The sequence below is a fragment of the Adiantum capillus-veneris genome, chromosome 12, assembly GCF_014529385.1.
Source record: "Adiantum capillus-veneris isolate H3 chromosome 12, ASM1452938v2, whole genome shotgun sequence".
In the NCBI taxonomy this organism is placed as follows: domain Eukaryota; kingdom Viridiplantae; phylum Streptophyta; class Polypodiopsida; order Polypodiales; family Pteridaceae; genus Adiantum; species Adiantum capillus-veneris.
In genome coordinates this window covers 73669416-73813594 of record NC_140942.1, presented here as the reverse complement: position 1 = coordinate 73813594, position 144179 = coordinate 73669416, and the positions used below count along the sequence as shown (strand labels likewise).

Here is a 144179-nt window from a genome sequence, read left to right as displayed (position 1 = left end):
CTTTGACTTAACCTCCCACTCAGCCAAAGGACACCCTATTTCTCAAGGGGCACATGGACACATGTCAAGCTCTCCCTATGCTTAGCCACATGGTGTGCTTGAATCCTATTGGCTTGGCTAAAAAGGGTCCAATGAGCTTCTAGTTCAATTCAACAAATATCTAGATATTTTCAAGTCCTCTCTCTAAAAGAGGTAAGGAGGACACTTGTCCTAATGCTTTAACAAAAATGATTGGGTCTCGCTAAATTTTCTCAAGGCTCATCAAAGGCATATTACGGGCACGAAACCTATGGGCCACCAAGAGTATTATGCTAAACTAGCAAAAAGATACTATGGTCCTTTTTAAATTCTTAAGCCAATCAATGATATTGCTTATCAATTAAAGTTGCCCAACCATTCACTCATGCACAATGTTTTCCATGAGAGACTACGTAAGCCTTACAAAGGAGTGAAACCAAAAGAAGCAATAGTTGTAGATCCTCCAAAAATCAAAGATCAAGAAGATGTACTTCAATCTGAGGCCATCCTACGACATGAAGGCAAGGTATTAAGAAATGGTAAGATTATCTGACGATATCTTATTAAGTTTAAGAATTATCCTTTTAAAGATGCTAGATGGATGAAGGAACCTAGCTTAAGGATAATATGAACCTTGTCAATGCTTACAATGCTACACAAGAGTAAGCAAATGAAAATGCATTTTAAATGAACAATGTTTTTGTTTTTTTATGGCTCATTCTCTTTTTATTGTGCATAATATTTAGAAGTATGCATGCTTAGGATCATGTTTGTGGTGACGACGCCTCCCAAACACCAAGTAGAACTTTTCACTCTACTTTGGAAGTATGATATGGACTAAAGAGCAGACATGCGTGCGACAGCCAAGTCTCCCGAGCACCAAATGGATTAGTCATCCATTTTGGAATGATATCGTAGGGTAAAAATGGATCCTCTACCCGCTAAGAAACATGGACTAATGGCTAGGATTTATCTTCTCTACCTCATAGGCAAGGACGACTATGATTTCAAGAGAGAGGTAATATCATAAAATATAATATCTAACTTTACCAAATGATTTTCTCATATTAAACTGATCATTTAATATGGGAAGATAAAAGGGGAATAAGGGTTAAGATATAGATATGTGCTTCTAGACCTATATCTCAACAAAGGACCAAAAGGAGAAATGTTTGCATCTCAATAGGGGTCCAAAAGGAGAAGGTCTACCAAAGAGAAATGTGCAATAAGTGATTCTAGATTTCTCTAAGCAAGGGACCAAGAGGAGAGATGGTTACATCTTAATAGGGATCCAAAAGGAGGTAGTCTATCAAAGAGCAACGTGCATCTGATGGAGCTTAAAAGACCTTCGGGTTAGCTTCATTAAATACCTCCAAAGGTTAGTGTTAAAAGTCCTTAGACCTTAGGCAAGCTAGGGTTGTGCTTGAGGTGGGAACCCAACCCAAGTTTGAGGTTCTTGTCATGCTTGGTGACTAAGGTGCTTTAACTGCTTGTCATGCTTGGTGACTAAGGTGCTTGATGTGCTTGTCTTGCTTGCTGAATAATGTGCTTGAGGTGCTTGTCATGCTTGCCAGAGGAAGGTGCTTGAGAAGATTCCCATGCATGGGGGGTAAGGTTATTGAGTCAAAAAGAGGCCCTACAAAGAAGGGAAAAAGCCCCAAAGTTAGGGGAATCTTTGACTTAACCTCCCACTCACCCAAAGGGAACCCCCTTTCTCAAAGGGCACATGGACACATGTCAAAATCTATTTATGCTTAGCCACATGGTGTGCTTGAATCCTATTGGCTTGGCTAAAGAGGGGTCCAATGACCTTTTAGTTTAATTCAACAAATATCTAGATATTTTCAAGTCCTCTCTCTAAAAGAGGTAAAGAGGACACTTTTCCTAATGCTACCCATATTGCTTGAAATGCATTGTGCATGTGATTAGCTAGGCTTAGAGGGGTCCAATGAGCTTCAAGGTTGAGCTACAAGGAGGGGTCGACCAAAGAAAGCAAGGGGTGTGCTTGGGGGTATACACTCTCTTACACACTCATTTTTCACACATTCTCACTTGGTGAAAGTGAAAGCAAGGGGTGTGCTTGGGGGTATACACTCATTTTTCACACATTCTCACTTGGTGAAAGTGGAAGAACTCCATCTCCTTCTCCAAGCTTGTTGAGAAGTTGAGAGCCTACACCAACACTCTTGGCTATGGAATGCAAATCTAACCAAGAGCCATGCTTCAATGCTTAAGCTTCCATCTTCTCCATCTTCCTTACTATGCTATTATGTATGCTAGAAAGAAGAGTGATGATAAGTGGTGAACTATTTCTTTCTCCTATGAATGTTTCTTTTTCCTCTTCCCTACCATCATTCCCCGCTAGCTCTCTCCAGCTTTGAAGGTGTTTGAGGCCTTGGGACTGAGGCCAGGGATGGTTAATGCTTTTACAAAGTTTATGTTATGCTCGTGATGCATGAAGCTTTCCATTTTCATAGCATCACCCAGGTCACAACACACACAAAGATTGTATTATACCAAGTCTCTCTTTATGGGAGAATCTATAATAAAAAAGCCTATTGGAGGGGGTACCAGGCTCCTCATAAATCCGGTCCTCAATTGTTGTCAAGTTCTCTAATTCTCTTTGTCTCTCTTGGAAAAGTATTGTTCATGCCAAGTTAGTTAAGTATAATGGTTATGTTGCTATCTCTAATAAAGTTCACACTCTACGTTCTCAAAGTAGTTTCATAAAAATGCTCACTCTAATTCTCTTAATTCCTCTATTCTCAATTTCATGGGCCATTTCCATTACAGATAGGATCACACTAAGCCTAGTTTTTTCTTAACACTCAAATACTCAATATTTTTTCCAAAAACTTAAAAAACCTACATATGATTACAATAAGCGTACACTCAAATACATTTCTAGGTGTGATTGCACTAAACCTAGCCCTTTTTCCAACATTGGAATTCAGAAAATCAATGTTACAAGAGATGAAAGCTGAGACTTTTAGTAGGGATGGGAAGGTGTCAAAGTGTCTTACACATTATTTATTGAAGGTGTTGTTGGACGGGAGAGACTCACACACCCATGAAGTGCATGCAAACACTACATAGATCAACATAATGTGAATCGAGGACACAGATGACACGATAGGCACACAGAGGAAATCTCTTTAGCTTGTCAGGCTGAGACCATCCTACACATACAACACTCTGGAAGGCCAACTAAACCACAATCAAGAACCTCACTGCTCTCAACTACACCACCTAGCCACATACACACATACGAAAGGTAACTCACCTAATCATGCCAAATTCATAGGAAACTTAAGGAACACCATCCCCTCACTAGGATACACCTGTCCCTAAGCTTCTACACTCAAAACCCTCACTCTAAACCCATCTACGGAAAACGCGTAGGATGACAGCAGAATTTTGAAAGTGCCCGAAACTGAAATTTATGAGTACCTATGCGTAGCTTATGTTGCCACGATTCTATAGACTACTAGCACGCAGAAAAAAGACATCATTTGATACACTTACGGCCACAAATAGCTTGTAGATGCGTCGTCGTGTGCGCTTCGTCTCGCGTGGAATGCTTGGCATTGTCGCGTAGCTCTCCTCGAGCCTACAGCAATGGTGCAGTCGGACCTCCAATGTGTTGAGCAAGCCGGGCGTAGCGAGAGGATAAAGCTCACGCTCACTCTCTTTCTCTCTCACACACAGTAGACGGCAGCGCTAAGTTTTGATTATGATTAAAAGTCTTTTTACAAAATGACCTAGGTACCTTATATACTAAGGCTACCTTAGGTTTAACCAAAAATGGGGTTGAAAGGGTCAAATGGCTTTGTATTTACAATTTGGAAGTGCCATTGCACCCCGGCTTCTGAAACTAGAATAACTACTCATTACAAATGACGTTTATAGCCATAATCCACAGCATTTCATAACTCGCAAAAGATAAGACTTTGGTACGAAACTTGAGTTATGTTGTGTTGTTGACCCAGCGGTCAACATTCCCCCCTTCCGCGTTCATGTCTTCCCCGACATGACCTGATTGTCGATGGTGATGTGGTCTTTGCTGTCGTTTTGTTGTTGTAAAGAGAGTATAGACTATAGCCTTTGCAGTAGCTTGTCTTGTTCGTCCAATCCGATGTACATAGTCTTCACATGATTCAGGAAAATCATAATTGACGAACTTTATGTCTTTCACATCCACGCTCCGAGCTGTAGCATCTGTTTCTGTCATTATAGGTCTACTGCTGCCAGATCTAAATTCAAAAAAGAACCCAATGTCGTTTAACTTGACTCTTATCATCATGGATAGAGAAAACTCCATCCATCATTTGCTCCAACAAATGTGTGAATTTCGAGTATTTGTGATTCTCAGAAACAACTTCTACAATCTGTAGAATTGAGTGATTGGCTTTCTGATCTTGTGAGCCAATGACAACTTTGTAAGGATTTTGTAGAAATTGTATGGCTAAACCCTTAACTTCTTTAGGCCAAGTTGCACTCCAATGTAAAGTCTGTCTGTCAGGCTGAATCCAGGACTTAATTATTCTAATTTGAGGTTCAAAACCTTGCCGAGCATACGATGCGCATTATCAAGGATAAGCTTTTGAGATGCTCTGATTACTTTTATGAGTACCTATGCGTAGCTTATGTCACCAAGATTCTATAGACTACTAGTACGCAGAAAACAGACATCGTTTGATACACTTACGGCCACAAATAGGTCGTCGATGCGTCGGCGTGTGCGCTTCATCTCGCGTGGAATGCTTGGCGTTGTCGCCGCGTAGCTCTCCTCGAGCCTACAACAATGGTGCAGTTGGATCTCCAATGTGTTGAGCGAGCCGGGTGTAGCGAGAGGATAAAGCTCACACTCACTCTCTTTCTCTCTCACACACAGTAGACGGCAGCGCTAAAGTTTTGATTATGAAAAAGTCTCCTTTACAAAATGACCTAGGTACCTTATATACTAAGGCTACCTTAGGTTTAACCAAAAATGGGGTTGAAAGGGTCAAATGGCTTTGTATTTACAATCTGGAAGTGCCATTGCACCCCGGCTTCTGAAACTAGAATAACTACTCATTACAGATGACGTTTATAGCCATAATCCGCAACATTTCATAACTCGCAAAAGATAAGACTTTGGTACGAAACTTGAGTTATGTTGTGTTGTTGACCCAGCGGTCAACACTCCCCCCTTCCGCGTTCATGTCGTCCCCGACATGACCTGATTGTCGATGGTGATGTGGCCTTTGCTATCGTTTTTTCTTCATCTGTTGCACTGCTTGTAACTTTGTCGAACCACAACAAGAACTATGATCCATTAGAGCGGACATATATCATCATAACCATTCATTTTTTGAGATCCTCTGATTACTTTTGTGTCTGCTCTTCTTCATTGGGGACTTCTTTGTTCCTGTGCAATCATGTTGTTAGTGTTGTCTGCAGCTTTGTCATTGTAGGCCATTCTTCGACTCGCCGTTGAGGAGAAGTATGCTATGATCTGCAATTGGTGCTCCAATTCATTTGTCAATTGATTTGAGTAGCATTTCCTTATTGTTGATGTAGAAGGAATATGTACAAGAGGATGGTGATAGGTGTCCTTAGATTAGGGTCTAAAACCTGGATGACCAAAGGGAAAAAACCCGGTGGGAAAAAAAATGCCTTTGGTATACGCTCTTATTGGAGTTGAGCAGTTGAACGTGAAGTACATGTTCATGAAAGGTGAGTGCTCGGGTGAAACACGGAAAGAGTGCCTGATGCAAGTGCCAATTATGGGACACTCTATATGCATATGATAAATTTGCCAACAAAAGCATGCAATGTGAAAGAAGGAGATGATGGGTGTTTCGAGGAATAAATGTAGCACATGTGACATCAAAAGATGTCTCAATAGCTTCCACCTTTCCAAGAAGGGTTGTCGATGTAGAAGTTTCTCCACTCGTATCTCACTATGCTCAGTACGTGAGTGTCTTTTGGACCTTCTCCTTCACTTCACCAGACTTAAGTACTTAGACTTCGACTCTTTTGCTCACCTATACCAGCATGAGCGACACAACGTAAATATGCTCAACTCTTCCAGCTTGAGCAGGGGGAATTTCAAACTCCGAGCAAACCTTTCCGAGCAATCATAAAAACGAGCAAAACCCAACAAGATACATATAGAACTTAAACCCTAAAAACTTGCCCAAGGTGATTGCCGCATCGTTCCATCTACCAATACACTTAGTCGTCAATGGCCCAACTTGAAGAAATGGAAGAGTGCCACATTTGTTGTGAATGCCAAAGGAAGGTTTGATATTCTACAAAAGAGAACGAAGAGGCCCTCGACCAGTAATAGCGAGACAAGCACACATGCAGTGTGTGTGATCAAAAGGTACAATGAGTTGGATGCAGTAGCATCCACGGTAATTTGATCGACAAATTCACCATCGTTAGTATCTCTACCTTCTTCACCGTAGGATAATCTGCCATTTGTAAAGGGCTTCAACATCTTCCCCTCCCTCGCATGAGACTCTTACAAGATTGTGATCCCATTATATGCAATAAGTAGGCTCCACTCTTGCAGCTTCCTTTAACATGTCCGTTGTCCTCATGATGCAACCTCTCCACTACCTTGTGGAGTTGTCCCACCCCTATTAGGTTTTTCTCTATCTTGCAAAATTTGAACAAAGTGAAATCCCAGTGTGCACCTGCTTGAGCACCCCATAGGGTACCCCCCTCCAAGGGGTGACTGGGTTGTTGGCTGTTACAACAAACAACTTTGACACAACAGTGTTGGCTAGGAAAGGCTAATATGAATGTCCCTATTCCTTGGATTTGGTTTGGCAAGACTTGTCTATTAGTGATACGCAGTGGAGTAAAGGGATCAACAATTGCACCTCAATCTGCAAGAGGGGCAGGATCCGGGATGGTGGATCGCCGCAACAGAAGAGGCAAGCCTTTTAAAGACTTTTATACATACGACCTTGCCGCATGCATAGTGATGCCTGCTAGCCTAGATGGTTAAGGTAGAGTGCCTCGAGGCGGGATGTCCAGGGGTTGAAGGGCATTCTTGATGCCAAGAGAGCCCTAATATTTTTGCAAGACTAGATTTGATCAATGGTAGATTAGACCTCCACCATTGATGCCTTCACTTCACCAATGCATGTAGCGACGAGGTTGGGCTAGAAGCATGTTGGATTCAGACTAATTAAGGCAAGAAGGTCAATCGTACTCATTTTCATCAGTGACTAGATAAATGAGCCCGTGTTGACGTGGACTCACTCTGAGAATTTCCAAAATCCTCTGTTTGAATTTTCAGGGCGAGCTGCAAGAGGGGACCCTTATTAACGAGGGCTTCAATATGGGCAAGGGCTAGGGAGGTGATGACGATCACGCGGGTATTGCCGACATGAAGGCTAAAGATGAGGCCGAGGTAAATGCAAAGTCATTGCATGAAAGCAAGGATTGCACCAGTGTTTGGGAAAAGTGTGCCTCAGTTTAGCCTTGAGTTGTTGCAAAATCAAAGCAATCGGTTGAGGGGAGGGTAAGAAGGAGAAAATTCTGCTTAAAATACATGGAAAATAGTGTAATTTTGCAAAAACACTGGCTAGTATTGTAAAATTTCCGGTTCAGATTTGTCTTGGAGGGATTTTTGTATGTTTGTGAAAATGACTTTTCCAGAATACTACTTATAGAATGAAGTTGGTCTCTCTCTCTATCTCTCATTGAGCTTCTCTCTCTGGAAGAGTCTGCGCGGACAGGTTTTTTAAAAACTTTTTTTTAAAGACAGAGCAATCACCGGCTCATCTTCCACAACTACACGCTCATAGCCTTTACTCTCAAGCTTAAATTACTGAAAAATACAATAGCACGAACGCATTTTCTCACACACTGTGTATGCAATATCGGCTCAGAACGTTGTGCATGCAGTGTGGCTCAGAACGTCTCATTTTGCAGACAACGAACTTGCTAGGCTTCTTTCTCGCATCCAATGTCACTGGGTTGCCGTTGTGCACCCACAGGACTGGATTTCTAGCAGCCCCTTCACCTGCACCCTCTTCAATGGAAAGCTCCACAACAACGAGTAAAAGTACTCAGATTATAGCATATCTTAATAGTGATCCATTTTGCATATTCATAGGCTTCAAAGTGTATCTTGATTATCTTAATTGTTTCATGTAGTGACGCAAAGGTTCCGAGTGACAAAGGGGGAGACATACATGCTCAACTAGTGAATGCGGCCCTCAATTTCCCATTGTATTTTGCAATAGCAAATCACACACTTATTGTAATAGAAGCAGATGCAGAATATACACAACCACTAGAAACAAATGTTGCCGACCACAGCTCCACCTACCGGTAAAGCAGAAAACTTGACTCTGCTACTGGTGGGTAGTCAGTTGCAAGAGAGGCCGGTGGCGTGCATGAAAACTTGACGCTCACCTGCAAGCTACCCAATTAGCCTCCTTGGCGGCCTGGCGTCATCTCATGGTAGGGTTTGCAGCTGAAATTTCAATTGCTGCAGGGGTTGCAGGAGGTGCAGAAGCCTCGGACCATGCCAGTTATGTGTGCTCCTCTCTCTCTCTCTCTCTCTCTCTCTCTCTCTCTCTCTCTCTCTCTCTCTCTCTCTCTCTATATATATATATATATATATAAACTCTCTGAAGGAGCCCGCGTCGGCGTAGACTCCTGCAGAGAGTTTGCAAACGAAGGAATTCGAGAGATCACACTGCGTTTCTCTCTCATCGCCATTTTTAACCTTGTGTATTGTAGACAAAAACAAAAACGCTATGTTTCTCTCCCGTATGGAGAGGGAGGTGTGGCAAAGCAAGGCGAAAAACAATGAGGCGATGGCGCCATCCTGAGGAGCAATTTGCAACAAGCAATGGTGCATCATCAGAACCGGGAGCCGAGCCGCATTGAAGGGTGTGAGGATAGTGAGGCGGATGATGCGGCGTCAGTGTATATTGATGACAATGTGCCAGTGCAGCAATCGAGGGTCTCAATATAAAAAAAACTCTCTGTAGAAGCCCGCGCCGGCGCGGGCTCCTTCAGAGAGTTTTTTTATAAAGATATATAGAGAGAAAGATCCAATTCATCTCACTGATGAGAAGCCATGAGTGGCGCAGCTCATGCCCGTCCTCCTGACTATGACTATCTGCAGAAAAAGAACGGCTCCCTATAAGCAGGATTGGCCCAAATGCTGAATGACGTTGCATGGAGACAAGGTCGAACACGGCAAGCTCTATAGGGGGAGATGGTGGATGGTTGACTGTGAGCAGCTGCGGTAGGCGGTATTATATACATGCAAGCTTTGATCCGTGACTCCGCATTGCTTAAAAAATACCTAGGTTTAGTGTAATCCCACCTTCAAATTTTGAAAATCACCTCTACAATTGTTTTTCATAGGTTTCAATACCTACAAAATTTGGAAAATTCTAGTATATTTTTGCGAGAATACCTTCAAATTTTGGGAAAAAACCTCCAAATAGATGTAGTTGTGGGCTTTCCACCTACTTAGGAAAATATTTATTTTGAGCACTGTCCGTGAGCCTGGCATGCTGCATATTGGTGGACCACGTCCACATGCGCACCAGCGAGAGGCTACCGAAACACCCACAAGCCGAGTCAATGTATTATGTATTGACTCTGGCCGCATGTTGATGTCATGACACTAGAAATTGGGTTGCGTCAAAGCATGATATCATGGCTAACACGCCAGCAGTGGCTAGACATCTCATTCCACACTTGACCATGCACAGCTCGGCCACCCTTCTCCAACAATTTTTTGACCTTGCACATACCCCCAATAATTTATTGTGCCACACCTCATCCACCTTATCCAATACACCAAAATCTCATTTTTTAAAACTAAGCTCTCCTTCTCATATCATTCTTTTTCTCCCATTCCCTCCTATGTGCTCTTGTGCACGAATATTGAATGTTCTTTCCTCCATTACCCTCACCTCTGGCACCGTCTCAGTGCATACATCTTGATTCTTCGCTATCATTGCTTTGCCTGCATTAGGCATAATGCAAAAGAGCGCTATGACTATAAAGTTGGTAAGCAACAAGAAATGTGTGTGTGTGTGTGTGTGTGTGTGTGTGTGTGTGTGTGTGAGAGAGAGAGAGAGAGAGAGAGAGAGAGAGAGAGAGAGTTCACATACTTCAGTGGTTGCCTGTTTGTGCGCAACCAGCAACCGACCATGTTATGTTCTTGTGATAACTACGAGTAGTTGTGCAAATAAAGTAAATATAGTGTCTCAATTTGTGAGAACCTAAAAAAGTACATCACGAGTGTTGATTTATTTCTCGTGGTCTTCGATTCCCAATCTGCTCCACCCCGTGCCTAGAAGGTGTAGGGTCGCAACTGGTTGCACCCTTTTTTCTCAATTTCTCATCTGATTGGCAATCAATTGGGAAATAAGCCTTCACATGAACTGGCTCAAAGAAATCCGAAAACTCAAAGAGCTCAAAAAAAACTCTTTGAAAGAGTTCATGCCGGCACGGACTCTTTTAGAGAGTTTTTCTAGAGAGAGAGAGAGAGAGAATCCTATGAAGGAGACTGGTTGTGTTCATGTGTTGACATGGTTTTCATGAGGGCTAAGATTAAAGTGGGAGAATACACAAGTTGAAGAGAAAGCGAAGAAAGATAAGGCAAAGATCGGATAGATCTAGTTAGCTCTGTCTCTCAAAGTGCAAAGGCTTTTTCTTGGAGATTCTCCAGGCCGGACATTTTGTTGTAAAGACATTTTGTATCTGTTGAAAACATATTTCTTATTGTCCAGGTGATAGTGATATTGTTTCTCTCTTTTTCTTAAAGAGGGAGAGAGAGAGAGAGAGATCTAAGAAGCTTCTCTCACTTAGCAGCATTCTTCCTGGTGGATGGACATGGCATATCTTGGTTTGGCAGGTCCATATGGTCTCCAAAACAATGTGTTGTGAATACAATGCAATTCTTTCCCCCATATTCCAGCTAGCAATATTTCTATACCACCTCATCAATCTTGAGTAGACAAAAGCTCAAAAGAGATTGAATTTTGCTTCAACCAAATTATGGCCTACCTGACGTCTACTAGATTTTTCGAAACAATGATCCAAAATGGAAAGGAGCCGCATCTTTAATCTTTGTGAAAGAAGTTGTTCAATTGATGCATGAAGCGGGATATACTATGTGAAATTTGAATGCCACCCTCATATTATGAAGGCCAAAGTTGAGTCCACATACAGAGGCCATAAAGTTGAACCTCTATGAGATGCTTAGTTAATATCAAGGCTAGTACCTATGAAAAGGTGGATAGCTTAGGATAGAATCATAGCGTTGCTACCCACATTGTTGTGTTATTAATGAAGAAATAAGCAAACAAATATATAGTAAAGGTTTGTAGGCTTTAATGGCTACAAATGTTTACCAATTAATTACTGATTATACAATGATTGAGAGAAAGAGAGTGAGGCTGATACCATCAGAGACTAGCAATGGTGCTGACAATATTTATTGTTTGGGTTTGGAGAAATCTCTCTCTATAGAAGAAGTATACATATACTTGAGCAACTCACTTAATAACTTTGCTCGGTTTTGAGTTTGCTCGGATACGTTTGCTCGATGTTTGGTAGAACTCCTTGAGCAGTACCTAGAATAGCTAAGACGCTTAGACCACAGAGAATATTCCTTGAATCTTGGACTAAAACCTCACTCATTTTGTGGATTAGCTACTCGACTCTGACTTGTATGAATTGTCAGTTGCATGATGACACTGCTTTGTGACAAGTTCTTCGGCTGTTGTAGTGGCTGCTGAGACATACTTTGTGAAGTTTCATCATTTCCATGTACCTTCTTCTCTTTGTAGTGCTCAGGCCTCTCATCACTCTTTTCTTCATGTGGATTATGGATTTTTTTGTTTTTTTCTTAATAATAAACAAAGAAAATCTTTAAAAAAAACTTAACAAAAGAAAAATCATTCAAATAGAAATCTAAATGCTATGTACACTATACACATGTCCCTAGGGACTCATATATGGATTTTGTCCCCATACTCCTCTTTAACACTACTATGAGGGCATATACTCTAAATTTCGTCAAAGAATTATCACAATAAAACGCAAAAATTCAATGCATCTCACAAAACATTGCCCTCTAATAGTCATAATGTTAGGTCCGCATTCAGAATGCCTCCCCCCTTCCTAATTGGAGTCATCCTTTATGAAAGGGTATCACAAAGGGTATGTGTTGTGCTTGGGCAATTAAAAGTTGTGCCTATGCAGGCCTTGTAATGTAGCCCTATTATGCATACACAGTCAATGCATGGAAAAGATTTATGTTGTGCAAGATGTGGGTATAAGCAATTTTCTCATTGGCATTTGTTGGCGAGGCTTCCTATTCTAAGCAATGTAATGGTCTTTGAAGCTCTTGTATCGTTGCTTGATTGAAGCAACTTGCTCTCTTCTAATTGTATTGTAATAGTAGGAAGAATTGTAAGAATTCAAGCGGCGATGCACTGACAGCAGTTTTGTTGTTCTTCTTTGGGACCCATTTCTTTGCGATTATTGGCTGTTTTGTTGCTGGCTCTCGTTTGGAAACCCATACTTGCCCGTGCTTCGTTTGTGTTTCAAGAGACTTCTTTGGGATCCACCTTTTTGTTTTGTGAGTCGATAGTGGTCTTTGCTTCAGACCTTGTACGCTTGGTTGGGGACGGGATTCAGGCTTTGAAAATTGATACTGTGGTTGTTTGGGAATCCAAATGAATTCCTGACTTTTTTGAGCTTGAATCAACTTCTTTGGAGCCCAAACCTGAGTTGTGAAAGCTTGCGACTTTGTGATATTCTTACCCGTTCGTGCACGCTTTCCTTGTTTTTGTTTTGGTGTTGGATCTTGTGATTTGTCATTAGAGATCTTTGTCTTCTTGATCCATATCTGTTTTTGGCCGATCTAGCTTTTTGGTATCCAGATTTGTCGAGCTTTTTGGCTTTGACTTGTTGTCCTGTTCTTTTGACCTGTCATGGTTGTTGTTGAAGGGGTTGGTGATAGTGATGGCCTAAGTTGATGATAGGGGATGTCGTAAGATTCATCACTATCGCTACTATCCTCAGCAAGGTTGACTTCTTGTACTTTCCCTTGATTTTTTGGCTGGTAGTGGAAAGTTACTGTCTGTTTGCTCGTGGGTGATAGTTTCTTGGAGGACTTTTCTAGCCCATTGATTAGAGCATTGTTAGCTCGTTGCTCTGGTCGTATTCCTCCTAGCTGAGTCTTTGCATCCTTATTAGGAGCCATGTATGAGGATGCTTGTGGTGGTTGTGTCTTCACCGAGGACTTTTGAATCCACTTTTGATGCACTTTATTCATGTAGCGATGACATTGATTCCCGAGTCGTTGATCTTCTTGAAGCTCGAAGTGTTCTACAGAATCATAGAACTTGTTGTCTTCTTCATCTTTTGATTCTCCACATTTCTTTGTTTGCTCCTTATTTCGAGAGCTTGTTGATGTCTGGATCTCTTCATTTTCCTGGATTACACTCACTGCAAAATAAGGAACGACATCATAGCCATTTTCATCACAAAACTTTGTTGTGGGAGCATCCTCCACAGCGCACACGTCCAGAGTAGCCAAGATGTGTTCCCATCCAAAAGGCTCTAACTCTTCTTCAGGAAATGGTTCTGGGATATAGTCCTTATCCTCTATAACCCGCTCTAGGATACATTCCTCACGTTTCAAGCTGCCACATTGTGAAGCTCCACACATCCACAGTTCTTTAGTCTTACCTAACCAAGCTGGAAGTTCCGTTCCTGCTACTGTGGTGGAATCAAACTCCTCAACCGGTGTTCTTGTCACATCCCTATAGCTATGGTCCCTCAAGTTTATCTTTGTTATGGTTTCCATATGTCTCAGGTATATATGGTCATAACCCCAATCTTGGATCATTTTCAATTGTCGCATGAATGGTCTTCCCAGAATGATGTCATAGTTGTTCTTCTTGCCAAAGTCAACAACCGCAAAAGTTTGTTCATATTCAATGCCACAAGAAGTAACAAGTACTTTTTCTAACAGTCCTAAGGGCTTTTCCTTGTGTCCATTTGCAAGCTGCAGGGTCATTCGTGTGGATATCAAGGCAGGTTTTCCCCATTTTTTCCAAACCTCTTTGGTTGCAATGGCCACACCAGCTCCACTGTCAAGGATTGCCATGGTTTTTACACCATTGAATTCCACAGGAAGGGTGGTGTTTCCCTCTTCTCCCTTGTAATACTTGCCTACCTTGTTTAATGGCACTGGCCTAGTATTTAGATGAGGCATTTCAAGCTCTTTGATGCCTTCCTTGATTTGAGTCATTGGGGTTTTTACACCAAATTTCTCTAGACATTTACCCACATTAGCCCACATGTTTGGTCTTATTGAGCAACTCGGCTAACATTATTGTACAGGTGACTGGGGTAGATAGAATATCTACTAGCCCCTTTGAATCGATGGCCTTGTTGGGAGACAGTCTCTGTGATGGGACTGCAACCACATCTGACTTGGTCTCGTACTGTCCCATGTAGGATGGTAGTGTTCTTAGCGAATGGGGTTGACTATCCATAGATTGTACAGATCCTTTGTCACCCCAATACGATCGCATGTCTAGATTCATTTGAGATCCAATCTCAAATTCCTCTATTGGTGGTAGAAACACTCCTCGTTCATCACCAGTCTTGTCTACTCGTCTTCTTAGGTCATCGGCTTCATTGGCCTCTCTAACTTCTTTCCACAATTCGTCAAGACCATCTATCTCTTTACAATCCTCAGGTATAGCTTGGTGAAATCCCTCAGAAGAGTTATCCGTGGTATTCAGTATTATCCTTGGTTCAAATGCCCAGGTCTTTGAGGTTTGGTCTGTGCTCATGACTAGAATCTGGCTCTTTTAGTTCCTGGTTTGGTGGGATTACTTGTGTAGGCATGACACCGATCACGTCCTCAGGTTTTGCAACTGGTGGTTCTAGTAAAGCTTGTTCTGTTTGAATCATTTTCTGGCACATTTCAAATTTTTGCTTTTCTAGTTCCGCATAGGGATATGTCATCCACCTGTGTTCTTGGGTTTGGTTGTTTTTGAGCCTCACATCATAGGCTTTTAAGAGGGCATCTAATGTCTCATTAACCTTCTCTGCCAACACAGATCCTCCTAAACTAGCACTTCTCTGTTTCTCATCCGTGGATGGTTCTTCTAGAGGTTTAACCATCTGTGTAAGAGAAGGTGCCTCCTTTTCCTCATATTGTTTTATCTTCTCCTCAGCTTCGGTAAGCTTCTCAGCTAGGGATTTTTGCTCTCGTTCCCTGCGTGCTTTCATCCTAGTCTTTCTAACTTTCCAACTATTTCGTTTGCTCTTGGTTTTCTGACTAGGTGAGTCTGTCTTTGGACTCATGTCACTTTCCGTGTTCTTTGTCTCTGGATTCTCATCAGCTTTCTTTTGAGCTTGTGCTCTCGTAACCACTTGAACTGGTACGACATTTTCATTTTCTGAGCTACTAGGTAGCTGAACAATCCCTGATACATTTGTCATGATTTTCCTGATTTGGTTTGGTTTTTTCGGGCAATCGGGGATCAAGTGAGTGATGCCACACTCAAGACAATAGGCATTTACTTCAGTGATCTCCGTATGAGGACATTGTTTGACCAAGTGGTTGTCACGACTTTTGTGACAATCTGTCTCTGGTTGAGGAGATTCTTTTAGCATTTCCTCTTGGCTATAAGCAAGCTTTGACCTAGATAAGCTACTATTTGCAATGAATCGCAATGTCCTTTCGTCCATTTCATACCTTCTTTCTCTTGATTGAAACCCAGGAGGTGGAGGTTGTACCGGCCTCACCACTCCATGTGTTTCCCTCACATTTTGTTGCTTCGAAGGGTAGTACTCACTTTGGTTGCTATACCACATTGTAGCTGGTACTGGCGTTGGTTTATTTGATGCTTCCATCATTGGCATGTATCTCAATTCTACCTGCATTCTAGCACTTGGCAGCGGAGGTTGTTGTCCTAAGACAAGCTGTGGCCTTAAAACTCCTACTGGTCCTGGCGCATTCCCCGTAATGTATCTAGGTGGAGTAGGTGCCTCTGGCACAAGTTGTACATACCTCTCCCTAGCATTTTCCATGCTATAATAGCACTCTTCCTCCGTATGGTTCGTCCATTTTCTCTCAATTTCACACCCCTTCGGCTCTCCCGAATCAGACCTTACAAGAGGAATCAATCTCTTGACCAAGTCGTCGATAAGCTTTTCTTGATCAATAGGTGCCGTTGACTTGGTAATGGACTCACTTATCTGTGAAACACTGTGCTGAGAGGATGTGTCATCTCCTTGACTCTTTAAGTCCTTTTCTTTGTATGCCTCACAGTTATCCACTAGATAAAGAGCTTCTTTGATCAACTCGTTTAGCGTCATCCTCCTTATCATATGCAGATCCTTTTGAAGGCCCGCATGTCTCATTCCCTGGATAAAGATCAACATCAGTCGTGCTTGCGTAGGTAATTCCGCTCTCGGACAGAGCTTAACATATCTCTTGAGCCGTAATGATGCTTTGTGTACTGATTCATCCTCTTTCTGTTTGAATCTATGGATTTGCGAGACCGTGTTGTGAGCAATGCCTTTTGGCAAGAATTCTTCAATAAACTCCTCAAACAGCTCATTTAGGGTCTCAAAATCCCAATTTTCCACCGAGTCGAACCATGTAGCTGCATCATCTTCTAGAGTCAATCCAAATCCCGCAAACTGTGTCGCAAAATCTGAATCTTCCTCTGCTTAAATGACTCTTTATCTCCAGAGTATTTTCTGTTTACCCATTTCTGGACTTGGGATGGTCTAACTCGTCGATTGTCTACAAGTCTAACCAGAGACTCTCCCAATCCTTCTCTCGTTATCGCTCTTAAAGGGAATCCTGGTGGCTCTCTTCTTGGAATTCCTATAGGAGTTCTCGTGTTTGGTGGAGGCATTTGTGGTCCTTCATTGACCAAATATCCACCTCTTTCTAGTACAGTCTGTGGATTTGTGCTTTCTACAACTCTGTATTCTCGTCCATACTTGTCGACAACTATAGATCTCCATTGACAGTCGACTCCGTATGTGTAAACATATAAGAGCTTGTAATCCGTTATCTCTTCTAGGTATGGATCTGAGCACCTATAAAGATTGACCTCATTGTCGTCAATGTATCTATATAGTCCTTCACTCTCATGACCAATCATCCAAACTCTCTCAACAAGATGGGTCTTTATCAATTGCAAGTTTGGAAGATCCACTGTGGGAAGATATTCCTCTATCGTCGGGTTCAAGTAGACTTAGTCCACTGTGTTCAAGTGCTTTGGTTAGGGAAAAGTCGAAACTATGTCCAAAACCGCAACCATTTTCTCATAATTCTCGCAAATTGTCGCTTTTAGACACCCCTAACTTGCGGATGTATTTTGAGGCCTCAAACGACGTTTTTTTTCAAATTTGACCTAAATGGTTGCCATTGGCATGCATTTAGTTCAAGTTTTGCTCTAAGATCTGTAGAGCCGCTCTCAGGCTATGTTTTGATATAAAAACTTTTCCGATCCGATACAGTTTGTGAAAGTTATGGCCAAAACAGTGGAATGCAGTTTAGAATGGTCAAAATGAGTCCACATTCAATTTTGAAAAAAGATTTGGGATCTCTGTGACACTGTGAACACTTATGTATGGTCAAAAGTACAGTTGGACCCTAAAACTGGCCTAGAGACATCCTACGCGTAGGATGTCTATATGCTCAGAATTTAACAAAATTTGGTCCAGAGACTCCCCTTAAGTCCAGCAACACAATGGTATGCTCAGAATTTCATTTGGACCTAAAAATTGCCTTGAGACATCCTACGCATAGGATGTCTTTTTGCTCAGAATGACTTGAAATTTTCACCCCAGCTTCTCCTTGATGTGCTGATCACAGTGGTGTGCTCATAAGTTGGTTTGGAGTCCTAAATCAAGCTGGAGACATCCTACGTGTAGGATGTCTAACTGCTTAGATTTTGTCCAAACTTGATCCCAAGATTCTCCTAGTAATCAGCAACCCAATGATATGCTTAGATTTGAGTTTGGATGCCAATAGGTCAAGATTTGGGCTGCAAGAGCTTCTAGTGCACTCCAAGAGTAGGATGTCTGACAATTCTTGTCTTTGCTTGGTAAATAGGCCAAACAAGGTCCAAATTCACTTTTGAAAAAAGTTTTGGAATCCTTGAGACACTTAGAACCTCCCTTTATGGCCAAAGTAGAATTTTGACCACTTTATGACCCTAGAGACATTCTACGCGTAGGATGTCTTTTTGCTCTGTTTCAGCTCAAACTTGCACTGTAGCTTCCCCTTGATGTGCTAAACTCACAGCTATTTTTACTTTTGATTCTGACACCTATAGGTTGGTCAAATGATCAAGAATCTGTTTCAAAAGCCTGATGTCTGTTCTGATGAATTCCCAAGTCAAATCAACTCCAAATTGGACCAAATTTTCCTAGGAGGCTTATCTAAGGCTATATGACAGCATGGTATGTCCACAGTTTGAATTTGGCCTCTAAATCATGCCTTAGGCATCCTACGCGTAGGATGTCTAATTGCTCAGAATTGCCCCAAATTTGAACCACAGACTCTCCTTAGGGTGCTGATCACTGTGGTATGCTTAGAATTTTTTTTAGAGTCCAAAAGCACACAGAACACATCCTACGCGTAGGATGTCTTTTTGGCCTGTTTGACCCCAAACTTGTCCCACAGCTTCCTCTTGATTTCAGTAACCCAGTGGTATGCTTAGATTTTAATTTGGATGTCAAAAGATCCCAAAACTAGCTATCCTTGCCTTTTTCAGTCAAAAATGCTAAAGTCTATTCAATCTTCCTTTCACTGACCCAAATGAGATGATATTGATCACATGCACTTAGCAGTTCTCGTCTTTTGGCTTTAATCTGTCAAAATTTGGTCACATTTCCACTTTCCAGGTGAAATTAGGGTAAAACCTACCTTCTGAACACACTGGTAACCTCAGATTTTCAAAAAAGTGCCCACATCACCCTGTAGACATCCTATGCGTAGGATGTCTACTGCTGATTTTTTGAGACTGAAGTGTCCTTGATGCTTCCTTATGCTCTCAACAAGTGCAAGTATGCTTCACAATTGCAAAAACATGCAAAAATCACTCAATTTAAGCCTTTTCTGAAATTTTACGTTTTCTGACTCCATCTTTTGGCTTTTGGTCAACAAAAATAGGGACAAACACCCAAGTCAATATGTTACTGGGGTAAAACCTACCCTCTGAACCCACTGGTGCAGTCAAAATTTTCAAATTTGGTCTCCAGAACCCCCTTGAGACATCCTACGCGTAGGATGTCTATGTTTACAGAATTGCGGGTTTTCTTCACAGAACTCTTGCAAATGCTCTTTTATATGCACAGCATCAGTCAGTCATACAAAAATATCCGCAAAAGCTTGTTTAATGCATTTTTACCCTCAAAAGCACACTTTTCCGTGATTTCAAATGCAATCAAGCACTTTAGCAAATAATTCAGTGATGAATAGCTCTAGATCGAAATCGGATCACTTACCTAACGCTACTCCTACAAATCATATGGGATTTTGCATCTATGAGTAGAAAAACACTTCACTGCCACACACGGACTAGTAAACGCTTTTACCACCTCACAAATCACTCGACCACCAACAACTACTCTAATCCACAGATCCTAACTAAACCTATCTAGTCGCAGACCCTCGGTAAGACACACGCTTCCTGGCTATCCACTTGATCGCGGAATATCCTCTTCCGGATCCACTTAAGAAAAACGCTTTCTTTAGCCAAAACTAAATCAAGCAACCATCACATGAGTGGTAGGAAACCTACTTAGGTCCTTGTGTCCCCAGCAGCGGCGCCAATGTTGGACGGGAGCGACTCACACACCCATGAAGTGCATGCAAACACTACCTAGATCAACATAATGTCAATCGAGGACATAGATGACACGATAGGCACACGGAGGAAATCTCTTTAGCTTCTCAGGCTGAGACCATCCTACACATACAACACTCTGGAAGGCCAACTAAACCACAATCAAGAACCTCACTGTTCTCAACTACACCACCTAGCCACATACACACATACAAAAGGTAACTCACCTAATCATGCCAAATTCATACGAAACTTAAGGAACACCATCCCCTCACTAGGATACACCTGTCCCTAAGCTTCTACACTCAAAACCCTCACTCTAAACCCATCTACGGAAAACGCGTAGGATTATAGAGCAGAATTTTGAAATAGCCTGAAACTGAAATTTATGAGTACCTATGCATAGCTTATGTCGCCACGATTCTATAGACTACTAGCACGCAAAAAACAAACATCGTTTGATACACTTACGGCCACAAATAGCTCGTAGATGAGTTGGCGTGTGCGCTTCGTCTCGCGTGGAATGCTTGGTGTTGTCGCGTAGCTCTCCTCGATCCTACAGCAATGGTGCAGTCGGATCTCCAATGTGTTGAGTGAGCTGGGCGTAGCAAGAGGATAAAGCTCATGCTCACTCTCTTTCTCTCTCACACACAGTAGACGGCAGCGCTAAGTTTTGATTATGATTAAAAGTCTTTTTACAAAATGACCTAGGTACCTTATATACTAAGGCTACCTTAGGTTTAACCAAAAATGGGGTTGAAAGGGTCAAATGGCTTTGTATTTACAATTTGGAAGTGCCATTGCACCCCGGCTTCTGAAACTAGAATAACTACTCATTACAAATGACGTTTATATCCATAAACCACAGCATTTCATGACTCGCAATAGATAAAACTTTGGTACGAAACTTGAGTTATGTTGTGTTGTTGACCCAGCGGTCAACAGGTGCCATTGATCTAGCATCTAATAATGATGGTGAAGAGTCAAATTCTCCCTCATCTAGACCTTGCATGCTGGCTAACACATTAATGGTTTCTTGAACTATTGACTCTGCTTGAATGTGGGATGGGTATGGAGATGATCCTTTGAAGGCTACCAGCCCAACAACATGCTTTGATGTTTGTAAACCATTCTTCATCTCTTCCTACATCAAGTTAGGGGCCAATCCCATGGACTCGAGAATGTCGAGTCTGATGTATAAGTCATCCAATGAGAAAGCATGAGCTACGCTTCTTTTCACCTCAAGCTTGGAATCATCCATTTTTAGCATACGAGCTCAATGTGAGTGCAACCGAGTGGAGATGTTACTCCTCACAAGATGATTCATTGGGTGGTGATGGCACTACACATCTTCTGCACGTCCATGGCCAATTGCATCTCTGAGATGTGGTACACATAGGCATGATCGTCTTCTATGTTGGCCAAAGATGTGCAGTAGTTCCTTGGAAACTATTTAAGGTTAAATTCTCCTTCCTCATGGATTTGGAAGGCCATGTATCTCTCTTTTTTCTCAGACAATTAGACTCTATATGTGTGTGTGTGTGTGTGTGTGTATGTATGTGTGTGTGTGTTTGTGTGTGTGTGTGTGTGTGTGTGTGTGTGTGTGTGTGTGTGTGTTTGTGTGTGTGTGTGTGTGTGTGTGTGTGTGTGTGTGTGTGTGTGTGTGTGTGTGTGTGTGTGTGTGTGTGTGTGTGTGTGTGCAGTGTACAAAGAACACCATAAGCGTTGGAGACTTCATGAGTGGGAGCAAATCTTGAGAAAAAAGTGGAATGCCAGGCACAAATTTTCAAATACTACCTCTAAATTATAAATTAGAGGGTAAGAAAACCTACACAATATGAAGGTATTTAGTATTTAAAGTTTTCTTGGTCACAGAGAGAGAGAGAGAGAGAGAGAGAGAGAGAGAGAGAGAGAGAGAGAGAGAGAGAGAGAGATTTATTTATTGTCCAGGGGAGGTCAGATATGACCTATCAAACCATCACAAAAAATATTACATCGACTCGTTGATTCTAAGTGAAGCCATCAGATACATATCAGTTAAGGACTGAGGGTCCAATCATCAGGGTAAAAAAGAAAAAGGAAACAAGACCTAAGGAGGGTTAGGTAGAGCCTTTTTGGGGGCTCGGAACTCCTGGATGATGGTTTTACCACCTCGATATACTCTCCATTTACCTTCCTTGCGGGCTTCATGCATCTTCTTGAGCTCACTCTTTTTTAGCTTTAGTTGATTTGTTTTCAGCTCCTCATTGAAAACGCAGGCGCTGGTTTGGATAGGGTGGCAACGCAAGTGTCGAAGCTCGCATGTACTTGGCAGGGCGACATTGCTGTAGCCGAACCCCCTCGCAGGGTAGCCCCTCGCCCAGGGGGAGGTCGATTGAGACAGAGAGTGCGCTGTTAGGGTTTCCCGAGAGAGAGAGAGAGAGAGAGAGAGAGAGAGAGAGAGAGAGAGAGTAGAGAAAATCAAACAACTACAAGCAACCTAGAGAACTTATCCAATTAAACACAGAGAAGGAGGGAGGAAGGAGGAGGAGGAGGAGGAGGAGGAGGATATAAATGTTAGAGAAAATCAAACAACTACAAGAAACCTAGAGAACTATCCAATTAAACAAAGGGAAGGAGGAGGAGGAGGAGGAGAATATAATATCAATCTCTCTCTCTCTCTCTCTCTCTCTCTCTCTCTCTCTCTCTCTCTCTTCAATCGCTATAAAGCACTTCTAGATCCATTGAATAAGGGCTAGAAAATCCTCTTTTTTTTTTTGCAAAACTCACAATTGTGAGTGATTGTATTATATTGGCACCAACATATATACAAATTAGCCTCAAGCTCAGGCCGAGCCTTGAGGGATAGAGGTTTACAACCGTACCTACGTAACATGTGAGAACCTACCAAGCTTGAGGAATATTTGTTGCCTCTTGCATGTATAATTTTTTTAAGAATCCATAGAGAGATGTTGTGAATCATTTTTTTTGAAACTCAAAAGAGTGTATACATGTAGAAAAATAGAATCTATATAATTTTCCACCTTTGTAGTTGTAAGAATAAAAAACATGCATTTTCTAGCCATGGCAATGAGCGGATCACATACTAGTTCTAGATCAACACGATCGTGCAAAATGCATTTAATGGATGTTGTGCAACCATAATATATGGCTATTAGCATAATATACCTAAGTGGGTCTCTTGCATATGTCACAAAATGTAGAAGCATAGGGCTAGCTGAATCTATCCCTAAGTTGTATAGCACATCACCATTATGATGATTTGGGGGGATACCTAGAAGTTTTTCTTTGGCCAACATAACATGGCATGTTGCCCTTAAAGTTTCTCCTCTACTTTTTCTCCTTGGACTATAAAGAGACTTGGGCAACTTGGGATATTTGCATAGAGAATGTTATGGGATCAAATTTGTATAAAATGCCCTTGTCATTATTTATCTCAAATCATGTTAACAAGGTGAAAGTTTACTATGGCTATAAGACTATTAAAAGAGGAATTTAATAATAAGAGACTTTTTTTTGAAAGGAAACAAGAAAGTGACACTAATATTTTAAAATATTTTCATCATAATAAATTAATTTTTCAAAAACTAGTGTAACAATGAATTATTTAGATTACAATATATTTTAAAAGCATAAAAAATACCGATAAAAAAAATACTTGAAAGTATCGTATTGACAAAAACAAGGTGAAAGTTCACTATGGCCTTACATAAGGCTATGAGAAGAGTTTAATAATTAAACGTTTTTTGGTGAGAGAAAACAAAAAAGTGATTAATTTTTTAAAGCATTTTCTATCACAATAAAATATTATGTTTTTTTTGGAAAAAGTGTAACAATAAACTCTTTAGACTACAATATATTGCAAAAACATAAAAAATAATGCTTGAAAAACCACTTGAAAGCATTGTAGCAAATTGAGAAAAAAAAGGTGAAAGAGGTCTAGAAAGATTGTGTGTTATCCTATATTTAATGGCACTCTTTAAGGAGAGAGGTACACAAATATGAACACCTCTCACAAATACCTAAAAGAAATATTAAAAAAGAAAGTTTTTTGCCATGTGACACTAATCCATAAGCTTTATCCAATGCACGATTGCACAAAAAATGCAAAGCTTTACTAAGGACTGCCTATGTAGTCCAAACAAGTGAAAGAGTCATGATGGCTTTCAAAAACAATAAGAAAATGATAAAACTGTTAGGTTGAATTAAAGTGATATCAGTGTTTGGGAAAGGATTGCCTCAGCTTAGTCTTGAGCCGATTGAAAATCGAGACTAGCTAGCTGCAAACCATGATAAACGAAAGAAAAATCAATGAAATATGTGAGAAAGTCGTCCAAAAATTCTGCAAATCTCAAAAAAATTGCTAGTATTTCCGGTTTTCTTCTTTGTGAGGATGAAATTCAATCAGCAGCTGCTTAATAAAAGAGACTTTCTTGAATGTTAACGCTGACTGGAATCAAGTTATAGAATGCAACAAATGTAAATCCATGTGAAGTTGTGAAATGAAAGGTGAAATAAAGAAGCTAATTAATATATGTGTGTGTATAGAATTTATTAGCATTATGCAAGGTGAAGCTTCACTTTAGCATTCTAAAACAATAGAATACAAGAAAAGTAAATACATGTCATGATGTGAAATGAAAGATAAGTCTCCATCATGCACTGAAAACAATGAAAGTCTCCCTAACTTTACACAATATTAAGGGTTTCTTTTAAAAAACCAAAAAGGTGAAAGAGGATGAGAAAGATTGTGTGTGACCCAATACTCAACGCCCCTCTTTAGAGAGAGAGTTACAAAAATGTCAATATCCTCTCACAAGGCATAGAAGACAATAAAAAAGAAGACGAGAAAGATTGTGTGTGACTCAATAGTCAATGTCACTCTTTAAAAATAGAGGCACATAAATTCCAATATCCTATCACAAGGGACTACAAGACATAGTAAAAAAGAAAGTTTGTTGTTTTGTGGCACCAATCACTAAACTTTATACAATGGTCACATGCAACCGTTTACCAGGCCTTATGCACTCCCAAAAAAATTCTCCTAAACATGATATGGAAACTTGTGAATATTTTTGTCAATGGATTTGTTTATTTGTTGTTGATCATTTGAGCAAAATGACAAATATTTAGGAATCAAAGTTGGATTCTGATAAAGCAATGCATTCTAGATCAACATCAAATTTTGATGTGAAAGAAGCAGTTTGCACACCAGAAATTAAAAGACTGTAAGGATCTTTTCATTGAAGAGCCTCACGAATCCTTTTTCAACTTTTTATTTTTTTTTAAATTTGTTTTACTTTATATGAAGAGTCGTTTTGTTTAAGACCCAAGATTTCCTTGTCAACTTTTTGTTTTGAAATGCCAACATGCGTCTTTCACTTTATTCAAAAGATATTCCTTTAGAATTCAATTTTCTTTCCCCATCAATTCTTGTAATTGAAATAATTTGCTTATCTTTTTTTTTTTAAATGCTCATATGAGCTTGAATGGCATTGACTCAATAATATACATCAAACCCGGGCATATCCTTTGCACGTGGGTCATCCAACGTATGCAAAAGAGGTCAGTGTAATGGGTGCAAAGCCCCAAGGTATTTGACACATACGCTTACCCTTACTCCATGTGACAACCACACTAGATATCCATGGAGGTCATATCTTCTTCCTTTTGACAAGCGGCTTCCTGCTACTTGAGAGAAACCAACCACAAGTTTCTAACATTGGTTCTACATGAAACACTCCATTATTTTTTTGGAATAGTTATTCATTCCTAAAAACCCATATGGCTTGGAGGACAACTCTAATAATACATTTTTTTGTCATTAGACCAAGCATCTGGATCCTTGTGCTACGTCTCTTCTAAAGAAGGGGATGCCTAGCTAAAAGAAGACCCATCTGCAGACTTTTTCAGTGAAGCTCTTGATTGCTGGACATTCCCAAGTGAGGTGGGATATGGTCTCAGTTTGTTTCTTATATTTAACAAATAATCTTCTTATCTTTGGACCAAGTCAAACCTCAATTGTTGTGAATGTTATTAAAACAAGGTGAGGAGTTTAAAAGACCTAGTAAAGCTAGGAAGGATGAAAGTCTATAGTCACATATCATTTTTGTTGTGTTTTAATATAAAATTGTATTGTCCATTATACACACATAATCACGAGTATCTTACACCTTATGAAGGCCCCCACTCAAACAACAAGGTAAAAGGCTCACATTGGCATTCTAAGATGGTTCCAAAGACTTTTTTGAAAACATATATACAATACATTAGTGTTGAAGCAAGGAGCCCAATCACGCCAATTCAAACAGGTTTGCAAAACCTTTTTTCTTCATCATTTAATTTGGCGAAGCCGACGTTGTAAATTGTGAACCCAAAAAAGTCCAAGTATTTTCCAACAATTCTATAGGTACTTAATGAAGATGCTAAATACCCTAATCCATCACATTTTGGAAGTAACTATCCCTTTTTAGCTATGGGTCCTGGTGTTTAGCAAAGGCTGATTTGGAACGGCATACACATCCATGACATTATTAAATTTTAAAACATTTTGCACTATATGTGCAATAACTCTATGATATTAATTGTAAATCTAATAATCACCAATAGAGGTCATGGCTCAGTTTGGGTGCTTGTAGATTATCTCACTAAAGTTAACAAAGGTGGTTGCTCCTAACTTTGTGGATTAATTAGTGATGTAGCAAGGAATTGTGATCCCTATTTACTAGTCATTTTGAAGGATTGTCTGTAAACGATGGGGACACACATACCAATATTGCAAGTCATTCAGAGAGGATGGGTTGATTACAAGTGTTAATCTTGTGCTAAAGGATATGCTAAGCATGTACATTAGCACCAAGAAATATAATTGGTAAGGTTATCTCTCTAAGTGGAGTTTGCTTACCAAGAGGCAAAGGCATGTTGCAACTAAGTTTAGTCCCTTCATGTTTACATCAGGTTCTCAACCTTAATCACCAGTTATGGTGGGGTTGTTTAGTGATAAAGAATAATTTTATATCAAGGACTTGTACTTTGCTAATAAGTTATGTCAACAAGTTACTTTCATGAAAAGTTAAAAGAGGTACTCTTTTAAATACACCTTAGTTGTGGTAACTCGTTTATCATACTCAAGTGAGTTCTAAATGGAGTCTATAAGCTATGTTGGATATGGGAAGGTCACACAAGACAGTTGCAAAGGGACAACAATGTGAAAAATCAAGATGCTCTTCATGATTTTATTTGTCCGTCTTGCAGCAGTCTGCTATCTCCTTGAGCAGTTGTTCTTCTCTTTGTACCCGCATTAATGCAAGGTCTCTTCATTGTGACTGCTCTAGTTTTAGCTCTAGCTCAAGATCTTTATTCTTCTTTTCCAGTGCTTTATATACTTTTTCGATGCCTTTGATCGAGGCAACTATGGGATTTTCCCTTATCTGTCGCAAGAAGGTTGCCTGATCATTGATCCTTTGCTCTGAGTATTGCAGTGAAGCATTTGCTACGTTGAGCTGCACTTGGATCTTTTGAACTAACAGAGTTGTAGTTAAGAGTTCATTGGTAACCAGTTGTTCATCTTTTGTCTTACAAGAATCGGTTAACTTCGTGAGAAGTTCACCTGATTCCTCCATTTCCTTTTGCTACTTCTCTTTGGCTAGCTATTGTTGTTCAGCTTCAGCTCTCAGCTCTTGGATTTGTCTTTGTAGATTAGTGATGACCGTCATTCAGTCCTCTAGCTCTCCTTGGAGAGCATAACCTCCTATAAAACGTGTTCCAATCAAATGGACAACTAGATCCATGAAGGATGTCACTGCAAAAAACATTAGTGTTCTTATGAAGATATCACCACTTTCTTTTTAGGACAAAAGTGCTTCTCCAAGGGGGGAGGAATGTCATGCCTAGGGTAATATTGGGTAGGCTAAGGGCTAGGATGGACATGCGGTCAAGGGGTGCTATATTTTAGCAGGCTATGAGTCTATATATAGTGAGGTTGGGTGAAGAGTTGCATGGTCCAGTCCCCTATGGTCTCAAAGATGTGGGTACACATAATCAACAACCTAATGATTTATTATGCAAGATGTTGACTCCCAGCGACTCCAACACTCATGAAGGTTTCTCTGTTCTAAGAAGGGATGCCAAGAATGTCTTTTGGCCTCTTGTATGAGCATTCTTTAAACTTCATATCTATTTTAAGATTGTTCCTTACTACATCGAGTGATGTTTCTTTTTTTTGTCAGGACTTCACAAAGCAACCCAAGATCTTTGAGCCAAGGACTTGCATGACCATGTCTAAAATCTTCAACGCATCTATCAAGGTTTATGGCATGGATATTCACTAAACTCTTACAATAGAGTTTATGAAGTTATGTTTTTGTTTCTAAGATGACCTTTCTAGATTTTGTGGAAATGTCCCTTTTTCCATCTACAATTGATGAGCTGCAATATATTGATGGTCCATTGTGTCAAGTGCATGGGAATTGTAACTAGCATTGGGGATTTAGATGACAGTCAATGGCCACACACCAAGTGGCAGAACCTAGAGGTAAATGAAATTAGTTGTCATATCATAGGTCCATTATCTCTAAATGATTATAATCACAAGTAGTTTTGATGCAACCATTTCTAAGTTTTTGTTTCCAACCTACATAAAAGATTACAGTTGGATATTGATCTTTTGTATAGTTTTCTGTTAAAGGTTGGTTGGGATGAATCAAGTTCTACTGAGAGGCCAAGATGAGTATCACTCTAGGAGATAGACCTCGTTTCAAGTCCATTTCTTATTTGTCCTCCTCCTTTTGCTTTGCATCCAAAGTGCCCTCTTGGTTTGCTAGGCATGCTCTTAAAGCCTACTTATATGAACACACACTTATCACTTTATCTTGTTTAAGATAGCACCATGTCTGAGGATTATAATGCTATATTTTATGTTGTTATAATGTTATAAGGATCTTACTATTTGCCATTGTTGATGATTAGGAGAGGATAACGACTTAAAAGTTAGAGGTAACTGCAAAGAGATGTCTCACATGGCTTTGCAAAGAGAATAGCAATAGCCATAACTTTATGAGCTCAATAATGGAAGGTTTGGGAGGAGACTCTTCATGGTTACCATTCCAACAAAGGGCAGATCCAACAAAAACCAAGATGTATGATGCCATCAATGCAGTTGCATTATTGCAAGACATTTGAAGTTTTAGGTATTTTCATGTTCCAATTACAACTTACTACTTCTCTTGCTCATTCTTTATCGTTTCGTTCACTTGATTTTGTTGAAATAATTTTAGTTGCAAGACATTTCAAGTTCTAGGTATTTTCATGTTCCGGCTACAAATGACTACTTCTCTTGCTCATTGTGTATCTTGTAGTTGAAAATAGGTTCAATTGATTTTATTGAAATAATTTCTAGTATTGCTACGCAACATATACAAAGTGCGCCCTTTCTCTTTGTACTTTAGAATTTTCTTTACAAGTTGCAATTGTTCAAAAAGGCACGTTTTTTATTAGTTAGAATGCTCTCATGGAAAAATGATTTTGGTAAAGATTTGATTGGAAGGGCAAGGAAAATTTTGTGCTTCATTTTGAGGGTCAAAATGCTAGACATCCCTTCCCATAGGATAGGCACTCTTAAAAATTTCCCTTTCCTACGATGGGTAAGGGTGCTATGCAACTTTAAGGCCGGGGGGATGGCATCCACGACTAGGGGACAATGGGGTCATGGCCATCATTATGGTTACAAACTTCTTCATGGACCATGGGAACCCGAACACAACATGAACCTTGTTTGTAATATGTGAGTTTTGTGCACTATATGGGTGTGTATGTGAACTATATTTGCAAACTTCATGGTGAGATCTGTCTAAATTATGATAGTGGGGGAGGTGCAAGTATACATTGTAAACTACAATTTTGATCTCTTTATAGAAATGAGTGTGCTAGTGCGACGATAGATCAATTGCATACAAATTAGGAGGATATATGTTCAAGTCCCCTCCTAGCCACTTTTGTTTTTGTCATAAGGAATTGATTGGACAAAAACATTGAAGTTGGTGTAGCCAAAGTCGGTTGACCATAGAAGATGGCACTAGTATACATTGTAAACTACAATTTTGATCTCTTTATAGAAATGAGTGTGCTAGTGCGACGATCGATCAATCGCATACAAATTAGGAGGATATATGTTCAAGTCCCCTCTTGACCACTTTTGTTTTTGTCCTAAGGAATGGATTGGACAAAAACATTGAAGTTGGTGTGGCCAAAGTCGGTTGACCATAGAAGATGGCACTAGTAGGAGTGTATAGCCTAGCAGATGCATGACAAAGGGCTGGGGAAACTACAAAGATCCTGCACAGATAGGTAGCAATGAATGTGTATGTATGATGAGGTTTTATACATAAAAGGGCTCCAGGGTTGGCCTGACGGGGTGGCAGGTGAAGGAGGGTTGGTTTTTGGCTTAAGGAGGTAGAGCCTGAAGTGCTGAGGAAACTAGTCCAGACGACTTTTCAAATAGAGCTACAAAGCCTAAGATATTTGAGTTTGAAGGTACAGGACATGGCAGATCATCCGAGACAGTTATGGCAGGTGATGGCGGGTGGTCAAAATGGTTGTTACATCATTGTACTATACTGGAAGGGTTGTGTTTCCCTCATTCCCTTCATAATAGTCTCTGACCTTCTTCATATTTGTATATCTCCCCATAGATGTGATCTCAACTTCAATAGCTCACCCAAAGGGATTGTGCACTGAATTGATGTCGACATAATGGACTATAGATTAGCCACATCCAAAGTCTGTTTTGGCCTTTCTAGTTTTTTTGTTTTGCAAACCATTGATTTCTCTTCATTCTTACTAGGTAAAACGGTAGTGTTTGCAAGGTTTCATCTTTTGTACACCTGACTGCTCCAATCCCCAATCTTTGTACCATGAATGTTCATCTAGTTTCATGGGTGATCTATCAAACCAAAATTCTTCAATTGGTGTTGATTTCATAGTCAAGCTCCCATCCTTTGCTTCCATAACTCGTTCCCATAGATAGTTTGGCCAATTCTCTTTAAATATTGGTACCCCGTGCCATCCTTATGTTAGGAAATATGACGTAGCTAAGTAGATAATTGAGTATATTTCTTAATGGAGAGAGATAATTTTCACACACAAGAGATTATAGAGTAGAGAGACAGAGAGAGAGAGAGAGAGTACACACGATATACATGGTTCACCTACTGTGGGCTATGTCCATGGGAGAGCAGCCACTCAATGGCTTTAGTACTTCAAAACAAGAAGTAGGTTACAAAGGGATTATACCCTTTTGGAGCTCCCACCTTGCTTCACTCTCACCAACTCACACCCACCTTGTTGCATCAACTTCACACTATGAAATGTGTGAAGTTAGAAATGGCCTCCTTTTATAGGTCAAAAGGGCTGCCCTCTCTCATGAGAGGTAGCCATGTGTAGCCGCCCTTATGTAGATAAGTCCAAATCGGACCCTCCAATCCGCCCATGTGTGGCCGCCCTTGAAAAGCCAAATCTGCTTTTGAATTCGGCCACCAGCCATTGACTCACCATCGGCCACCGGCCATTAACTACCGCCCAACCGATCGGTCGTTTTTTGACCACTTTTCAATCGTCGTCCGGCCATAATATTCCGACGAAAAGGAATATTCCGACGAGTGATGTCTCGAGCTTGGGCTCGAGACTGGGCGTGAAAATTTTGGTTTCCGGCGAGTGATTTTTCTTCACGCACGATGGCTTCTCCTCATAATGGGGGCCTTATAAATGTGCATTTTTAACAGAGAAAATTACAAGAGGTAAATTAGGCTCCATACTTAACAATTTTCCACTTGGAGACTGATCTCCAAACCAAACCTGTGACTGCTTTTCATCCTGGCTTCTTATCCTTGAATTCCGATTGAAGATGCTCAACTTCTCCTTGTTGACAACCTTTGTAAACATGTCTGCAGGATTTTCACTTGTATGCACCTTTCCTAGCTTTTGTTGTCCCTCTTCCAAAAGAGTGCATATGAAGTGATATCTCACCTCAATGTGCTTTGTCCTTGAATGAAAGGTTGAGTTCTTTGCAAGATGGATAACGCTTTGGCTATCACTGTACAAGACACAATTGTCTTGTTTGAATCCAAGCTCTTCTAAGAATCTGTGAAGCCACAAAATTTATTTGCTTGCTTTCTGCATCTTTGAAGCCTAACTTACTGATGTGCCTCCAGCTGTGAAGACATAGCCAGTATTACTCCTTCGAGTATATTTGTCACCTGCCATATCTGCATCAGCATACCCTTCTAGAAAAATATCAGTTCCTCCAAAATAAAAAAGAATTTTTTGTTGTCCCTTTTAGATACCTAAGTATCCACTGCACAACTTGCCAATGCTCTTTACTTGGGTTGTCCATGAACCTACTTACAACTCCCACTACATGTGCAATGTCTAGCCTTGTCCAGACCATAACATACATAAGAGAGCCTACCGCTGCAACATATGGAACTTTAGAAATATAGTCTATCTCCTCTTGTGTCTTTGGACACATATCCTTAGTTAGTTTAAAGTGACTAGCCAAAGGTGTAGAAATTGTTTTTGCATTTTGCATTGCAAAACTTTCTAGTACCTTCTTGATGTAATCCTCTTGAGATAGCTTTATTGTCTTCTTCGTCCTGTCCCTTGATATCTTCATACCAAGTATCCTCTTTGCAGCACCTAAATCTTTCATTGAAAAAGATTTAGACAGATCCTCTTTTAGGTCTTTGATGTCTTGCATGTTAGCACTTGCAATCAGCATGTCATCAACATACAACATTAGGATGATGAACTTCCCATCTCCCAAATTCTTTGTGTAGACGTAGTGATCCAAGTTGCATCTTGTGAATCCATGATCCAACATCCATCAATCGAACTTCAAATACCATTTTCTTGATGCTTGCTTTAAACCATACAAGCTCTTCTTTAATCTTCAAACTATTTTCTCCTTACCTTTTACTCCATATCCCTTTGGTTGAAGCATGTAAATTTCCTCCTCTAAGTCACCGTGAGGGAATGCTGTATTTACATCCTTTTGCTCAAGATTTAAACCATGAGCAGCCACAAGGCTTAAGACAAGCCTAATTTAATTCATTTTTACAACATGAGAAAATATTTTATTGAAGTCAATACCTTTCTTTTAAGAAACCCTTTTACCACAAGCCTAGACTTGTACCTTTTCTTTCCACCTTCTTCTTCCTTAAGCTTGTACCCATTTGTTTTGAAGTGCCCGCTTACCTTTAGGCAACTCAACCAACTCCCATGTTTGGTTGCAGTGTAGTGAGTCCATCTCCACTTGCATACTCTTCATCCATGCTTCTTTGGATTCATGATGCATAGCTTCTTCGTATGATTCTGGCTCTCGAGAATCTGAGATCAAGAGATGGTTGAAGGATGGAACAAAAATTTTTGGAGGTCTACTTGCTCTTGTAGATCTTCGGGGAATAGGTTGGGCCTGTTGCGAATCAATTGCTTGGCCGGTGAATCAAGGAGGCCTCGGAATTCTCAACCTTGTGGCTGATGCAGAAGCTTGTTGCACCAAATTATTTGTTTCCTTGGCTAAACACGATCAGTTTGGGTGGTCGTGATCAAAGATATGATAGAAGCAGTTGAATTTGGCTCGAAAGGTGGAATGTGGAGAGGGGTGGAGAGAAGTTGAAGATCTACATGTCTTATCTATACCAAATGAAGCTCCACATGTAGAGGAGTATAAAGGGAGCAGTTTTGTGGATGAATCTACAAAGAAAAGCATGCAAGTACATAATTGCAACCATATACAACTACATATAGATGACGGTAATATTAGCTTTGATGATTTTGATGATGATGCAAATTCTAGCTTTGCTCCATAAGAACTCTTTGGAGATACAAATGTAGAGACTTTTCTTTATGAAGGTCTAGTTTCATCACTTCTGTGAATGAGTGTTGATTGATAGCAAGTGATCATGACACCCCGAGGTATGTAGAAAACTCAACACTTAGTGCTATCAGTGGGGGTGCTAGAAGTTGTACAACCATGCAAAGGTCTTGTTGATCCAATCTATTATGACGATTTTCTTACCAAAGAGATTAATGATATCTTTGAGTTGCACTAGATCTTGTTCTGATGCACGTGAGCGGTATTTGATGGAGAGTAAAAGAAGTGCAGAGTGTTTTACCAACCCAATGATCTTTATGCATGTTTATACTTCTTTTGATCAAGTAATAGGGAGTTTACAGGTTACTATGGACCAAGATACAAAAGCTTTACAAGATTATTTGCCAATTGAGGAAGATCTAGAGTTTATTTCTCTTTTGGATGATGCTTTAAGAGGGTTTTATATTCCACATTGGAAGGATGTTTGAGGCTTGAATCTCACAGGCAGCAAACTTACCTCTTTCAGCATAAACCTTAACTAATGCTTCTTCCACCGCTTTGTTCAATTTTGATTGCTTCATTGTGGCTTCATCTAGTCGAGAAACTCCTTGCAATAAATTTTCTTGGTCCAAACTAAATTTCTCACAAGACTATGTAAAGAGGATTTCTTCATCTCCCCTCTCAAACATGAGGATGTTATCCTTGGGGTACCATGGTTTAACCGCATGGCTTCCAACATGAAGTTCCCTAAAAGGAGAATCTACTTCACCTACAGGGAAAAGAGCATGTACATAGATGCTAATGAGTTAGGAAACACTATATCCCTAGTAAATATGCTTTCTTTTGATAAGTCTAGGCAAGTGCATGAATTGGTGCAAAAAGGGATGGTGAGGCCTAGCTCCTCTCCATTCTGTTCACCAATACTTTTAGTGCAAAAGAAAGATGGCACATATCACATGTGTGTCAACTATAGAGTATTGAATAAGATCACTATCAAAAACAGATTTCATGTGCCACGAGCCACTCAAATTCTCTCGAGGAGTACAAGCGACACCTCCAGGTAATCTTTCAAGTTGTGAGAGAGAATAAGCTTTTCATTAATCAAAATAAAAGTGAATTTTTCCTACAAGAGGTTCAATATTTAGGTCATATTATCTCTAAAGATGGCACCCGTATGGATCCAGCAAAGTTAGAGGTAATAAAAGGATGGACTAATCCAAGGAATCTATAGGAGGTACGAAGCTTTATAGGTATGTGTGAAAACTATAGATGCTTCATAGAAAAATTCTCGCTAATAGCAGGCCCATTACATGACTTAATGAAAAAGAATGTTAAGTATTCATGGACTGCAAAAGTGCAAGAAGCTTTGGGAAGCTTATCTCTCAACTTGTGCTCACACTACTAGATCTCTCAAAGCCATTTGAGTTCCAATGTGATGCTTGTGGGTGGTTATTGCCTTGGAACTGTTTTGCTTTAAGAAGGGCATGCCGTAACATATTGAGATTCAAAGAATCAACTCTGATAAGCAAGTATTGGGAAAATACAAAAAAGAGCTACTAGATGTTCTATATGTCCTAGACACATGGAAACACTATCTCTTGGGGACTCCATTCATCCTACAAAAGGATCACAAAGCCTCAAGAACTTCATTATGCAAACCAAGCTCTCCGACAAACAAATGAGGTGGGAAACAATCTTTCGCAAATTAAATTTCATGTTGCTCACATTGCTGGCAAGCACAATCAAGTGGTCGATGCACTTTCACAACGGCCAAGGGTAAAGGTGGTGTTTATAGCAACTCACAATGATCTATCTTTTAGGATAGATGAGTATGCTATTGACCGAGACTTTAAGTACGTAATTACAGCCTTTGCATTAGGGAATAAAAAATAACCATTCACCTTGAAGGATGGTTATCTTCCAAACAGCAATAGGCTATGTGTTACTCACCCTTACAATAAGAAAGTCATGTATGAATCCCATGCTTCTCCTTATGTGGGGCAAAGAGGATTCCATAATCTAATCTTTGAGGAGTAGAAATGTATTTCTATTGGTATGCCATGAAAAGTAAACATACAAGAGTATGTTTCAAAATGCGTGGTATACAAAAATTGAAATTTGATCGCGGGGAGCAGCTTGGATTATTTCAGTCGTCGAGAGGCTTAGCAAGAAAATACACTCTATGCCTATCAAAAAGACTATTAAGCACATCAAACGGCAACCCTCTTTAGATCTCAAATTTTCAAGTATCATGGCTTGCCAACATCCTAGTGCCGGACAAAGATCCTAGAATGACCAGTAATTTCTAGAAGGGTCTCTTTGAGAATCTAAGAAGTAGATTAAATTTCTCTTTCGACCCATCATCCACAAATGGATGACCAAAGTGAAATATCTAATTTAACAATTCTTGAATCTACTAAAAGCCTATGTCATGGAAGTACATCAACGCTCTCAATGAGAGAAGTACCTACCTCTTGTAGAATATGTGTACAATGATATTGTACATACTTCTATGGGGAATGCACCTTTCGAGGTTAAAGAGGGAAGATATAAAAGTCCCTTACTACTTAAAGTACATGGGAAGATATTGGCTCTACTGATGAATATAGCTGAGACTTGCAAGAATATTTTCCAAAGATTAAAGAGTTTATATCCATCTCAAAGCAAAGGCAAAAGGGTTGCTACTAATAATCACAGAAGAGCCTTAGCCTTTAAGAAAAATGATTAGGTCTTTCTAAAGTTTCTCAAGGCTTGTCTAAGGCATACTACGAGCAAGAATCCTAGGGGCCACCAAGAGTATTATGCTAGCAAAAAGATACTATGGTCCTTTTTAAATTCTTAATCCAATCAATGAGATGTCTTATCAATTCAAGTTGCCCAACCATTGGCTCATGCACAATGTTTTCCATAAGAGCCTATGTAAGACTTACAAAGGAGCGCCACCAAAAGAATCAATAGTTGCAGACCCTCCAAAATTGAAGATCAAGAAGAAGTACTTTAATGTGAGTTCATCCTATGACATGAAGACAAGGTATTAAGAAACGGTAAGATTATCCGTTGAGATCTTATTAAGTTTAAGGATTGTCCTTTTAAAGATGCTAGAGGGATGCAAGGAACCTAGCTTAAGGATAATATGAACCTTGTCAATGCTTACAATGCTACACTAGAGTAAGCAAATGAAAATGCATTTAAATGAACAATGTTTTTGTCTTATAAGACTCATTCTCTTTCTTTTCTTGTGCACAAAATTTCAGAAGTATGCATGCTTAGGATCATGTTTGTGGTGACGACGTCTCCTAAACACCAAGTAGAACTTGTCACTCTACTTTGGAAGTATGATATGGACTAAAGAGCAAACATGGGTGTGACATCTAAGTCTCCTGAGCACCAAATGTATTAGTCATCCATTCTGGAATGATGTCGTAGGGTAAAAAGAGATCCTCTATCCGCTAAGAAACATGGACTAATGACTAGGCTTTATCTTCTCTACCTCATAGTCAAGGACGACTATGATTTTAAGAGAGAGGTAATGTCATAAAATATAATATCTAGCTAATCCAAATGATTTTCTCATATTAAATTGATCATTTAACGCGAGAGAATAAACGGGAACAAGAGTTAGAATAGAGACATGTGCTTCTAGACCTATCTCAGCAGGGGACCAAAAGGAGAGATGGTTGCATCTCAAGTGGGGTCCAAAAGGGGATTGTCTACCAAAGATCAATGGGCAATAAGTGCTTCTAGACTTATCTCAGCAGGGGACCAAGAGGAGAGATGGTTACATCTGAATATGGGTCCAAAAGGAGGTAGTCTATCAAAGAGCAACGTGCATCTAATGGAGCTTAAAAGACCTTAGGGTTAGCTTCATTAAAGACCTCCAAAGGTTAGTGTTAAAAGTCCTTAGACCTTAGGAAATCTAGGGATGTGCTTGAGGTGGGAACCCGGCCCAAGCTTGAGGTGCTTGTCATGCTTGATGAGTAAGGTGCTTGAGGTGCATGTCGTGCTTGTTGATGCTTGATGACTAAGGTGCTTGAGGTGCTTGTCATGCTTGATAAGGAAGGTGATTGAGAAGCTTCCCATGCATGGGGGGTAAGGTGCTTGAGTCAAAAAGATACCCTACAAAGAAGGTGGAAAGCCCCAAAGTTAGGGGAATCTTTGACTTAACCTCCCACTCACCCAAACGGCACCTCCTTTCTCAAGGGACACATGGACACATGTCAAGCTCTCCCTATGCTTAGCCACATGGTGTGTTTGAATCCTATTGGCTTGGATAAAGAGGGGTCCAATGAGCTTCTAGTTCAATTCAACAAATATCTAGATATTTTCAAGCTCTCTCTCTTAAAGAGGTAAGGGGGACACTTGCCCTAATTCTACCCATGTTGCTTGAAATGCATTGTGCATATGATTACCTAGGCTTAGAGGGGTCCAATGAGCTTCAAGCTTGAGCTACAAGGAGGGGTCGACCAAAGCAAGCAAGGGGTGTGCTTGGGGGTATATACTCTCTCACACACTCATTTTTCACAGATTCTCACTTGGTGAAACTGCAAGAACTCCATCTCCTTCTCCAAGCTTGTTGAGAATTTGAGAGCCTACACCAACACTCTTGGCTATGGAATGCAAATCCAACCAAGAGCCATGATTTACTGATTAAGCTTTCCATCTTCATTACTATGCTATTATGCCTCCCTGTTAGCTCTCTCCACCTTCAAAGGTGTTTGAGGCCTTGGGACTGAGGCCGGGGATGGTTAATGCTTTTACAAAGTTTATGTGATGCTCGTGATGCATGAATCTTTCCATCTTCATGGCATCACAAAGGTCACAAGGAACACAAAGATTTTATTATACCAAGCCTCTCTTTATATGGGAGAATTTATAATACAAAAGCCGATTGGAGGGGGGATCGGCACCACATAAATCCGGTCCTCAACTGTTGTCAAGTTCTCTAATTCTCTCTCTCTCTTGCAAAAGTATTGTTCATGCCAAGTTAATAAAGTATAATGGTTATGTTGCTACCTCTAATTAAGTTTACCCTCTATGTTCTCAAAGTAGTCTCACAAAAATGCTCTCTTCAAGTCTCCTAATTCCGCTATTCTCAAAGTTGATGGGCCAATTTCCATTACAAAGTGGAACATCAAGCCCTAGAAGAAAAGCTAACAGGAGAACATAAAAAATACACAAAGCTATGCGACTCTTATGATGTTAAGCATATGCTATCAACTCTCCTCACCATGCAAGATGTACCCCACTCCATCCACAACCTCTCAGAGTCCTTTTGCTATATCATAGGAGATTAAAGCTCTAAAAACAGAGTTAGGACATAAGAAATATCAAAGACAGATGATGGTAGCCGGGAATGTGGCTACACAGAACCAAAACACAGAGATCAAAGAATTGCAAGAGTAGCTGGCAAAATCAAAGGTAGATTTGGCTAGCCAATACAAGAATCATGCTCAAGACGTACAAAGCAAAGATGTGGCAATCAGTGCCATGAAAGCAAATGCTGTAGTGGTAGCCCAACAAATCACACCATCAATGATCGAGTTTGAAATAGTAGACATGTCTATCCCCGATGGACCTACCAAGCACACCTACAAGGAGTGGGTTACATGATTTTGAACAAGAGAGAGAGTAGGTAGATGCCAAGGAGGAACTCAAGAGGTGGATCAAAGATATCCTCGATGACTTGCACAAGGAATATATGCTCTATGAACTTAAAGTGTTGGAGTCCGTGGACCTCTTGATGGTGAAACTAGATGAAGAGGTCAAGAACTTTGACCATGGAATGATTCCCTTGCCACTGCTGATGAAGCAAGAGGCCCTCCTCTGGCAAAAGAAGCTCCTACCCTCTCTCGAGTTGAATGCTAAAGGAAATTATGAAGATGTACCCATCACAATAGATCAAGTGCTCTTAATACTGGAAAGCCAAGCCCTCTAGAGGAAAAAGTGATTTGAAAAGAGGCCACAAGATAAGTTTACTTACAGGATTGCACCACAACATCTCAAGATCAACCCGACTTATTGCCCCATTCCTTGAAAATGATCTTGGCCAGAATAGCTACTACACATGGAAGTGTGACCAAATATTGATGCTTAACTACCCAGTGCTTTCAAATCTCATGAACAACTACACAGCAATTGAATCCTACATGGTGCATGCAATGCAAGCAGTGATCACCCAAATGCAAGATGTCCCAAATCTGACTTGACAAATGCTTAGAAAGATTGCAAAGAAGATTATCACATGCATTCAGGCATTTGAAGACATTGAAGTTGCAAAGCACCAATGGCAAGTATTCCTACAAGGCACGGAAGGCATCACATGGAATCTAGAAATTGAAGTCCCAAACAAAAACATCATTATGGGCATGTATGCACGAATCATATTTTTGCCTTCACATTACATGCAAACATTTGAAGAGGTGTTCATGAGAGGGTTTTTTGAAATGGACTCTACCATTTTCAACGCCCTCACAAAATATCTACAAGCATGCCACATTGCCTATCAGAGCATGGTCCTCAACGATCCATTCAAAGACCTATCCATACAAGAAGACATTGTTGCTCGTGCTGCCAAGTTCACAAGAATCACGAAGACACTCAAGAAAAGGCAATTTGATTACTGAAGCCAAAGACAAAGCTTGCATGAGTGCATGCAATGATTAGGAAGGGGGGAATGTTGGTGGAGTTACCTAATGAGCATCCTCCTAGTTGGCTACACTACCACAAAGCCCATGATTTGATGTAATCACATTATTTTTTCAAAAAATCTTTGTATAAAGAGAAGTCATGATTGTTGAGTCGCGTTTTTGAACACTCCAAGCTGTAATTCTTTTGTCCTAAACCTAAAAGCCTTGTAAGCCGGCCATTGGCCAAATGAGAAGCCCTAGGTATAAGATTCAAAGTTTCTAGTTTGAACAGACCATTATAATATTATCTAAATATTTTGAAGAGTTGTGTATGTATGACTGAGAGCGACAACTCAACAACACCTTGTAATCCATTTTTCTCAATCTCTAGAGATCAAAACTCAATTTCAAAAAGTGTATTGTGTTCCTTGTTTCTTGTTTCTTGTTCTTTCATTTAGGTATAATCATTCTCCATTTTTTGTGGTTTACAACCACCTGTCTATGAGCTAAATCTACAGTTTTGAGTGTAAAAGTGGTTGTAAAGTAGATTTGAGACCATCAGACTGATACTACCTTCAAACAACTGAAACCAATATCACGCTCAAATCAAGAAAATTAGAAAAAATCACCAAAAGATAGCCCAATTGCGGGGATTTTAAACTTTTTGTGAACCAAATCACTTCAAAATAGCATAGACTACCAGCTCAACAAATTTCATGTCAAAAGGAGGTTAAACATGGATCGTGATCCATGTACCTCATCATAGATTTTGATTGAGAATTGAGCAGTGGGTAGGTGAGACTTAATGAAACACCTTTTCCAAAAGATATACTTGCAAAAAAGTTGAAAAAAGAGGTCAAAAGAGTCAAAAATAGAAGATAACTAAAAACCGCAAAAGCAGACCCAATATTCTACTTCTGGCTAGAAAAAATTGATACAAGTCCAAAAAGATTTTGGGGATAGGCTACAAACATCATAAGCTATCAACTCACCAAATCCTAAGTCTAAAAGTGATGGAACATGGATCGTGATTCATATCCCCTATCTGATATTTTGGACAAAGATAATTCCAGTCTGTATAGCAGAGGCCATTAGAAATAATATTGCCCAAAGCAAGGTTGCCAAAAGAATGCAAAAAGTTCATCAAAAGGGCCAAAAACACTTAAGAGTAAATAACCATAAATTCAAACCTAGATTTGACTTTCAACTAACCTAATCAAGTCCAAATCACACTCAAAGCATATAGATGGTGTCAAGGTATGAAGGGAAAGCTTTGTGTGAAGTTTCATCACATTCTGCCACTGAGGTACATGGATCACGATCCATGTTCCCTTATCACAAAACTAATCAAGTCCAAATCACACAAAAGTATATAGCTGGTGTCAGGGTACCAAGGGCAAGCTGTGTGTGAAGTTCCATCACATTCTTCCACTGAGGTACATAGATCATGTTCTACCATTGAGGTACATGGATCATGATCCATGTTCCCTTGTCACAGACTAAGACCAGATTTCTACTATAGCAAGATCTAGTCACAAGAAGCCTAGTGGTCTTTTCAAAATTGAATTTGAACATCATTTGAGGACTTGTCAAGCTCAAATAGAATTCGTGCAAAAAGCACAATTGTTTTGTCGATTCAAGGATTTATGACTAATTGAATGGCTACTATGAGATCATAACCATTGAATGTTTTTTGTACATATTACATGGGCTAGAGTATTGCGGCTTGAGTTGATCTCGAGATGAAGATGTGGAAGCAAGCAAAGAGGTAACAGGTCAAGGTTTTGCAAAAGTGCTTTTTCTTGATACATTTGAGATCAAGTAGATTTTTTCAAAGCAAAAACCTTATTTTAGGAGAAAAAATTAGTGACATCTCCACGAAAGGGAGTGTGAATCAAGGACCAATACCTCCCTTAGAGCCAATCCCAAAGGAAAATTTGTTTGATACTTCATCAAAAATATCCTACACCTACATGGTTGAGGAATTCAAAAGTGTGAGTCTTAAAGAGGGAACAAACATGGGAGCAAGACCGTCCCAACCCGCACCAACCATGAAACTATTGCACTTGAAATACCTTTGATCAAAGTGCAAAGAATTACAAGGATGGTATGGATCACTAATGTGTAAGGTTTGAAGAGAGACCTAGTGAGTTCAAGGACCTAGTGCCTGTGGCATACAGTGGTGATCGATACTTAGATGATGAGGGCATAATGTATTTAACTGTGCAAAATCCATATACTGTGGAAAAATGGGGAATGATAGGCCTCCTACATTTTTGGAGTTTCAAGTGACTTTGTGAGTGGCATCTCTTACGCCCTCCAAAAAAATTCCCCTTAGCGGTTCATTAAGAGAGAGCAGCGGCACAAGTGGCATAAATGTTTTTTTAGAGGAACTACTTGAAATGAATTAAAAATGAGGAAGACGTACAACTATCTTAAGGAAGGATAGGGGTCATCCTGGCTATGAGGGTACATACCAAAAGGGGGTGAAAAAATAAAGGGGTACATCATAAGGACAAATATCAAAGAATCAGATACATCTTTGATGGTTCATAAAGGGAGAAAATTACATGCCTCCATCTTTGCCATCTTAATACTTTTTGCAGCCACACAAGTGGCAGAATTTTGGAATTGATAGCCTCTTATTTTCCAACCAAAAACTTCTCCCCCATGTTCTCCAAGAGCAACCTGCTAATAGGCGTTTTTTAAGATTCAAAAAACAAGAACCTCAGCTACATTTTTTCCCTTCTCCGGCATCCACTGGTAGTAGGGAATACTTTGATCCACCAAGGGAATCAACCTCCATAGAATGTACAAGATTAGCATGAACCAACTCCAGAGTAGCCACCTATGGAAATGAATCCTTGTGTTGTTTGACTTTTGCACATGAAGAGCAAACATGATGGGACTTGCGAAGCTTGGGCAAGCTGATAACCACCATATCTCTGGAAACAAAACGATGCAAAGTAGCAATGGGGACATGACCAAAGCGAGAGTGCCAAAGTATGTTGGTATCATTTGTGAGAGGTGCTTTGGATTTGGTACATAATACTTGATGCAAATGGGACTCTTTCAGCTTCCATATAGAAGAGAATGATTGTATGTGATACAAGCCAACTCTTTGATAAATATGAGCCCACTAGAGAGACTTATGATACAATCCACCTTCTTGATAAATATGAGCCACAATAGAGAGATTATTTCTACAAAACACTTCAATAACTTCATCATCCAAGTAGACCTCTAGACCTTTAAAATTTTCTTGAGAGATGGAGAAAAGGTCCATTGAAATCTTAAAGACATGTATCACATCATGTAAAACAACATTTCCAAGAGATGCTTCCAAATGCAGCCACATCTAAGGTATCATAATTACTAATGTGAACCAATGAATAGTTTGATAGTTCTCCATGTTGTGAGGAGTGGGTATGAGACAAGGGGAACTAGTACCTTGGAGTCCACCTCCCAACCTCCCACTCTATAGCATGGCTCCTAGCCCTTTGCCCTAGTTGGACTCCCTTTCCACACTGCCTATCCCGGCCTTGCCCTTGTCGTGACATTACTCCCCCCTTAAAGAAGAGTTTTCTTCCTCGAAAACAAAAGTGAAACTTCTTCTTAAGAACACTAATGTTTTCCCAAGTGGCACCTTCCTCAGGTTGATCTTTCCACTTGATTAAGGCTTGTTGACGTACATGATGATGCGTACGTAAATCATGATAGTCGAGAATACATTCAGGCTCATGCGATAAGGTAGGAGATTCAACAAAATCAACCAAAATCTGTTGGTCAATGACATTGTCGTCCCCATGTAACCGCTTATGTAAACGGCTTACATGAAACACTGGATGAATACGAGAATGTGTAGGTAGCAATAATTTGTAGGCACGATCACCTACTCGCTTGAGTATTTTGAAAAGCCCACAATATCGTGGAGATAATTTAGGTGTTGGCCCAATTTTTAGACTTTTTGAATGTTCTGGCACACGTAAAAATACTTCCTCCCCTTCCTCAAAGGTAACTTGCCGATGTTTCTCATCAGCGTACTTCTTATACCGATCCTGTGCTTGTCGGACATTAGTTACGAGCGAGTTTTAGCATATCCATATGGTCTTGGAGAAAATCCTTAATCTGTTGGAGCTTTTTGGTTGCCAGGCCCACCATAACAGGTGACCTAGGTTGAAAACCATACATGAGCATGAAAGGACTAAATCCAATTATGACATGCTTAGCACTATTGTAGGCAAACTCGAGAATAGATAAATATTCTTTCCAGTTTGACTGTTTCTTGCTAACGTATGCTCTTAGCATATCCTCTAGCACTTGGTTAACTCTCAGTCTGACCATCTGTTTCTGGATGATTGGCTGTACTAAGGTTTAGTTATGTACCCAATCATTTGAACACAACCCTCCAAAAAATATTGTTAGACTTGGGATCACGATCACGGACAATGTTACTTGGCAAACCATACAACTTGTATAGGTTGTCCACAAATAACTTGGCTAGTTATGGAGTCTTAATCGTTGATGTGGTTGGAATAAACTTACATAGTTTAGTCAACCGGTCTACGACCACCCATATCGAGTCATGACCTCGTACAGTGGTTGGTAAACCTACAATAAAATCCATAGAGATACTTTCCTATTTACCATTGGGAATCTCCAAAGGATGTAAGAGCCTCCTACTTTTAGGCGCTCTGCTTTGTTAACTTGACATTTTTGGCAGTGCAAGACATAAGCTTGAACAAAGCCATGTAAACCTGGGCAATAAAACTATCATCGTACGAGAGCATAAGTCTTTCTAATACCCGGGTGCCTTGTACTTGGACTATCATGACATTCATAAAAGAATTTGGCACCGAATGTCTGTATCCATCGGTACACAAACTCTCCCCTTATGGAGTAGGCACCCATTGTCGATGGTAAAATGCTTCCATCGCTGTAGTTCATCACTCGATAGAGGAGAACTATGTGTGGAGGTTAACGCTACAGTACCATCATTGGAGTGAGAAGGATTCCTCATTTGTACATGGCTCCACACTTTGGAATATGCATCATCATGCTCATATTTTCCCTCTAGAGAATCCAAAAATTCACTACGAAGTTCCATGAACATGAGAGAATTGATCTCTGGCATACGACTTAGAGCGTCAGCCACCAAATTGTATCGTCCTTTACGATATCGGAGCTTGGTGTCATATTCCTGAAGAATCTCAGCCCACCTGGCTTTCCGACCCTTCAAATCCGTTTGTTGTGTAAACCATTTGATGCTTTCATGGTCAAAGACAATCTCAAACTGAGCACCATACAAATAATGTCGCCATGTTTTTAAGGCAGACACTATTTCATAGAGTTTGCGTTCATAAGTAGAGTAGTTCTGATGTGCTACATCCAGCTTCTTGCTTTCAAATGCAATTGGCCGCCCGTCTTGTAACAGGATTGCTCCAATAGCACGGTCACTGGCATCCGTTTCCAAAACGAATGGTTTCAAAGGATCTACAATAGCTAGTATGGAAGCTGTAGCTAATGCATCCTTGAGCGTATCAAAACTATGCTATTGAGCGGGTCCCCATTGAAAAGCTTTGCATTTGCCTTTCAGTTGGTCCGTCGTGGGAACAGCAATATTAGCATATTTTTTAACGACCCTTTGGTAAAAACCTGCAAATCCTTAAAATCTATAACTCTTCCAGATTTTTAGGAGTAGGCCACTGCCAGATTGTATCCACTTTGGATTGATCCATATGTAGCCCATTAGCTGAAATAACATGCCCAAGAAAGTGAATTTCTTCTTTTAGAAAATCACACTTAGATTCCTTGGCGTATATTTTATTTTATGTAACAATTCGAACACCTGTCTCAGATGTTGTAAGTGTTCTTCTTCAGAAGCATTGTAGACTAGAATGTCATCAAGAAAAACGATGAAAAATTTGCCCAAATACGGCTTCAAGACACTATCCATAAGTGTCATGAATGTTGCAGATGCATTGGTTAATCCAAAGGGCATAACCAAAAACTCGTAGTGTCCAAACCTTGTTTGGAATGTAGTTTTGGGTATATCAACAAGTCGAGTACGGACTTGGCGATAACCGCAAGTCTATTTTTGTAAATATACGAGCATGAGTGAGTTTGTCGAACAACTCATCCATGCGTGGCAATGGGTACTTGTTCTTAATAGTAACGTATTTAAGCCACGGTAATCTACACACATGCGCATACTGCCATCTTTTTTCTTCACTAATAGGATAGGAGAAGCCCATGGTGAAGAACTGGGTTGTATGAACCCTCTACTAAGGTAGTCAGCAAGCTGACGTTCCACCTCAGCAGCTTCAGAGTAACTCATACGGTAGGGCGGTTTACTGACAGGTTTACTGCCTGCAACCACATCCATGCTATGTTGCACCGATCGTGTCGGCGGTAATCCTGGTGGAAAATCATTAGGAAGAACATCGTGAAATTCCTTTAATAAATATTTTAACTCACTAGGAACTTCGGCTTGTTGGAAAGTAGCCATTGGTGGAAGAGATGAGAGAGAAGCATGCGGTGTTGAGGAATGTTCAACAGATTCAATGTTAGAGAGAAAATGAGACAATGAGTAACACAATAAAACTTGATCTATTTCATTATCAGAAATGAGTTGCATAAGCTCAGTTGTACATATCAATGGTGAAGAAGGTACATCCTTCTCTCCTAACAACAACACATGTGCACCATGGGATTCGAACATCAAGCTGTTCTGCTCATAGCTACGCTTCAGTGATGGTCCTAGGCTATGCAACCATTCCCTACCAAGGACCACGCCTGCCCTCTCCATGTTTATAACCTGAAAATCCAAGGATGTGGAGTAGCCTTGTACTTCCAACGGAAAAGCTCGGACTTGAATATCCCAGATTTTGGTGTCATGTCCATTAATCATTGCTACCTTGTAGCGGTGGGTACTTGGAGTTTGAAGCAATTTGAGTATTTTCACCAATCCATAATTGATAAAATTGTGAGTAGCACCGTCATCTACCAAGATGCGCACCTTGTGCCCTTGCAGAGATGCGTGTATACGTACTAACTCACGTAGTCCGAAGGTCTGTTGCCACATGGAAGTTGTGAGACAGCATTCATGCACCATCTCGGTGTGTGTTACTTCCACTGTAGAGAATCGTGAGGAAGACTCAAGAGGCAGCAGTTGTACCGTGTGCACTGCTTTCTCCTTGCCATGAGCAGCAGATTTTTCCTTCGGACAATCCTTTTTGTCATGACCGCTTCCTAAACATTGAAAACATAATTTCTCCTTCTTAGCTTTATTAAAGTCCTCAAGAGAGAGAGGACCTCTGGACCCCTTGGGTTTTTTAGAGGCTTCTGAATTGGCTACTATAAATTTCCTTTTATTGTGTCCGTATTGTGTGCGTGTATTACCATGTATATTAGCAGGCACGTGATTATGATGTGATTTCTTTTCATCTGGATCATCGTGAATATGTGCTTTCACTATGGCTTCCTCAAGTGTTTTAGGGTCTTGAGTCTTGACATGCTTCTTAAGCTCTAGCGTCAGCCCACAGATAAACCCACGTACTTGTTGAAAGGTGTCTAGGCCTTCCAACTTGAGGATAACATTCCGATAGTGAAATATATATTCAAGTAATGATGGGTATTGACGCATAGAACACGTGTCCCAAGCCGTCCAATTCCGATCTACCTCATTTGTAGGCAAGAATTCTTTGCAAAACATACTTTCAAAAGCTGCCCAACTCTGTGGTATGATATTCTTCTCCTTGAGAGACATCCACCATTTGTAGGCCTTGCCTTCCAGAGTTAAACTTGTTTACAGTGCTCTAACTGCATCCGGGGTACGCCATAAGGCATGAATTCCATCCCACTTGCTGAGAAAGATATTCATTGCATCCTTATTGGGATCTCTGTCCTCTCCCTTAAAAGTTGGTGGTTTGGTGTTTTTCAACAACTCATCCACCTCTTTTGCAGTGAGAGTGTGCAAAGCATCGACAAATGGACCTTGTCCCTGATTAGAAGGGCCTTGCCCTGTAGCAACGTTCTCATGCATGTGCATGTCAGCAGGACCCTTGGATTTCTCTTGCAATGATTGTATCACTAACATGGATAATTTAGTGACGTTTGCATTTAAAGATGCAAAATTTTATTCCATGACTGATATGCGTGTCTGAAGTGCTCAAAATTCTTGAATATCAAGCAGTTCATAAGTGTCGCCGCCTGCCATAGCGTCGCGGGCACTCTCCTTGAGAGCATCCGGCCACGAGACATCATGGGCAGGATCAGGCGTATTTTGCTCAAAATCAAAAGTCATATTGATATCGGAATCCATGGAGACACAGTGTAGTGGAAGGAATAGCAAGAAAAATATCTGATGTCGACAAGATGTTCCGTAGATGTAGGATGTACCGCAACTGGTAAATATCGAGAAAGAATCCCGTTGACACCGGTAATTAGCCTTGCTAATGTTGTTCGTGCTCCTGCTTGAAGCGACCAACAATTTTGTTGGTAGTCCAAGTTGCCAACCCAGTTCATAGAACAAGTGTGATTAATTGGAATCCTTGTTGGTGTTCTTGGAATGGCCGCTAGGATGTAATCTTGCTCCGGATTCCAAGAAAATAATCCGTTAGTGTAGGTGCGGTTGCCTTGAGCACCAGTACTGCATTGGTCTCTGTATCTTGGATAAATTGAAAACGACTGAAATTAACATACGCAGCAGAATTTCAAGACCTACCTGCGAGCCACGGAATATCTTTGCCCGACTCGATATGCCGAGCTTCCCCCGAAGCTTCACAAGAGGGAGGGGGGTACCCTGCTGTGGGTACCGACCCTTGCTTGCAAAAAACTTAGGTTGGCCACTAACCCAAAGGGTTGGGCACCCACTGTGTATGAAAAAAAACATTGCACAGTCAATGGCGTCTTTGCAGGCAGCACGAGGTGTAAGAAATGCTCAGCCCGCCTTGGGTGTTGGTTAAAACCACCCGCCACAGGCACGTGAAATGCCCAATAGGCCCGCGCGCATCCGACAAGCTCGAGAGCGGAGGTTTTGGCACAAGTCCGGATCTCGGCTCTTCTTCTCACAAGCGGGGTTGCCCACCAACGCTGTCTCGTCGAGAATTCTCAAGGAGAGAGCTCCACGGCCTTGCCCTCATGCACATGCAAAAAGTGCTCCACGCCTTCCCAAACTTAGCTGGCTCTTGATACCAATGTGAGACAAGAGGAACTAGAGCTTTGGAGTCCACCTCCCAACCTCCCACTATATAGCATGGCTCCTAGCCCTTTGCCCTAGTTGGACTCCCTTTCCACACTGCCTAGCCCGGCCTTGCCCTTGTCCTGACAGTGGGAGGTATGACAAGATTCTCCATTGTTTCCAATCCACTCATTGTCGGCCACACAAGCTTTTGTGGAGTGGGTAGTGCAAGCACAACAAAAGAGGACTCATGAGGGGTAGAAGATGGAGAGGTACAAGAAATTTATGAAACCTTTATAGTTCTTTCTTCTTTAGATTTATCCTTACCTTTGTTTTTATTAGATCCCTTGGATTTGATTTTATTTTGAGCAATCAACTTCTTGGATTCAAGATCTAGTTTAGAAAATTGCTTCTTTTCAAAATGACCTTTCTTTTCACAAAATGTGTAGTGACGAGGTTCTTTCGAGTCTTTGGTGGGTGTGGAAGCTTTATTGGTTTTAGATTTCTTTGAGAAGTGTCTTTTGTTCTTATTGTTCCTTTTTTTTGAGCTACAAGAGCATTGATATGATTATTCTTCATCTTACTCAAGCATTTTCCATTCAAGAGATACACGAATCATTCATAACAGGGAAAGGGTATCTAGAGAGTAATAATGTCACAAAAGTTCTGAAATGATGAAGCAACCTTACTAAGGAGTTTGTGAGCTAAATTGGACACTATAGAACCACACTCCTCCAATTACCACTCGATCTAAGAAAACACACCTATCTTCTCAATGATCTTGTCATTCTTTGCAATAATTAACTCATCCAGTTCAAGTTGAGTAAACATGGTGGTGAAAATAGATTTTTAGAAATATATAGATCCCGCTAGAGTTTATGAGCAATCATCAAAAGGAAGAGAACGTGAGTGGAGATAGATAGAGGCATACTGTGAACCATATGGGTAATAGTTGGAGCCTCCAAATACTCTCTATAAGTTTCCAGAACAATGTGTGGTTGTTTGATGATAGACCACATCCATGCACTGCTTAAGAGACACTGCACAAAAATGGACCGATTTTGATAATTATGAGGTGTCAACTTTTGAGCAACAAAGAGAGTTTAAATATTGAGGTATTGGGTAAAGCATTGAAAGAACTCACCATAGAGAAAGTAGCCTGAGGATGCAGACCACTGCGAGAAGTGCAAGGGTTAGAGGAACTTGATGCAACTATTGGATTGGTTGTAGTCATGGATAAAGTTGTTGTACAAACCATAGACACTGTCAAAAAGTACTAAAGTGTGTAGAGTGCAAAGCTTTTGTAGGACACTTGTTTAGTACATAAGTAGCACACATGATGGCTTCAAGCCAAAAAGAATGCAGCAAAGCTTGACTTTTGACCATACATCGTGCCATTGTCGTAAGGGACATGTTCTTCCTCTCAGCAACACCATTTTGTTGAGGCATATAAGGCACTGTACATTGGTGTTTTATCCCTTTACTAGCCAGAAATGCATTAAATTCATGAGACATATACTCTCCCCCTCGATTGGAATGGAGGGTGCCCATAGTACATTTTGAGACATTTTCAGCCAGCAAAACAGCTCCGAACTTTAGGTCAACCATAAACCATAACTTCACACATATGCAAGAAACAACTTTTTGACATTTTCGGGAGCATGCATAACATGCAAATTAAAGTATTTGTCCTCAAACCAATGCATCAAGTTCAGCTCTATATTATAGACTAGTACTCTATCACATCACTTTACCCATATGGTACTTACACAACAAACGGCAACCCAAAAAGAAAGCGATATTAATCATATCTGCCTATGCAGTTCGATTTGTCTAACCATATACTCTCGCATAAGTTTATGGGCATCTAATAGTTGAAATTAACTCACCAAGAAAAAACCATAAATCGTACATAAACAGCTCTTAGCTGAGCTTAGTAAACAAAGACTATAGTCAACCTACTAAATGAGAAAGGACTGATATAACCTTAGTTTTTAGCTTTCCCTTTTATTTAATAAAACCTTAAACTTACCTTCTAATTAATTAGCTTAGATGCAAGACCTTTGCACAAACCTTGGAGGGTTATAAAGCTGACCCAAGGCTACAACCTACTTACTAATTTAAGACCTGCTAAATTAGGATAAACTTTGACAAAAATAAAACTCGCTGTTTGGGCTTTAAAAATTGCGGGGTCTACATCTAGAGCAATAGAAAAGTTACCGCTCATGAAAGGTGAAACTCCCAACATGTTGGAGAGCGTATCGTGGATAATAGAGCCATCAAAACATGGTGAATTCCCTGGAAGAATAGTCTCAACAAAGGTAAAGGTGGAGGTTAAGGAAGGCTATGTGACTTCTCCCATTCCTCGAGAACCTTCCACTCGATGAGGTAGTGACCTTAGCCAAAGCCTTGTTTTTAGGCTATATCTCGTTAACCGACATGGTGTACCAAGATGGGAGGGAGATGTTCTGCAAGAAGAGCCACCAAGATAGGTATAAGCTAACCAAAAAATAATCAAGTGTATATTGAGGGAGTATATCGCTTTGGGGGATTAATCAAAGACCCATCCATAATGAACATAATCACTAGGAAATTTCACAATATAGAAATGATGGTGAAATTTTTGCTTTTTGAACTAGAGGAAAACTCATATATAAGAACTCAATTTATAGCTTAGAGCTTGGCATTGAGCGTAGGTGCCTCCCATGGAGTCAACCACATGTGAAACTTACTGTACCACATTCTTAGGTGCATTTGACCAAAAACCCAATTTCTGTGTATATTGTATATTGTGCACATACATGAGTAGGTGGATGATGTTATGACATGTTGGCATTTCTTTTGTGGCCTTTAGACTTTTTACATTTGAGCACTTGCTAGTGAGGTTTTTTTTGTGTTGTAACTTGCATATAAGTGACTTTTTGAGACAATCAAGCAAGGAGGGTTCTTATTATTAAAGAAAATTATAAGTTTAAAGCTTTAAGTCATGGAGCCTTGATGGGTCTTTGTCTTCTAAAGTGCTGCCTCAAGTTTGTCTCTACCTATCTATCCTTGTTGGGACAACCCTCTTTTGTTGCAGATTTTTTATATACCCTCATATGGAATCAATAAAAAGCATGTATAGAGGTATTTTTTTTCCCGTTTTCAACTTTATTTCAAGTTCAAATAATCTATTTGCAGCTTTGAAGTGTGAGCTTAGTAGTTTTCAACAAGGCGGTCTCTATGGCAGCTTGGACATGATTGTGGCAAATTGGTGTGGTTTTCCTATGTATAGAAATTGGGGGTTGTATGCTTAATATTGCAGTTTTTGTGACTGGAATAACGGAAGGTACATCCTTTTTCCTCAAGTGCATTGGTCGGTGTGTGGCTATAATTTTGTGCTAGAGAAGGTGTCTTTCAGCTTCCATTATGGTCTCTTAGGTGGGTGTTTGCTAGTAAAGTTCCTAAGGGATCACATGTTTTTGTGTTAAGGGTCTTGGGAGATTCTTTTGATATGCTTTGTGTCGTTGATTTTGTGTGTTGAGAAATATTGGGAGACATAGCTATAAAAGTGCCCCCCTTCTTGTTTTCTCAATAGTGTTTTGGTGCCCCCCCACTATGGAGCATCCTCAAGTGAGCTTTTGATTGTAGAAATTGCATAAAAAGGATGCCCAAAAAATGTCTTTATATCACCATATGCTACATGATAATGGTATAAATGCATGCTTTGAAGATGATGAAAGGGACAAAAATACCAAGGATGGTGTGATTGATATTATGGTAGTTGGCATGGTTGCAGGTAGTGTAACTAGTGGCATGAGTGGATGGTTGGCATATGCTTTTTTTAAGGAGAGTTTTGGAACTTATTTTCAACATTTTTTTTACTGATTATATGCCTTTGATGGTGAATATCAAATGCCTAAATTTGGGTAATGCATTGTTGATGTTTGTAGATGGTCCTTGTCATGTAATACACCATGAAGTTTTGTTTATGAATAACCTTAAGCAAGCAAGGCCTTTGATAGCTTGGCTGCTGAAGTTGCATGATGAAAATTTTACTTTCAATATTACATATGATGGGCATTACATGTGCTTGAAGTGTGCATGTGTAGTATCACACTATGTAGACGTGATTAGTGTTATGGCTAGCCTTCTTCTTGTTAAGCATTGGGGAAGATTTTTGGTGCCATGGAATCCATGAAAAGAGATGTTAGCATGTACATAGGTATTTTTGTTCATGTTTTGATATTTCTTTCAAGCTTCAAGTAATCTATTTGGAGCTTTGAAGTGTGAGTTACGAGTAGTTTTCAGTAAAGTAGTTTCTATGGTAGCTTGAACAAGATTGTGGCAAATAGGTGTGGTGTTCCTATGTATGAAAATTGGGGGATGGATGTTCAATATTGTAGTTCTTATGACCGGAATAATGGGAGGACATCCTTTTTCCTCAAGTGCATTGGTCTGCATGTGACTATAATCTTGTGCGAGGAAAGGTGTCTTTTGGCTTTCATTGTGGTCTCTTAAGTGGGTCTTTTCCAATAAAGTTCCTAAGGGATCACATGCTTTTGTGTTGAAGGTTTTGAGAGGTTATTTTGATATGGTTTTTGGTGTTGATTTTGTGTGTTGAGTACTATTGGGAGACATATCTATGGAGGTACCACAATTCTTGTTCTCCCAACAACATCAATACATGGGAGGGATGTTTTCTGAAAGGTTTCATAACTGTATAAGTTAGGGGTAGGTCCCCAAGAATTACCCCCCTAAAAATAAGGGCGAGGGTGGCTAAAATTATAAAAGGGGGAGGGGAACAAAGTAAGAGAAATATTGTGTCGCTTAAGAATGGCTACCCAAGTAAGGAACATTCCTATCCTCGAACTTATGAGACAAAAGTTGTGTTGGTACAAAAAGTACTAGCACTACTTTGTATCCAGTGTAGGTCCTTTTCTTGAAACTAGTTATTGTTTATTAAATTAATTTTTAATACATTATGTTGAAATAACTATCTTGTTTCTTTTTGGAAACCATGCCTTTGTAAAAAAAAGTGGTTTTAAATATTCTAATACAGAAGGCTTCCCTCTTTGATTTGTCTCAATGTTATGTAAGGTCACTCAAGTCCAAATTTTATATAATGAGTTGAAAGTATAATATACTTTTTGAATGTATAAACTTACAAAGTAGGTCATATCTATCTTATATGCATGTAAATAGGTGTTTTTTTCTATACAATCCACTTGTAGGTGGAATTCCCCACTTTTTTTTATGTAGAGTGAATTTCCCGAGAGATGAATCTATTGGAGGCAGTAGCTCATTCTAGAGGCCAAACGCCATGTGCAAGGATCCATAGGAATGTGGGTTGACCCTACAATGAAGAAGATTCCTTTGGAGGCCAGTGTAAAGTGCATGTACTCTAATTCGGATGTCGTAATGCCAATGTGCATATAGTAGAATTGTTCATCGACTAAAGGCCATACACTACAAGAGGTTGTGTGCTCTTGTGACGCTGTTAGCGACGGAAATACACTGGGTTTTTGTAACCCCCGGCGTCGCTACGAGCGTCGCTACGAGAGCGTCGCTATAGGCGTCGCTATATGCGTCGCTAAAAGCGTCGCTATATAGCGACGCTCATAGCGATGGTTATAGCGACGTTTACACAGAAGACTATAGCGACGCTCATAGCGACGCTACAGAGCCATAAATAGCGACGCTTATAGCGACGCCCGAAAGAATTTTTTTTTTTGGTGGCAGGGCATTGAATGCCCTACCACCCATCAACCATATTGTACTTGATTCACTTTTTAAAAAAAGTGCAAGGGTAGATAATAGACCCAAAATAGTCACCCACAAGACGCATTGTTTGCAAAATTGACAATTGTACACATCATAGGCAAAATGAATTGATTGGCAAATGTAATAATGACAATTGTACAACATCATAGGTATAAAGAATTGATTGGCAAAAGGAACTGCGGTGACAAATGTAATAATATACATGGTTCAAAAAGACGTATAAAATCCGTCTCATGATACATAAGCTATGAGAAACCCTAAACTAATGCTATCTAGCTACGGCTAAACTGACGTCGTCTAGTCAGACGTCTCATCGCGTCCAAGCGGCGTATCTGTCGGATTCTGCACAAAAAGACAATAAGACAGCTTTCAGTAAGTATAAACATATAACGATATTTATAAAACAATACAAAAAATAAAAAAGAGTAAACCCTAATACTAACCATGCCGCCGCGAGAACTGAGAATGTCCATCAGGGCATTTAAGCCCTTCCTGCCTGCGTACTCGCGCTCGTACGGTGTGGGATCACGTCCTGTCATCGACCACTGTCAAAACATACAAAGATTTCATTATGTTAGAATTAAAAAACTCATAAACCCTAAACTATCGAACATAAAGAGCAATGTGAAAACACTTACAAAATCGGCCTCAAATGATGCCCATCCACCGCTCCCCAAGTGGTGCGAGCTCCCTGCCTCTACTCGCGCTCTGGCTGCATCCTTTTGTTGCTTCCACTTGTCGGGATTCTCGCGCGCTGCTTTCTTCGCATTCTTCCAATCTTCTTTGGCCAGTCAATCTGGCCTGTTCCACCCATTCTTGATTGCTTTTTGCACTTCGGAACGCTTGTGTTTGCAGTATTCGCGCATTCGAATCTTCATCAGGTCTTCATTGAAGCGTTGATCCCGTGTTGGAACGGGAAACTCATCATGAAGTATGCTGATGACTCTGTTTTTTAAATCACTTGGTACTTCACTCCATTTGTTTAGTATGTAGTGTCTAAACAGCTGAGAGCAAAGACCACGCATGCGCGAGATCACCTTCTTGCCGTCATCATCCATGATGATGCCGCCGCTGATGTCGACGGAGTAAGGCAAGCCCTCTGGCCGGTGACGCGTGAACCTGGGTGTCCCGGCAAGGGTCTCTAGCGGCGTGTCGATGGGGGTACGGATGTCAGGTGTCTCCACCGGCGTCTGGGCCCCGAAGCGAGAAGTGTCGAGTGGGGTGGCTCCTGGCGGAGTAGGTAGAGGTGTGTAGCTTCTAGGAACAGTCAGCCGTGCAAAACCTGGCGTAGATGGCGATGCTGTGGCTGGTGTGGGGGCGGGCAAAGAAGGGAGGGTAAAGAGCCTCGTCGAACACGAGGCGGTGTGGAGGCATCGGTGGCGGAATCCCCACAACAACCGCCACCGCCACCACTAGAGCGCCGGTGTCTAGACGAGTGTGAAGCTCGTCTCGTCGACGCCGAAGCTTCGGAGCGCGCCGAATGCTCCGAAAGAGAGGGAGATGCGGATGGAGTAGGAATGCGCGATGATGCGCCAGAGCGATGACGCTCCACGTACCACTGTCTCTGCTACGGTGACAAAGAAGAAAGAAACTCCTCATCATCCATACTTGCATTAAACACACGAATATTTAAACTTAATATTGAATGAATAGAGTAGACAATGACGCAAAGACCATTAAATACAATGACGTAATGACGCATATAAATACAATGACGCAATGAATTGAGTGATAGAAGAGGCAAGTCGAAAACTCAGAATTTTCAATCAAAAGATGTGAGCGCGAGTAGAAAAGAGCGTTATACACCATGGAAGGTACTTAGAGAGCCAGAGCTTTTACAACACGGAGCAAAATTGTTCAAATACAATATTTGTGGCTTTAAGAGATCTCTCTCTCATCCTCGCATAACTCAGCATAACTTCCTATATCTATATAGAGCTCTCCGTTTAAACACATATTCTCTGTTTCATTTTGTAGCTCCTCTGCATGCACCCCATATAGAGTAGTAGCATCTTGATGCTCGTCTGGCACCACCGCAGCGGCTTCTGATTGAGCATCTTCTCTGATCTCCTCCATTGATGTCGTTGTGATTGGCACATGGTAGCCTTCATACGTCCTTGCACTACGAGGGGCTACCTCTATGACGTACCACCAGTTTGATGTAGACTTTGTAGGATGAAATATTACCTGCCAGAGCCACATAACTTATATGAGAGCTTTCAAGCACATAACTTGTAAAAGGGGGATGTTAACTATTTACATACTTACTTGTTCACAATGCTCGGGTAGTACGAAAGTGTCTCTTAGGTCAGTCCATTTCTTAGTAGAATCCACCTCAAGAAAACCAGACTCTCTTCTACGCACAGTAGCGTTGCGACCCTCCATGATTATCTTGAACCATTGCACGTCGAACAAGTCGACAAAAAATCCTCTGTAATCGATCCTCAGAATCTCTTGCAGCATGCCGAAGTAAGTGAGTTCCGCCACCACAGGATCTGCATCAGAGGAACGTCGTCGACTAGACTATTCAAATTTTGCCATGATTCCACAATCTTGAGTAAAACGCTTTTTGTCGATTCGTTCCACCCTAAAATGTCGACCTTTACACCATGCTGCTGTGTATGACTTATACTACAACGAACAAAGATTATGAGTGGCCGTTCAAACGTTTATAAATAAAGTCACTTGCTAGTCGTACATTGCAAACTTACCTTGGTCGCGCAACCCCGAGAGTACTCCCACTCTTCTTCAGTCACTTCGTCACCGCATTGTTGTGCGCTTTTCAATTGGTTGTGCAACCATCTTAAGCTCATGAAGGTTGGTAGGCTCTCCAGAACCGCTGGATAGTGCATCGGTGGTCGTCTTCCCCGTCTCCACTCGATTCGTGCCCTTTGTCGCTCTTGCTTTGCATCCTCATATTGTGAAATCCACTTTTGCATCACTGGATTGTGAAGCATGCAAAATCGGTTGATTTTAGCCTCTAGATCTTCCGTCATCTTCTTCTCAACACCGAGATTGCACATGACAATCCCAGATATGCGCTCATCATCTATGGTTCGCCATAGCGTGTCCCGGGATTTATCAAATCCGTCTAGCCACTCTCCAATGTACACTAGGGACTCTGATACCAACCAACCTTCTGCCATGCTACCCTGCGGACGTGCCTTTTGACGCACATATCCCTTAAGCGTTTTCATGAAACGCTCTAAGAAGAACATCCATCTGGAATGAACTGTGCCAGCTATTTCCACCTCATCAACTATGTGAACAAGAAGATGCACCTCAATGGTTAGCATTGTAGTAGGAAAATGTTTCTCAAACATGCACACAAGCTCCGCAGCATTTAGTTTGGCGAATGGTATGGAGTCTACGTTGATCTCCTTTTGTGAGATCCATTGCACCAGCTTTGCAAGTTTGTAGATTGTGTTACGGATGTCGAGAGACAAACATCCCTCAATGGCAACCGGTAAAATAAACTGTAAAGTATGTGCAGCAATGATATTAAAGTCCACATTTTATGCCAATCGTGTGACTTCAAACCGGTAAGCTTTCCTTCTTTAGTAAAACACGTTCGGAGCGAGTGCATTATGCCAGTGGGGGTCCGCAAAGATCGAATGGTCTCTTTTACTTTGCGTTCTTGGGCTCCTGTGAAAATCCATGGTGCTTTAGGGAGTTTTATCGATCCATCAGACGCTGTTTGCGGCCAATATTGCTCCATACGATCCACATTTCTAAGGTCAACTCTGGCTCCCAAAGTATCTTTCTTGCCGGTCAGATAGTCCCATAGTAGATTACCCACATTCTTGAATATGTGCATTGGATCGAGCAAGTGATTGATCATGAGTCGGGGCCAGTATGGTAACTCGTACCATAGAGATAGTCTCTTCATCCCTGGAGGCAATCCGTCATCGCACATCTCCTTCTGCTCTAACCATGCTTGTGCAGACATCCTTGGTGGCTCTCTTCCCCAAAAGCCGTCGCGTAACACATGATTCTCTGGAAGATACGCTTGATGACCTTCGTAGATTTGCTTCTTCAGTGAGGGTGCCCTACGTGCATTCAGTCTAGGTCCACATGTGACACATGCTCTGTATCCGCTTGTTTGAAGCCCTGCATGTATACACATGATAATAGATCAACTATGGGAAAAAACAAGATTTACAGTGTCTGAGTGAGGAGTGTCAATAGATCACCCGAGCATTCTGTTAGCCCGGGATAGTCATGCATGGTCCACATTAGAATGCCTCTGATCAAAGCATTCCGTCGTCCTGTGTGTCGGCTCATATCCACCACCTCTATGCCAATCCACAATTGTTGTAGCTCTTCCAATAGTGGACGAAGATACACATCCATATTCCCCACTTTATATCGCCCTGGCACAATCAAGCTTAGCCATAGGTGCCCCTTCTTCGTAGTCAACCACGGGGGAATGTTGTAGTTGACGATGACAACGGGCCATACACTGTAAGATGTTGATTTTTGACCAAATGGATTTACGCCATCCATAGCCAGGCCTAAGCGCAAATTTCGAGCTTCCCTGGCAAAATCCGACCATGTTCCATCTATATGTTTCCACGCTACGCAATCTGTAGGAATTCGTAGCACACCATCCGAAGATTTATTCTCCTCATGCCATGATGCTAGGGCGGCCATGGACTTACATTCGAAGAAATGCTTGATGCGAGGAAGCAGAGGGAAATGTCGCAAAACCTTTTGTGGAATTTTTGTCCCGTGGAGATCTACTCGATATCTTTCAGAATCACATTTCGGACACTTCTCCATGTCTATGTATTCCCCTCTGAAAAGAATGCAGTCATTAGGACAAGCGTGGATAGAATTGTAATCCATCCCCAAGTTTCGCAAAATCTTTCTTGCTTCATCTCGGGAATCTGGCATCACATTGTCAGCTGGTAGTATGTGCTCTTTCAGCAATCTACACAACATAAAAATATGATACAGTCGTGTAAAAATCTATCAGATCATTATACATTTAGAGTTTTATTAAAGTAAACTAATTGTAATAGATCACCTGAAAAGCGCTGTGACGCTAGTGTCACTCCATCCAAACTTTGCATGTTGAGAAGAACCAGGAGTGCTTTCAATCTAGACATACGTGCTCCATTATACAATGGCGTATCGGCTTCACTTTTCATATCATCATAGATAAGCCTTTCTGAATCCATGATCGTCTCGATCATTTCATCAATCTCAGGCTCAAACATTGCCTCGTTGGGAATGTGCTCTGCATGATCATCCCCCGAGCTATCAGAGGCTACATCTTGTGGCCTCACATATGCTGCTTGACCAAAGCGCCTGCGAACATGTCTATTGGGTTGCAAGATTGCTGCTTGTTGGCCAGCGTCAGAGTCCGACGAGTTATAATTGGCAACAACTCGATCTATAATAGATGGATCGAACTCGCCAAATTCGCGAACGTGCTGCAAAGAAACACGTCTTGTCCGTCGCACAGCATGCTTGCATTGATTACAAGGACATAAGACCCTCGTTGAGAGATAGGTGTTTCGGTTGGACGGTCCCACATCCTCGTCGCTACTCATAATGAGGATAAAAAACTTATAACCTGGACAACAAATTTAATATTCTATTGGCATTCTTCGTCTTATCTCTCTCTCTCTCTCTCTCTCTCTCTCTCTCTCTCTCTCTCTCTCTCTCTCTCTCTCTCTCTTTACCTCACATTCTCTAGTCATGTCCAATCCCCGCAGTACACCTCAGTCTAGAGGTGCACGGAGATCAGAACCACCGGGTTATAATCTCGTCTTTATTGGTCAATACCTATATTTGTGGGTACAAGAAATCTACACACCCACGTCTACATGATACTGCATGTAGTGGACAAAACCCCTTTGCCTCTTCTCTAGCTGTAGCACTTCACAGCATCTTAACATCTTTTCACAGTAGATCTTTTCACTGTTCGTCTAACTCTAAACCCTAAACCGTAAGTAATTCTTGCGTGGAGTCGATCTAACGTAAATAAGCGTAAATCTAAATAAACGTAAATCTAACTAAAAATAAACCTAAATCTAATTTAACGTAAGTCTACATCTAACCTAATCTTTAACGTCTTTTGGGATAGTTTCCTACGACGTTAAAACTCTCTTCTTCTTGTGTGTGTGTGTGTGTGTGTGTGTGTGGGTAAACCTAAATAAACCTAAGTCTAATCTAATATAACATAAATCTAAATCTAACGTAAATTATGTTATATTAAAAACAAAGAACTAAACTAACAGGGATTATAAGAACCTTAAAACTGATTTAACACATAATTTTTCACATAACTCGACAAGAGTTGGCATTCTCATCACTAAAGATGTGAGAGTTAACTTCCAGCGGTGACGCTGCCTCATCTCCATCCACATCTGACGACAGCAATTGGCCCTTTAGACCGTTCTTGCTCTTGTTACTAACTTTGAAGTTGCTGTTGAATGACTAGAGGTTGTCTAGATGGTCATTGTGTCGGGGATGTAGTGACTCTTGCCGCCCTGAAGATCCACCTTCTTCCCTATCTTCTGAAGACATTTCACCAGTACTTTTGGATCGACGGAGCCCACCATGAGTGAAGGCAGCAATACCCTATATTCCATTGAGGGCTTTCTTCACCCGCTTCATGCAGGCATCGCAGTCTATGGAGACCTAAATCTAATCTAATATAACGTAAATCTAAATCTAGCGTAAATAAACGTAAATCTAGTTTAAAATAAACCTAAATCTAATTTAATGTAAGTCTACATATAACCTAATCTTTAACGTCTTTTAAGATAGTTTCCTACGACGTTATAACTCTCTTCTTCTTGTGTGTGTGCGCGTGTGTGGATGTGTATGCCAATAAAAAGAGATAAATGGTATAACCTTTCTATCACCCATGCCAAGTATGATAGATTGATTATGCCATTTCCCTCTTGAATAATAGGTCTTGAGTTCAACTCCTCGTCGGCTAGATCTTTAGGTCTTTTAATTTTAATTAGTTTCCTACGACGTTAAATTAGTTTCTCTCTCTTTCTCTCTCAATGTGTGTGCGTTTTTTTGGATCGTATGCATGTTTTCTCTCTCTTTTTCTCTCTCAATGTGTGTGTTTTTTGTTTATGCATATTCTCTCTCTCTTTTCCTCTCTCAATGCGTACGTTTTTTGTTTATGCATGCTCTCTCTCTCTTTTTCTCTCTCAATGTGTGTGTGCATTCTTTGTTTATGTATGTGTGTGTGCGTTTTTGTTTTTGTTTGTACTCTCTCTCTCTCTCTCTCTCTCTCTCTCTCTCTCTCTCTCTCAAAAACACTATGTGTGTGTGTGTGTGTGTGTGTGTGAGAGAGAGGGAGAGAGAAAGAGGGGAAGGGAACATGAGAATGAGGAGAGGGAAGGAGCATACCTGGCTCTCCTTCCTCTCCTCGTGTGTGTGTGTGTGTGTGTGTGTGTGTGGAGAAGAAAAAGAGAGAGAGAGAGAGAGTGAGGGAGAGCGTTACCTGCTCCTTGCTTGAGGGCGCCGAAAAACTCAGATCTGAGATCTGAGTTTTTGGGCGCGCTCGGTTATTTTTTTAGCCTAGCCGACGTCGCTATGAGCGTCGCAAATTTCTTTGTAAATTTGCAACGCTCATAGCGACGCCGAGAAAAAAAAAATTGAGCGTCGCTGTGTGAGCGTCGCTAATATGAATAGCCTCTTGTAGTGATACACAACAAATCTCCCCTTGGCATTTAGACTATATGAAGGCACCCATGTGTCTTCAATGGCTCATCTCATACTAACGGGTACCTATCAAGTCTCTTACTCATACTCATAGAGCTTAAAGGTGGTTCAATGATCATAAAATAAGCATGGGTGTCAATTTCACTCATGTATCCTCCCCTCAAACTAGTGCTTAAAACCAAGACCAAGCACTCATGGGGGCTCTCTCATCATTTATACAATAGAATAAAAGAGAGGGTGATAAACATATGTAATTTTTGGAGAATTTATAAATCAACAATAAGACAAAATTGGCTAGATCCTTGATCTTTTTCTTCTTTTCATCTAAAACATTTATATCATTCTTGTATAACTTCTTTTTGGTGCTAACCTTCTTCTTCTTTGGTCGATCCTTGAAGTAGCATCGACAAGGGGATGCCCTATCTTTCCACAATGGGTGCACTTATTATTCCTATAACACTACCTAGCTTGGTGACTTAGCTCGCCACAAGTAAAACACTTGTGACTTAGCTTGCAACAAGTAAAACACTTGGTCTTTGAAGTCAAGGGTAGGTACACTCCTCCTTGTGCTTCCTCTTATTGTAGACAATTGGCTGTAGCTTGAAGATTTGGTGGTGGTTCCTATTCTTCCATGATGGTGACTATGTTGTCATACTAAAATGGTAGTGCTCCTACCATTATTGCGACTTTATCTTCTTCCTTGACCACATCTTATGTGAGTGTGTTGAGTAATTATACTAATGAGTCTATTTGCTACGCTTGCAATATCTTATCCACTCTCCATAGTGAGCCTATGGAATTGTCACTTGAGGCTAACTCTACTCTTCTTTTCCCATGACCCAAAATCTCCAAGGTATCCGAAGCATCGAAGGGACGAGTACATTCATCCATGAAGTGAACATAATTGGCATGCAATGTGGTGATGATGGTTATTTTGATATTTACTATAGTTGACACGTGGAAAATGCATAGCTGCTCTATGGAATGTGCAAAGGATAGTTGATTCATTATTATTGTATTATTAAAGAGCTTTTTGTGAGCTATAGTCACTTTATGTCTGGGCGGACAATGTGTATTCATTTTTTAGCATTCAGAAATCTATAAGTAAATACATGCAAGAGGAAAATGCTCACTCTTGCACGAGGGGAGATTGCACCTAGTGCTTGTGTATTTCTTCTCTCCTCTCTTCTCTTCTTTCTCGCGGTGCTAGTGTAGCACTCAGCTCTAGGAGGTGCACCTGCACGGTTTCACCTACTGTCTCTCACGCTCTTTCTCTTAATGTGTGCGTGTATCTCAATCATGTGTGCGTATATCTTGATCATGTGTGCGTATATCTTGATCATGTGTGTGTGTGGCGATTTAGGTATGCTGATTTATCATTTTATGCATTGTAGCATGTTATTTTACGTATTTGCAAGGCACTCCGCTCTCTCGTTTGTAGTAGTGGTATCAGAGTTGTGGCTATCCTCTTGGACTTGTAGCAATGATGTCTATGAAGATTAATGTGTACAAAGATAAGTCAATCTCACTTGCACTTAATTTTTTTTGTTTAAAATTAGATGTACGTGATTATTATGAATCTCCGTGCATCATAAGTATTTCATATTGTTTAAGGATTTTGGGTCTTTTTTTGTGACTGAATGAAAATATTTATAGGTAAGGATAATTGATTATTCATTTGATAAGTATAATTTCAAGCATACTAGGAGTTAATATGACACATGTAATCAAACTCAAGTACAAATCAAAAGAGATTAGGCTATCGTATTGTTTATATGTGTTAAATTTAAGATGGTAGAGTTATAAGTACAAGAGGTTTGATTACTTTCTTCTGAGGTAGGAGAAGAAGAAGAAGAGGAAGTGGAGATTTAACATTAAAAGAATAATATCACGAGACCATGCAGCTTGTGAGGAAAGGGAGAAGAGGAACCACATAGGGAATGGGATTTAAACATCATAGAATCAATCTGGATAGAAAATAAACATGCCTACGGAAAGAATCTTGAGCTATAGGCACATTGTTTTTGTGAAACGAAGCCTAAAGAGGAAGTAAAGGGAAACATCCCCACATTGCAACCTTCACAGTCAGGCGAGGTTGAGACCATTAAACAGTAGAAGCTACGACATCCTATTTGTAGCTCGCGATCATTGGGACGCCCACTTTGATGTGCAGGTTCAGATACTCATGCCACCGACATACCTCATCATGATTCATGGTGCAACCCTTGGCGTTTGATGTTTGACAACGGACACACGGTAAAGCAGATTTTCAGCCACTAGGATGCGCATGACCTCAACAAGTGTCATTAGCTCCCCACATGGATAGTGGAGGCCGCATGCAGTCACCACCCACTCTTGCCCACCATCCATTCACCAACTCACTACCTGCTCGCATACAATGGCACCCTCCCAACCAAACTAATGGTGCAATGTCAATATGCACCACACAAAAACTTTTTTCTACTGCTGCCTAACACGTACACAACCGCATGTGGCTACAGTCAATGCAAGAAGATCATTGTATCCGTTTGCCATCCACTCCTTCCAATAGTGGGCCATCCATCAAAATCATTCCTTCTTAGTTGAACTCTCTCTCGACCTCATACACAGGTGGTCCAAGTGATCTCTCTCTCTATTGTTGTGGCCACCAACCAATCCGGTGTATAGATCTTGTGTTAAATTTCCACCACCAATTTTTGCATGGTGTCTAGATCTTGTGTTAAATTTCCACCACCAATTTTCTGCCATCACTATCATGCAATCCTATCACTCTCACCGACCATTCGTTAATGGGGCTGCAAGTTGCATGCATGCACAACCCCAAGGCCCAACATCTCACTACCTTCGTCAAATCTCTCTCACCTTTTCACTGTTGGTGGCCACACCAATAATACTCACACACACACAGCCCCTCTTGTCTTTGTCAACTCTTCCATGCACACCATCATCCACTCCAACCAAACCCCCTTCCCTCTCTACAAGGGCCATCTTTGACAGACGCTTCTTTCTCTAGGTGTTCTTCTTCCACAACAAATGTTGTTCTCATGCTCTTCTACACATGATTTTTCCATTGCCAATAACTCTGGATCGCTTGGCGGAAGCCTGGTGCATCTTCGTCTTGTAGTTCTTTTTTTGGGACACAATGGGAAGGGGAGAACCCTGCGAGGAGGTGGAGAGAGGGCCAAAGATAGCGGGGCACTGCTCCACTTGTAGAGAGAGGCCCTTGAAGCAAGTACTCAGCTTAGGAATAGGAATAACCGCTACAAAAGATGTCGCACGTGACGTTGTCACTGCCATAGCCATGGACTTCTCTTCTGCAAGCTTCATCAACTTCTTCTTCTCTCTCTCTCTCTCTCTCTCTCTCTCTCTCTCTCTCTTTTCCCCCTCTCAATACGGCTAATTACAGAGGCGGAAATTGTTGAATCTCTTCAGAAACTCTCTCTCTCTCTCTCTCTCTCTCTCTCTCTCTCTCTCTCTCTCTCTCTCTCTCTCTCTCTCTCTCATTCATTACGAGTGCATACAGAAGTGGCATTGAAGAAGCTCTTCAGCGGCGACCATTGACGGAGCTCTGTAGCGATCGCTGCAATACTTTCTTGAACAGCGTCGATGCCGCCAACCTTAGACATTGATGTCCCTTATTTAGCTTTTATTTTACTTCATATTGTACTCAAACATTGTATTAGATCCATAAGGATTGCATGAGCTTGATCCCATGGCCTTTTGAAGACAAGTAATATAACATTTCATTTCATTTTTGTTCTCTGTCTCCCCCCTCCCAATACCGCTACTTATAGCGGCGAACATTGATGAAGTTCTTCGGCAACCAGTGCAATACTTTCACCGACAATGTCGGGCAGTGACAACGATAATCATGGTTTACTCCGACGATTTTAGAATTTTAGTTTCAATCTTTCACTTTACTTAATTTTATTTTTTTACCCAAGCAATATCTAGTGAATTCTTGTTGTTTGTGTTGTATTTTTGTGAGAAACAGTTTCTTCTTAGGCGCTTGTGATATCCTTGGTAGTTTGTCTAAAATATAAGGTGGAGCTCCATTTGGCTTCAATTAAAGAAATTCCTCAGGGTCTCACTTCCAAGGAGCTCATAGATATGGTGGTAGTTAAAGAAAGTTTAGTCACGTTTAAACACACTTTTAGATATGCATAAGGACCATTTGGGAAGCGCTCCATACTTCATCAATGAGTCCTTCAATCTTACTGACTTGAATAGTGTAACTAACTCTATCAAAACATGATTGACGTGAGAATTTGTTCCTCAATTTAGCAACCTCGTCATTCATATCAGTAAATATTGGTCAATCCTTTAAATTATGCTACGTTTTAAAATTATATTTGACCAAAGACCCAAGAATTCCCGCTATACAACACCCCTACTGTAAACTTGGCATGTGACCACTTTTTGCAACTTGTATGACAATGACACCTTTTTTTGATTTATTTCATCAATTGACGTTATAAAAAGTCATGACCTCATTTGTAGGGCTTATTGTTATACATCTTATTGTTATATTTTATAAATTTAAATAGTGTATATCCTCCACGTACGTACATCAAATGCATCACTACTCTTTTTCATAATTTGTTTGTCAGTATTATCTTATACGCTATGGAATCAAACACTCCTCGCATGTTGGCTCCTACTTACATTTTTGTGGAAATGATTTGTCATTAAGCTTTGTAGCTCCTCACATCAGCTCACGGATTTTGGATTCATGAACAACAGTTTGTAAGTACTTTTCTATACTCCAAAATTGTGTCAAACAAATAGTAAATATGTTTCTCTTTTATGCCTTGTCTAGTGCATTGGTCACATGTACACATATTTGCCGATTTAGGCAGTGTGTCAATGCTCATTTTGGTGTAGATTTGTCGATTTAGTCAACACCACTTGTCAATGCAAATTCATCGATTTAGGCAGCAGCACGACAAAAAACTATAGATTCATGATTTTTAAACAAAACCAAATGTAGATTTTTCAATTTAGGCAGCATTAGTGCAGATTCACTGATTTAGGCAACACGTCTTATTGGTGTAGATTCACCAATCTAGGCAACACTGCTCACAAAATCATGCTATAGTGGCTAGCCAGCTAGCCACCATTGTCCCTAGCATGCTTTTGTTTCCCGGGTATATGTTAGTAGATATTTGGATTTGGATTTGGAATTGATATATGATGATTTTCTATCGCGGTAATATTTTATGGTATTGGACTTGAGATTGATGAGACTTGATTTATTGAATGATGAGTCTGACCAATGATATTCTGATTTATCAGGGTATGACATATACTACTTATTCTAGTGGTATGGGACACTAGAATAAGTAATATGTAGATGACAGCAGGCATAAGCCATGTTGTTTAGTTTCATAAATTTTTTCTTTTAGTATGTGATTTTTCTGACACACAACACTAATCATTGTTTTTTACAAATATGGTTTGCAGATCCTTATTTTCGCAACTGAGGGCAGTTGCTTTTTGACGGAGAGGTATGTAATGAAATTGATAATTTGTTATTTAATGCAGCTGACTGGTGGAAAATGCACAGTTGCTCTATAGAATGTGTAAATGATAGCAGATTCATTATCTTGTATTATTAAAGATCTCTTTGTGAGCTATAGTCACTTTCTGTCTGGCCGGCAATGTGTATTCATTTTTGAGCATTCAAAAATCTATAAGTAAATACGTACAAGAGGAAAATGCTCACTCTTGCACGGGGGAGATTGCACCCGGTGCTTGTGTATTTCTTCTCTCCTCTCTTCTCTTCTTTCTCGCGGTGCCGGTGTAGCACTCCGCTCTAGGAGGTGCACCTGCACGGTTTCACCTACTCTCTCTCGCGCTCTTTTTCTCAATGTGTGCGTATATCTTGATCATGTGTGTGTACGACGATTCAAGTATGCTGATTTATCATTTTATGCATTATAGCATGTTATTTTACGTATTTGCAAGGCACTCCACACTCCCGTTTGTAGCGGATATCAAGTTCTTGTTCAATGCTTGTTTATCTTTAGCTTAAAGTTGCTCATTGATTTTAGAGGGTGCAGCTCTAGTATATGTGGGGTTAAGTTCAAGTTGTTTATCTAGTGATATGTTGATGATACTCCACAATTTCTTCATGAGATAACCATGCATCCTAGTTTTCCACACGTCAAATCCCTTGCCTTTAAAGTTCTTGAAATCTTTCTCTCCCATAATGCTAATGGTGGACAGTCTTAGAAACCTATGAAAATGATGTGTGAGCTCCTTCCAAGATCAATACCACTAAATTATTACAAAATTGAGTAACATGAATTTATATTTGTTGAGGTGTGCCTGGATGCTCAAGTTAGGTGGGTGGGTGGGTGTGTGTGTGTGTGTGTGTGTGTGTGTGTGTGTGAGTGAGAGAGAGAGAGAGAGAGAGAGAGAGAGAGAGAGAGAGAATGAGAATTAAGAAATTTCCATCTTTATTGTAAGTTTGAAAAAAAAAAAAAGTATTGTTGAAAGTTTCTTCGTGTCTTTACAAAAGCCATGAGAAAGGGCTTGTTGCAAGAATTTTACCTTTTTTTATTTATGGGGGAACACTGTTATAAGCAGAAAGAGAAAAGTTTGAGCTTTGTTTTTTATTTATGGGGGAACACTGTTATAAGTAGAAAGAGAAAAGTTTGAGCTTTGTTGTGTGAACTTACCAAAGAAGAGAGCTTTAATTCACTTTGTGGTAAATCTCCCCTTGAGGGGACCTCGGGACTTGAAGGCCTTGGAAAATAGAGTCCATGGGATAGACTGCTTTCAAATCCGAAATTGGATTCCAAAGTGGATGATTTTTTGTATGGCATCCACCAACTAGTGTAGAAAAAGAGGTTGTGTGTAAAAGCTCTCCAATGGACCCACCCCGATTATCAATTAAGTTGTGATCCTATTGTAGGTGATTATTGGATGAAAAAAAAGGATGTTGTTGCTTGGTGTAAAATTGATTACGATAGAATTGGCCCAGAGGAGATATTTACAAGTCGTAAACTACTATTCACATCTTCATGTTTTTTATTATGTCGCTCATGTTCATGTTCCATCAAAGAAGAGGATGACTTTGGATACTAAGTCCAAAGAGATGATCTTTTGTGGTTATGCCTCTCACTCAAGGGATTTTGTCTTTGGATCCTTCTTTGGAGGATATTGTTCTACGATAATTTAGTTTTGACTCTATTAGAGCTTCTTCATCCCATGTTGATATTGACCCATTCCAACATGTTGGGATGGGTGAGCCTCCCTGCCACCTCCACCCCATGCCACTACCATGACCCCTCCTACCCATATTATTGATTCCTCTTCACCCTCTCCATCATCGACATCCTCTCCCTCTACATCAGCTATTCCCACACCCTATGTGTGAGTTGATATTGGTGGTACTTCTACTCCCATATCCTCTACCACACATGTGAAATCCAAGGATCCTCTTAGATGGGTTTGCACTCTACTTTGAGATTTTTGTCTCCTGGATTTTACCAAACTGAGAGCAAGTTCTTACTAATCGGGTGACTCATAGTTCCCTGCAAGTGAATTATGCTTTTTGGATGTCACAGGTGGATGAACCAGATTTGAAGAGGATGCTATGACTCTCCCTCCTTGGAGAGAGGCTATGATAGCTGACATGTCTTCTATTGAGGCCAATGATACTTGGAAGCTTATTCTACGTCCATCCCACAATTAATTAATTAGTGTGAAGTGCTTACTCAAAGTGAAACTTCATTCCAATGGCTCATCTTGTTTCTTAAAGGTATGTTCAAAGGAAGGTATCAACTTTGATGAGACTCTTGCTCCCATTGCACAATTCACTACTATACGTCTTGAGACTTCACTTGTTACACATTATGGATGGCCTATTTAGCATATGGATGTCAAGTCTACATTCTTGAATGGTGATTTGGAGGAGGAAGTTGATGTGGAACAACCGCCTAGTTTTCCTAAAGATGATTTCGAAGATCATGTTTGCTTGTTGGAAAGCATCGTATGGTCTCAAGTAGGCACAAAGGGCTTGATATCAAAAGATGGATAGCTTTTTGATTTGTTTGAGTTCTGAGTGATGCCATAAAGATGTTAACCTTTATGTACTTCTCAAAGATGGTGATATTTGTATCATTCTCTTGTATGTGTTTGAGATAATTTTCTCAATTTCAGAGGAGGATCTTGTTGGTTGGATGAAGACTCGATGAAGACTCAACTTATGTCTACCTTTGCTATGACATAGCTTGGTTTCTTGCATTATTTCCTTGGTTTATCTATAGTGCAGACTCCTGATGGCATTTTCATTTCTCAAAAGAAGTATGTTCAAAATTGTTACACATGGTTTAGAAAATTGCTCTCCCATTTCTTGTCTTATGGATCCAAATTCCAAGTTATCCAAGGTTCATGATACTCCTTTGGTGGATGCCATGGTGTACGGGCATCTTATTGTTTCTATATTATTTGTGGTCAACACATGACCTGATAATTGCAATGACATATTTTGAGTCAGTTTTTTAATCACCCTTATCTCTCTCAATGGCATGGAGCTCTATTATTTCGATAGGGCTATAACTATTGATTGTTTCTCTCTCTTTGATGAATCTCTCATCTCATGGAAATGTCAGAAGCAAATGACCACTGCATCTTCTTCCATCGACGTTGAGTATCCGCCTTATCTAGACACTATCACTAAAGCTTTATAGCTTCTACAAATTTTGGAGCATCTTGCCATTGCACCTTCATGTCTTACCAATATATATTCAGATTCTCAAAGTATAATTGCTCTAGCACATAATCCTATTGTTCGTGGCCAGAGTAAACACACTGACTTTGTTCAACATTACATTGAGAATGGTTGTATCAGCTTGGTATATTGTCCCACCATTGACAATCTTGTAGATCTTCTCTCCAAGTCTCTAGACCCTAACTAGAATATCTTCTTCACAGATGTGGAGTTGGACCACCCATCTGGCGTTGACGGGGAGGTGTTGGAGATATATCATCACCAAATGGTAGCACCCTAGGTTGCATATCACAACATCGAACCTACATAAACATTTTGCATAGGCTTTTGGCCCTATTTCGGTCCTTTGTCTCAATTTTTGGGCACTTTGCTATTTTGCAGATTTCTAGGGGCTTTACTATTATTTAGGTAGCCATAACCTTCTCATAAGAGCATTCTCTACAAATACTGAGTTCTCGCTCAATGCACATACAGATTCAAGTGATTAGATGTGCAATTAGGCTTTATACTCCAATTCTTCATAAGGAAAAATATCTCCAATAACATTTAAGATGAGGCCCGTTGTTGGTGCTCCTTGGGAAATTCTGGACGATTATATGACCTTTATCAAAAATAGAAAGATGCGAGTGCACTTGGGACTTATCGCATTGTGACACATCTCCAACTTGGCTTTACATCCTTGTGGATCAGCCCGTGCTGCACCAACACTTCTCTAATTAGTTTCAGTTCTAAAACCTAATACTCTTCATGTTCAACAAGACCTAAATACATGTCTTTCTTCCTTCTTCTTGGTTGCATAAGAGCCCAAGAATCCTGGGCAATTGAATCTCTCCATATGCTATTTGTGAGAAGACTTTGAAATGAACACGTTTTCTAGGTGTTGGGCAGTGGTGTAGAGAAGGATTTGTCTTGTGACCTACAAGGAAGACATTCTGTTGTTTTAAACTTGAAAAAGAGGGCTATTCATACAAGTTATGGAGGAAAGTGACAGAGGGGGAAAAGATTCAAGTGCATAGTTATTTCTCTTCAATATGTGGTGGCATCATAAATTGTCGGCAAGCAAATAAGACGACAAAAATTTCCAACCTTCTACCAAAAGTATTCATGCATAAAAGCAGTGCAAAGGTAAAGGTGGACTAGAAAAGTTTCCAGCTCACGTGATATGTTGAGATAACAGGCAAAAAAGGAATCAATTTTTCAGCATTTTCGGAATTCCTCAATGTCATCTTGTCCCTTATTTGATATTGGATCCCCTTTATTTTCTAATTCCTTTATAAGGCCCACCAAAGCATCCTGATTATTTGTCACTATTCCATATTCTTGTGAAGATCAGAGCAAGTTTATGCTTGCATTGTAATGTAGAAAAACATGGAAGGGGGGCAAGAAAAGGCCATTATAGTACACACATTGCTTGACATAAAATACACATTATTCATGCCTAATAAAGATTCAAAGCTAAGGCAAAAGTCATCATTTCTGAATAACACATTCTTTCATGAAGAAAACTATGTACCAAGTAGGTTGCTCAACAGAGATAACATCGACCTTCATGAAATAAAAGGATGCACCTTTTCAGGTATTAAGTATATGACCACCTATCAGAACATCACAGAGACTAGCGAGAGACAAAGAATGGTTAGGGATTGGCTTCAGCTTCTGGTAGCCACCATCATATACTACCGGTACTGTTTGACAATACAGTAGCTGGAAATATCTCCATCATGGGAGTATCTCCATCACACTACTAGTCTGGCAATGAGCTGCAAATTTGCAGACTATTAGTCAAAGCATGCGAGCACGGAATGAACAAAACCAAGCATAATTTCACAACTTCAATTATCTATAGACAACAAGCAATGTTCTGTATACCTGTACTTTGAGGGCTTCAAGACTCCAATGTATGGCAGATTCCGGTATTGCTCAGCAAAATCCATTCCGTACCCCACCACAAAATCATCCGGACACTGCAAATTACAACATTTCTTAAGGTCAACACACATCTGCAAGATTATTTGCAGTGCTTACTACTGGATTCCAGAGAAAATAAGAGATGCTGTCCCACACATTGTCATAACTCTGTTGACAGCTTAGATCCCAATGGACCAATGTAATAATGACTGTTTAGCACTACAATCCCTCATGCTGAATAATGGATTAGAGATAATGAAAGACACAATCAGAAAAGCCAACCTTTTGGACTAGCACTTAAAATGGTATCTCAAATAAAACTAATAACAGTGTGAGTCTTCAACTACATAGAGAACCGCACACGAACATTTTCTTAGTAACGTAATATACCTCAAAATATAATGAAATGAAATGCTGAAAAACTCATTACAAAATACCTCAAAACCTCTGTAAAACCTACTTCCAGCAGGAAGCTGCAGAGGAATCTTTCTGCGAGATACTTTGTCAAGAAAAGCACAAACTGAAACAGAAGCTGCTCCTCTCCCACTTAAATATAGCACCAAGCGAGCTAAGGTTGTTCCAGTATCGATTATATCCTCTACCTGATCAATTACAGAGAAATTCAAATTAGAGTCAAGGGGAAGAACAGAAAAAAGAATTCATACGAGCATGAAGTCTGTATTTATCACATAATCCTTTAGCCCCTTCAACCATTTCCTTCCTGCATGTTGAGTTGAATGGATTTTTCCAAAGGGCAGCCTCTTTTTTTTTTTTTCCTGCTTACACTGGATCTAGAATTGGTGTTATTTGGTGGTCTTCTTGTAAAATCTCTCTTGCCCAGTTGGAGCCTTAAGTTTTGGGAAATTTCTGAAAGTGTCAAATTTCCCTCACCATTTTCACAAGTCTATTGCCATTTTTGGTTTCTAGTCTTTTTGCAAGAAGAAGGGATTTTTGGGTGGGTCGGAGGGTGTGTGACACGGGGGGCGGGGGGGTTGGTAAGGGGTTCAAATTCTACACAGGCCCTTGATTATGGATTGCTTGCCCGTCAGGCATGCAATTGTACAGCTGCTCTTGCTACCTGACAGCCATATTTGCCTATGTGCCTGGTCCTCATATTGACATTGTCACATTTGTCCATACAATCACCAAGCTTATCGAAATCACATTGAGAGCTGTTCACATTTTAGGCCCCTGCTCCCACCAAAGGCATCCCAGTTTCCTGTTATGCGTACCCATTTTGTGTTCCGCGTGATTATGGCAATTCTGCCCCGCACAGCAAGAGGAGTATCATCTCTATCTGCATGATCAAGAGGGGTCCTAGTAGAAGCCAATCCATCAAGCTCTAGCTGAAGAAGGGGGATCAACTGAAGAAAATGGAATTCCAGCTCCAAGCTTATCGAAATCACATTGAGAACTGTTCACATCTTTAGGCCCCTGCTCCCACCAAAGGCATCCCGGTTTCCTGTTATGCATACGTATCCATTTTGTGTTCACGTGATTATGGCAGTTCTCCTCCGCACAGCAAGAGGAGTATCATCTCTATCTGCATGATCAAGAGGGGTCCTAGTAGAAGCCAATCCATCAAGCTCTAGCTGAAGAAGGGGGATCATCTGAAGAAAATGGAATTCCAGCTGTGGAATCCCTGTGCCTATATGCATGTCTTCTTTTCTTTGCCTCTGCTCCTTGCTTTCTTGCATCCCTCCTTTGTCTTCTTGAAATACCTGATACTGAGGACTCACGAGGAGACTCATGTCTCTCCTAGATACATGCTTGCTGTCTCTGCCTCTCGTGTAGCGTTGCCTCTGCTCTTAGGTTTGCAGCTATAGTGGGTGTAGTCGAAGGCAAGCCATGGTACGAGAGCGAGCTTGGAGCAGCACAGAGAGAGAAATGAAATGAAATGTTATATCAAACGTCTTCAAAAGGCCAAAATGATCTATGAGACCAAACTGATACAATCCTAAAAGACTAAAATAATCAGCCTGAAAATTATCATCATCATCATCATCCATGCCCCAAAATGTCCAGCATCAGGCGTTGTCCGAGAAAGTATTGCATCGGTCGCTGAAGAGCTTCGTCAATGTCCGCCTCTGTAACTAGTCGTATTGGGTGTCTCCTATGTCGTGCTAGAATAGTCCTGATTCTTTGGTGGAGCCTCCGTCGATGTCGTGGTCGCCCCCGTAGACTGGCGTCTAGCTCTCCCGAGCTCAGTGGCTTTGTCCACTAATATACCTCTGGTAGAAGTGGGCTCTGAAGTCTGCTGTGAAGCATGCTCATCCAGTTGCTGAGTCCCTCCAGTGATCTCCCTATGTGAATGTCTCCCACTACCTGATCTCCTCAAGCGACTTTCCCTGTCTGCGCAGCTCTAGCAAAAACAACCCGAGGCATCTCTGATCCTGATATCTCATAACTCTAGCCAACGGTCCAAAGCCCTCTCTGAATAGACAGTGAAAGCGGCCTCGTATCTCATAGTATACCGGACAATGACAAATGTGATGTGTCTCTGGCTCTATATGACATGACTGGCATATCCTGGCTTTTGCTAGTACTCTCCTAAATCTGCCAGTCTCAATTCTAGCTGATGCGATGATGTGCGCATCTGACCAATAGCACATCATATCCCATAGGATAAATGAGTGTCCATATAGGCCGATCTGATCACATGTCCATCCTCTGTTAGTTGGAGGAGATGCTCTCTATAGAAAGCCATCTTCGTGCCCAACTCTTGTACCGGCTGTATCCATGTGCTTCTGGTATCTAGCTGAATCAAATCCTGACGTATAAGTCTAGTGGTCTCTGTCCGTGTGAGAGAGGGAGGGTGCATCCAAGGAGTACTGGAATGGAGGCAGTCTATCCATGCTGAAGCCATGTGACTGAAACCATGATGTCATCTGCCCATACCACATGTTGTGTCAACTACGAGAGGAGGGGCAGCTAGCTCAGCCCGAATAATCTCATGTGGCGCTGAGGCCTTAGCCCGAATCATCCGAGAGATCATAGAGACTAGAGGCCTCTCCATACATCTCCATTCATCAGTGCTACCAGATCTGCCCTGGTAGTCAACTGAGGGCCCCCAGGTCTGAACCCCATAGAGCATAGCTGAAGCCACTAGAGTGTTAAAAAGCCACAGCTTTGTTCGAGGTTCCTGAAACTGAACCTGCAAACACATCTTCTCCAAACCTCCCAAGGCTGCATAAGGTCTCGCCAATCTAGTCTCTGCTGCTCTCCTCAATGAAAATGCCGGTCCACTGAAGACTACCCCAAGATAGGTGTATGCAATCTGTATACTCCACCGTCTCATGGGCATATGTAAAAGTAGGTGCTGACCTCCTGACCCACTATGGTGTGGTGTTAAACACCATAACCTTGGTTTTCCCCAGGTTAACAGACAATCCACTATCGTGGGCAAATGTGTATAAAGCATCTAAATGACACTACATTCTCCTCGGGGGAGTTGGAAATCAGAACAATATCATCAGCATATAACAATATTGGGATCCATGTCCCTGCCAATTGTGCTCCTCTATCACCATCCCTCTCAATGTAGTCGGCAACCTCATCCACATACATGCCGAATAGTGTAGGAGATAGCACGCAGCCTTGTTTCACCCCAATAGTGGAGTGAACCAAATCAGAAATCCCCTCTGGAGTGCGTACATGCCCCACTACCGACTTGTAAAGAGCCATGATCCCCCAAATCAACTCTTTTGGAACCCCCATCTCCTACAGTCTGCGCATCAATCTGGCTCTGGGCACTGTATCGAAGGCTTTGTGGAAGTCCACAAAGCAACAATATAGACGTCTCCCACCTGATCTCCCCTCCTCAATAATGGCTCTAAGTGTCAGAATATGATAAAGAGTAGAGAAACCTCTTTTGAAACCCGCCTAACCTGCTGCCCGTGCACCCTCTCTCTCTACCCATCTACTCAACTACTACTCAAGGATGGATGCTTACAACCGTGCCAATGTGTGTCCAATCATGATAACGCGGTAGTTCCCAGGTTCCATAGGGTCCCTTGACTTGAAGATAGGTACAATCATGAACAAACTCCAAGTATCAGGTAGGCCCTCGCACATGGCACGATTGAACATCACTGCTAGAAGCATAGTCACAAGGGACGCATTCCGGGACGGGGGAACGGGGGACGGGGGACGGGGCTGAAATGGATTTTTAGTGTAAAAAAGAGAGCGGGACGGCAAGTGGGGACGGGAAGCCCGAAAAAGGGCGTCCCCTGTTACTATGGCTAGAAGCTCAACAAGAAAATCTTTGGCATGTATAAGATGCTCTGCTACCAGGCCATCGTGATCATATGCTCTCCTAGTCTTCATCCTATCAATGGCTTTCTTTACCATCTCGGCGGTAAAGAAAGCACACGTGTGTGGGCATGGCTTTGGCGGATCTGGAAGAGGTGGCTGCCCCCTCCCTCTGAAGTCGGGATCATACCAGCTATTTTGGGGTGTGCTCCCAGAACGTCGGCGTTGCCCAAGCTCAGTATGGGGGTATGCCTCTGCTGCTGCATCCTGTAGTGTCTCTGTCAATATATAAGTGAGCTCCCCTAGAGGTCTCCCCGGATCCTCTGTGCATAAGCGTTTGTAGATACCATCTATGTAGACAGAATCAGTCTCTGAAGTAAAAGTGTATCGGGTATGCGTAGGTGTCTGTGCCAGTTGAGCTGTGTTGAACTGGAATGAGATTGTAAACGTGAGGAGAGCATGATCTACTGCTACCTGGGCCCGACTGTAAAGTCCTGAATAGAGGGTATGAAACTAGGTTGAGCCAAAACATAATCCATTGGGCTTGCTCCATGTCTATGAGGAAAGCAAGTTAACCCACTCGACGCTCGAAATCTGTGGAGGCCATTCAAGATGGCCAGTCCATGTGCAATCCCCAAATCTGTCAGATATCCCCCATATCCAGTGTGCTCTTCATCCTACGAACACTTGGCCAATCCATATCATTGACATCCAATTCTCTCAACATTTCCTCTGAAGTATCGTAGAAAGCTGTCTCAGACTGGCCCATCCTGGCATTGAAGTCTCCCAAAAGAATGACATCTCCATCCCTAGAGAACTCCCATATGTCCTCATCCAATATCATGTAGGGTGACTCCCCCTTGGGTGATGCATAATGAGATGTGCTGGGGGCAAAATAGCATATTGCAATGTAGAGTGGCCTCCTTGTCTCTACTCTCACTCTAACCCACATATATCTGGCATGCTCATCCCTCCGAACAATTCACGCTATATTTGACATTTACATTTATAGAATAGCTAGACTAATATTAGCCACAATTTTTTTTTTTCCGAGAAAAAGATCCTTCTATTAGTTAATGAAAGCTGCCCATAGGGCTACATCCACCTCTGCAGGAGAGGGCTACAACAAACATGATGGGGAGACTCTCCCGATGAAAAAACAGCATATATACAATAGGGCTAAATCAAGAGATGGGAGGAGGGAAAAGCCACACAGGTGGACAGTAGTGCCATCTGAGCACCCCCTAGACCATGGAGTAAAACGGCCCAGGGCGCCAGAGACGAAGGAAAGCCTCGCGGCGCTCCCGCATGCGGTCGGAGCAGCCCTGTAGTCCCTCAAGCTGTCCTCTGAGAGTATGGATCAACTCTAGCCAAAAGTCACGAACAGTCTCTGCTGGTGGTACAAGGCGAGCCTCAAAGATGCGGAAACAACGGGCCCGCCAGATGAACCAGAGAGCTAGGCCGTTGATGAGCTCCCAACACTCCGCTCTCTCACTGCTCCACTCCTGTGGAGTAAGGTCTGTAGCAGGCTGGAGTGTAGGTCGACCCCCCTGTATCACTATCATCCTGCTGGTGGAAGATAGCTCAAACTGAAGTGCCGGGCCCGTGAGGGTGGACCAAGCCGCCGCCCCCCAAGTGAACTGTCGAGCCGTGGAGAGGGCAGGCATCAGCCGAAGAACTCGTAGCCACACCTGCTGGGCCGAGGGACAGTCCCAAAGACAGTGTCGCTGACTCTCCACCAACTGGTCACAGGTTGTACATGCGGCCGAGAGACCACAATGTACAAGCCAGCTCCCTACTGCTGTGGCTCTGTGTGCAACCAACCACTGGAACAAGGTGACGCGCCTCGGCTGTCTGGAGTCCCACAGCCTCTGCCAAAAAGCTGCCAAGAACTCAACTGTGAGACTCTCCTCCTGCCAATGACCCACGGAGCCGTGCAAGGGCAGAAGCCTCCCAAAAAGTGAAGATGTTGTCAAGGATACTGCGTTCCTTGACAAAACCTGTCTGAGTCCCATGTATAAGGCTCTCCAAAAGTGGCTGAATCCTCAAACTCAGAGCCTTGGCAAGAATTTTGTAGGCTGAGTTGAGAATGGTGATGGGACGCCACTGTCGAATCTCATCCAAGGAGCCACCCTCCTTAGGAATGAGGTAAATCAGGCCCTCACTCATGCTATCCGGCATCACTCCTGTGTGCAGAATGTACTGAAAGGCACTACAAAGATCTGGGCCAAGCAGGTCCCAGTACTCCAAGAAGAAGCTGGGAGTCAGCCCATCCTCACCTGGACAGCTACCACGAGGGAGGGCCCTAAGAGCCGTGTGCAGCTCCTCAAGCTGAAGAGGTAACTCAAGCCTCTGCCGCATCTCCTCAGTCACAAGACAAGGCATCTGTGCCCAAACCTGCTCCCTGCATGCATCCTGCCTCTCTGACTCTGGCTCAGCCGACAGAAGCTCACGGTAAAAGTCAGTAACAACTGCACGCATATCCTCTGGCTCGCAAACAACTGACCCATCGGGTCTCCTCAACTGATTGACCTTGGCATGCGAGTGCCGAGGTCCCACTGTCTCAAAAAAAACACCTGTCACTCTGTCACCCACCTGAGTCCACTGAGATGCATGCCGGTGGAAGGCAAACTCATGGCGCCTCTCCTCTGTGCAAGCAAGCTCCTGTCGAGCATGCTGAAGCTGCTCCTCCAACCATGGACTGTCTGGATGCTGCTCCTGTATCCTCTGTAGTGAAGCAATGCCTCGTCTGAGACGCTGCTCCTCCTCTCTCGCTGCAGCCCGTCGAGCCAGAGACTCCTGGAGAAAGAAGTGGCTGAGCTGAGCTAGGCCTGAGGCCACTCTGTCTGCAGGTGGAGCCTGGCTGTCCATGCCCTCTGTCCATAGAGCCTCGACCCTCTCTCTGAGTGCTGAGTCCAACAAGACCCGCTCTGGGATGCGAAGCAACGTGCTCCCACTCCTCTGCCTGTCTGCCACTGTGAGGATCACTGGTGCATGGTCCGAGAAGGATGTCCCTGCCAGGATGCCCACTGATCCCCCCAAGTCACTGAAGTGGTCACTAGTGTAGAAGCGATCTATGCGCGATAGATTCACTCCTCCCACTCGACGGTCCGATCTAGAGAAGGCAAGACTCTCTGGAGGCCTCACAAAGCAAGAATGCTGCCATGTATCCGAGACCCTCAACGTCATACAAAACCTCTCCCAAGCTGCTAACTCGACTCCATGCACAGTAGCATGGCTGCCTCCGATTCTGTCAGAAGGGTCCTCCAACATGTTGAAGTCCCCTCCTACACACCACTGGTCAACCTGTGGCAAAGACTCAACCATCTGTGACCAAAACTCTGCACGAGCACTCGCCACATTGGGCGCATAGATATTCAGGAAACCCACAAGGCTACCCTGAACCTGCATAGTAATCCACTGAGCCCTGCCTGGTACAATAATCCCTCTGCCCACAATGGCCTGCTGTAATGAGTCCGCAATAGTCATACATACCCCACCCTGGATGCCTCCAGGTCCAAAAGCAGCTGACCAAAAGGTATCATAGCATCCACGCAGAATCTGACCACATCGCCGAATGCGGCTCTCAGACAAATGGTGCTCCTGAAGCATAAGGAGATCAATCTCTCCTCCCACAAGGCATCGCTGAAGCTTCTGACGCAATCGGCCCCGCTGTCGCTGAAACTGGGGCCCACCTAGTCCCTGCACGTTCCACGAGACGATCCTCATGGGGAGCGAGAGAGAACAGATGCTGCCGCAGCAGCAAGACGAGCTATCTTCGAAGCAGGCTTGGATGGGGAGTAATCCGCATCCGAGCGTCCTCTAGATAGGCGAGACTGCAGTGAGTGCCTGGTCCAAGCCCAAGTAGAGCGAGCCGTGCGTAAAGCAACCTCCTCTGTCCAGGAGTCCTCATGAATGAATACATAGCAAGGCAAACACTGCGTATCAGCAAAAAAGTACACCACAATGTGTCTACATCCTGCTGAATCTGGGGTGTCACCGCAAACTTGGCCAGTGGCCACAAAGTCTGCAGCAGATCTGTAACGCCAAGTTCTCCCATGTGGTGAGAGAACTCGAGAACCTGTGTATGCAACCATCCCACCACTGAGTCGAGGGACCACTCTGTCTCAGTCCTGCCACAGAGGGGGAAGGAGAAACCAACTGCTGAGTCCAAGGCCTCTGTCCCCCTAGCGGCGAGGAACAGAGCGTGGACTCTGAAGCAGGCTGCCTCGTGGTCTGCTGCGGAATCGCCAAGAAAACGAGTAATCCCGTAATCGAAGAAATCCCAGCGGCGTCGGAGGTCAAAGCTCGTCAAACCACGAGGGATAGCTGCAAGAGGAGATGTCTGAATCTGCAGTGGGGGCCGCAAGAAGGGTTGACCCTCTCTCGCTAGGCGACTCGTGGCGAAGGCGCTGCCAAGAGATCTCCTAGCCGCCGGCAAGGGTCCAGTCTCCAGAGCCGACTGTGGTACTGAAGCAGGAGGAGGGGGAGAAGGGGCTGGGGGGGGGCGGGGGAGAGGAGAAGCGGGGTGGGGCGGCAGAGACATGGGGGGGGCGAGGTGGGGAGAGAGAGGTAGCAGAGGGCGGGGGAGGGCGTGAGGAGGAGGAGGGGAGATCGGAAGGTGGAGCGGCTGGCGAGGGTGAAGCGGAGGTGGAGGCTGGCGTAGGGGGGTCCTCCTGCTCAAGAGGACCAAAGCGGTTCCCCGTGGGAACCCACTACTGCTGAGTAGGCACCTGGGGGCCACTCTGAGTGCCAGGCTGTCGCTGTGGCCCCTGGCGTCGACGGCCACGGGCCTGCTGCCACCCCTCCTCCGCTGGAGCCCCAGGCTCGGAGGGTGGCGCTGGATCTGTGCTCTGCGTCGCTGGCTGTGGCTGTAGCCCAGCCTTGGCAGGCTGGGGCTGAGGCTGCGGTGCGGGTCGTGGTCTCCTCCGTGGACAGGCCTTCGCCAGGTGGCCCATCTGTCTGCAAATGAAACACTGATTCGGGAGACCCGAGTACTCCACACTCTGTCTAAACCAACCCCCACTCACCCGAGGCAGAAGGATGACCTTCGGGAGCGTGTGGGTATCTCTGACCAAAACTCGAACTGAAGGGATGCCAGCCGCCTTGGCAGCTACTGATGCTGCCGTACGAGGTGTCTCCAGGACAGTTCCGATGGCGGAGCCAATCCTGGAGAGAAGTGGAAGGTACTCCCTCCGTAAACCCGGAAAGCAGACTGATATGGGGATGTCCGCCTCCTCTACTAGCACATCCGAAGACGGGTCAAAACCATGTCGCCACTGTCGAAAGTGGGCGCGTGCTGCTCGGATGGCCAATGGACTCATAGCTATGACCTTGGAGGCCATCTCGGAACTCTCGAACTCAATCTGGTAGTACCCCCGTCCGAGAATCTGGATATCCAAGATCTTGCCCACCTCTGCGAGGAGGCGGGCCTGGAGAAGATCTCGCAGCTCTCCTCTGCTGGGACGAGTGCCGAGAACCTTGCAGATGACAGAAGTCGCCTGCAAGCGTTCTACCTCTGTGGCAAGGCTCGCTTGCTCTGCCGGCGTAAGAGCAAGTCGAATGGTGGGCTCAGCGGGGTCGGGCGAGGGGGCTTCAGGCGAGTCCCTCTGAGGTGGAGCTGGAGCCTCCATCTGTGTCTACTGCTGAGTCGAAGAAGCGGGCGATGAAGAAAATCTGCGAACGAGTACGCCAAGCACTTGTCCGAAGAGAAAGCGTTGCCGAGCCAGGTGCAGAAGACCTTCGGGAGCAAAGAGGACGGGGGGGGTGGGGTGGGGATGGCAACGCGAGAAGAGGGCAGCGGGCAGCCTGTGGGGCAGCGCGAAAACAGGGGGGGGCAGCGGGCGGGCAGCAGCGCGCAGGGGCAGCGGGTTGGGGGGGGGAGAGGTTAGCGCGCAGGGGTAGCGAGTGGGGTGGGGGGGGGGGGGGGGGAGAGGGCAGCGATGGCGCAGCAAGGGGGGGGCGAGCAGCAGTAGCGAGCGGAAAGTAACTAGTTGTGTACTTGCTTCAATTGTATTAGCCACAATTTTATCATGCAAAACTCCAAACTTTAGGGTGATGTGCATCAGTTTGTGACAGGGTAGCTTCCCACACGGGTTAGACACGAAAACAAGGGCTTGAAACCCAACAATCCCCCCTCAAGCCCAAACCACTGACAAAGGCTTGAAACAGACATATGAAAGAGTTCACAAACCACCAAAAAAAGGGAGTAGAAGCCCCCTCCCCCCCCCCAAAACAACATCGGGGTGTGTGTACTTCCCTCGGACAACAATTGAGTGGGGACAACAAGAACTCAACCAAAACCCACAAATATGGGAGGTCTTACCACTTTTCTTGGTGGCAGTGTCTATAACCCGTACAAGATTTCTTGACTACGACACCATAAAGCAACTAGAGGACATGATTTTCGACTAGGACATATGGAAGAGTTCACAGATCACCTGAAACAATGAGTAGAAGAGCGCGCCCCCCCCCCCCCCCCCCCCCCCCCCCCCCCCCCCCCCCCCCCAAAACACACCAAACAACAACAACATCGGGGTGTGTGTACTTCCTTTGGACAACAATTGAGTGGGACAACAAAAACTCAGCCAAAACCGACAAATATGGGAGGTCTTACCACTTTCTTTGGGGGCAGTGTCTATAACCCGCAAAAGATTTCTTGACTACGGCAACATAAAGAAACTAGAGGACGTGACTTTTGGCTAGGACCATTTGACTAAAGGACCTCTGAAGAGTACTACAACTCTTTGAAACCAGAAAGCCCAAATCCAGCTGAAAGAGACTATCCAATCTTGCTTCCTTGCAAATTGTATCAATCTTGGATCCCAAATCCTCGAAGAATTTGTTGAGCATTTCCAATATCTGTCCTCATCTATGCTAAATTGTTTTCTTTGCTCGTAACAATCCTGTGTATAACATTTTCAGGAGTCGTATGAGCTTGTTCTTTCAGCTTCACAGCTGTAATAAGTGGCGTAAGATAAGCCCTCATGTCTCATCCTTTAATTAATTTGACTTTCAAAATTCAACTGAAGAGCTGCATGCCTTTTGCTGCAAGGAAACCTTATAAAGATACCTCTGCTGATAGCATTTTGAAATGCAAGAAAATTTGCAAAACAGCCAACAGCGTTGGGAACACCGCCCAGCAACCTCCACAGTAGTGTACACAGTTCTTGCCACCTGTACAACGTTTTGAAACGCTAGCATACAACGGCATCTGGTAGCGAAACGATGCCTGATGCCTTCACCTTGTCGCCGATAAGACCACCAAAGCAATTTTGACAACGTTTTAGAACACCGCTAGCGTGTACACTGTAGGGGAAAAAATTACCAATGTTAACGTCTGTTGCAGCCGAGGCCTTAGCCACCCCTTAATTTTGCTGTTGTAGCCGCCGCCTACGAATTGATAGCGTCTTGATATGCTACCCCCACCGGGCTCTGATACCACTGTTAGGTTTGTGGCTATGGTTGGTGTAGTTGAAGGTAAGCCATGGTAGGAGAGCAAGCTTGAAGCAGCAGCACAGAGAGAGAGAGAGAGAGAGAGAGAGAGAGAGAGAGAGAAATCACGCTATATTTGATTTGAAAACCATTTAAACAAATAGAATAGCTAGACTAATATTAACCACACCTTTTACCATGCAAAGCTCGAGATTAAAGGGTGGTGTGCATCAGTTTGTGACAGGGTAGTTTCCCACACGGGTTAGACACAACAACAAGGGCTTGAAACCCGCCTAGAGCAATGAACGAGGAGTGCATTAAGTTGCTAATTGTCTTGCTCTACCGAAGAAAAAGCACTATTTCCACGTGTTGTCCAAAGAGAGAGGAATCCTTCATGAGAGAGGGATGAAGGTGACGTGAGAGTTGGGGCTTGGACACCATCACACGGCACCTTGCCCCATAGAGCATAGGGAAATTTTGTGAGCATGTTAGCAAGAATTGCATGTCCGATAAGTCTATTTCAAACATGTAAATCACTTTCTTGAAATTCCAACTATAACATCACATATCATGGTAAACAATCTATGTGCATACCATATGGCAGTCATCAAGCACAATATTGTTAGCAAGACTTGCGTATCCGGATAAGTCTATTTCAAACATGTAAATCACTTTCTTTGAATTCCAACCATAACATCACATATTATGGTAAACAATCTATGTAATATCATATAGCAGTCATCAAAGACAGTATTGTTAGCACATCAGTAACCCCAAAATGTTAGAAACAAAATGGTTGACTCTATCCCAATCTGTCATGAATCTTAGACAAAAGAGTGGAGTGGTGTTAAGAGTTTCACCACTGTTGCTTCACTTAGGGCTGGGCATACTTGTACGGTCAGTGTGTTCTTGGGCTGGCCACCCACATGCATGGCATTGTAGGTTGCATCTGGTCTGAACGAGGCTACTTTGGCCGGTCAGACACTTTTTTGTTCATGTCCCTATTTTTAGGTTTTCCTCATTTTCCACTTTTGATGTAGGGTCTTCTTGATGGCTGAACGACCTAGGCCTTTGCCGCTAGATAGGCAGGCCTTGCCGGTCTTGGACTTCAAATTGATAGTGTGTCACAAAGTGATGACATGGGGCAGTGTCACAAAACGGGAGCGTACACGAGCACTTAGAAAATCTGAAAATTATAATTCTTTGAAAACATGTGAGAAGGGAGAAGATCGACCCAGTATTGGGGACCAGAAGATGGGCTGGTCCCCCCCCCCTCGTTAAGAGTATTCTTTTATTCAGGGAGAATTCTTATACAAGCACGAGAACTCGAGGAAACCCCTCCGTTCTGTAATCTTAGACCCGAGGGTCGTGCTTTCCCGTAAAGGGCTTGGGCACAAGGCCGTCCTTCCCGTAAGGGACTTAGGCGCGAAGCCGTACTTTCCCATAAGGGACTTAGGCGTGAAGCCGTACTTTCCCGTAAGGGACTTAGGCGTGAAGCCGTACTTCCCGTGAAGGGCCTTCCCGTAAGACGGGAGATTCCTGCAAAACAAACCACACAAACACGCGACAACAATTTGTATGGCGAATCCACAATAGATACCTGTCGCTCTTGCGCGGGAAAAGCGACTTCCGTGCTTCGTAGTCTCGCGATCTCTTGCGGCAGAGTCTTCTCTTGCTGATGTTGGTACCCCCCGTGAGTGAGGGCATGTGGTGCTTTTATTGCTCCCTGGCCATGGCACGAATAACTGCTCGCGTAGAGATCGCGGCCGTTTTTTTTTGGGCGATGTTCTACCCGAAATAGGGAGAGAGAATTCGCTGGCTGGTTTTGTTGCTTTATCTTCTAAGTGGCTGCCCACTTATTAAGTGGGCGGTCGGCATATTTTAAAATTGGTCTGAACCTACCCAAAAACTCAATAAAACCTTATAAGTTAAAACCAATGCATTTAACAACACTTCCCAGGCGTCCCTGGATGCAACCACATGCACGAATGCAATGCAAACATAGATTCCACCCGGGAAAGCGTCTGCCTTCCCGCGATTGTTCCTGCTTTTCGTAAAAAGCTTCATTGAACCCATCTTTATTCTTGTGCTTGCGTTCTTACGCATATTTTCTTACTCAGTTCGGATTTCCTCCTTAGCCTACGGGATGCCCCCTTACTAATGCACTCGTCACCCATCATGTGACGCATCAGGGGCACTCGTAACCCGGCCCATTCCACCGAACTTACGGAAACTCCTTCGCGATGTTTATCGTCACCCATCAAATGACACATCAGAGTTGTCCGTTCCTGATGGCAGTTCCTGTAGCTATAATCTTTTAACAGTTCTTAGTGCACATAATAAAATATCCTTTTTTTTTAAATTAATCATTAAAAATAAGAAAATAGTCCGATTAGCAACATCCCTCTGGCTTCTAAACAGTTGACCTCAACTGTAGTGCTTGGACATATACCCCCAGTATCTCGGGATAAGCTGCTAATTCCTCCTGCGTCATCCATTGAGCATCTAGATTCGAGTAGTTCTTAAACTTAACCAAATACTTCCGTGTTATCTTTCTGGATTTGAGAGGCCGCTCCTGATGACTTACTATCTGCTCCGGTTGGAATATTTCTTCTGTTTCCTCAACCTCAGGAGGTTCCTCAGCACTAGGCTGGCTTGGAGGCGGTCCCACATACGGCCGGAGTTAACTGACATGGAAAGCATTATGGATCTTCCAATTAAGCGGTAGCTCTAATCGGAAGGTGACATCATTCACTCGCTCAGTGATCTTAAACGGCCCATAGTAACGGGTAGAAAGTTTTACCACCTTCCCCTTATGAGACGCTTGTTTCTTAAGTCTTGCCTTCTCAAACTTGAGTAAGACTAACTGTCCGACTATTAAGTCTAGATTCCTTCTGTGCTTGTCTGCAGCTTTCTTATGCTTTTCCTGAGAGCGTAGAATAGCTCTCCTAACTTGCCCGTAGGCGGTGTCCAAATCCCGGACAAACTCATCTGCTGCAAAGATCTTATCCTTAGTTAAAAGGATGGGTGGAAGCAAAGGCTTACCATAGAGAATCTCAAAAGGTGCTTTCCCCGTCGATGAGTGTATGGTATTGTTATACGCATACTCGACAAGAGGCAAATATTTCTCCCAGTCAGATTGCCGGTCTGACACATAAGCTTTTAACATGTCCAATACTGTGGAATTGGCTATCTCACTTTGCCCGTCCGTTTGAGGATGGTAGGCAGATGAAAAATTCAGCTTTGTACCAAGATTATCCATCAAGGCACGCCAAAAATTTCCTGTCATGCGAGGATCTCAATCGCTCACAATAGACTTAGGCATTCCATGATGCTTAAAGATCTGTGCTAGAAAGACCCTAGCCATATGATCTACTTTGATCGTTTTCTTGACTGGCATAAAGTGTGCTTGCTTGCTAAACCGGTCCACAATGGTCCAGATCGCGTCATTTCCAGTCTAAGTTCTAGGGAGGTCCATGATGAAGTCCATGGCAATACTTTCCCAAGGTTCATTAGGCACAGGCAATGGTTGTAGCAACCCAGGCGTCTTATGCCGATCATACTTCACTTTTTGGCAAACCAAGCATTCCCTGACATACTTATCAATGTCTGCTTTAAGGCTAGGCCAAAAGAAATATCTTTCCATTGCTAAGGTCGTAGGGAGAATACCCCGATGACCCGCATAAGGCGAAGCGTGTGCTTCATCCATGATCTTCTTTCTTAATGGTTCCGCCACACATATGGCCTGATGGTGGTAGAGATAACCGTCCCGAATGGAATAGGGAAACTCATTCTCTCCACGATGTAGCTTTTCCCAAATGGTGGAGAAGTCTGGATCATTCGGATACAAATCCGGTAGTGCTTCTAATTCTTGGTGATACACCGAAGTGATAGCGTTCACCCTTGGCCGCCTAGACAATGCGTCTGCAACCACATTCTTACTCCCAGCCGTGTGAAGGATCTGGAAGTGAAACATAGACAAAAAGTTTGCCCACCTCATTTGCTTCTCAGATAGTTTCCGTTGCGTAAAAAAAATACCGCAAACTCTGGTGATCAGTCTTGATCACAAAATCTGCTCCTAGAAGATAGTGCTTCCAGTTGGATAAGGCGTGAATCACAGCCGAGAGTTCCTTTTCGTAGATTGATGCATGCAACTCTGCATCCTTAAGCCGTCTGCTTTCATAAGCCACTGCATGGCCTTCTTGGTTTAACACTACTCCGATGCAATCGCCTGAAGCATCGCAGTGAACCTCAAATGGTTTCCTTAAGTCAGGCACTATCAAAATAGGTCCATGGCTTAGCAAGTACTTGAGCCGATCAAAAGCTCCTTGTTGTCTCTATCCCCATCTGAAAGGAATCTTTTTCTTTGTCAAATCATGAAGTGGTCCTGCTACATGGGCAAATCCTCGGACAAACCTTCGATAATACGAACATAATCCCAGGAAACTACGTACATCATGTACCGTAGTGGGAATAGGCCAATCTTCTACCACTCGGATCTTGGCAAGATCCATACTCACTTGATTGTGAGAGACTATATGGCCGAGATAGTGTATCTCTGAGAGAAAGAACTCGCTCTTCTTTGCATTCACATGCAACTCATGCTTTCGCAATTCTTGAAACACTAAGTCCAAGTGCTTCTGATGTTCCTCTTCTGATTTAGAGAAGATGAGTATGTCGTCAAAGAACACTCCCGTAAAAGCTCGATACGCGCTGAAAATGCGGTCCATCATGCGATTGAACGTCGCAGGAGCATTAGTCACGCCGAAAGGCATTACCAAGAATTCATATAGTCCAAAGGTTGTGCGGAAAGCAGTCTTATGGACATCCTCAGGGGCGATCCGTATCTAATGATACCCACTCTTTAAGTCTATGCGACTAAAGACACTTGCACCCTGCAACTTATCAAGTATATCATCAATCCGAGGGATCGGAAAGAGATTCTTGATTGTGATCTTGTTTAAAGACCGATAGTCTATGCACATTCGAAACGTGCCATCTTTCTTCTGCACCAGTAGAACTGGAGAGCAGTAGGGTGAAGCACTTGGCCGTACTAACCCTTTCTCTAGAAGCTCGTTGACTTGCTTCAAAATTTCCTCTTGCTGAACAAGACTTACCCGATAAGGGGGTTGATTGGGAGGCGAGCTACCCGGTATGAGATCTATGCGGTGATCTTACGGGCGTACCGGAGGGAGTTCATCAGGAAGTGTTTCCATGAAACAATCCTTGTACTTTTCAATAAATTGAAGACGCTTAATTTCCAGACTAGAGGGAGAGTCCCTACTAGTTTTATCCTCACGTGCAAAAATCAAGTAAGCAGAAACACACTTCTTCATTTCTTTCTTAACGGAGATATGGCTTACAATTGGGAACTGCCAATCTCCTGCATCAACTTGAATCTTTATTTTCTTACCCCCATGATCAAAAGTGAGGGTCTTTTCCACATAATCGGGAATAGGTGTCGTGTGGAAGTGCCATGGCATACCCAAGATGATATCACATCCCTCGATGGGTGCCATCAAAAATGATTCGCGGTCCTTGTACTCGCCAATCCGAAGATTGAGTTGTCCTTGCACGGGAGTTGCATTGGTTGTCAACCCCTCGAATGCCGATCCGGATGTAACCGGTGTGCCAAGCTGAGCCGGTGTGAGGCACAAACGTTCCGCAGTATCCAGGGAGATGAAGTTATCCGTGGACCCTGGATCATAAAGAATCAGTACTCGCTGGTTGTTCAAAGACCCCCAGCCCTTCAGAAGTTGACGCTTCCCTTTCTCCATTTCTGTGTTTCCTTGAACATCTGGAATGGAGTTCGAGCTTGGTGGTGCGGATTCCTTCCTTGCTTTCTCTTGCCTCGTAGAGGCTTGCTCTTGCCGTTGCTGCTTTAGCGGGCGGTCCGGTTTCATATGTCCTTTCTCGCCACAGTAGAAGCATCTTCCTTCCTCTCTGAAAGTTTGAAGTTGAGTAGGAGAAAGGTACTTAGTTCGCTTGCCAGTGCCCTCTCGCTTCTTAGAATGATCATCGTCTCTAGATGGAGGACGTTTTCTTCCTTGGCCCCCTTGATCATCGTAGACCCCTCTTTGTCTGGCACGGTAAGTGCTATGCTCCATCTTTCTGGGCGTCCCAGTTGAGTGCAAATCCTCAGCAATGATTGCTGACTCCATCATCCTCTGAAGAGTATCATGCGGATACACCTTCATACTCTTTCGAAGCTGCGGTTGGTGTCACAAAGTGATGACGTGGCGGATAGCAGAAACCCTAATTTCTGCCAGAAACCCTAAAATTCCTGCAAACCCTAATTTTGCCAAAAACCCTAAATTCCGGAAATCGCGGAGGCGGATTATTAAAAAAAAAAAAAAATTTTTTTTTTTTTGGAAAACGATGAGCGACGCGAATTTTGCTTTTGCTTTTTTTTATTAAAAAAAAGAGAAAAGACTCTCTAAGAGAGAGAGAGAACTGATGCTTTTGATTTTAAAAGCTTTTGGGGCTCTGCTTTTGGGCATCCCTTGTAACCTTTAAATTAGTGGTGAGGGCCTCACTTCTCAGAGCATCTGGACGCAGAGTCTGAGAGTGAAACCCTAACCGCTCTCTTGTACTTTGATGATTGATTAATACAAAAAGAAATACCGAAAGGGGCGCCAGTCTTTGGGGCCAATATCTCTAGGCACGGAACTCCGCCGGGCCAGTGCAAATCTATTGTGATCTGTGAATTGTTTTGAAGTGGTTATTTGGTGCTGTCGCGGTTGATTCTTGACTTGGAGTGTCCAAGTTTGTTACAGTGGTATCAGAGCACGGCCGATTTCTCTTCTACGGGAAATCCAATCTCCGAATTTTTTTTCCGCGGCACCTATGGCTTCAGGCAATGATCAGTCGACTCCCTCTGCATCTGGAGATGCGGGCTGGGATCACAACGAAGATTCAGGCAGAGAGTATGGCCCGCCTCGGCCTACTCAGGCGGAGCAAAGAGAGATGGAGCGTCGCCAGTTGATCAGCGATGCAACAATGATGATGCTCAATTTTGCCAAGGAAGCGAAGATGGCAAAATATATGAACCAGACCTCTTTGGAAGAGGTACAGATGGAGTGGCAGAGAACCACAACACCACTCCCGAAACCCGCTCTCAAGAAACCTTCTACCTCCAAGAAATATACCTTGGGTCTACCTACAGAGATCCGAGATCACTGCTTGGAACAGAAGTCAGCTTCTATTCAGGAGTTGATGAGTCATGCAAAGCGGGGCTTTGCCATTCACTCTGGCAGTCTGACCTACCCCACAGATGAGGCCATGACACAACGAGCCGAACAGACTTCTGGGAATGAAAGTAGAATGAAAAAGAGCAACCCAGAGGGAAAAAAAAAAGGATGCACGACCCAAGCTTACTCCTGAGGAGACAGCTCGCTTCATCAGAGAGGGGAAGTGCTTTGGATGCGGGGAACATGGACATATTTCCGCAAAGTGCCCTGATAAGGCACAGAAAGAACAGAATGATAAAGACGACGACAGGTCTGAGAGTTCGAGAGCAACTGAGAAATGTGGCAGAAAAGGCAGATAGAAAAGTAGAACCGGTACCACATGGCGTGGGACTTGCACCGAATCAAATGAATGAAAGTACAAACTTTGCCGTTTTTTTTTTTGGGCAAAGTGAAGGATCAGGAAGCTCTTTTGAAGGAGCCAAGGCCAACTTCTTTTCACTTGGAATTGGCGGCTCGATTTGGAACTGCGCCCGACAGACTGACGCCACTGGCGGAGGTAGTTCGACTGGCACCCGGATGGGATGTTGCCATTACACCGAGCATTGGCAAACTTCGTTTGCAATGACAGGGGTGTTCAGGGCACGTGAGTGACGTTCTACTCGGGATCCCTTGGTACCACAAGAACTACGCCGTGGTTGACTACCGGGCCGAGAAAGCGACTTTGATAAATGAAGGGCTTAGAGATTGTACTTGATGAACTTCAGTTTTCTTACTCATTCTTTTGGGAGAACTGAACCATGGATAAAAGTTGAATATGTTTTGACCTGAAGAAAAGAACGCCAAGATTTTTTTCTCCACGCTCATGCCGATTGCTTTTGAGAGGGCCTGAAGATCATACCATTGATCTGATATCTGGAAGCACACCACCGAATCGGCCACCTTATTGTGTGAGCCGAGTACAGAATGAAAAGATTATGAACTCAGTGAAAGACCTCTTGGAAAAGGGTCTTGTCCAGCTTAGTACTTCACCGTATTGCTCTCCAGTGTTGTTGATTTTGAAGAAAGACAGATCTTGGAGAATGTGCATCGATTATAGCACTCTCAACGAAATCACCATCAAGAACAGATTTCCGATTCCTAGGATCGATGATATACTCGACAGGTTACACGGATCCTCGTGCTTTAGCAGGATTGACTTGAAGAGTGGATATCATCAGATCAGGATAGCGCCAGGAGATGTCTACAAGACAGCTTTTCGGACGACTTTTGGGTTATTTGAGTTTTTGGTGATGCCTTTTGGCTTAACCAATGCTCCTGCGACATTTAACCGGATGATGGACAGGATTTTTCGAGAGTACAGGCTATTTGTTGGCACTTTCTTTGACGACATCATTGTTTTCTCGAAGAATGAGGCAGAACACCGAGATCATCTGCTTCAAGTCTTTTAGGCATTACGAGATCACACGCTAGTGATTAATGCAAAGAAAAGTGAATTTTTTCCTACCATGGATACACTTTTTGGGACACATTGTGTCAGCAACACAACAGGAGTGCAAATGGACCCGGCCAAGATAGAGACTATCCGTGATTGGCCCGATTTGAGGAATGTCCATGAAGTTAGAAGCTTCTTGGGACTATGTTCATACTACAGGCGGTTCATACGAAAGTTTGCAGAGGTTGCTTCCCCTTTGCATATCTTGACACAGAAAGGAGTACCTTTTTCGTGGGGACCCACAGAGGTGACTGTCTTTCAGACATTGAAAGAGAAATTGACTACGGGACCTATTTTGACTTTGCCGGACTTGCAGAAGTCATTCGAAGTATATTGTGATGCTTGTGGTCGTAGTCTGGGTGCGGTCTTGATGCAAGAAGGCCATGTCATAGCTTATGAGAGCCGTTTGTTCTCTAGGCCGGAGATGACAGCACAGATTTATGAGAAAGAGCTTTTGGCGGTTATCCATGCTCTTACTCAGTGGCGGCATTACCTACTCGGAGCGGATTTTATTGTCTTTACAGACCATCAGAGTTTGCGCTACTTCTTGTCACAGAAGCAGCTTTCGGAAAAACAGATGCGGTGGGCGAACATCTTGTCACAGTTCCACTTCCAGATTGTCCATGTGCAGGGACAGAAGAATGTGGTGGCAGATGCTTTGTCTCGGAAACCGTTAGTTCTGGCTATTTCCGCGATACATCATAGGAGCTTCGAGGATATGGTCGATCAGTGTGCCACAGATACAGGTTTTGCAGATACTTTCACACGGATACGGGATGGGGAGACAGTAGCTGGATACACCCTTCGGGAAGGCTACTTGATGGAAAAGACTATGTTGTGCGTTACACAGCCGTTGAGGGAAAAGGTTATGACTGATTGCCACTGTCCACCTTTTACGGGTCACCGCGGCATTGCTACCACCATGAAAGGGTAGAGAGATATTTCTTTTGGCGGAGACTGAAGAAGGATGTGGAAGAGTTTGTGCGCAGTTGCTTGGTATGCCAGAAGGTCAAGTTTGACAGGCATAAGGCACAGGGATTGTTACAGCCTTTACCCATACCCACCCGCCCCTGGGAAAATATTGAAATGGATTTCATTTTTTTTTATCTCCCGAGAATACAGAATGATCACGATGATTTTCCGATTACATGGCACGCCTGAGACGATTGTCTCCGACAGAGACCCCAGATTTATGAGTTTGTTTTGGAAGGCAATTTGGGAGAACATTGGCACGCGGTTGCAGTTCTCGTCATCGTTCCACTTGCAGACTGACGGGCAATTTGAGATTGCCAATTCAGTGATTTTAGATTTATTGAAGTCTTGTATCTCGGATCAGAAGACTCAATGGGAAAAGAACTTACCTTTGGTGGAATTTGCCTACAATAACACGATACACTCTTCGACGGGGAAGACGCCATGTGAGATTGTTGAAACTGCTGCGAAGGTTCCATCCTTCCAGAGCACGAAAGATTAGAAATTTGAAGCGGATGAATATTCGCGAGATTTGGATACGGCTTTTGCCAAGGTTCGCGAGACTTTACAGAAGTCTCAAGAACGACAGAAAAAGGCAGCGGATCGCCATCGTCGCGACTGGAAACTGAAGGAGGATGATTGGGTGCTCTTACTTTTGAGAAGGCACGCCTAAGAAAGAAACAGGGAAAGGAGAGGCTTTTTCCAAAGCTTAGTATGTGATACTACGGACCTTTCCAGATTACTGACAAGATAAATGATGTCTCCTTCCGATTGAAACTGCCAGATACTTGGAGGATTCACAATGCATTTCATGTGAATCTCTTGAAACCTTTTAAAGGTGATGTGCCTGATGATGGGGAGCCTGATGAGCAACCCGAAGTGGAAGAAAACGAGGAGATCCTTGTTCCTGAACAGATTTTGGCACATAAGGATACGAAGAATAAGGGTAAAGTTCGAAGGCGGTTCTTGGTTAAGTTCAAGAATTTTCCTGCATTTGATGCGAAGTGGATGGAGGAGGAGGACCTAGCAGATACTCCTCGGATTGTGAAACTTTACCTCGATGTTTTGGTTTAGCATAGTCTACTCCAAACGGAACCCAGAAACTCAGCTTGGCCGAAGATCTGGTGCAGTGGGATGCACAAGAGGGGAGTCGCTCCACTCCTTTGTCAACAGATGCCTCGATTTTGATACTAAAGTCACTGATGTCTCTTTGAGCTTCAGGGATACTGAGAGCTGACAGTATTCTGCTGGATGACTTTATGAAATGGAATTCCTGATTATGATACTGATTTGTTCTTGACTTCTTGTGAGTGCAGGAACTGATAGCCGAAATGACTGCAGCATTTTGGTCTGATTGATCTCGAATAGACATGGTTGCAATAGGGGTTAGTCAATCGGACATCGATGAGGTCCCGATTGGACCTAGATGTGATTGCTAGCTACATTGCCGATAAATCATGGTCTAAGATCCGAATGAATGTTGAATGTCATGTGATGTCCTGTGATGTCTGGTGATGTCCTGTGATGTCGTGTGATGTGACTGTCGATTTTGTACATGTGCTAGATGTGTGTTCCTAGTACGTAGGTACTAACAGTCAGTGTCTGCTAAGACGGTTTATGGCTTTTGTCGGTTTTGCAGGCGTAATCGCGGTCGATTACAATGCTTTCAAGAGGGGGGTATGTCACAAAGTGATGACGTGGCGGACAGCAGAAACCCTAATTTCTGCCAGAAACCCTAAAATTCCTGCAAACCCTAATTTTTGCCAAAAACCCTAAATTCCGGAAATCGCGGAGGCGGATTATTAAAAAAAAAAAAAAATTTTTTTTTTTTTGGAAAACGATGAGCGACGCGAATTTTGCTTTTGCTTTTTTTTATTAAAAAAAAGAGAAAAGACTCTCTAAGAGAGAGAGAGAACTGATGCTTTTGATTTTAAAAGCTTTTGGGGCTCTGCTTTTGGGCATCCCTTGTAACCTTTAAATTAGTGGTGAGGGCCTCACTTCTCAGAGCATCTGGACGCAGAGTCTGAGAGTGAAACCCTAACCGCTCTCTTGTACTTTGATGATTGATTAATACAAAAAGAAATACCGAAAGGGGCGCCAGTCTTTGGGGCCAATATCTCTAGGCACGGAACTCCGCCGGGCCAGTGCAAATCTATTGTGATCTGTGAATTGTTTTGAAGTGGTTATTTGGTGCTGTCGCGGTTGATTCTTGACTTGGAGTGTCCAAGTTTGTTACAGTGGTATCAGAGCACGGCCGATTTCTCTTCTACGGGAAATCCAATCTCCGAATTTTTTTTCCGCGGCACCTATGGCTTCAGGCAATGATCAGTCGACTCCCTCTGCATCTGGAGATGCGGGCTGGGATCACAACGAAGATTCAGGCAGAGAGTATGGCCCGCCTCGGCCTACTCAGGCGGAGCAAAGAGAGATGGAGCGTCGCCAGTTGATCAGCGATGCAACAATGATGATGCTCAATTTTGCCAAGGAAGCGAAGATGGCAAAATATATGAACCAGACCTCTTTGGAAGAGGTACAGATGGAGTGGCAGAGAACCACAACACCACTCCCGAAACCCGCTCTCAAGAAACCTTCTACCTCCAAGAAATATACCTTGGGTCTACCTACAGAGATCCGAGATCACTGCTTGGAACAGAAGTCAGCTTCTATTCAGGAGTTGATGAGTCATGCAAAGCGGGGCTTTGCCATTCACTCTGGCAGTCTGACCTACCCCACAGATGAGGCCATGACACAACGAGCCGAACAGACTTCTGGGAATGAAAGTAGAATGAAAAAGAGCAACCCAGAGGGAAAAAAAAAAGGATGCACGACCCAAGCTTACTCCTGAGGAGACAGCTCGCTTCATCAGAGAGGGGAAGTGCTTTGGATGCGGGGAACATGGACATATTTCCGCAAAGTGCCCTGATAAGGCACAGAAAGAACAGAATGATAAAGACGACGACAGGTCTGAGAGTTCGAGAGCAACTGAGAAATGTGGCAGAAAAGGCAGATAGAAAAGTAGAACCGGTACCACATGGCGTGGGACTTGCACCGAATCAAATGAATGAAAGTACAAACTTTGCCGTTTTTTTTTTTGGGCAAAGTGAAGGATCAGGAAGCTCTTTTGAAGGAGCCAAGGCCAACTTCTTTTCACTTGGAATTGGCGGCTCGATTTGGAACTGCGCCCGACAGACTGACGCCACTGGCGGAGGTAGTTCGACTGGCACCCGGATGGGATGTTGCCATTACACCGAGCATTGGCAAACTTCGTTTGCAATGACAGGGGTGTTCAGGGCACGTGAGTGACGTTCTACTCGGGATCCCTTGGTACCACAAGAACTACGCCGTGGTTGACTACCGGGCCGAGAAAGCGACTTTGATAAATGAAGGGCTTAGAGATTGTACTTGATGAACTTCAGTTTTCTTACTCATTCTTTTGGGAGAACTGAACCATGGATAAAAGTTGAATATGTTTTGACCTGAAGAAAAGAACGCCAAGATTTTTTTCTCCACGCTCATGCCGATTGCTTTTGAGAGGGCCTGAAGATCATACCATTGATCTGATATCTGGAAGCACACCACCGAATCGGCCACCTTATTGTGTGAGCCGAGTACAGAATGAAAAGATTATGAACTCAGTGAAAGACCTCTTGGAAAAGGGTCTTGTCCAGCTTAGTACTTCACCGTATTGCTCTCCAGTGTTGTTGATTTTGAAGAAAGACAGATCTTGGAGAATGTGCATCGATTATAGCACTCTCAACGAAATCACCATCAAGAACAGATTTCCGATTCCTAGGATCGATGATATACTCGACAGGTTACACGGATCCTCGTGCTTTAGCAGGATTGACTTGAAGAGTGGATATCATCAGATCAGGATAGCGCCAGGAGATGTCTACAAGACAGCTTTTCGGACGACTTTTGGGTTATTTGAGTTTTTGGTGATGCCTTTTGGCTTAACCAATGCTCCTGCGACATTTAACCGGATGATGGACAGGATTTTTCGAGAGTACAGGCTATTTGTTGGCACTTTCTTTGACGACATCATTGTTTTCTCGAAGAATGAGGCAGAACACCGAGATCATCTGCTTCAAGTCTTTTAGGCATTACGAGATCACACGCTAGTGATTAATGCAAAGAAAAGTGAATTTTTTCCTACCATGGATACACTTTTTGGGACACATTGTGTCAGCAACACAACAGGAGTGCAAATGGACCCGGCCAAGATAGAGACTATCCGTGATTGGCCCGATTTGAGGAATGTCCATGAAGTTAGAAGCTTCTTGGGACTATGTTCATACTACAGGCGGTTCATACGAAAGTTTGCAGAGGTTGCTTCCCCTTTGCATATCTTGACACAGAAAGGAGTACCTTTTTCGTGGGGACCCACAGAGGTGACTGTCTTTCAGACATTGAAAGAGAAATTGACTACGGGACCTATTTTGACTTTGCCGGACTTGCAGAAGTCATTCGAAGTATATTGTGATGCTTGTGGTCGTAGTCTGGGTGCGGTCTTGATGCAAGAAGGCCATGTCATAGCTTATGAGAGCCGTTTGTTCTCTAGGCCGGAGATGACAGCACAGATTTATGAGAAAGAGCTTTTGGCGGTTATCCATGCTCTTACTCAGTGGCGGCATTACCTACTCGGAGCGGATTTTATTGTCTTTACAGACCATCAGAGTTTGCGCTACTTCTTGTCACAGAAGCAGCTTTCGGAAAAACAGATGCGGTGGGCGAACATCTTGTCACAGTTCCACTTCCAGATTGTCCATGTGCAGGGACAGAAGAATGTGGTGGCAGATGCTTTGTCTCGGAAACCGTTAGTTCTGGCTATTTCCGCGATACATCATAGGAGCTTCGAGGATATGGTCGATCAGTGTGCCACAGATACAGGTTTTGCAGATATTTTCACACGGATACGGGATGGGGAGACAGTAGCTGGATACACCCTTCGGGAAGGCTACTTGATGGAAAAGACTATGTTGTGCGTTACACAGCCGTTGAGGGAAAAGGTTATGACTGATTGCCACTGTCCACCTTTTACGGGTCACCGCGGCATTGCTACCACCATGAAAGGGGTAGAGAGATATTTCTTTTGGCGGAGACTGAAGAAGGATGTGGAAGAGTTTGTGCGCAGTTGCTTGGTATGCCAGAAGGTCAAGTTTGACAGGCATAAGGCACAGGGATTGTTACAGCCTTTACCCATACCCACCCGCCCCTGGGAAAATATTGAAATGGATTTCATTTTTTTTTATCTCCCGAGAATACAGAATGATCACGATGATTTTCCGATTACATGGCACGCCTGAGACGATTGTCTCCGACAGAGACCCCAGATTTATGAGTTTGTTTTGGAAGGCAATTTGGGAGAACATTGGCACGCGGTTGCAGTTCTCGTCATCGTTCCACTTGCAGACTGACGGGCAATTTGAGATTGCCAATTCAGTGATTTTAGATTTATTGAAGTCTTGTATCTCGGATCAGAAGACTCAATGGGAAAAGAACTTACCTTTGGTGGAATTTGCCTACAATAACACGATACACTCTTCGACGGGGAAGACGCCATGTGAGATTGTTGAAACTGCTGCGAAGGTTCCATCCTTCCAGAGCACGAAAGATTAGAAATTTGAAGCGGATGAATATTCGCGAGATTTGGATACGGCTTTTGCCAAGGTTCGCGAGACTTTACAGAAGTCTCAAGAACGACAGAAAAAGGCAGCGGATCGCCATCGTCGCGACTGGAAACTGAAGGAGGATGATTGGGTGCTCTTACTTTTGAGAAGGCACGCCTAAGAAAGAAACAGGGAAAGGAGAGGCTTTTTCCAAAGCTTAGTATGTGATACTACGGACCTTTCCAGATTACTGACAAGATAAATGATGTCTCCTTCCGATTGAAACTGCCAGATACTTGGAGGATTCACAATGCATTTCATGTGAATCTCTTGAAACCTTTTAAAGGTGATGTGCCTGATGATGGGGAGCCTGATGAGCAACCCGAAGTGGAAGAAAACGAGGAGATCCTTGTTCCTGAACAGATTTTGGCACATAAGGATACGAAGAATAAGGGTAAAGTTCGAAGGCGGTTCTTGGTTAAGTTCAAGAATTTTCCTGCATTTGATGCGAAGTGGATGGAGGAGGAGGACCTAGCAGATACTCCTCGGATTGTGAAACTTTACCTCGATGTTTTGGTTTAGCATAGTCTACTCCAAACGGAACCCAGAAACTCAGCTTGGCCGAAGATCTGGTGCAGTGGGATGCACAAGAGGGGAGTCGCTCCACTCCTTTGTCAACAGATGCCTCGATTTTGATACTAAAGTCACTGATGTCTCTTTGAGCTTCAGGGATACTGAGAGCTGACAGTATTCTGCTGGATGACTTTATGAAATGGAATTCCTGATTATGATACTGATTTGTTCTTGACTTCTTGTGAGTGCAGGAACTGATAGCCGAAATGACTGCAGCATTTTGGTCTGATTGATCTCGAATAGACATGGTTGCAATAGGGGTTAGTCAATCGGACATCGATGAGGTCCCGATTGGACCTAGATGTGATTGCTAGCTACATTGCCGATAAATCATGGTCTAAGATCCGAATGAATGTTGAATGTCATGTGATGTCCTGTGATGTCTGGTGATGTCCTGTGATGTCGTGTGATGTGACTGTCGATTTTGTACATGTGCTAGATGTGTGTTCCTAGTACGTAGGTACTAACAGTCAGTGTCTGCTAAGACGGTTTATGGCTTTTGTCGGTTTTGCAGGCGTAATCGCGGTCGATTACAATGCTTTCAAGAGGGGGGTATGTCACAAAGTGATGACGTGGCGGACAGCAGAAACCCTAATTTCTGCCAGAAACCCTAAAATTCCTGCAAACCCTAATTTTTGCCAAAAACCCTAAATTCCGGAAATCGCGGAGGCGGATTATTAAAAAAAAAAAAAAATTTTTTTTTTTTGGAAAACGATGAGCGACGCGAATTTTGCTTTTGCTTTTTTTTATTAAAAAAAAGAGAAAAGACTCTCTAAGAGAGAGAGAGAACTGATGCTTTTGATTTTAAAAGCTTTTGGGGCTCTGCTTTTGGGCATCCCTTGTAACCTTTAAATTAGTGGTGAGGGCCTCACTTCTCAGAGCATCTGGATGCAGAGTCTGAGAGTGAAACCCTAACCGCTCTCTTGTACTTTGATGATTGATTAATACAAAAAGAAATACCGAAAGGGGCGCCAGTCTTTGGGGCCAATATCTCTAGGCACGGAACTCCGCCGGGCCAGTGCAAATCTATTGTGATCTGTGAATTGTTTTGAAGTGGTTATTTGGTGCTGTCGCGGTTGATTCTTGACTTGGAGTGTCCAAGTTTGTTACAGTTGGAGACCCGCTTCGAACTTTCGTTTCTTTTCCTCGTCGGCAATCTTCACGAAGGGAGTGACCTTCAGAAGAACCCACCAATACTTGTCCACATAGGTCGTTACTCTTTCATGTTCCTTCTGGGCAAGCCAGTCCCATCCCTTCCGTATGTCCTGCTCGAAGTCAGGCAGAAGAAATTGTTCATAAAATTCAGATTTGAAGCTCTCCCAAGTTCTGGCCTAAGAACCTTCCAGAATCTTGGATAACCACCAATTACTTGCCGTTTCCTTGAGGTGCATCCCCACATGGCGTAATTTGGATTTTTCTGTGAAGTGCCCATTGGTAAAGGCAACTTCAAACTGTCTCATGAAGGACAGTGGTTTGGAGATGTCTCTCCGTCCGTTGTAGGTTTCGAACTTGATGTCCTTGTCGCCCGATTTGAAGACTCTCATGTGATGTTGAGACTTGCGACCATGCTTCTTGAATCGAGGTTTATCTTTAGGTTGATGTAGGGTAGTGGCAGCAGTAGCGGCTTCCTTCTTCTGACGAGATGATCGAGAAGTAGAAGTATAATCAGGAGAGTAAGATGGAGATGAGATAGAGATGTCCTTGCTCTCGTCTAGCAAAGAGAGCGCTTTTTCCTGGCCTTTCCTTGAAGTAGGCCGTTCATTCCGATCCGTAGATCCTTTGTGCACCTCGGCACGTTCTTCTTCTCTTGCCTCCTGTGGTCTCACGCCAACAGTGTTGTCTGGATGCTTGGCTGCATCAGTTCCATTCGTTTTCTTCATTCCGCCCAAAAGCTTTTGGGCGTCTGGCAACAGTAAAATTTGTTGCAACTCCGCAAGCTGAGCTTGCACTTGTTGAAGCTCCTCTTCAACACTTCTCCCTTGCCTCGACATGGTTCTTCCCGTTCTTCCCGGAATCGTCCTTCTTTGCAGAGAAAGAGAGGAGTCCGAGCTCTGATACCATTGTCACAAAACGGGAGCGTACACGAGCACTTAGAAAATCTGAAAATTATAATTCTTTGAAAACATGAGAGAAGGAGAAGATCGACACAATATTGGGGACCAGAAGATGGGCTGGTCCCCCCCCCTCCCCCCCCGTTAAGAGTATTCTTTTATTCAGGGAGAATTCTTATACAAGCACGAGAACCCGAGGAAACCCCTCCGTTCTGTAATCTTAGACCCGAGGGTCGTGCTTTCCCGTAAAGGGCTTGGGCACAAGGCCGTCCTTCCCGTAAGGGACTTAGGCGTGAAGCCGTACTTTCCCGTAAGGGACTTAGACGTGAAGCCGTACTTTCCCGTAAGGGACTTAGGCGTGAAGCCGTACTTCCCGTGAAGGGACTTCCCGTAAGACGGGAGATTCTTGCAAAACAAACCACACAAACACGCGACAACAATTCGTATGGCGAATCCACAATAGATACCTGTCGCTCTTGCGCGGGAAAAGCGACTTCCGTGCTTCGTAGTCTCGCAATCTCTTGCGGCAGAGTCTTCTCTTGCTGATGTTGGTACCCCCCGTGAGTGAGGGCATGTGGTGCTTTTATAGCTCCCTGGCCATGGCACGAATAACTGCTCGCGTAGAGATCGCAGCCGTTTTTTTTTTTTTTTTTTTTTTGGCTGGTTTTGTTGCTTTATCTTCTAAGTGGCCGCCCACTTAATAAGTGGGCGACCGGCATATTTTAAAATTGGTCTGAACCTGCCCAAAAACTCAATAAAACCTTATAAGTTAAAACCAATGCATTTAACAACACTTCCCAGGCATCCCTGGATGCAACCACATGCACGAATGCAATGCAAACATAGATTCCTTGCGGGAAAGCGTCTGCCTTTCCGCGATTGTTCGTGCTTTTCATAAAAAGCTTCATTGAACCCATCTTTATTCTTGTGCTTGCGTTCTTACGCGTATTTTCTTACTCAGTTCGGATTTCCTCCTTAGCCTACGGGATGTCCCCTTACTGATGCACCCATCACCCATCATGTGACGCATCAGGGGCACTCGTAACCCGGCTCTTTCCACCGAACTTACGGAAACTCCTTCGCGATGTTTACCGTCGCCCATCAAATGACACATCAAAGTTGTCCGTTCTTGATGGCAGTTCCTATAGCTATAATCTTTTAACAGTTCTTAGTGCACATAATAAAATATCCTTTTAAAAAAATTTAATCATTAAAAATAAGAAAATAGTCCAATTAGCAACAGGCAGGACCAACCTGAAGGACTTGCCGAGAAGACAAGAGGTTAAGAATTGAAAAACTCTAACTGAGAAGAACTGAACCAAGAAGGTGTTGCCGAGGGCGCCAAACAGAAGGGGTTAGGGTTTTTTAAATAAAAGCCTTGCCAACTTATGAAGCACCAACCGAGGGGCCTAAAGCTTAAAAGTCCAAAGCGTAAAGGCTGGTTGTACGGATTCCACGTTTTGCATTGAGCTGCCACGTGTTAGATTTACACCATTCTGTTGTTTCACAGGTCTAGGGCATGCATGTACGGCTAGTATGTCTCCGGGCTGGCCACCCATAGTCTAGGTTGCTCCTGGTCCGGCCGCCAGAGTTTGGGGCCGGCCGCCCACCTTGTCCGGGTGCCCACATATATATATCCATATATCATTTTCTTGTTGGGTCGTGGGGGATTTTTCCAGGCATTGCCCTACCTCCCCTTGGGCACCTATATATGGGGCCAGGGGGGTACCCACTTCCACATCTCATCACACAGAGATCATCTGATGTATTGTCAGGGTCTTCTGCTCATGGTAGTCATGGGGGGCTGATCGCCCCCTCTTCCACCATACCTTGCGTTTGTGTTCCTATCTCTCTCTCTCCCCCTTCTCTCACGCTTCTGCACACGAGCACTCCCAAAGCACTGAAGTCCCACTCCAGTCTGTAGATCCAAGCAATGAACCTGTCCCAAGAGATCCAAGATCCTCTCCCTAAGTCCATGTAGATGCTCCTGTGTAAGCAAGTGATCTGACGTGTCGAGGTCAAGTGGCAAGTGTCTGTCCACTAAAGATGGTGGTGTCTTCTCTGGGAATGTCGATATCCCATATGCCATGAGCATGGCCATATCTCGTGTGAACTCCTCTGACAAGTGCATAGGTGTGTCCATAGAAAACCACGTCACTGTTGGGGTTCAGCCCAACTTGGACAGACCCTGTGTGAACGCATTGTATTAGCCTATAAATAAGGTCCAAAATCCTCTCTTTCATTTTTGCTCTAACCGTGCCTTATCTTATCTCTCCATCTGTCACGCCCTCCATTGCCATGTCTGTGAGAGAAGCAGTTCGCTTCCTACTGCAAGCTCGACAGGTGGTATCAGAGTCTGCGGATGCTTGGAGGTGTTGAGATTGTGGAGCACAAGATAACTCAATTGAAGGCACAAGGAGCATTAGCTCTACTCGGTGCATGAAGCAGCCCTTAGCGCTTAGCATGGTCTCGACCTGTAGAGGTCGTATAGACCCTATGAAGAGCAGGTTGCAGGCGAAAGCCTTTCGGTCGACAGAACACCTATACACAGGTCATTCCCCACGTGCCCTCGTGGGTTGTCTCAGTTGCCATTCTGTCTCAACCACGAGCCAAAGAGAGGTGGTTGTAACCTGCAAGGTTAGGAAGTCGCATGTAAGGTGCAGCGGAAGTGAATGTTGAACTTTGCTCAAGATGAGTGCCTTCCGTTCCTTTAGTGAGAGAGTGCAATGGACACAAACAAAGTGAATAGACACTGTGAATGAAGGTGCTGAGACTAAGAGATAGAGAGAGAAGAATACGACACCAGACAAGTTGTCAAACCCTCCTCCGAAGGCCCCACTCTCTATGGCGAGAGTGGTCTACTATTGATTGCACAAATCTCTACAATGCTTGGACTTGCCGACGATGTCGACGAGGATGAGACAGGATGAAATCTGAAAATGCTAAGGCTGAAATCTGCAAATCTTTATCTGCTGGATTCTAACTCTATGTCGATGACGACGGTACGACGACGACGCACTAAAAACGCAGATGCTGAAATCTGCGTTTTCCGGGCCGAAACTGTAAACCTTGATGAATCTCACCGTGCGGCGAGGATCTGCTGCGGGAAGGTGAGATCTGCGAGGTTTGGGGGTTCTACTGCGATGCTTGACTGCTGAAAACTGAAAACGTTGGTCTACTTGTTGATCTTGTCGCGATGGAACTGCAAAACGCTAAGGGCTGAACTGCAATCCAAAAACGCTACGGCTGAATGTCTTCCTGCGGTGGAAATCTGCTAACGCTGGGCTGATCTGCTGTGTGGCTATGGAATCTGCTATCTTCTGTTGTCGCCGGGGCTAATTTGCTGTACAAAATGCGAGGGCTGATCTGTCTTGCAAAAACGCTAGCTTCTCAGATGGGCTGAAACCACGAGAGGTGCTCCTTCGATTGCGAGAGAGAGAGAGTGTTTTCTTTCCAACTGACTTGTGGATTATAATCTTTAAACCACTTGATGCCAAAAATCATATCACATCCTTTGAGAAGAGAAACCACAAACTTACGACGAAAACCGACATTTTGAACTAACACTATCACATATGAACATTCATGCGTGAAAGAAGAGTGCATGCCAAGAGCAAATCCAGAGATCACAATGGGATCTATTGGAAGAGCTTCTAAACATGCGCTCTTCACGAGAGAGTCACTTATCACATCATGCATACTACCCGAATCAAACAAGATCACAATGCGTTGACTATTCACATGACCATAACACTCCATGAGAGACTCATCTATATGATCATTAGAAACTTGGGAAACATTAGTGTTCTCACTGATTGCATTAACAGATGATGTAGATTCTAAGGGTTCTTTTTGTTAAAGTTTAGGTATCTCAGGTGAACTGCCCAATGTGATCCCATTATTTAGTTTGGCTTTTAGGTATCTATTTACTTGTTTGTCAAAGTCTTGGGTAGGGCAATTTACTGGGATTGCTATATAAGCAACCTCGTGCCTCCATTGTATACACATTCAGTTATTCATTGCCAAGGTTGATTGGTTCAGGAGACTCTCTCTCTCTCTCTCTCTCTCTCTCTCTCTCTCTCTCTCTCTCTCTCTCTCTCCCCCCTTGGTCTCTACGCTTCCGCGCATCCATACGTACGTACGTAACCTTTCCGTACGGTACAATCGTACAGTACCGTTTAGTACGTACCGTACGGTTCAATACGGTAGTAATTGGCAAATATGGGCGAAATTACAACGATAAGGTGGGAAATGGGAACGCGAGCCGTTTTGGGCTTTTGGGTGGTCTGGAAGCCTAATAGCCAACAGTTACAACTAAAAACTTATTGCACGTAACGATTTCCAGATTCCAAAGAGCAAGTTTCTGCAAAGAACTTCACAGACAGTAGCACAGAGACTATGGGTTTTTCACTAAAACATGGGTTTTTTACATATGGTACCTACCTATTACATACCTGAGAGGTGGTTCAATACGGTAGAACGTTCCGTACGTACCTAAAACATGCCGTACACTACGTATCTTTCCACCTTGTTCCGCATCGTCGACTTTGACATGGTATCAGAGTTGTGTGCTCCTTGAAGCCCTTGGCGTGGAGGAGCAGACCAGAGGAGAGAAGCGTTCAGGAGTTTCCCCCTTTGCTGGTCTGCATCCAACTTTCCCCCCCTGCTCTCGACGTTCTAAAGCGCTGCTCTTTCTTCCTTGCTAACAGTGCTTCTTTGCAACCCACGAGGCCCTTTTCCCCTCCTGCGTTTTAGAACCCTGCCCGTGAGCGTGGCTTGGTGGTCTTCCCATCAACACAGAGCGTTTTAAAACAGTCCCTTTGTGATTCCTCTTCATTGCCGACTTTCGCCCCTCATTCTCCCCCTCTTAGCGACACAACCCTCAAGGCACCCAAAAATTGCTTTAGGGTGACACTTAAGAGGAGGGCATCGAGGAACCTCTCATTGCTTGATCGGTTTTGGGATAAGTGAAAGTGGACACGCGAGCTTTGAGTAGCAATTTGGGAGCGAGGATAGTGGAGCCCATAAAGGGCCTTGCTGAGCGGCTTGGAAAAGGCGCATTGTGGAACGGTTTGGGAGATGAAGCGGCATAGTTTGGCCTTAAGAGAGGGACAACTTGGAGTTTGGAAAAGGCAATAGAAGCAGAGGGTGCGGCAAGCATTGTACGTGGGAGCGGCTTCGTGCCAATCTTGCGGCTCGGGAGAGGCGACCAGTTTGGAGCTTAAAGCGAGATATCAGAGGGTGTGGAGCAGTTTGGCGTAGGCCGTAGAGTGGATCGGCATCAGCTTGGAGTTCTTGCGGCTTGGAACTTGGAGCGGCGAGGAAATTTTTGTGGCCTATTGGAGTGCAAGAAGGTACAAAATACCAAGTTTTGCAACTTCAAAAAGGCACCCCCTTGCTCAAGCACGCGCGACGACATCGACCAAAGACAACCAAAAGCTATGGATAACGGACCATCAACCATCCATTTAGCGGCCTATACAACGGCACAATTCTCAAGGAGCCCGGCAAATTGTTTGGCTCGAGTTTGTGAAGTCAAAAGCATATGGAGGAGTTCGCTAGAGGACAGCGACAAAGGTCAGTTGGACAAGGATGGCAGTACCAGTACTCAGGTACTCAGTTAGCTGCCTTGGTACCCACGAGGTACAGTTACATTTGTCATGATTGTGATCCGACCCTTTGTTTGGCTCGAGAGTTTGAAGCCAAAGGCAAAAGCAAGAACTCACAAATAGACAAGGACAAAGGCAAGCTGGACAGAGATTATGGTAATAAAGATTTGATAGAGGAGATCGGCATGGCACTCGTGGCAGTGGCCACAGTGGCCTCGACGTCAGATTTCTAGTCAAATGACAGGCGTCACCACTAGCTTCAGCCAAAGAGAGGCTTGTGAGTGGCAAAGAGAGGCAAGCATTGCTCCCTATAATTAGTTTGGACCCTTGTGTTGGAGTTCAAGTTATTGGTGTTTGGACCCGTAGGTCAGGAGTTCAACGCACATGCATCTGGCAGGGAACCAATCAGACGTCTAAAACACTATGGATGGGCTAGCCAATTCATTGTTGTTGGTCAGATTATGAACAGGATGTGTTCCAATAGTTCATTATCTTGGAGTTCTATATTTTGGACGTGATGTGTTCACAGTTCACGAATGGGGATTATTGGGCGTAGTATGGTCTACAGTTCAAAGTTTCTACAAAGGCAACCGATGCTCAAGATGGCATTACTTTCAGATACAAAGTTGAGGAGAGAAACACCGAGGTGTATCCAGTATCCCGGCCGGTGTTGGGGTGTCCATGGTAGCTTCTTCATCGACTTGGTCTCACTATTGATGTCCACTATGAGCTGCAGAGAGGGTGTTAAAGTTTAAGCATCTCAAGTGAACTGCCCAATGTGATCCCATTATTTAGTTTGGCTTTTATACACATTCAGTTATTCATTGCCAAGGTTGATTAGTTCAAGAGACTCTCTCTCTCTCTCTCTCTCTCTCTCTCTCTCTCTCTCTCTCTCTCTCTCTCTCTCTCTCTCTCTCTCTCCCTTGGTCTCTATCCTTCCGCATCGTCGACTTACACTTTTGTGGGTTCTTTAGGTGCTTTCTTAGGACAAACTCGTTTTATGTGACCTTTAGTGTTACATTCAAAACATTTTCTTCCTTTGCATATTCGGTTCGTTCTTCAAGAGTTAACCAACCTTCTAAGATTCCTTGAGCATATTTTTCATCAGGCATCAACTTAGGGGTGTCCTGAGTTTTAGCCTTTCCTTTACTATCATTGTGAGAGTTTTGTGCTCTAGGTGTAGAAGAAGATTGAGAAGAAGAAGAATTACCGTTATGCTTACCATTGTTCTTACCATTGGTCTTACCATTCTGTTGGTCATGAGGGGTACTTGACTTGTTCTCCTTTGGCTTACCTTTGTTGTGCTTCATTTCTTGCGCTAGAGCGATTCTAGCAGCATTATTGTAGTCCGTAGGGTTGAAGACTTGTACATCGAACTTGATGTACTCATCTAACCAAAAAAGGAAAGCGTCCTTGCAATCCTCATCCAACTTGCACAATTGTACACCGATCTACAAAATACGGTTAGAAAACGACATAACAAGAGTGCCATTTTGCTTAAGACCACACCAATCTTCTTTTAACCGATCAAGGTTTGTGGTGGCATAAAGCGAGCCTTGAGCTAGTCTTGGAAGTCGCCCCAACTGCCTTTGGCTTTCGAAAGTTGCTTGAAACAAAGCCTCCAAGCTTGTAAGAGTCGAAGGCCACCGTCATGGTTGCTCTCCAAATGGCATAGTTCTCTCCATTCAATTGCCGATTCGAGGAAAGGTAGGGAGGGTAGGTATCTTGATTGGTTGATCACCTAAGTCGGAGTAGAAGTGGGACCAATCTCCCCACTCCTCGTTGACGGGTGGTTCATCACCATCAGTCGCACACTCATTGTGTACTTAGTCTTCATGGACCAAATTCGTGTCAGAATCGTCACTCCTCTCCATGGTGTTGGAGAACCTTGGCATGTGATGAGGCTAGGTCAAGGTAGAAGAGAGAAAATCTACAAATCTGCCCACTACAGCCGAAATCAGCCCCAAAAACGTAGAAAAAACAGCAAACCGTCTCTTTTCGCCGCGGAAATTCAGCACCAAAAACTCGCACAAATCACCGATCCAGTTTGAGAGCACATCGTGGCTCTCATACCATGTCAAAGGTGCAGCGCAAAAGGGTGAATCGAGGGATGAATTTGTCTGCAATCGCGAGCAACCCTCCTCCCGGCACTAGGCAGCCAAGGGATCTCGGATCTATCGCGATAGATCTCCACCGTACAGGCTCGGGAACAACCTGTAGGCAATGTCACACCGTAGAGGGTGTGTACACGCCGGGGTAAGGGAGCTAGCAGATAGCTGGGAGAAAACGCCAAAGAGAGAGAGAGAGAGAGAGAGAGAGAGATGGTGGAGAGAGAAAACACTAGAGCGAGAGAGAGTGGCCGCCCACACCAAAACGCTAGAGAGAGAGTGTGTGCTCAAAATGCTAGATCTCTGCATTGAGCAACATGCCAAAAGTACAAGAGGGGTCTGCATATATAGGGCAACTGGGAACTTGCCCTACTTGCCTAGAAAACCCCACGATCCCAAAAACTGGCTAAAATGCTAATAAATATGTAAACTCGCTAAAAATGACCTGACACATATATTTAGTAGCACAACTTCAGAAGACTCGAGACTCTGACTCCGGGAAACCCTAGGAATGGGGGTCTCGCCTCATGCCAGCCTACCGGGTGAGAAACACCGTGGAGTGCATCGCCGAGAAAGGTACTTCTACCTCAAATATGGCCAGGCACAGCCACAAAACAGCCCTCATACCCTAAACTGCTCGTGGGAGATACTTGAGCCACCACCGGACAAGAGTCTCAACTTTAACATGTAGGCCCCAAAGGCTAGCGCCCCTTTTGTTATTTCTTCATTCAATTGCAATTAAGCGACCCGAACACTTGCACCGAATTATCACCAAGCTGTCCAAACCTGTCAAGGGCAGAAACTGCATTTTTTCGACCCAATTTTGGTAGCATAACGGTGCCAAAACATGTGTAGATCAAAAGCACGCATCTAGGATGGTCTCCCTTGCATTTTGAAAGCTTTCCGGTGCGCTGCAGGTCAATTCCAGCATTCTGTAATTTCCTGTTTTGATCACTGTCAGGTGCCTGAAGCCCTGTATAAGCACCGCGAGGCTTCCCCGAGGCTCCCTTGGTGTTATCTTGCAGTTTAGGTGTGAAACCCTAAACCTGCAAATAAACACAGCAAGCTGTAATTCTCTATTTTGGATTGTTTTGAGCAGAGTAAACACGTCCACGCGTGTCTCAGGAGCTCCCACATGCAATGGGACAGTTCCACTGTGGTTTGGATGAGTTTTCACGCGAGAAAACTCTCCGTTTTCGCAATTTGTTGCAATGGAACTGTGCGTACCTATGGAAGACTAGCAATTAGCTAATCCGGTTCCTTTCAGAAGGCTCTTGCCTTGGCAAATGCACATAAAACCCACAGAATTGTACAAGGTCATCTGAGAAGCCCAACTAGTGGGGCATTACTGTAACAAACTTGGACACCCCAAGTCTAGAATGTGTCACAACACGAGAGAGAATCACTTAAATTACTTCACAACTTTTAAAATCATAGTTCAATTTGGTCGACACGGCCCAGCGTAGTTCCGTGCCCAGAGAGATTGGCCCCAAAGACTGGCGCCCCTTTCAGTATTTCTTTTATATTAATCTTTGAGCAAAGTACAACTCCTGCAGGGTCCTTGCTCTCAGACTCTGCGTCCAAATGCTTTGAGAAGTGAGGCCCTTAGGGCTCTTTTATTCTTACGAAGGGTTGCCAAAGCAGAGCCCCAAAAGCAGTTAAACTCAAAAGCAGTTGGTTCTTAAAGCAATGATCTCAAAAGCAACTTGTTCCCAAAATATGCCAGCAAAAAGCACCAGCGCAATTTGCGAAAATCTGTACAGGCTGCCACGTCAGCACTGTCAGCGCAAATCTCAGAAATCCGTATTGTCCTGCCACGTCAACAGTCAGCGCAAAAGCAGGGGAGTCCGTATAGCCTGCCACGTCAACATCCCTATAGTTTGCATGCGCGTGTGTCCGGGCAAAACTGCCACGTCATCAATTCGAGGCATACCCCCCTCTTGAAAGAATTGTAATCGCGCTCGATTACGCCTGCAAAACAGACAGAGGCCATAAACGAGTTCAGTAGACACTGACTCAAGTACCGACGCGCTAGACACGACACCTTCTAGTACTTGTACAAAGACGACAATCACATCACTATTCGTGACATCACATGACAATCAATTATAGAAACATTCATTCCAAATCTCAGACCATGACTGCCAGCAACGTATTTAGTAACCACATCTAGATCCATTCTAGACCTCACTGATGTCGGATTAACTAATCCATATTGCGATCATGTCTATAGAGGTTTATAACTCAAGTACTGTCACGTGCAAGTAGTCATTCGCCTCAAGCACTGTCGTGTGCGAGAATCATTTGCCTCAAGCACTATCGTGTGCGAGAATCATTCATCTCGAGCACTGTCGTGTGCAAGAATCATTCGCCTCAAGTACTATCGTGTGCGAGAATCATTCGTCTCGAGCACTGTCGTGTGCAAGAATCATTCGCCTCAAGTACTATCGTGTGCGAGAATCATTCATCTCGAGCACTGTCGTGTGCGAGAATCATTCGCCTCGAGCACTGTCGTGTGCGAGAATCATTCGTCTCGAGCACTGTCGTGTGCAAGAATCATTCGCCTCAAGTACTATCGTGTGCGAGAATCATTCGTCTCGAGCACTGTCGTGTGCGAGAATCATTTCCGGGGATCCCACATCACTAAGTTCATATTGAACAAAGTGGTCCAATCATTCAATTCCATCTGTGTGGCCATCTCATCCCGCAGGAACTCTTGATGCACGCACTACAGTTCCATTGAATCGGTCGTGATTCAAATATCAGGTTTATTCGGGAGCTGTCACTGCTCCAAAATCATCGTCTCATTCTCAATTCTGCTCTCTATCCAGAATTAACAAATTCTTTCATAAAACAATAGTTTTATTTAAAATTTAAAATCATCTTCCAAAAGTCTTATTTCATAAATTCATAAAGCAAAATAATCTTTCTAATATCTGTTTTGGAACGAGTATCGCCTCGTCCTACTATCCCAATCTGCCATTCATCCTAATTCTTATGCCTTTTGGGGGCACCGTGTAGCGATATGTCCTTGTTCTCCACATTCAAAACACTTTCCTGCTTTGATATATTCATCTCTCTGATCTTCTATCAGTGAAGGTCATCTATCTCTTTGTCGATTGTTTCTGCTATGACTTGTTGAAGGTTCATCTAATGGGTAAGTCAAGTTACCCGAATGTATAGCAAATCCCCGCTTCGCATGTCCCATCAATTGTTGTATAGACTCGGACTTCCTTTCAAGACAGTAGTCTCGAATTCTCTTTGGGGAGTCCCAACAAAACCGCTCAATTTGCTCCTTAAAACTGATTTTCTTAAAGGATGAAACACGTAGAAAAGTTTCCCAAAATCTTTCACAGTAAGAATCCAAAGATTCTGTCTTGATCTTCCGAATATAGTTCCAGTCACTAATCACGTCTCGTTCGTATTCTTGTGTGAGCCATGAAGAAATAAAGAGCTTCTTAAATTTCAACCACTTGGTCGGCGCTTGTTTCCTTAACAACAGAGTGGACCACCATGTCCGTGCATTGCCTTTCAGAAAGGATACGGCCCGTCTGATCTTGGAGTACTCTATATAGCGGCCTCCAGAAAATGCTATGTCAAATTGTTGGACAAAGGCTAAAGCCTTGGGAGCATCAACCCGGAAAAGTGATCAAACTTTACTGCCTATTCTCCCTCTTTGAATTCTTTGGGCTTTTTGCCCTTATCGTCGAGGAAATCATATTGATTGGCTCTGTAAAAGTGCTTTCTTTTTGCATAAAACATATGATCTTTCCGTCGTTTCTTCCCCTTTCTGTCCTCATCACTCAAGTCAAAAGAAGATGAGTTGTTCGAGCTGTCAGAAGAAGATGAGGACGACCTGGGCAGTCCTTCGAAGCGTAAAGGCTTCTTCTGCTTTCTGGCGTTTTCAAAAGTGGAGTTTTGACCCAAGTAACCAGGGAAACTGGTTCCCTTGTTACGTTTCTTCAGTTGCTTTTCCGACAGCTTCTTCGTGTCCAGAAGCTGATTGATTTGGGCCTACACCGCATCATGGAGTTCTTCTTCAATAAACATTCTCGGAGTATGAGGCTTCTTGATTGCCAGTTTGATTGGTGGCTCGGTAGCTTTTTGCCACTGAGTATGCACTTCAACCATCGATTGATGGGTCAAAAATTTTGCAAATTGGGGATCCTTAGCAAACTGAAGCATCTGCTTTGTGCACTCGTCAACCGATTGTCGACGTTGCATCTATAGGAGTTCATATTGTGTGGGCCAAGGTGGCACATACTCGTTCTCTGCTAAGTCACTTAAATTTTCCGTATTGCCTCCTCCCGCCTCAGCGGCGGCAGAAGAGGTCGACTGATTCTTTTTGGAATCCATATGTAGTGTGGGATTCTCTATGGCTTTATGCCCTGTAAGACAGACCGATGAAGACGGGAGCGCGCCCGATGCGCGATGTACGAAGGGTGGGAGTGGCTAATAAGTTCGGATCGGGACCCAAAGATTCTTCAATAACAGTTTCCAAAAGTGCCCAAGTGCCTTATCCGCTCTTTGTTAGAACCTATATGCTTTAAGAAAAGCACACGCCTAATGATCTGATACCATTGTAACAAACTTGGACACCCCAAGTCTAGAATCTGTCGCAACACGAGAGAGAATCACTTGAATTACTTCACAACTTTTAAAATCACAGTTCAATGTGGTCGACACGGCCCGGCGTAGTTCCGTGCCCAGAGAGATTGGCACCAAAGACTGGCGCCCCTTTCGGTATTTCTTTTATATTAATCTTTGAGCAAAGTACAACTCCCGCAGGGTCTCGCTCTCAGACTCTACGTCCAGATGCTATGAGAAGTGAGGCCCTTAGGGCTCTTTTATTCTTACAAAGGGTTGCCAAAACCAGAGCCCCAAAAGCAGTTAAACTCAAAAGCAATTGGGTCTTAAAGCAATGATCCCAAAAGCAACTTGTTCCAAAAATCTATTGTTAGGACTTTGAGCCCAAGAAAGCAGAGTTGCTGCTAAGATTTCTAAGGAGGAGGACTCTAGAAATAGAGTCAAAAGGAGTTAAACGGATGCCATGCCCGAGTCTAGAAGGTGTGTTCCAGAGGCGAGAACCTTGGTTCTCGAGGATTTCGAGTAAGGAACGAAGGTTCCTAGGAATAGAGTTTTTACCCTGAGAATAAGAAGCTGAGGCTTCCGGGTAATCTAGATCTAGAATGAACGTGGTAATGCGTTTGGTTCAAGTGTTTGTATAGACTTCTCCCCAGTAATAAAGATGCTCTTCCCAGTACTCCCCCCCCCCCCCTCTCTCTCTCTCTCTACTGGCTTTAGTATTAAGTGATAAATTCTATTTATCCGAGTATATTCATACTCTCTCTCAATTGGCTTTAGTATTAAGTGATAAATTCTATTTATCCAAGTATATTCAATATTGTTATGCCCTTGTTTTTGTGACATTAGGTGCTTGGACCTTGGCATTTTGTTTGCAATGATGGCCTCGATTGGTCCTATGTTGGAAGTGGATACCACTTGGAGGGTCTCCCCAATCCTGTTTCAGTTAGGCTTGTAGCGACAAGCTAGGTCCCTCCATCGCAACACGCTTGCTCGGCTTTTTGGTGATGTTAATGTGGATTGCATTAGCAGTTTTCGGGTAATGGTGTGTCATAAGACTGTGACAAACACTAACTTTATTTGTTGGTTTTGTTCCCTTGATTTTATTTAATTTCTAGGACTCCCTTTTTGAAATCACAAATGCTCGGACATTGCATTGCTAGTGTGAAACGGCCGTTGGCCCCGAGAGTTTCTCCCGTAGGAGTCAAGGCCAGGCAGCCACGAGATGGTTGGGCCGATCGGCACTGGAATTTGACTAGAAAAGAAGTGGCTAGGCTTAGTTAAAGTCTTTTAGGCCCCTCGGTGAGACTTTATAAGCTGGTGGGTACTAGGAATTAAACCAAATGGGGCAAACTGGACACATGGCAGTAGGAGCAGAGTTACCGGGGAATGTGGCTCGGAGGCCTTGGAATGCCGGAACGGCGTTGTTCCGGCGTTCCGACCTGTTGAAATTTCATGGGACGTCCCATAACGGACGAACGTTCGAGATGATAGTCTGTGACCAGAATGGTCAGGCAAGATCGGGCCGGAACGGTTCCAACGGGCAGAAACGGGCAGCTCTCAAATGGCTCTATGAGGCAGCCAACGGCCAAAAACGGGCAGGGACAACCAGCAAGTTCTTTATATATTGCCCCCTCTTCCGCCATTCCTAGGTCAAGGACCTCTTTCCCTTGCTCTCAACTCTCAAGCCATAGTCGTCGGTCGGGCCTCAAGGCTCAAGCTCTCAACCTCTCTCTCTTGGGCTAACCCTCAAGGCTCAAGCTCTCTCTCTCTCTCGGTCTCAACTTTCAAGAGGTGAAGCCTCTCTCTCAAGCTCTCAGAGATCAAGCCTCTCTCTCTCAAGCTGTGACAACAGACTTGGACACTCCAAGTCAAGAATCAATCATGACAGCACCAAATAACCACTTCAAAGCAGTTCACAATTCACAATAGATTTGCACTGGCCCGGCGGAGTTCCGTGCCTAGAGACATTGGCCCCAAAGACTCGTGCCCCTTTCGGTATTTCTTTTTGTATTAATCAGTGTTCAAAGTACAAGAGTGGATCGGGTCTCACTCTCAGACTCTGCGTCCAGATGCTCTGCATAGTGGGAGCTGGGAGCCCAAACCACATAGTTAATGTTTACAAGGGTTGCCAAAAGCAGAGCCCCGAAAGCTTAAAATCAAAAGCCTAAAAATAAAGCAGAGGCTCTTTCTTTCTCTCTTATGCTTTATTAAAATAAAGCAAAAAGAGTTCTCACTCTCTCTCTCCTTCAATTTGCGTAGATAAAAGCAATCCAAAAAACTACCGTAAATCCAGCAAGCGCAAATCACGGGACTGTCCGTACAGACCTGCCACGTCAGCAAAACAGCGCAATTTTTAGAAAAAAGCCACGTGTCACTGCTGCCAGAAATTAGGGTTTCAGCAGTTAGGGTTTCTGGCCGAAATTAGGGTTTGCAGGTTTTAGGGTTAGGATTTCCAAAATTAGGGTTTAACAAAAATTAGGGTTTAGGGTTTCTGCTCTCGGGCAGCCACGTCATCACTTTGTGACATACCCCCCTCTTGAAAGCATTGTAATCGCCCTCGATTACGCCTGCAAAACAGACAGAGGCCATAAACCGTCTTAGCAGACACTGACTCTTAGTACCTACGTACTAGGGACACACATCTAGCACATGTACCAATCGACAGTCACATCACACGACATCACAGGACATCACTAGACATCACAGGACATCACATGACATTCAACATTCATTCGGATCTTACACCATGATTTATCGGCAATGTAGCTAGCAATCGCATCTAGATCCAATCGGGACCTCATCGATGTCCGATTGACTAACCCCTATTGCAACCATGTCTATTCGATATCAATCATACCAAAATGCTGCAGTCATTTCGTCTATCAGTTCCTGCACTTAAAAAGAAGTCAAGAACAAAAATCAGTATCATATTCAGGAATTCCATTTCGTAAAGTCTTAGTATCCCCCAAGCTCAAAGAGACATCAGTGACTTTAGTATCAAAATCGAGGCATCTGTTGACAAAGGAACGGAGTAACTCCCCTCTTGTGCATCCCACTGCACCAGATCTCCGGCCAAGTTGAATTCTGGGTTCTGTTTGGAGCAGACTATGCTAAACCAAAAGCCTCGAGGTAAAGTTTCACAATCTGAGGAGTATCTGCTAGGTACTCCTCCTCCATCCACTTCGCATCCAATGCAGGATAGTTCTTGAACTTAACCAAGAACCACCTTCGGACTTTACCTTTATTCTTCGTTTATGTGCCAAAATTTGTTCAGGAACAAGGATCTCCTCGTTTTCTTCCACTTTGGGTTGCTCATCAGGCTCCCCATCATCAGGCACATCACCTTTGAAAGGTTTCAAGAGACTCGCATGAAATGCACTGTGAATCCTCCAAGTATCAGGTAGTTTCAGTCTCTAAAGGAAACATCATTTATCTTTTCAGAGATCTGGAAAGGTCCGTAGTATCGCATACTAAGCTTTGGAAAAAGCCTCTCCTTTCCCTTTTTCTTTCTCAGGCGTGCCTTCTCAAAACATAAGAGCACCCAATCATCCTCCTTCAATTTCAAATCGCGACGATGGCGATTCGCTGCCTTTTTCTGTCGTTCTTGAGATTCTGCAAAGTCTCGCGAACCTTGGCAAAAGCCGTATCTAAGTCTTGCGTATATTCATCCGCTTCAAAAATCTTATCTTTCGTGCTTAGGAAGGGTCCATGGAACCTTTGCAGCACCTTCAACAATCTCAAATGGCGCCTTCCCCATCGAAGAATGTATCGTGTTATTGTAGGCAAATTCCACCAAACGTAAGTACTTTTCCCACTGAGGCTTCTGATCCGAGATATAAGACTTCAATAAATCCATAACCACTGAGTTGGCAATCTCAGATTGCCCATCAGTCTGCGGGTGGAACGATGATGAGAACTGCAACCGCGTGCCAATGTTCTCCCAAATTGCCTTCCAAAACAAACTCCTAAATATGGGGTCCTGTCGGAGACAATCGTATCAGGCATGCCATGTAATCTGAAAATCTGGGCCACAAACAATCTCGCTAAGTGATCCGGCTTGACTGTTTTCTTCACTGGAATGAAATGAGCCTGCTTCCTAAATCTGTCAATAACAATCCAAATACCATCGTGACCACTCTGTGTTCTCGGGAGATCAAAAATGAAATCCATTGCAATACTTTCCTAGGGGCGGGTGGGTATGGGTAAAGGCTGTAACAATCCCTGTGCTTTATGCCTGTCAAACTTGACCTTCTGGCATACTAAGCAACTACGCACAAACTCTTCCACATCCTTCTTGAGTCTCGGCCAAAAGAAGTATCTCTCTACCCCTTTCATGGTGGTAGCAATGCCGCGGTGACCCGTAAGAGGTGGACAGTGGCATTGAGTCATAACCTTTTCCCTCAACAGCTGTGTAACGCACAACATGGTTTTTCTCATCAAGTAGCCATCCCGAATGGAATATCCCGCTGCTGTCTCCACATCCCGTATCCGTGTGAAAACGTCTGCAAAATCTGTGGCATACTGGTCGACCATATCCTCGAAGCTCCTATAATGTATCGCGGAAATAGCCAGAACCAACGGCTTCCGAGACAAAGCATCTACCACCACATTCTTCAGTCCCTGCACATGGACAATCTCGAAATGAAACCGTGACGAGATGTTCACCCACCACATCTGCTTTTCCGAAAGCTGCTTCTGTGACAAGAAGTAGCGCAAACTTTGATGGTCTGTAAAGACAGTAAAATCTACTCCGAGTAGGTAATGCCGCCACTGAGTAAGAGCATGGATAACCGCCAAAAGCTCTTTCTCATAAATCTGTGCTATCATTTCCGACCTTGAGAACAATCGGCTCTCGTAAGCAATGACATGGCCTTCTTGCATTAAGACCGCACCCAGACTACGACCACAAGCATCACAATATACTTCAAATGACTTTTGCAAGTCTGGCAAAGTCAAAACTGGTCCCGTAATCAATTTCTCTTTCAATGTCTGAAAGGCAGTCACCTCTGTGGGTCCCCACGAGAAAGGGACCCCTTTCTGTGTCAAGATATGCAAAGGGAAAGCAACCTCTGCAAACTTTCGAATGGACCACCTGTAGTACGAACACAATCCCAAGAAGCTTCTAACTTCATGGACATTCTTCAAATCTGGCCAATCACGGATACTCTATCTTGGCCGGATCCATTTGCACTCTTGCAGCTGAGACAATGTGTCCCAAAAAGTGGATCTCTGGTAGGAAAATTTCACTTTTCTTTGCATTAATCACTAACTTGTGATCTCGTAATGCCTGAAAGACCTGAAGCAGATGATCTCTGTGTTCTGCCTCATTCTTGGAGAAAACAATGATATCGTCAAAGAAAGTGCCAACAAATAGCCTGTGCTCTCGAAAAATCTTGTCCATCATCCGGTTAAATGTCACAAGAGCATTGGTTAAGCCAAAAGGCATCACCAAAAACTCAAATAACCCAAAAGTCGTTCGAAAAGCTGTCTTGCAGACGTCTCCCGACACAATTCTGATCTGATGATATCCACTCTTCAAATCAATCTTGCTAAAGCACGAGGATCCTTGTAATCTATCGAGTATATCATCGATCCTAGGAATCGAAAATCTGTTCTTGATGGTGATTTTGTTGAGAGCTCTATAATCGATGCACATTCTCCAAGATCCGTCTTTCTTCAAAACCAACACTGGAGAGCAATACGGTGAAGTACTAGGCTGGACAAGACCCTTTTGCCAAGAGGTCTTTCACTTGGTTCATAATCTCTTCATTCTATGCGCGGCTCACACGGTAAGGTGGCCGGTTTGGTGGTGTGCTTCCAGGTATCAGATCAATGGTACGATCCTCAGGCCCTCTAAAAAGCAATCGGCATGAGTGTGGAGAAAAATCTTGGCGTTCTTTTGTTCAGGTCAAAACATATTCGACCTTTATCCATCATTCAGTTCTCTCCCAAAAGAATGAGTAAAGAAACTGAAGTTCATCAAGTACAATCTCTGAGCCCTTCATTGTCAAAGTCGCTTTCTTGGCCCGGTAGTCAACCACGACGTAGTTCTTGTGGTACAAGGGGATTTCGAGTAGAACGTCACTCGCGTGCCCTGAACATCCCTGTCATTGCAAACGACGTTTGCCAATGCTCAGTGTAATGGCAACATCCCGTCTGGGTGCCACTCAAACTACCTCCACCTATGGCCTCGGCCTGTCGGACGTAGTTCCAAATCAAGCCGCCAATTCCAAGTGAAAAGAAGTTGGCCTTGGCTCCTTCAAAAGAGCTTCTTGATCCTTCACTTTGCCCCAAGAGCGGCAAAGTTTGTACTTTCATTCATTTGATTCGGTTCAGGCCCCACGCCATGTGGTACCAATTCTGCTTTTTATCTGCCTTTTCTGCCACGTCTCTCAACTGCTTTAGAACTTTCTGGCCTTTCTTCATCTTGTTCATTCGGTGCCTTGTTAGGGCACTTCGCGGAGATATGTCCATGTTCCCCGCATTCAAAGCACTTCCCCTCCCTGATCAAGCGAGCTCTCCTCGGGAGTAAGCGATCGTGCATCCTTCTTTTTTGGGTTCCTCTTTCTCTTTCTACTTTCATTCGCTGAAGTCTGTTCGGCTCGTTGTGTCATGACCTCATCGGTGGGGTAGGTCAGACTGCAAGAGTGAATGGCAAAACCCGCTTCGCATGACTCATCAACTCCTGAATAGAAGCTGACTTCTGTTCCAAGCAGTGATCTCGGATCTCTGTAGGTAGACCCAAGGTAAACTACTCAATCTGTTCTCTTAACGAGATCTTTTTGAATGAAGAGGCGGTAGAAAAGAGCTCCATAATCTCTCGCAATAAGCATCCACTGTATCTCTCTTGGTCATCCGAAGATGGTTCCAAGCAGCTCGTATATTGCGTTCATACTCTTGCATCAGCAAAGAAGAAATAAAAAGCTTCTTAAATTTCAACCATTTAACTGGCGCAGTCTTGTTTAAAAGAAGCATGGACCACCAAGTTCGAGCATTCCCCTTAATATAAAAGGCAACTCTCCGAATCTTGGAGTGCTCTAAGTAGCGTCCTCCCGCGAAAGCGATGTCAAACTGCTATATAAAAGCCAAAGCCTTTGAAGCATCTTTATATCTTGAAAACGTGTCAAATTTAATTGATTGTCCACCTTCCTTAAACTCTCGGACTTACTTGCTTTTATCTTCCAGAAAGTCATACTGGTTGACTTTATAAAAATTATTCTTGTTGGCATAAAAGTTTCCGTCATCAGAGTCTGAACTGTTTGTAGACGAGTCCTCTGTAGAACTATCACTCACTGGGCGAGATTTAGACTTCTTTGCCTTCTTCTTGCCCTTTCCGAAGCGTTGTTTCTTGCTTCTCTTTTTACCTTTTCTATCTTCTTCGTTCGAATCTGAAGAGCTAGAAGAACTATCAGAAGAAGAAGAATTGGATACTCCTTCAAATTGAACACGCTTCTTCTGTTTCTTTGCCTTATCAAATGTCGACTGACGACCCAAATATCCCGGGAAGTCAGTGCCTTTCTTCTGCTTTTTGCCGTGCTTTTTAGCTTTGTTCTGCGCATCAAAAAGCTGAGCAACGCGTGCATCAACCACCTCTTCTAATTCCTTCTCTGAATATTTCTTGTGAGCAAAAGGTTTCTTGAGAGCGGGTTTCGGGGGTGGTGTTGTGGTTTTCTGCCACTACTCATGCACTTCCTGAAAAGAAGTCTCCCTCATATATTTTGTCAATTTTGGGTCCTTCGCAAAATTGAGCATCATCTTTGTTGCATCGCCGATCAATTGACGACGCTTCATCTCTCGTTGCTCCGCCTGAGTAGGCCGCTGCGGGCCATACTCCTTGCAGGAATCTTCGTTGTGATCCCTTCCCGCATCTCCGGATGCAGAGGGAGTCGACTGATTCTTGCGTGAAGCCATAGGTGCTGCGGAAAAAAAATTGGGATCGAATTTCCCGTAGAAGAGAAATCGGCCGTGCTCTGATACCACTGTAACAGACTTGGACACTCCAAATCAAGAATCAATCACGACAGCACCAAATAACCACTTCAAAACAGTTCACAATTTACAATAGATTTACACTTGCCCGGCGGAGTTCCGTGCCTAGAGACATTGGCCCCAAAGACTGGTGCCCCTTTTGGTATTTCTTTTTGTATTAATCAGTGTTTAAAGTACAAGAGTGGATCGTGTCTCACTCTCAGACTCTGTGTCCAGATGCTCTACATAGTGGGAGCCCAAACCACATAGTTAATGTTTACAAGGGTTGCCAAAAGCAGAGCCCCAAAAGCTTAAAATCAAAAGCCTAAAAATAAAGCAGAGGCTCTTTCTTTCTCTCTCTTATGCTTTATTAAAAGGGAAAATTACCAAAATACCCCTCTAATTTGAGGAAATTCCCAAAATACCCCTCAAATTTCAAAAATTCCCAAAATACCCTTGTATCTATTTTGGTTGGAATGTTCAAGATTTTCTAATCTTCATTCGTTTTTGACAATTGAGATCCGTTTTTGAGTGCTTAGCATGTAATTTGTCACCAGTTACCATCGCAAAAAAGGCAATTATGTCTAAAAATAATGAAGCAATTCATCTCCAAAGCCTACGTAAACAACTCAAATTGTAGTTTTAGCATCTTGTACGATAGACAAGATCACTCTTCTTGTGAAGACCTACAAAAAAATTTATTTTTCGAGAAATTTAGTCTCACAACAAGGGGTATTTTGGGAATTTTGGAAAATTTGAAGGGCATTTTGGGAATTTATGACAAAATATCGGGGGCATTTTGGGAATTTTTGAAATTTGAGGGGTATTTTGGGAATTTCCTCAAATTAGAGGGGTATTTTGGTAATTTCCCCTTATTAAAATAAAGCAAAAAAGAGTTCTCACTCTCTCTCTCTCCTTCAATTTGCATAGATAAAAAGCAAGCCAAAAAACTGCCGTAAATCCAGTCAGCGCAAATCACGGGACTGTCCGTACGGACCTGCCACGTCAGCAAAACAGTGCAATTTTTTTAAAAATGCCACATGTCACTGCTGCCAGAAATTAGGGTTTCAGCATTTAGGGTTTTTGGCAGAAATTAGGGTTTGTAGGTTTTAGGGTTAGGGTTTCCAAAATTAGGGTTTGACAAAAATTAGGGTTTAGGGTTTCTGCTCTCAGGCAACCACGTCATCACTTTGTGACACAAGCCCTCTCTCAAGCTCTCTCTCTCTCTCTCTCTCTCTCTCTCTCAAACCCTCAAAGATCAAGCTCTCTCTCTTTCACGGATAATCCATGGCCTCTTCTTCTCGTACAACCCCCTCCATCCATGCGAGCAACACACTCAAAAGGCGAAGGAATGGTCGTGGTGGGATGAAATGACCTCGAAGGGCATCTTGTCGGTGACGGGAGGTTCTCGTGCTTGGGCATGCAAGCTATGCTCTTACACGCGGAAAGGGGGGCATGACAGTGAGGGCACACTTTCTTCCTGTGCCGGGACATGAGGTGAAATTTTGCACCAACGTAACCATCGAGAAGAGGAAGGAGCTCGAGGAAAAGGATCAGTAATTCAACCATAAAGCCAAGCCCGCACGCAAAGGTATCGACCCAAAGACCCTCATTTTCCCTTCTTCCTCTCTACCCGGTTTAGGTGTCAGTGGATCTTCATCGGGTCCGATTCATCGCCAAAGGACCCTTGCCACCTCTTGGGACCCAAAGAAGAAGGAAGAGGTGGATGCTGCCGTGGCCCGATTCTTCTATCACGACCATATCCCATTTGTCACGGCGAGGTATGTTTTATGATTTATCAATCTTCTCTCTCATTTCTTCCGTTATCGTCGTTTCCGCCTTTTTGATACTAACCTCTTCTATGTTTGATCGAAATAGGTCGGAGTATTGGAAAGTCATGGTGCAACGGATAGCAGAGTATGGCACCGGCTATGTGCCACCATCTTCAGAGGCTCTCCGAACCACTTTGCTCGATCGAGAGAAGGCTATCGTGGAGCAAGCAATACACAATATTCAGCATCTTTGGGCAAAACATGGCATTTCCTTCATTGCCGAGGGGTGAAGCGATACAAGGAAGAGATCTATCCATGGTCTCGTCGCATACTCGAGTGGAGAGATGTACTTTGTGCACTCTCATGATGCCACCGAGAGTGGAAAGTCCGCCGATGTCCTCTCTGCAAAGTGGACAGCAGCCATAGAATCAATCGATGAGCAACACGTGGTGGCCTTTGTCACAGATGGGGAGGCATCAAACAGGGAAGCAGCAGCTATTATAGAAGGCCACTATCCTTATGTGACAGTGTGCTTTTGCATGGCACACTGCTTGAACAACCTTCTAAAAGACATCGGCAAGCTAGACAAGCTAGACTGGATCGCTCCAATCATTGCTGATGCAGTGAAGATTGTCACTTTCATCAACAATCACAACTTGGTTCGGAGTGGTACCTCAAGAGGTCGGGCGGCAAAGTGCTTCTAAAGTATTCAGACACCAGCTTCGCATTCATTTTTCTTCTTGTGCACAGGCTGTCTGAATGTCAAAATGCGGTCCGACAAGTCTTCATCAGTGATGAGTTCACCACCTCCCTCTATGCAAAGAGAGTTGCAAGGATTTTGTGCAAGGATAAGGCAAAAGATCTTGAGTTCTGGAAGGAGCTCAAGCGTCTAGACGCACATGTAAAACAGGTGGTTCATTTGCTTCAAGTTTTGGATGGCATGGATCCTTGCATTGGCAAGATTTATGAGGCAATGGACTGCATGATTGAGCAACTTGCACAGCTTGAGCCGAAAGTAGAGCGATATGAGGAGATCCATGCGCTTTGCAGCTCGAGGTGGAATTCATATGTCTCTCCTTTACACGGGGCAGCGTACATGGTGGATTCGGAGTTCCAAGGTGCAGGGCAAGAGACACATAGAGAAGTCATGAACCAATTTACTGAGATCTTAAACAAGATGGTTCTAGACAGAGATGGGCGACGCATTGTCAGAGATCAGTTGAGACAGTACAGAGAGATGCGGGGGTCATTTGGAAGTCCAGTTGCTCAGATTGATCGCAGGAAGATAGGTTCAGTGCTATGGTGGGAGGACTATGGCTATGATGGCCCTGAGCTTCAGAGATTGGCGATCCGTATTCTCAGCCAATCAATTAGTATCTCATGCTTGGAGCAATTGTGGAGTACCTTTAGCCACATTGCTTCCAAGAAGAGGAATAGACTTGGAGTGGAGAAGGCTAATGATCTTGTCTTTGTCAGCGCAAATTTGGAAATGCTTTGCAAGAGTACAGACAAACAGACAGATCCTTTTACACAGCAAGAGATGGAGAAAGAGGCTCCTCAGGTAGGTGGAGATACACATCCACCAACATCAGGTACTTCATTCGTGTGGCTGAGATCGAGCAAGGCCTAGAGCTCGATGATGAGGAATGGGAGGATGTGCATGATTTACAGCCAGCTGCTACGAATTGGGAGGCCTCTCAAGCTAGTGGCTCTTGAGTCTTGAGTCTTGAGTCTTGAGGCTCGAGAGTTGCGACTTTAGGACTTTCATTATCCTTACCTTATTGTATGGCTGCTTGAGCCTTGCCCTCTTTGACATTTGTAGCTACTAGCATCTTTATGGTATTTGTCACCTTCAATCTTTTGGTATTGTGGTCACTGGTTTAGCCCCCTTGTAGTCTCGACTCTCATTATGGTATATGTCACCTTTGGTTTTTTTGTAGCGCCTTGGTGGGCCTTGTTAGCCAGAATTAAGCGAAAAGTGTTATCTTTGACTTCTACTCTTGCAATTATTTGAGAGCTCTAATCTATAATTACATATATTATTGACAATTGTTCAATGTTGTGCATGTACTATGTACTCTGGGCACCGCACATCCCAATCAAGTCATAATAAGGTTGAATGTAACAGACTTGGACACTCCAAGTCAAGAATCAATCGCGACAGCACCAAATAACCACTTCAAAACAATTCACAGATCACAATAGATTTACACTGGCCCGGCGGAGTCCCATGCCTAGAGATATTGGCCCCAAAGACTGGCGCCCCTTTCGGTATTTCTTTATGTATTAATCAATGTCAAAGTACAAGAGCGGTTAGGGTTTCACTCTCAGACTCTGCGTCCAGATGCTCTGAGAAGTGAGGCCCTCACCACTAATTTAAAGGTTACAAGGGATGCCCAAAAGCAGAGCCCCAAAAGCTTGAAAGCAAAAGCAAATTCTCTCTCTCTTTCAATGAGAGTTAAAATAAAGCAATTCAACTCTCTTTCTCTCATCCAAAATCCTTGCATAGCAAAAAGCTAGGATTTGCGTCGCTCATTTTATTATTAAAAAAAAAAAATCCACCTCCGCGATTTTCGGAAATTAGGGTTTCTGGCAGAAATTAGGGTTTCTGTTGTCGATAGCTACGTCATCACTTTGTGACATACCCCCCTCTTAAAAGCATTGTAATCGACCACGCCTGCAAAACCAACAAAAGCCATAAACCATCTTAGCAGACACTGATTGTTAGTACCTACGTACTAGGGACACATCTAGCACATGTACCAAATCGACAGTCACATCACACGACATCACAGGACATCACTAGACATCACAAAACATCACATGACAATCAACATTCAGTCGCATCTTAGACCATGATTTATCGGCAATGTAGCTAGCAATCACATCTAGGTCTAATCGGGACCTCATCGATGTCCGATTGACTAACCCCTATTGCAACCATGTCTATTCGAGATCAATAAGACCGAAATGTTGCAGTCATTTCGTCTATCAGTTTCTGCACTCAAAAGAAGTCAAGAACAACTCAGTATCATTATCAGAAATTCCATTTTATAAAGTCATCCAGCAGAATACTATCAGCTCTAAGGGATAAGTATCCCTGAAGCTCAAAGAGACATCAGTGACTTTAGTATCAAAATCAAGGCATCTGTTGACAAAGGAGCGGAGTAACTCCCCTCTTGTGCATCATACTGCACCAGATCTCCGGCCAAGTTGAATTCTGGGTTCTGTTTGGAATAGACTATGCTAAACCAAAAGCATCGAGGTAAAGTTTCACAATCTGAGGAGTATCTGCTAGGTCCTCCTCCTCCATCCACTTCGCATCAAATGCAGGAAAGTTCTTGAACTTAACCAAGAACCGCCTTCGGACTTTACCTTTCTTCATATCCTTATGTGCCAAAATCTGTTCAAAACAAGGGTCTTCTCATTCTCTTCCACTTCGGGTTGCTCATCAGGCTCCCCTCATCAGGCACGTCACCCTTAACAGGTTTCAAGAGACTCACATGCAATGCATTGTGATCCTCCAAGTATCTGGCAGTTTCAATCGGAAGGAGACGTCATTTTTCTTTTCAGTGATCTGGAAAGGTCCGTAGTATCGCATACTAAGCTTTGAAAAAAGCCTCTCCTTTCCCTTTTTCTTTCTTAGGCGTGCCTTCTCAAAACGTAAGAGCACCCAATCATCCTCCTTCAATTTCAAGTCACGACAATGGCGATCCGCTGCCTTTTTCTGTCGTTCTTGAGACTTCTGCAAAGTCTCGCGAACCTTGGCAAAAGCCGTATCCAAATCTTGCGAATATTCGTCCGCTTCAAATATCTAATCTTTCGTGCTCAAGAAGGATGGAATTTTCGCAGCACTTTCAACAATCTCAAATGGCGTCTTCCCCGTCGAAGAGTGTATCTTGTTATTCTAGGCAAATTCCACCAAAGGTAAGTTCTTTTCCCATTGAGTCTTCTGATCCGAGATACAAGACTTCAATAAATCTAAAACCACTGAATTGGCAATCTCAGATTGCCCGTCAGTCTGCAAGTGGAACGATGGCGAGAACTACAACCGCGTGCCAATGTTCTCCCAAATTGCCTTCCAAAACAAACTCATAAATCTGGGGTCTCTGTCGGAGACAATCGTCTCAGACGTGCCATGTAATCGGAAAATCATCGTGATCATTCTGTGTTCTCGGGAGATCAAAAATGAAATCCATTTCAATATTTTCCCAGAGGCGGGTGGGTATGGGTAAAGGCTATACCAATTCCGGTGCCTTATGCCTGTTTAACTTGACCTTCTGGCATATTGCGCACAAACTCTTCCACATCCTTTTTGAGTCTCGGCTAAGAGAAGTATCTCTCTACCCCTTCATGGTGGTAGCAATGCCGCGGTCACCCGTAAAAGGTGGACAGTGGCATTCAGTCATAACCTTTTCCCGCAACGGCTGTGTAACGCACAACATAGTCTTTTTCATCAAAATAGCCTTCCCGAAGGGAGTATCCAGCTATTGTCTCCCCATCCCGTATCCGTGTGAAAATATCTGCAAAATCTGTATCTGTGGCATACTGATTGACCATATCCTCAAAGCTCCTATGATGTATCGCGGAAAAAAAAGCCAGAACCAACAGCTTCCAAGACAAAGCATCTACCACCACATTCGTCTATCCCTGCACATGGACAATCTGGAGGTGAAACTGTGACAAGATGTTCGCCCACCGCATCTGCTTTTCCGAAAACTGATTCTGTGACAAGAAGTAGCGCAAACTCTGATGGTCTGTAAAGACAATAAAATCCACTCCGAGTAGGTAATGCCGCCACTGAGTAAGAGCATGGATAATCACCAAAAGCTCTTTCTCATAAATATGTGTTGTCATCTCCGGCCTAGAGAACAATCGGCTCTCGTAAGCAATGACAAGGCCTTCTTGCATCAAGACCGCACCCAGACTACGACCACAAGCGTCACAAAATACTTCAAATGACTTCTGCTAGTCCGGCAAAGTCAAATATGGTCCTATAGTCAATTTCTCTTCCAATGTCTGAAAGCCAGTCACCTCTGTGGATCCCCACGAGAAAGGGACTCCTTTCTGTATCAAGATATGCAAAGGGGAAGCAACCTTTGCAAACTTTCGAATGAACCGTCTGTAGTACGAACACAGTCCCAAGAAGCTTTCAACTTCATGGACATTCTTCAAATCGGGCCAATCACGGATAGTGTCTGGCCGGATCCATTTGCACTCCTATTGCTGAGACAAAGTGTCCCAAAAAAAAATGTATCTCTGGAGCATATGATCTCTGTGTTCTGCTTCATTCTTGAAGAAAACAATGATATCATCAAAGAAAGTGCCAACAAATAGCCTGTACTCTTGAAAAATCCTGTCCATCATCCGGTTAAATGTCGCAGGAGCATTGGTTAAGCCAAAAGGCATCACTAAAAACTCAAATAACCCAAAAGTCGTCCGAAAGGCTGGCTTGTAGACGTCTCCCGGCGCAATTCGAATCTGATGATATCCACTCTTCACTGGGTTCATAATCTTTTCATTCTGTACTCGGCTCACACCGTAAGGTGGCCGGTTCAGTGGCGTGCTTCCAGGTATCAGGTCAATGGTCTGATCTTCAGGCCCTCTGAAAAACAATCGGCATGAGTGTGGAGAAAAATCTTAGCGTTCTTTTGATCAAGTCAAAACATATTCAACCTTTATCCATCGTTCAGTTCTCTCCCAAAAGAATGAGTAAGAAATTGAAGTTCATCAAGTACAATCTCTAAGCCCTTCATTTATCAAAGTCGCTTTCTCGGCCCGGTAGTCAACCACGGGGTAGTTCTTGTGGTACCAAGGGATCTTAAGTAGAACGTCACTCGCGTGCCCTGAACACCCCTGTCATTGCAAACGAAGTTTGCCAATGCTCGGTGTAATGGCAACATCCCATCTGGGTGCGAGTCAAACTACCTCCGCTTGTGGCGTTTGTCTGTCGGGCATAATTCCAAATCGAGCCGCCAATTCCAAGTGAAAAGATGTTGGCCTTGGCTCCTTCAAAAGAGCTTCCTGATCCTTCACTTTGCCCCATAAGCGGCAAAGTTTGTACTTTCATTCATTAGATTCGGTGCAGGTCCCACGCCATGTTGTACCAGTTCTGCTTTTCTATCTGCCTTTTCTGCTCAACTGCTCTCGAACTATTAGGCATGTCGCCGTCTTTATCATTCTGTTCTTTCTGTGCCTTTTTAGTCCATGTTCCCCGCATCCAAAGCACTTCCCCTCTCTGATGAAGCGAGCTCTCTCCTCAGGAGTAAGCTTGGGTCATGCATCCTTTTTCTCTGGGTTGCTCGTTTTCTTTCTACTTTCATTCCCAGAGGTCTGTTCGGCTCGTTGTGTCATGGCCTCATCTGTGGGGTAGGTCAGACTGCCAGAGTGAATGGCAAAGCCCCGCTTCTCATGACTCATCAACTCCTGAATAGAAGCTGACTTCTGTTCCAAGCAGTGATCTCGCATCTCTGTAGGTAGACCCAAGGTGAACCGCTCAATCTGTTCTATGAACGAGATCTTCTTGAATGAAGAGGCGGGTAGAAAAGAGCTCCAGAATCTTTCACAATAAGCATTGATTGAATCTTTGTTTGTCATCCGAAGATGGTTCCAAGCAGCTCGTATATCTCGTTCATATTCTTGCGTCAACCAAGAAGAAATAAAAAGCTTTTTAAATTTCAGTCATTTAACTGGCGCAGTCTTGTTTAAAAGAAGCGTGGACCACCAAGTACGAGCATTCCCCTTAAGGTAAGAGGTAGCTCTCTGAATCTTGGAGTGCTCTGCATAGCGTCCTCCCGCGAAAGCAATGTCAAACTGCTGTATAAAAGACAAAGCCTTCGAAGCATCTGAGTATCCTGAAAAAGTATCAAACTTGATCGAGTGGCTACCTTCCTTAAACTCTCGGACTTTCTTGCTTTTTATCTTCGAGAAAGTCATACTGGTTGGCTTTGTAAAAATTCTTCTTGTTCGCATAAAAGTTTCCCTCATCAGAATCTAAGCTGTCTGTAGACGAGTCCTCAGTAGAACTGTCAGTCTCTGGGCGAGATTTAGTCTTCTTTGCTTTTTTCTTGCCCTTTCTGAAGCTTTGTTTCTTGCTTCTCTTTTTACCTTTTTTGTCTTCTTCGCTCGAATCTAAAGAGCTAGAAATACTGTCAGAAGAAGAAGAAGACGAAGAAGAGTTGGGTACTCCTTCAATCGAACACACTTCTTCTGTTTCTTTGCCTTGTCAAATGTCGACTGACGACCCAAATATCCCGGGAAGTCGGTGCTTTTCTTCTGCTTTTTGCCGTGCTTTTTGGCTTTCTTTTGCGCGTCAAAAAGCTGAGCAATCCGTGCATCAACCACCTCTTGTAATTCCTTCTCTGAATACTGTTTGTGATCAGAAAGTTTCTTGAGAGCGGGTTTCAGTGGTGGTGTAGTGGTTTTCTACCACTGCTCATGCACTTCCTGAAAAGAAGTCTCGCTCATATATTTTGCCAATTTCGGATCCTTCGCAAAACTGAGCATCATCTTTGTTGCATCGTCGATCAAGTGACGATGCTTCATCTCTCTTTGCTCCACCTGAGTAGGCCGAGGCGGGCCATACTCTCTGTCATAATCTTCGTTGTGATCCCTGCCCACATCTCAAGATGCAGAGGGAGTCGATTGATCCTTGCGTGAAGCCATAGGTGCCACGGAAAAAAATTGGGGATCGGATTTTCCGTAAAAGAGAAATCGGCCGTGCTCTGATACCACTGTAACAGACTTCAACACTCCAAGTCAAGAATCAATCGCGACAGCACCAAATAACCACTTCAAAACAATTCACAGATCACAATAGATTTACACTGGCCCGGCGGAGTTCCGTGCCTAGAGATATTGGCCCCAAAGACTGGCGCCCCTTTCGGTATTTCTTTATGTATTAATCAATGTCAAAGTACAAGAGCGGTTAGGGTTTCACTCTCAGACTTTGCGTCCAAATGCTCTGAGAAGTGAGGCCCTCACCACTAATTTAAAGGTTACAAGGGATGCCCAAAAGCAAAGCCCCAAAAGCTTGAAAGCAAAAGCAAATTCTCTCTCTCTCTCATGAGAGTTAAAATAAAGCAATTCAACTCTCTTTCTCTCATCCAAAATCCTTGCGTAGCAAAAAGCTAGGATTTGCGTCGCTCATTAAATTTATTATAAATTTTTAAAATTTAAAAAAAATCCACCTCCGTGATTTCCGAAAATTAGGGTTTCTTGCAAAAATTAGGGTTTATAGGGATTTTAGGGTTTCTAGCAAAAATTAGGGTTTCTGCTGTCAATAGCCACGTCATCACTTTGTGACATTGAATGGTCTTCGAATCATGTTTTTTGTGGGTATTAGAGTCAAAGGACTCTAGTACTACTTGTATTCAAACACATAACGCTAAAAATAGCATTATTTGAGTGTTTTTTAGCCTCCTGTTCCGCGCCGTTCCCGTTCCAGACCCCTTCCTATTCCCCGTTCCGCAAAGAGGCCCGTCGCCGTTCCCATTTCGCGTTCTAGGTAACTCTGAGTAGGAGAGCAACCTGCAAGCCAACACACATGCCCAAAATGGAGAGGGCTAATTTGAAGCTCATAAGTGAGTATAATGTGTGTGTGAGTAGTAGGTGCAGGTGATCACAGCTTTAATCGAAAGCTTGCATTCTCCTTTGTCTCATATAGCGTGATGATTTGCTCTCGTGCATCTCTCTCTCCCCTTTGCATATATGGTAAGTATCAAAAATTGATCACGTGGCAGTTCTATCTGGACACACACACGCATGCAAATTGTACGGCTGTACGGACTCCCTTGCTTTTGCGCTAAAAGTGCTGACGTGGCAGCCTGTATGGATTTCCACAAATTGCGCTGGTGCTTTTTGCTGGCAGATTTTGGGTCCTTGGAAATCTCAACTCCCTATCCCAGCTCCAGAGTCTACCACTATTAGATCTGTGGATCTACTCCCAAACTTAGGGTACGAAACCTTAGAACTGATCGGGCTCTAGTTGCTCAGAGCACATTTTTCCTATATAGGCTCATGCATTCCTCTACTCCTACAAAAGAGGAAGTGCTCCTGCAAACAAACATTCAAAGTGAAAAACGTTACATGTGAGGTCTCACAACTCAAAACGCAACTCGGTTCTTGAAAAGCAACTCCTCGAAAGAGATCTCTATGCTAAGAACCTTCTCTTCCAATCCTGATGTGTTCTTGGGTTCCTTCTCGTAAATCAGCCCCGTCTACGACGACTATGGGCTGAAAAACAGCAACTTGTCACGATGGAAACAATCTTTGTATGCACTTCTTTGCGATGCAACTCGCCTATTGAGTACACTTAGGGCAGCCATGGAAATCAGCGGCGACGTCATCTTCACGGCTGAAATCTGCAGCTACAAGGGCTGATGTAATGGGACAGGCACCACCTGCCAGCGGAAAAGAACAACAACTTCAAGCACTTCAAATAACATTGAACTAAAAGAGATACACAACACACGAGACGCGGAGTGGCGGAGTTCCACCCCAAGAGAGCATTGGCCCCAAACCCTGTGTCACAAGTCGGGCACCACGTGCCAATAGAAAAGAACAGACTGAACAGACTTTTAGCACTTCAATAACAACTAAACTGAGACAAAGAGAGAGAGAGAGAGAGAGAGAGAGAGAGAGAGAGTGGCGGAATTCCACCCCAGAGAGCATTGGCCCCAAACCTTGGCGCCCCTTTCGGTATTTCTTTATATTGCATCAACTCAATACAAGCCGGAACTCGAGACTCTGCACCTTCTCCAAGAAGCATGCCAGAGAATGAGCCCTTAGCACATATTTAAAGGCCCTTGGCCTATGAAAAGCAGTTTACATGAAAAGCTCTCAAACTCAAAAGCTTCTGGTCCAAAAGCAATGCCAAAAAGCTGCCAGCGTAAAGCGCGGAATTCCGTACAACTGCCACGTCAACAGTCAGCACAAAACGCGGAAATCCGTACAACCTACCACGTCATCATGTCAGTGCAATTTTCAAAAATCTACCACATCATCAGTTCATGCACAAGACTTTGTGTGTAGGTCCCGCTTTGTTTTAGTCCTTTATGTCACTCGGGGCCCCATCGAACGGGGTCCCCAGAAGTTGGTAGGACTTCTTCTTCTGTTACTTGTTCTTCTTAGGGTTTAGGCCCCTCGGCGGCATCTGCAAGTTGGCTCCATTCTTCAAGGTTTTGACACGTCAGCAATTTGTGACATCTCCCCTTCTTGAAAGAGAGTAATCGTCCGCAATTACAGCATATCTGCAAAACAACTCAAGTTAGCTCAAAAATTTCCGAAGGTCATTCCGAGGGACATTCCGAGGGACAATCAGTTTGCTCTTTTTGTTAAGGAGTTAGCTTCTCCTTTCGGCTCTTTTGATCAAGGAGTTGGCTTCTCCTTTCGTCCAAATCGAAACTCTTGATATTTCGGCGAAGAAAAAAAACCATCACACCGAAACCGCATTGATCTTCCACAAGTGTCTTGATGCACTAATATTACATACCCAGGCAATCTCATCCAATTAGGAATAATCAGTGGTTGGCACATCACAATGCAGCACAAATGCTCACATATGCATGTTACAAGACATAGAAACATAAAGCCGCCGATAAACACTCCTCCCAGGTCCGGGCCGGGATATATTCAACGACTCCCTCATCATTGCTCCCGCATAACCTAAAAAAGTCCGGGCCGGGAGATATAGGGGCCTTTTACAACCAAACGGCCCCCAAACCGCAGCATGCATCGTTTGCAGGTGTTGAGAGTAACTATTGCTCAGACTTCTTAATACTCCTCCCGCATAACCATCCAAGTCTGGGCCGGGAGTCACAACAACAATATTCCCCCTATAAATAACCACAAGGGTCCGGGCCATGAGTAAAAACAACACTTTTCAATCATTCAATACTCCCCCCACAAATAACCACAAGGGTCCGGGGTCCGGGCCATGAGTATGAATAAGCATTCTCAAACATCATTTCTCACTACTCCACCCGAAAGTACAATCACCAATCATTCAAACCAGTATTACAACCAAAGTCAAACAATTCAAATCGGCACCAAGACAAGTTCAAAATAAATACCATCCATTTCACACAAATTCCAAACAGGATCACCAAACAAGTTCTCAAACAGATTTCAAACTTAAAAAGCAATCTCGACATCAGTTGAGCTCGAAATGTCAACTGACTTTCCATCCTGAAACTTGCACCAAAAAAATTAGGGTTAGGTTCATTCCATAGGGTCGTAGCCGAGCACAGCATGGTCCATCAACTCTTGGACAAACAGTGTTTCTTTGGCGGCGATGGTAGTCCCAAGATAGCAATCACACTGGACCTTCAAGGTCTACTCGTGAAGAGACATCTACTAAGAGATGTCAAGAAATTTCAAGTTATAATCTGCTAGGGTTTCCATGGCAAGCATTTCAGGATACCCCACTCTGCCAGAAGTTGCACTCCGAAGGAAGATGTCAGAAACCATATAACTTCGGGCAAAAATTTTCTTGAAAGCTTGCCAAGTCATTGGAGTGTGCGGCTTGGTAGCTGTAGACATCAACATCTGCATGGCACTGCTTTTGAGAAAAACGGTGACTTGAAACAAATCTTGAAACCTTCTCTTGCAAGTGATCTTCATGGCTTATGCCTTGTAAGACATGAGCGGTGAAGACGAGAGCGCGCCCGATGCGCGATGTAGTAAGGGTGGAGTGGCTAGTGAGTCCGGGGTTTGAGCACGAAGCCAAAATTTCCAATGAACTTTCGAAGTGCGATCTTGCTCTGTCTGCTCTTTGGTAGGCCGGTATGCTTTCAGAAAAGCACACGCCTGATGCTCTGATACCACTGTCACAAGTCGAGCACCACGTGCCAAAAGAAAAGAACAGACTGAACAGACATTTAGTACTTCAATAGCAACTGAACTGAGAGAGAGAGAGAGAGAGAGAGAGAGACGCGGAGTGGCGGAATTCCACCCCAGAGAGTATTGGCCTTAAACCTTGGCGCCCCTTTCGGTATTTCTTTATATTGCATCAACTTAGTACAAGCCGGAACTCCAGACTCTGCACCTTCTCCAGGAAGCATGCCAGAGAATGAGCCCTTAGCACATATTTAAAGGCCCCTTGGCCAATGAAAAGCAGTTTACATGAAAAGCCTTCAAACTCAAAAGCTTGTGGTCCAAAAGCAATGCCAAAAAAGCTGTCAGCGTAAATCACGGAATTCCGTACAACTGCCACATCAGCAATCAGCACAAAACGCGGAAATCCACACAGCTTGCCACGTCATCATGTCAGCGCAATTGTCGAAAATCTGCCACATCATCAGTTCATGCGCAAGACTTTGTGTGTGGGTGTTGCTTTGTTTTAATCCTTTATGTCACTTGGGGTCCCATCGGACGGGGTCCCCATAAGTTGGTAGGACTTCTTCTTTTGTTACTTGTTCTTCTTAGGGTTTAGGCCCCTCAGCCGGCATCTGCAAGTTGGCTCCATTCTTCAGGGCTTTGACACGTCAACAGTTTGTGACACCCTGGCACCCCTTTCAATATTTCTTTATATTGCTTCATCAAAGTACAACTCACATGGCTCTGCTCTATATCTCCCGCGGGTAGACTGCGGGAGCGAGAGCCCATGGGTCATATCTAAAGGCCCTTGGCCTCTAAAAGCAATTACATGAAAAGCTTCAAGTTCTAAAAGCATCTGGTTCCAAAAGCTAACTTCCAAAAGTTGACTACGTTTCTGAGAATTTGTACAACTGCCACGTCATCACCGTAAAACGCGAAGTTCAGTACACCTGCCACGTCAACAGCTTGGAACGTGATTCGCAGGCGTCCGTACAGCTGCCACATCATCATATTTTACACTAGTCCTTTATCAACTGCGTCCAATCGGACGTAGTCTCATAAGTTGGTAGGAACTCTTTTAATAAATTGTCCCACTCACGAGGTTCTGTAAGTTGGTAAAACTTCTTCAGGTGCTTCTTCTTAGGATTTAGGCCCCTCGACCGAGATCTGTAGGTAGGCTCAGGTCTTGAGTGACTTGACACGTCAGCACTTTGTGACATCCCCCCTTCTTGAAAGAGAGTAATCGTCCGCAATTACAACATATCTACAAAACAACTCAAGTTAGTTTAAAAGTTTCCGAGCGTCATTCCGAGGGACAATTAGTTTTCTCATTCCAGATCAGAGCTCTTCATATTCTGGCGTAGCAAAATTCGCTTCACACCCAGACCGCGTTGATCTTAACGAGTGTCTTGATGCCCTAATATTACATTCCAGGGCAATCTCATCCAATTAGGAATATACCCAGTGGTTGGCACATCACAATGCAACACAAATGCTCACATATACATGTTACAAGACACAACGAACGCCGCCGCTAAGCACTCCCCCAAGACAAACGGTCTGCAGTATGAAGCTACTCAACAACTATCTCTTCACTTCCCCCGCAAATAACCTAAAAAGGTCCGGGCCATGAGCTTAAAGAACTGATACAACCAAACGCTACCCAGACCGCACCCTGCGTGGCTTGGAGGTTTCAAGCATACAACCAAATGCTCCCCAAACATCCCATCTGCGTCGTTCAAAGGTTTTCCAGCATACAACAAAACGCTCCCCAGACATCCCATCTGCATTGTTCCGAGGTTCAGACAATACCAAAACAAAATTTCTCACTCGGGAGTAAATCACCAAGCTTTGAAACAAGTATTAAAACCAGAGTCATACAATCCAAATCGGCACCAAGTCAGGTTTAAAACAAATACCATCCATTTCAAACAAATTCCAAAAACTTCAGAAAACTCTTAAATAAAAGTGAAAAAGCATTCTCGACATCAATCGAGCTTGAAAGTCGACAGGGCTACCGTCCTGAAACCTGCACCAAAATAAAGGTTAGATTTCTTCCATAGGGTTGTAGCCGATCGCAGTCCATAAGCTCTTGAATAGTCGAAATAGGCCTCGATAGACAGTGTTCTTGTGACGGTGATGGTAGCCCCAAGATATAGCTCGAGAAGAGACCCCTGTTGAGAGATGTTGCTAAATTTCAAGTTGTAATCTGCTAGGATTTCTGTGGCAAGCATTTCAAGATACTTCACTCTGGCAGAAGCTGCACTCCGAAGGAAGATGTCTGAAGGCATATAACTTCGGCCCAAAATTTTCTTGAAAGCTTTCCGAGTCCTTAGAGTGTGCGGCTTGGTAGCACTCCTTCTGAGAAAAAAAATGTCTTATGTCTGTAAGACAGCGATGAAGACAGGAGCGCGTCTGATGCGCAATGGACTAAGGGTGGGAGTGGCTAATAAGTCCGGGGTTGAGACACGAAGATTCTTTAGTAAAATTCCCTGTAAAACTTGGAAGGGCCATCTTGCTTTGTCTGCTCTTTGGTAAGACTTGTATGCTTTCAGAAACGCACATGCCTGAAGCTCTGATACCACTGTAACGGGACAGGCACCACGTGCCAACGGAAAAGATCAGACTCAACAACTTTAAGCACTGAACTGCAAGAGATGCACGACACACGAGACACGGAGTGGCGGAATTCCACTCCAAGAGAGCATTGGCCCCAAACCTTGGCGCCCCTTTTGGTATTTCTTTATATATACCTAGATGATTCCAGGATAAGCCCAAATTCACCCTTAAAGGAAAGTGCAAGGTACAGACCCATAGTAGTCACCCACAAGACAATATAACCATCAGCTCCATCATGCATAGTATTGACTAAATACCATGGTATTTCTTTATATTACTTCATCAACGTGGTATTTCTTTATATTACTTCATCAAAGTACGACTCCAATGACTCTACTATGCATCTCCTATAGGTAGACTGCCAGACTGAGAGCCCATGGATCATATTTAAAGGCCCTTGGCCTCTAAAAGCAGTTACATGAAAAGCTTCAAGTTCTAAAAGCATATGGTTCCAAAAGCTGACTCCCAAAAGCTGCCAACGCGTTTCAAGTTGAAGGAAAAATATGATTGAGATTACAAAAGAAATAACAAAGCTCAAGCTCAATAACCATTGCCAAGATGCCCTTCCACATTTGTAAGTGCTGCCTGCATCTAATTGAGCAAAAAAGGTTTGAAATTACAACAACAGTTTCAAGGCAAGAGTAATTGCAATTTAACCATGTTTTTGATTGTTCACCCTGTCTTGCTGATATATAAATGCACCTTAGCTCACATAAAGGCATTCAATAACCATGAAAGAAAGCTGTGAGAGAGATAAAAGAAGCTTATTGAACAGGGTGGTGTGTGATTGCTTCAATGTGTTTGCTAGCATGTTGTTGAAGATACGGTGGTGCATGTGACACATACGAGGCTCACGACAAGACAACTCTATAAACTTTCTAAGGACAGCATGGAAAGCGTATGGACTGCGATGTGAAGTGTTGCTTGCAATGCAACTACCACAGAGCAAGAGTGGGACTCTTCTGAAGTAAACCACCAACTACTAAAAGCCTTAAGTCTTTCGCGTCCAGCTAATTGACTCTACATTTAGATGGATGTATTGGCAGAGCATGATTTATAATTAAACATGAATTCTTAGCTCATGACTGATCTAGAATATAATGTGATGCTAAAGCCTTGAGCCATCCTACAACTCTGTCAAATGCCTCGGCACGATTGTTTATGGTTATGTGAGGAGTCCTCTACCAGGTCATAGATGTCCATGACCTAATTGTTCCCCATGCGTGCATGAATTTCTGAAGGAAAGAAAGCCAAACTGCCATACCACAAGAATGTGCTTGCCTCTGATGTCCAGCTTGAGCTCGTCAGAAATGACAGCTACCCCGCTGCTTTCTGTCCTGTTTCCGTATGATTGAATTCGTATAAACTCGACATTAATGGGCAGAGAAATCGCCCGAACAAGATCAGCTACGAACATGAATGCTCCGGTTGCAACCTGGAAGTTGTTAGCAAGGAATCAAGATGACAGTATATAGTGTGCACACGCGCGCGCAGAGAGAGAGAGAGAGAGAGAGAGAGAGAGAGAGAGAGAACCCCAATGACGACGAGGGGCAGAGACTCTGCGAAGTCGTGGGTGATGGAGGCGCCGAGCTCAGCCACGCGCTGTTGGATGAGAGCAGGGCTCCAGAGCACCTTCTGCATGTCCTCCTCCGCCTGCAAGCGCCCGTTCTCCTCCGCCAGCGTCATGGCAGCAGCTCCACACCTCACAAAGTTTACATGCAAATTTGCATCCATCAGCGTGCCGGAACTTTTCCTCGTCGGTCAAACTTCATACTGTATGTAGGTCAAAACTTCATACTGCTTACATACTGGTAGGTTCTTCAACTTATTCAATAGTCCCATCTCCACACTTAAGGTATTTACCTCTTCATCTCGTCTGAAGTCCATTTGTAAAAGGGATATGATTGCAGGGCTCGAACGCAGGCGGCCAACAACAGCAGTCACTGCTCTAAGCCATGCAGGCGAATGGGTTGCGTGATACACGCTTCCTTGAATAAATTTAGAATTAAATCAATGAAGTAGTCCCCTAGCGTCGCGCGCAGCTGTAGCTGTAGCTACCCTGCTCGTTCAACCAGCACGCTGGTTGAATCATGTTCTGGAGAGGCAAGGCATCCAGCGACAAGCTCGGCAATGAGCATTTTGAAAGATTCGGGTTATTAAGTCCTTTTTCGAAATGGGTACGACATACTCAGAAGTACCAATAGAATTTTGCGGTATTTCTTTGAATTTCTAACTCAGTTTTTAATCTAATAATTATAATCTGAATATTCACCCAGCTAAGTTGAGAAAAACTTTTTGAGCACACTTGGCGGCTTGACGATTGCGTCTGCACTCCTCGACCACTGCGTTGTTGTTCGCTTTCTGCCTATTCTTAATAGGTCAAAAAATTTGAGCAATTGAAAATTTACAAATTTTTTGGCATGTTAAACATGCCATAGAGAATAGAGAACAAGGAAAAAGGCACAAATTTTTCAATAGTTTGAAAACGGACCCTTTCATTGCCTCACTACTTCCTTTCCAACTTCTTGTTTTAAAAATACTTATTTCATTTAAGGCCCAAAACTTCCTTTTCAACGTTCTCCGTTAAAATGCAAACGTGAGTCTCACCTTGTTTTTCTCAACTTTATTGGTCTTTAAGAGAATTACAAAAAACTATGACCAAAAGAAATACTTTTTTAAAACTAGTTTACAAGTAAAAACCATATTCAAGAGGTGCATCGTAACTATTCACACTTAGGACTGTCGAGGCATTTTTTTCCCTCACTGGGAGGTTTTTTTCCCATGCTTTGTATGAACGCCTATCACTCTAGGGCTATTTTATTTGCACACCAACTAATACATTCTGTATTGTGTGCCTTGAACTTCTTCTCCAAATCCAAGCTCTGTGTGCATTCCGGCAATCCTAACTCCAACAATGCTTGGCTTATGCTCTAGTGCTGCAAAAACAAGACAAAAAATTGGATGATAAAGCTATCAAATGCATTTGTGTTGGTTACAATGCTCAGAGCTGTTAAGTATGGAGCCCGATTTACCCCTTGTGATTTTTTGTATTAAAAACGCACATTTGTAAGGCCCCCAGTATAAGGAGAATCCATTGTGCATGAAGAAAATCACTCGTTGAAAAACCAAAAATTCACACCTAGTCTCGAGATTTGCTTGAGACTGGGTTTGTTGGAATATTATGGCCAAACGGTGGTCGAAAAGTGGTCGGAAAACGGTCGGTCGGTTGGCCGGTGGCCAATAGTCAATGGTCGGTGGCCGGTTGTCGGAAGTCAATGGTCGGTGGCTGATTTCAAGGCGAACTTGTCTTCTCAAGGGCGGCCACACATGGGCGCATTGGAGAGTCCAACTTGGACTTGTCTACACAAGGGCCGCTACACACGAATGCCTCTCATGAGAGAGGGGAGCCCTTTTGGCTTGTAAAAGGAGGCCTCTTCTACACATAAAATCATTGTGAAATTGATGCAATAAGGTGTGTGAGAGGTGGTGAGAGTAAAGCAAGGCAGGAGCTCTATTAAGGGTGTAATCCCTTCGTAACCTACTTCTTGTTTGAAGTACTAAAGACATTGAGTGGCTGCTTTCCAGTGGATGTAGCCCACATTGGGTGAACCACGTATATCGTGTGTTCTCTCTCTCTCTCTCTCTCTCTCTCTCTCTCTCTCTCTCTCTCTCGTGTGTGAAAATTATCTCTCTCCATTAAGGAAACTACTCTAATGTCTACTTGGCTACTTCCTATTTCCTAACAAGAGAAAGGATTAGAGGTTATATCATCCACATTTGATTGACTTCTTGAGATGTTGTTTTTGTAAAAGATGTAGTATAGAACTTGTGCCCATGTACTAACAAAGCAAGTGTAAGCTCAGAGGATATTTTTAATACCTTGTTGCCTCTTTTCAATGGTGGAACAATAAAATGTAAGTCCAAATGGGACAAATATTGAGACTTTGCAAGTTTCAAGTGATGTCACAGATCATTCTATTTTTGATGTAGATGTAAATGATGCACTTGATGAGGACACGACTGAAAATGAGGATGGAATTGGAGCTAATCTCTTTAGATAGCTGATTTGAGTGTTAGAAGTTTACAGCTACGGTTGATGTGTTAGTTCAAGCAGTAGACTGGAAAAGGAAATAGAAACTGAACTGGAATACATCTACTAGAATGAGAAACAGACTGAAGTACTGAGAATGATATTCATATTCAGATTCACAGAGAGAATGAGTACAAAGTATGTATGACTGAAGTACACTGGGCTGCTATATTTAGAATTACAGGTGAAAGATTACAGATAAAGATGATGTAGCTCAAGAACAGCTCAGGGCTAAGGATTATGAATCAAAAGCTTAAGCAGACGTACAGCCAAAAAATGACTCGCCCACGAGTAATGCC

General features: G+C 43.1%; 1 protein-coding gene across 1 annotated transcript; it reads right to left on the bottom strand.

Annotated features, from left to right (window-relative positions):
• Positions 1-73226: 73226 nt before the first annotated feature.
• On the bottom strand, positions 73227-141549 carry HGPT (Hypoxanthine-guanine phosphoribosyltransferase). The gene is made up of 5 exons (XM_086526138.1): positions 141324-141549; positions 141055-141225; positions 74116-74280; positions 73640-73734; positions 73227-73530 (listed from the first exon to the last, which is right to left on the bottom strand). The coding sequence occupies exons 1-5, from the start codon at positions 141522-141524 to the stop codon at positions 73515-73517; spliced, it is 648 nt and encodes a 215-aa protein (XP_086382264.1). The 5' UTR covers positions 141525-141549; the 3' UTR covers positions 73227-73514.
• Positions 141550-144179: the final 2630 nt, after the last annotated feature.

Coding starts and splice junctions, on each gene's coding strand:
- HGPT (XM_086526138.1), bottom strand. CDS start 141,524: ATGGATGCAAATTTGCATGTAAACTTTGTGAGGTGTGGAGCTGCTGCC. Junction 141,226..141,323: donor TGCCCCTCGTCGTCATTGGG/GTTCTCTCTCTC, acceptor AACAACTTCCAG/GTTGCAACCGGAGCATTCAT. Junction 74,281..141,054: donor GAGGCAAGCACATTCTTGTG/GTATGGCAGTTT, acceptor GTAATTGATCAG/GTAGAGGATATAATCGATAC.